Source organism: Oppia nitens, unplaced genomic scaffold, assembly GCF_028296485.1.
Source record: "Oppia nitens isolate AA-2021 unplaced genomic scaffold, nextdenovo-longstitch-racon4-pilon3 scaffold7_pilon_pilon_pilon, whole genome shotgun sequence".
NCBI lineage: Eukaryota > Metazoa > Arthropoda > Arachnida > Sarcoptiformes > Oppiidae > Oppia > Oppia nitens.
The window spans coordinates 1,078,994-1,200,889 of NW_026533251.1; the positions used below are offsets into that span (position 1 = coordinate 1,078,994).

Genomic DNA, 121,896 nt, shown 5'->3' on the forward strand with positions numbered 1-121,896 from the left:
AGACAGTTATCATTTAGAAATAAAATTTACAATTTTTTTGACAATTTTGGTTATAAATTATCCGATAATGATTTTCAAATAACTCACAAATGGTATACCAGTATATCTTATATACCGATATACAGTATATAATAGCATTTCAACAAAAAAGTTAATATTTATTTAATATAGTCGGCAATCAATTTATGTTTCTTAAAAAGTATTATTTTATGTAGCAATGGGTTGAATGGACTGTAATTAAATTGTTGTCTGTCTTGTAATTGTCTGGACTATAACATTGAACCACAAAAATTAAATGCTAATCAATGTACATATACTGTAATACCTGGAAGTGAGAAACTAACTGCTTATTACAAAAAATWCAGTATTTTATATACTGGGTGTCAGTCATTAAAAACATAACAAAAATCTAAATAAAACAAATCCTTGAATCAAATATACAGAAAAATAAATAAATTTTGTATTAATAAAAAAAACTAAGTATAATAGTAACAACAAAAATTGCTTATAATATAAATGAAACTTTCAAATTATTCTCGGATAACTAAAATAAACATCAGATTATAAGTTAAATGTGAAAAAGGATATATGAAACAGTGCTGCAAAAAATAATAAGTGATAAATAGCTATGTTTTACAAAAAAGAATTATAATAYAGTATATATTGTATATTATATAATGTATATATAATTTATACTGAATATGCAATTTACTGTAGTTTAATAAGTACTGTATATGCATATTGCCATTTAATGGTACAGTACAAACACAATGGGCGTATGGCATTAAGTTGACCCTATAAATAAATACAGTATATTGCAAATATAATATATAAAGTGTTCAGGTCATATTAAGCTAGTTTATTTTGGATCCACTTAATATGTTTAATATCATTAATGTGTATCGATATAACATCAATTGATTTTATATTAGCTAATTTTGTACAATAATTATATATAGATATAATGTGATATTTAAGCCATTATTATTTTTGGGGTGTATTTCATTTATATCATAAATGAAATTTTTGTATTTTATTACTTAATAAAAAATACAATTTTGTTTAATTAATAATGGTCAACAATTTATTATTGTAAAAAATTCAATACATGTTACCTACTGTAGCTATTGATTATTATTTGTGTATGTGTGTTATGTTATGTAACTTATGTTTAATAACATAAAACAATAATCACATTAAGATTTTATAAACTATAATAAAATTCAAATATAAAAGCAATAATTCTGGTATACAGTAGAGTAGTGTATATTATACACTGTATAATATAAATATAACTGTTGTTGTGCTGAACATTGTTTTTAAGCCAATGAATAACTAGTCTATGGTTTTGTTTCATTTGACAGCAAATCACTTGTGTTTTACCGCTTAAAAACTCTCTAAACCGTGCGTTAAAAACATACAATTATCAAAATATATTGTTATTACAATTTTATTATTATTTATCACAACTGCATCACTGAATTAACATTATAATAATAAACTAAAAGTTGAGGTCAAAAAACTTGCAATTTTTTAACAATTACTCTCTCTCTCTCTCTCTCTTCTATCTATCTCTGTCTCATATTACTAAAAATTTAAGGTTTTAGATATGAAAACCATAGCTATTTTTTGGCTAAACATAAAAAGCCAATCAAAATCACTATTAAATGAACATTTTATGGGGGAAATGGAGACAAACCACAAACCAGATTCATTCATACATTTATCAAATATACTTAACATTAGACATAACATTTGCTTTGGGTATTGTTTATTTGTTTGAAATATTATAACATTAATAAAACTACAAACAGATAAATATTATTTTTTTTAAAAAACAATTCTCTTGACTAATGGAAACCAATTTTAAAAATAAAATTTTTATCTCATTATATTTTACTATTATTTTATGTAATATATACAGAATTTTCATTATTATTATTAAATAACATCAAAAATATACTAAATATGTATTGTATATTATATATTTAAATATAATATATTTATAAAAGAATCTTTAGTTATTTATTGAATCCTTTAGTGATAAAAATGTCAAAAAACGGATAAATGTTTTTAAGATGATATTATTAAGATATATATATATATATAGTACAGTATATATTACTATCTAATCGATATATACTTTATATATCTACCCATTAAACATATAATCGATTTATACATTAAAAATCTCGGTTGACATCATCAGTGTTACTGAGATATACAGATAAACAAAATTGATTTTTCAGATATAAATTATATTAGCGAGAAATACATTTGCAAATAAATAATAAATAAGTTTATACTATAATATATAAATTATTTTAGTTAATCTGTATACTACTATATTTTCATTTTACTACTTATAGATATTATATTATAATTTAGTCGGTAAATCTAAATGATATGGGAAACTATACATTGAATTAATGTAGAAAATAGCAAAATATATATATACAAACAACAACAACAAAAATCTATATAATAAAMAACAATTTTTTATTATGCAATACCTTATTGTTTGGTCATAAATTAATGTCCGTAAATGACAGATACATCATAATCAACTCAACTTAATTATCATTAAAGATACCAATCATTTTATATTTATTCATTAAACATATCGACATTAATAATATAATAGACAAACAACTACAACAACAATAACATCAAAAGTTAATTTCAAATTCAAGTTTGAAAAACAACATTAAATCATATAATAATTTATTATAATTAACACATTGTGTATTATACTTGCAATTTGTTTCTAAGGTTAGCAAAACACAACTTATTTTTTTAATAGTAAATAATTTGCAAATATTATAATTAAAATTATATTAAATAAAAAATAGTTTCTATTTGCAATGAAAAAATATAATATTCATAAAATATCTTAGAGTTAGGCACWAACTATACCATTGTACTGTATCTTAATATAAATTATTAAAATAAAAGATTTGYAAAAACTTGTCTAATAAAAAAATATTCGCAATAATGTATATAATAAATCTAAATTATTTTTATTATTATTATAATATGACTTAAAATTCTATATATAAACTAAATATTCAAACTTATTCATCAAATGTAATTTATTCAATCATTTTAATTATCAATTTTTCATAGAAATATTAAAATTTGTCTATTTATTATATCGTAAATAATTGCCTATAAATAGTGGTTATTAAATTCAACAATATATTAATTTATGGTTTATTAAAAAAAACTATAGTTCTATAAACTCATAAATAATATTACATAAAACGTTATAATTTCAATTAACATCAAATCACTATAAATAATTTTCGTGTAATACATAATAAAATACTTATATAAGTCGATAAAAATACTTCCGACATATTCAAGTTAACTAACTATTAAAAAAATAAACTAACAATTGTTAGTATTGTATGCATTGAATATGTATAAAGTGTAGGAAAACTATTGATTTAAATTTTTGAATTATAACTATTTTATTGCACAATATACTATATAYACGSTATATGTTGAATAATTGAATAAATTTGGTTAAAAATAAATTTGTTATATAAAGATTATCCACAAAAATTYAGGTAAAACACATAAAATTACAATTAATTTTACATTCATTTAAACAAAACAAAAAATATACCGCATATAAAAATTAAATAATATTTACAGTATATTTAATAACTAATTTATTTTCTATTATTTTTAATCGCATTGATTTTTTATTTTAAATAGAGAGTATTTACAACTTGTATTTTTATAAAAACTTAAAACATTTATGATAATCATCACAACCACCCAAACATTATTAAAAAATATTTGATTGAACAATGGCMTAAATTATAACATTTTTAAATATACAAATAATTAAAGACAATGCCTTGAATGACATATATTTATTATTTTWAACATTCATTAAAATCTCAATTCAATTAAAATGATTGATTTTGTGTCACACAAATTAACTAAAAAATTATTATAATTGATTCAATTGTTTTAAATTGTTAAACAAAAATAAAATAAGTAATAAAATTAAGACAACAAAAYATTTCGCACAAAATACTAATGAAATTAAACTAAAATGAAAAATAATAAAAAATATTTCATATATTAATGCAATTTTAAAAATATAATTATCTTATGATAAATTTTCGTCTCTAATCAGGTCTGAACATTATTTTAAGATATCAGTTAAGTAATGGTAGAAATAACCAACAATTTCTAACCCAACAGTAGTAACAATATAATTAACTATCAAACAAACAATAAGATTACAATCAAACAAACAGTAGTCACATATAATGAATACAAAATTAATTTTTTATAACACAATTATAAAGCAATCGGCAAATGAAAAAAGATTACACTTTAAATATTTACTAAATATTATAATAATAATAATTTTTATGATAAAATGCATTCACAAAATGTATGTCACAAACAAATGGTTAATAATATTATTTAAGTAATGATTGTTTCAAGAGATGATGTTTCAAATTAGTATTAATTATAGACACAAATTAGTCGTTTAAATAATAAAACGCAAAAAAGTCATTAAAATACCTGTACTTTCAAGTCTATCAATCAATTGGCGGACATTAGTGTCATTTGCGGCCATTAACCGTTGGCGGTCATCGGCGGTGYCATGCGATTGGACACCATTACCAGTGTTAATCCAATTGGTCAGTTTGATGGCGTCCCGCAATTGYTGAATATCTTGTTTCAGTCCATTGATGTCCCGTTTGCGGTCAGTGGACAGCATCTGTGTGTGCTTTAGTCGATCGGACAGTTCAATCAACCGATGGGTTAACTGTTGCTCAATCGGTAATCCATTGTTAGCCGCTTTCTGTACCGACATATAATGGTGACCAGTTGTTGTACCACCGATTAGTGATTGGTCGTCGTCGGCGCCGTCAAACAGGTATACCGTTATCAATGGTATGAATACCATCAATAGGATCACATAAAACAATACCTGTATTAACTTCATGGCCACCAATTAGTTGACCACTTGKCAAATGMCCACAAATTAGTTAACATTTTTTGGTTCAATCAATAAAATTTAGAAAAAAACAAACAAATGTCTCGTTTTTAAAAATTAATTAATTCATATTAAGTATAAATAATTTGTTAATAATATAAAAATTTCAGTTTTTAAATAARTAAATAAAATAATAAAATAATTACTTTAATAAATACACTGAAAAAACAATAACAATAACTTTTGACACAAATATTAAATAAATATCATATCTTATTATTATTATTATCACATTTTGATTGCAATTTGTAAACAACAATAAATTAATTAATTAATTTTTATCGGTCATTATATTACCGCATATTAGTGGCCAGCAATAGATAGTGACCAGTGGTGTACCGATTATTTGGACGATAACCTCAATAAAAATGTAATCAATTGATGCTATAAATAGAGAGACACACTATTGACTTATATTAATGTTTACTATAAATACTATTGCATTGCATTTAATGTTGATTTCAATGGYTTTTAATACCATATCATGTAATGCAATGGCATTCAAGTGTTATTCGCTTTTTTCAAAGCAAAATGTTTTTTCAAAAAATACAAAAAGTATTTAGCAATCAATGCATTGAAGCGATTGTGCGCTCCTATGCTTACAAATTATTGGTACTATTTTATCTAAGAATTTTATCTATCGTATACACTCTCTGTTTACTTATATTAAAACAGTCCAAATGTTCGGGTAATAATTTTTAATGTTTAAAACTTTTCATATAAAACGTGTTCAAATATTATGTAAATGTATTTTACTGTACARTATTAAAGGTATAGTAATTTTATAAATTAATATTATTGTAGAATAGAGTAAGTAATGTATAATTAATGGATTTTTATTAAATAATTATTTTATATATTTTAATAAATACAAAATATATCGTACATTGTTTTGCATTATATTTGAAAATATAGAAATATAAAAGCATTATAATCTATGAATATTAATGTCTAGGGCCATATCACGCTGAAAGCACCGGTTCTCGTTCGATCACCGAAGTTAAGCAGCGTCGAGCCCGGTTAGTACTTGGGAGGGAGACCACCTGGGAATACCGGGTGTCCTAGACATTTTTTTTGCATACATTTTACTTTTATTTTTTTCAAGTTTACTAAATACCTATAGTAATAATAATATCTAAATTGTAATTTACTTTATAATAAAATAAAATCATTTAATTTATGTATAATTTAGTAAAATAATGTTTTTCTCAATTGTTTTCATTGGTTATTATTAGAATAGTTTGAATCATAAAAATAAAATAACAATAAAATAACAATAAAATAATAATTTACAAATTTAGAGCTTATCATTGCATATAATATTATAAGAAATTGTTTGTACAAACATTTCATTAAATTTTCTAAACATTAAATATAACTCAAAGTTAATAATTATTATAACGTTTATTACTAATAAATGGCTACCAGTTCTCAATAATCTTGAGATATTAAACATTTTGATTGAAACTTATTTGAAAAAACTTATAATTATTTTTTTTATGATAAAAAGTTTTCTATAATTTTTAAATAATTTTTGCATTAGATTTTAAAAGACTAGTATTTACACTATTTATTTATTTATCGTACAATTTTGAATTTAATGTAAAAATATTATTTTAGAAATTAATATAAACAACAAAAAACTATATAAAATTAATTTTTAAGTTTAAGCCATTCATATTGTAAGACATCTCTAATATTAGGTCTGCTATCATAGTAACGGCTCATCATTTTTTCAATCAATCCCTTAATTGACTGATCCTTAATATCGTCGGCAAATGTTTTGTCGTTAAAATAGGCAAAAACTCCGAGTTGTCTGCTAGTCATTAGGTATTTCTTTGAATCTCCGTTCAACAAAATCACTAAAACAATAGCCAAACTATAGATATCGCTGGACATTACGTTTTTAAACTGTGTGTCCGGACTGGACATTACACTAATAGTATCCCTACCGGTGCACACATTACTCAAATTGGGAAATAACATAGAGATTCCACAGTCGCCAAGTTTGATATCGTATGGTATCTTATTTTCAGACATCTAATTAAAGTAATTATAGAAATTACTACTAATTTTTTTGTTGAGAAATTAGTGTCATATAATACCTGAGTTTTAGTAAATAAAAGTATATTTTCGGGTTTAATATTTTGATGCGAAACTTGGTATGTGTTATGCAAACAATCAACCGCTTCGCAGATATGTCTGAACCAAACACGAGCCCAGTCTTCATCGTCCAAACCGTTGGGCTTCTGATGAAGTATGAAATCATTTAAATTAGTTTCTGCCATCTCTGACACCACAAACAAACGGCTGATTTCATTATTTTTCACAAATGTTTCCAATATTTTCTCTATTTTGACAATTCGTTGATGACTTATCTTCTTTAATATGTTTAACGAATTATTGAAAACTGTGGCCAATTCGTCATTATTGTCGATATTATTGATTTGACTTAAAATTTTGTGATACTTGCGGACATCAATTGCTTTAATGGCCACAGATTGTACTTTCTGTGTGACTGTGGATCTATGATATGCTTTATATACCGACCCGTAATAACCACTACTCACGTCATCTTCGGTAACATTGAAGCCATTGTCTGACAACAGTTTTCTATCTCCAGTACTTAATCTGACATTTGTCGAGATTGTATTATTTCTAGACTTCAAATGGATTAAAGATGTCAACAAAGAGTTGCAAAAAAGTATTGCGTTTGCAATTAGTTCAACACAAGTGATAGTAAAAATAGTAATTAATAATCGTTTAATTATTTTCAATACTGACATAACTATTGTATTTATAGTTATTCAATGATAACACTAATTATGATAATTGAGAAGAGAAGTTGAAATAAAAATATAACTACAAAAAAATCATTTGAATTTTAAGAAAATAGTTTCCAAACTTAAAGTGCGAGACATTTCTTCAATTGTTGGGTTTCGTATAAAAAGTAAAGTTTCGGTTAAATTCAAATCATTTCAAAAAAAAACCATTCAATTAGTTTAGAAATTCAAATTCAAAAATCACAAATCAAACTGAAAATGAAATCCATTGCTGTCGACGTTGAGTCTGAAGAGAAGACACTTTCTTCTAGAGGTTCCGGAGGAGAGGTAGTGGAAGCCAGACGTCGCAGAAAGCATTCGGGAGGCGGAAGAAGCAGAAGGCGTTCCCGATCCAGAAAAGGCCGATCGTGATCTGGTGGCCGAAAGGGTGGTCACCGTCGCAGACGAAGAAGAAGCCGAAAGAGTTGTGACGATGAGTGAAGAGAAAAGAAAGAAAAAGAAGAGTAAAGTGTGTCTCAGATATCAACTGAAGAGTCAATGAATTAATTTTTGTCAAAATTCTTGTTTTTCTATTATTTATATTTCAAATAAAACACTTTAAAATTGAATTATATTTGTATTATAGTATCATAACTAACTAATAAGTAAAAAATTTTTGCTTAATATTTGTCTTAAATTATCATTGAAATGGTAACTGAAGAGATTTTACCGTTAATTTCTTATTAAAAAAAATCATTAATTTTATTGATTTGATTAAAACCGTTATAAATTTAAATTTAAATTAATTGTAAATTTTTATAACTGCGAGAAAAGTAATTGATTGTGTGACACAAATATATCATATATAACTAAATTACATTTATTGAAAAACATTTAAAAATTATATTATATAGATTTCAATTATTTAATTTAGCAAAATAATATTATTTTTTTTATTGATTATTTTCAATTCGAGGCATTACAATAAAAAAATAATTATAATTGTTTGGAAAACAAATTTAATCAAAGTTTTTTATTTTATTATTATGTCTCAAACTATGTTAATATAAACCAATCAAGAAAACAAAATTTTTGCAAAAGTAAATTGAATTAAATTACTGGTAAGTAAATTACAATATAGACAGTAAATGTGTAAACAATAAAAATAGCAATAAAAGTTACAAAAAATGTATAGAACAACCTCTACACAAGTACTTTTCTAAGTAATATGAACCTAGACATTAGCACAGGGAGGTTAAACGCTTATCATATTTATTAGTAATAAATTATTACATTAATTTCAACAACAAAAAACAACATTTTAACACTAAWTATCTTAAAATTAAAAGTATATTATATTCAGTTATTATTTTATATTTTTAGTCTAAAATGTTATATTTTTTTTAAATATATATTTATAGGAATATCATACTGTTTTCTAAAATAAAAATTATATAAACTATAATATTAAACATATTTAATAACAATTGCTAATTGAGATCCAATAAACCAAATTGTATTAACCGTTGCATTGGTGTATGTCTTCCGTCGGCAGTTTGTCTCCTGTCTCTCACCCGATCAGTCCTTAAGTTGGCTTCACTGGTCAGATCCGAGTATTGCAATTTGCGTTCATATTTGAACCGTAGTTTCGGTAACAAAGTCATACCTCTGTATTCATCGCCCGTCTCTTTTGACTTGAACTCGATTCGCGGCTCGCAATCAGTCGGATGTTTGAATTGAATCCATGGATGTTCTTCAATGTCACTAAATGTGAACCGTTTATTATAATCCGTTATAAATATCCCTTTGAATAGATTAAGCAACAGTTTATCCGTTAATATGATATCCGGATAGCGAATAAAGTTATACGAATTCTTATTGAAAATGTCTTCACCATTCGTAAGGAACGGATAGCTATTGGTTACCAATCGGAACAACAGTACACCAGTAGACCAGATGTCAAATTTGGAGCCACTAGTGATGATAATTATATCAACAATTGACTAGTTTTTAGAGAACTATTAAATCACAAACAATATACCTTATCAATGGTAGATCTGTTTGGAGCTCAGGTGGATTATAATAGGGTGATCCCTGTATTTCATTATAAATCAGATCAGTGGCGGAGAAATCTTCGACCACATAACTGACACCAAAGTCTATGATTTTGATGTCATGCGAATTGTTGACCAACAGATTGTCTTCTTTAATGTCCCGATGATATACTCCTTTTGAATGCAGATATTTGAGTCCATCGATCACTTGAACAAAATAATGATGACATTGCCATTTGGGTAATCCTTGAGGAAGGGCTTCTTTAAGGATATCACTGAGTGGTCCGACACAATACTCCATAAATATATAGATATCGATAAACGTTTCGAAGACATCGATAAATTTGATGACATTTTTGTGTTGCAATTTAAATACCAAATCAATCTCACGTCTGATCAGTCCTTTGCTATCCTTTTTGATGACTCCACGACCGATAACTTTGGCCACTCGGCGCACGAGTGTCCGTTTGTCAACAAACTCGTAGACAACGGCAAAACTACCTGAGCCTAACATTTCACCCTTAATGTAGTCATTGATCTCTTCATATTCAATGGCTGGAGTGTCTGACGAAATGTCAATCAGTAGACAATTAGTTGACGTTTGGTTCAGCGATTGTGTGGTCGACGGATCAATTGATTGATGTTTATTTGATTCATTGATTTTATTGCATTTATCATCACTTTCAACATAATTATCATCATATTTGTTGTCCATTATTTAGTTAAAAAAAATTTAGTTCAATTTATAACAGTATTTATTCACAAATAAACTCTCAATTCAATTACAATACAATTGTTTCTTGAAATTTGAAAAACGCGAGAAAAGTTAAATATATTTAGAATTAAAGTAATATTAATGAAGTATTGAAATTTGAAAAACTAAAAAAAATTATATCATTCTCTTCTCTATAAACTCTAAATATTTTAACTGATTTTTGATTATCTATTAAAAAGTGTTAGTTTTAAATAGCTGTTAGGATCAGGACATACAAATGGGTGGTAAAACAGTGGAGACATATTTGAGAATTTTTTTCGTAGTTAACGGAGCTATTGGTGGTATAGCTTTTTACTTGACAATGAAGGCCTGCTTCGGTATTAGAGGTTGGGATGTCATCACATTTGTATCGTCTCTATTGACATTATTTTTGGCTTTATTTACGATTACGGCTTTCTGTATGAATAATCCTACACTGATTAATATATCGTTTGTGTTGACCATCGTTGGTGTCGCCGTTTGGCTAATTAGTCTTCTCTTGTATACATTGCGTAAGCAATAACCGACTGATCTTATCTTTAATTTAACTTTTTTATGTAATCAGTGGACAAGTACTGTGACAGTCGTGCCATTTGCAATATGGGGGGCTGTGTTCAGCTCTCACTGTTATGTTTGTCTTGTGTACTGCACTGGTGTTTGGGTGCCCGCACTCCGGCTGCACTCACACCCAAACCGGCCGTTTCGCCGCCAAAAGAATCATCCAAAGCGTGAAGTGATGTCCCATTGCTGTCAAGTCATCCATTCATTTCTTTATTTTTCAGTTATTTTTCAATTTATATCATTTTATTAAATATTTTAGATATTTTACAAAAATTAATTGCTATTTATCATATCTATTCTCGTATAAAGTTTTAATTATTTCAATTTTATTAATGCAACAACTTTTTTATGTAAGGAGTAATTAAATCTAAATATAAATTCATTTTTATCACAATAATTATCATAAAAACTATTTCATGTCTTATATTAATTTAAATCATTATTATTTAAACAACTTATACTGAAGTGCTATAAATATAAGTATAGACTGTAAGTACCGGTAATTAAAATCTTTATCATATAAAAAGTAATATAATAATCATAAGATTAATGATATCATTTAAATAACAATTTAATCTTAATTATTAAAAAAATATTTAATAAACTAGATTATAGTTAAACAACAAAATAATATAATAAAATTTAAAATAACAACAATTATTTATACAAATATATATACAGTTACACAAAAATAGAGAATCTGTTTACAACAAGTGATCAATCGGTGATGTCTTTGAGTAAGAGATAACACTGCAAAACAACGGGAATTTTTAACTCACTTAAGACTAGTTCAACGCTATGATCACCACATTTCTGGCGAAATGCTAATCTCGACAAACACTTTAGTGACGGCGGCTCTTGTCTGGTATCCAACCAATGGATAAAATCATCGAAAGCTGCGATGTCTTTGTCGCGATTGTAGTGATGCGGCGGAAGACGTATTTGTCCGCCGAGACAAAAGTCACTCCAATCTAATGGTTTGATTCGTGACATGARTTCAATAGTCAATTGTAATCCACTGTAATATAATATCTTAAGTCCAGTAGATGTTAGACGAGTAAAGCGAAAGTCTTTGAAATCAATTTGTGTGACAATATTTGGCTTATAATTCACTAAAAGTCTTAATACATCTGTAAAGCCATTCTGAAGGGCCGACAAACAGACATTTGTGTCGATTTGTGCGCCACGACTGAGAAGCGCTGCTGTGGTCTCCATATTGTTAACTTCGACAGCACTGGTCAACGGTGTGGCGCCCATCGAGTCTTTGGTGTTGACCACCGATCCGTAGTTCATTAAAGAGTCGATCATATGTTTAGTGCCCGTTTGTGCGGCAAAATGTAGCGCTGTTTGTCTTAGTGGACATGTCATCAAAAGTGGTCCGAACTCGAGCAACAAATCTACACACTCTTCGTTGCCATTGATTGCCGCCAAGTGAAGAGCCGTTAGACCGTTGACATCGCGTTTGTTAATGTTGTGTCCGTTATGGATGAGTTGCCGAAGGCGTGGACAGTCGTTGGCGTCGACCGCCGCAAATATCAACGGCTGTTTCGTCGCGACTTCATATTTACGGCCCAACGCTGACAACGGCCGCTGTCGGCCAGTGGTTGGCCAGAAAATACGGTCTTCTGTGGCGACAGTGAACGACTTCTGACCAATTGACTGTTGGCCACCCATTACTACGTGTGATCATCAATGATATGGACGACAAAGTTGTGGACATTTAACTAATATATAGTCAAACAGTCAATTGATTTCATACTTTCACTGCAAACGCATTCAATCACTGATTAAGTGATTGAATAACACTTTAATACACTTTTTGGTTGTCATTATTGTGTCGACACCTGTCGTGATATACAATCACATGACTAACTCATTGACAACAAGTGATGCAATTGATTATCAAACTTGTCATCAATTTATTGCTTATTATCATTAGTCTGTCTATTCATATGATTGTATGTATTAAAAGTATATACTTTTTATAACATTTATAATTTATTCAAATATTTTATTATATACCGATATAATTGCTTTATGTGTTACGCATACAATATTTTTTAACGACATGTCAATAGGTTATACATATATTAATACATAATGAGAGTAAGTGTATGGAAACTACTGTACTTTTAAAATGTAAGCACTGATACAGTGCTATACATTGTGCTAATAATAAAATTATTATTAAATTAAGTTAATATAATGAATATCACATTAGTTTATACTTTATTTATAATTTACTTATGAAGTATATTATAGTAAATTCATTTGTGATGTAATAATAAAATTATTATTTTTGACAATTTTATTAAATTATAATTAATAGAAATTAAGTCTGAATATGCAGAAATTGTTACAATTATTTTAATATTTTTTCTATTATTCTGATATATTTTTATAAAATTTATATATTCCATAATTATTATGTTATAATACATATTTTAAAAATTATATTCAATATAATTACTTTTTATATTTATAACAAAAATTGAACATGAGAAAAATAATATAAATTATCATCAATTTTATAATACATTTAATGATTTATAAATGTTTGCAAAATATATTTATAAAATAAAATCTTTTAGATAACTAAGTTTTTCCAATGAGATAACATATTACTAAAAATTAATTTTTAAAAATCTGTATTAATATAATTGTGATAATGAATACACAACTTTATCAATTAAATAACAAAATATAATCAATGAAAATATAACATTTGTTCAGTGAATCATACTTTACTGTAGTTTGTATATAAATAGTAAAATATTTATTAGTATTATAAAAAATATCAATCAAAATACAATACAGTATTATTAAAATTCTAATCGTTTAAGTTTTTAAAATATATAATTAAAAATACTATGTTATTGAATACAATTTTAATAGTTTTACTAACAAATTTAGTATATAATTATGAAAATGATTTTAATAATAACAATAGTTTGGTTGATGTATACACAACTTCGGGTACAGTAAGAGGACACAGTATATCGGTTTTGGATCAAACTATCAATGAATTTCTTGCCATACCTTACGCTGAGCCACCAGTGGGTGGACTCAGATTTGATAAACCGAAAGCAATGGAAAAGCCATTAAAAGTAAAGTATTTTCCGATTTATATTTGACTAAATTAAACTAATTAATAATAAATAGACATTAATATTTGTTTATTTTTTAAGCATATAATAAATGCAACTGTACCAGGTTATTCATGTATGCAACCAAATTTTAAATTTTGGCCAGACCAAATAGATTTGGTACCCAATGAGGATTGTTTAGTATTGAACATATGGGCACCGGGCAAATTAGACACTCCAGCTATTTTAATCAAACCACATAAGCCAGTAATGGTATGGTTCTATGGGGGAGCATTTACTATTGGATCCATATTTCAATTGCCTCAATATAACGGATCTGTTTTGGCCACTCATGATGTGGTTATAGTTGCTGTCAATTATAGAGTCAATGCTTTTGGTTTTATCTATACGACCGATCCATCGGCGTCGGGAAATGTAGGCTTTTATGACCAATTATTGGCATTAAAATGGGTATTAATTTATTTTATATAATATACTGTATAGTATAAAATACACAATATTTTTATTATATTATTAAAAATAAAAATATAAAATTTATATAAAATAATAGGTTAAAGAAAATATCGCAAAATTTGGCGGAGACTCTAATCAAGTAACTATATTTGGCGAAAGCGCAGGTAGTTGGTCGGTATCACTACACATACTGTCCCCGTTGTCAAAGGGTTTATTTCATAGAGCTATTTTAGAAAGTGCATCAGCACTGGGAGATAAAAAGAGACCAATTGTTACCAAAATGGATGCGCTTAGCGTTACTAGAGATTTAGCCAAAYATTTTAATTGTGGAGATGATAGCAAACAATGGGTATATTGTTTGAGACGAGTGGACGCTAAAGAGATATTAAAATTTCAAAGCTATTCAACTAAAATTGCATATTTTTGGAATGCTATTTATGAAACCGATATATTTCCATATACAGCTCAGGTAGCTTTTGATAAACAACAATTTAATAAAGGTGTTAAGTATTGAAGCTTATCTTCTATTATTGTACTATTTTTTATAATTTAATTTACTGTATTTGTTTTTATTAGACATAGATATCATAGTCGGTGCCACTGAACTGGAAGGTTCAAGTTTGGCTTATTATGTATTTCCTATATTACAAACAGATAACGTCACCAAAGATGTATTCGTGGATTTAGTCAAACAAACAAAATTGACATTTCAGTCAATAAATGTCTCAAATATTATTGAATATTACTTGAGTGGTGTCGACATCAATAACTCGAGTGCCGTCAGACATAAATTCTTTGAATATTACGGCGATGTACTCATCACTTGTCCGGTATATCTATTTGGTGAGACATTTGCTAGTAAAGCACCGATAGATAAAAATGTATATATCTATCAATGGAATTATGGCTCATCTGATGGTGCTATTGATGAGATAATGGGTGTCACCCACGGAGCAGACCTACGCTATGTATTCGGTCGTCCGTTGGTTGAGAAAAACAAAAACTTTACAAAAACAGACATTAAGTTTAGTAGATATGCTATGAAAGTGTGGACTGATTTTGCAAAATATGGGTAAAGATATTAGTTAAATATAATTTTGTTGAAATATACATTTTTTTTAAAATTTATTAATTTAATTTAAAGCAAACCCGAATCACGTGATAAATGGGCGCCAATTGATGTGAATAAAGGCATAATTGGTATCAAAGAAATGAATCCAATAACTGGTAGTCATATGCTTAAGAAAAATCCATTTGCCGTCTCTTGTGATCAATTCTGGAGAAATTACTATTTATAGGATTCAATGTTTTGATCATTTACTCAATCAAAATTTGATCAAAATTACTAATCATTTTAATAATATTTGCAACAAAACTATGATTATGTTTGATGAAAATATCAGTAATTTTATCTAATTTATATTTCTTAAATATTAAAAAGAAACATTTCATCTAAACTACTAAATACATCAATTTTTAAACTAAATTATGAATAAATAACTAAATAAACAAAATAATAAAATAAATAAATATAAATTATACTGGCAATATTAAATATAAACATTATTTTAGCAAAAATGTATACTTTACTAGCTTTAATACAAAATATTTATATACTGTGATTTACAACATTAATGATTTATTTATAAGTTTGTAATAATCATACAGTACTGTATATTAAATATACTATACTATATACTATTCAAATAAATCAATTTTATACATATAATAATTTATACATATATTTTCTTCAATATTTGTGATTTACTTATTTTTGTGTTTTGATAAAAACAATTTTATTATTGACTGTATGTCTAATCCGGTATAACATTGTTATCGACAGAACTGTGCGTACAATTGATAAAATTTTCTGAGTTATCGATGACTAACCCATTACTATATGTCGTTTCATATATTGTATTAACTGTCGATAAAATTTGCAAAAACCATTGATTACGACAATATTGAAGTGAATGTTGGCTCTAATATAACCATTATTAGTGATAATGTGTTTATAGAAAAATTGGATTAAATATGGAAAACACATTTCGTCTTCTATTAGATAATACTAAAAATATTTGTCAGTAATCCCTAATGTTGTCGAAAGCACCGTTGGCTATACTATTGGGTGTTAGTTTGGTGTTTCCCAAATCAGTAATATTATTATTATAATACATTAAAATTATTTTTGAAATAATGTTATCACAATTTATAGTATTTTATTTTATATTTTTAGTGCAAATTAAGATTAAAGTACAAACTGTAAGAATTGATCTTATAGTCAATGAATATTTATTTTGAAATATAATATCCAATTGCTATTAATGGTAATATGTGTACAGTAGTTATCATTAGTGTAGTGCAATCCACACTTAATTTCTTGTAGACATTGATTTTATATGTCATTAATGGCCACAACTGTAACGTCCAACGTGTMATTTGTCATAATTTAATATATTTGAGTTCAATAACAAATGTCTCATACAATTTGCTGATGGCTAAACTAAATTTCCATATATTCATAGAAAGATAGAAAGAAAGAGAGAGAGAGAGAGAGAGAGAGAGAGAGAGAGAGAGAGAGAGAGTACTATAATTTAAAATTTATAAATACAATCAGTAAATATGTTTTTTAGTTTATAGATTTTGGATATTGATCTATATATTGTAAGTTTGTTGTAAACCACAATTTTGAGTTCAACATTAAACAAGTATTACAAATGAAAATCAATGTCAGATAATAATTGAATAATAATTTTATTTTTTTAAGTTTATCTAAAAAATAATTTTTTTTAAAAATATTTATATCGTATTTGTAGTTTTGTATTACAGTTGAAATATTATAACTTTTATTATTGTTTAATAAAAATTGGGTTTGTAATTATTAATATCACATATTATTTATCAAATATACGGTATATTATAATTTTTTAAAATAATAAAAGATGATAATATAAATAATAACATCATCTGCTACTGTATTTAATGTTAATTTTTATTAGAAAAATAATATGAAACTTTTTTCATATTATAATATCTATTAAATTTTATCAATAATTTAATATGTAAATAAAATTATTATTATAAATGTTTGTAAAACTTTTTTATTATTTCTGAAACTATACTTTTTATTAAAAAATATTTAGAAAATATAAAATATATTTTATTTATTACAAATTTATAAATTATAAGTACAGCATACATATGTGACAAATAACATATAAATATCTTATGAAATTTTATAGTTTTTAACTACAAAGTAAAAAATATACAGTATGTTGAAAATACAATTATTAATTTTAATTTAAATATGTAATAATTATATCATAGTATAAATCATAAAGTATAACATTTTATTGTATTTTTGTTGTCTAAATTACTTAAGTATAAGGAAATTGAATCAAATAATTATAACATTGTGTGTATTTGTTACGGATAATTGATTTTCGCTTTTCTTATGCTAACAAATTAATGATAAAAAATTTATAAATTACGAAATATTTATTAATATAGAGAGCAAAACACAGATCATTTATTGTCATTATTAATAAGWTTAATGAGAAATTAATTAACACTACATATAATAACAAAGATTTTTTTGAGACATTTATTCCTCCGAAACAAAGAGGAATGAGAACAGACTTAATATGTATTTAGAGATAGCATTGTCTCCAAGTTTGGCCTTTCCTTTGCCGGTACGGGACTTGACTTTACTACAGACGGAGCCATCAGTGGGGAACAAATCCAATGGACACATCATATTAGTCAAGACACCGAAGTTGTCGTTTAGGAAGGACTTGAACACCTGYTGGCCCTTTGAGCCACACTTATCGCTTACCATTGTTGTCGTACAGTTGTCCCAAATGTTATAACCACAGCATAGAGTGCTATGGATTTCGTCGACATTTACTTTTGATGTCTCAATTTGATTGACTCTTTGCAGAAATTTGTTGTTACAGTCAGACTTGTGTTCATTAGTACTGAAGACCTTCTGGTGAAAACAGGGAGATTGGGTCAGGAATGCTAATGTGTGGTGTCATCAGCACAGGCAGGTTAGGTACCGGTAAATGTAAATTGTAATGAAAAAACAAAAAATAACAATTATTCATAAAAGGTATTATAATTATAATTAATTATTAATATCCTTCTATTATAATGGATATTATGCAATAACTAAATTAAAAAATTTGCAATATTTTAAACTAAATACAAGTTTTTATTTTGTGGTTTTTTAATTTATTTAAATATTATTAATATAAATATATTGATTATATAAACTCAATTAATCATTTTTCTATAGCATTACCTAGACCTTTTTGTAATCTACATTGATTTATTTTTTGTGAAAACTATTTAAGCATTAAGATAACAATATATTGTTAACAAAATGATAATATTTAAATAACCTTAAAAGTTAAGCATAACTAACAACTTTTTTTGCATAACTGTGAAAAAACTTGAAAATTTTCATACATATATGATATAACATAAATTAGTTTTCCTCTTTAAATAACAGTACCAAAAAAATTAGTTGTCTATTATGTAAACTATATGGTGTGTAGTTTGCATATAATTTGCAATTCAGTGACAAATTAATGAAAAAAATTGAATAATTATTTACTAAACACAGCAAAACTTTCCCAAATAAAAAATGAATATAAATTTTTAATGAAATCGTTAAAAAAATTAGAGCAAAACCATTGACTTTCCTGTTGATTGTTTCACTCATTTTTGTATTGATTGTAAATTTTATGTTTTTCTTCAATTATTAGATATTTTAAATATATATATAACTTACTTGACTTCTTGTCTTTATCTCCGCAAAATCGGTTGATCCTGAAGTCCACCTGATCTATGATTAGGTCACTTATCTCCCGATGCAAAGGTGTTCCGCACTTTTTGAAATAGTTTTTCAGACATTTCAATGTATCGTCTCTTATAGTTCTGTAAATCACAAATAATTTATAGATAATCGATGATAACATTTGTTTATAAGGATAGGACACACAATAGGTTAGGTATAGGTATGTAAAGGGCATACTTGCAGACGCGGTTAAGGCCGGCCTCTGAGGCGATGACAGCAGTCGGGTCTTTGCCTTTTCCCATATCAACCATTTTGTTCATACATTTTTCGGCCTCTTTTTGATGACAGAGATCGCTCTTTGATCGGCCCTTTGACTTGTTTTTGGTACGACTTCGGCGTCTTTGGCCATCAATTTGATTAGCAATGAGTAGCAATAAAATTGTTACAAAAATTACTGCAGAATTAAAATTTATAAATATATTTTCATTGAAAAAATACAAAATATTTATTTATAAATCATAATAAAAAAATACTTACTGTTAGTCACCGATAATTTCATTTTTTTCAAAAAATACAGTAAATAGCAAAACTTGTAATGTATTAAATAATTATCGACACAATCTTTATTTTTTTGTGTCACTAATGAACAATAATTTTAAATAATACTAATTTTAATGACAATACTATTAATAAATGATCACTTAAATTAATGATAAAAAATATGAAAATTAATTTTTGTTAAATTATACAAACAAATACATACAAAAAAATCTTAACCACAATATAAAGATTATTAAAAAAAATTTAAACAAATAAAAACTATTGTTTTCTTGTGGTTAGACAGACACTGTTTGGATAACTTTTCACAACTTTCTCTCTAACTTTTTGTTTGAAAGATAGAAAGGCATTCATTCAGTCAATACATATGTTAGGACTGAGCGCTGTTTTGATAGGTTTTCCTTATAGTTTGCTTTACAAGAGAAATACGGTTGAACTTTGTGTTTGATTTTTCCTAAACACACAAAAAATAAAAATTGAGGCCAAATATGAATGAAATATCATATTATTATTTTATGTGTATTTTTGTGTATTGCTAATTGAATTTGAAATATTTTGAAATTAGAGTTTTCATATTTAATATTTTTGTAACCAAACCGAAACCAAAATCTWTGAAGTATTAAATGTTTAATCAAAAATCAGAATATTATTAATAAAATAAATAATTATGATTATACAAGTTTATCAATATTATATAATTAATTTATATTAAACATCTAATATACATTTTTTATATATACATTTAATTTAATTCATATTTAATCTGGGTTAATTTATGTTTATTAATGACTTAATAATTGTATGAATCTAAACAAATTCTATAMTATAATTTTTAAATTTAAAATTTAAAAAAGCATTAATTTATTTAATAATATATAATAGTAATTTAAAATATACACCAAAATTTAATTTTAAAATCATTAATATTGAAACCGTTTTAAATCTCTAATTTACATTATATTATTATTATTACTTTATTATACTGTATTTAAATAGAGTACATTGGTAAAAACTTGATTTTTAATGTCACCAAAACATTAAAAATAAAAATATCAATAGATGATTAATTATAATTTTATGTTTTATTGAAAATATATTGTATAGATTTTAGATAAGATCTTTATAAACAATATTAAAAATATGACAATCAATTGTTGAAACAAACCTTGTAAACAAGTTTTTCTTATTAATAATGTGTATATAAGTTAATAATTAATTAATCTTAAATTTTTAATAATTACTTGTCTAAACTAATCAAATTAAATGTTTAAAAATAATAACAGTAAATTTGTATTTTTAAAATATATTTTTTTATTGAGTTTTCAATTAATTTTGATAGACTTCAGTTGAGAAGATATCTAACAACAATAGTGAATAAATATTTTAATTTATAGTACTGTATATTAATTTAATTTACTATTATTATAATATATTTATAATAAATATAAAATAAATAAAATTATCAAAATCAAAGTCAAAATCAAAATCAAAATTTTAAAAAATGAATTTTTGTAAACATATAATTTGCAAATAATTAAAAATGCCACCAAAAAAATTGACAATATTTGTTATAAAACAATAAATCATATGTTTTTAAATTAAGTTCATTACCAAATAAATATGAATTGAAATTATTTTGTATTAATCAAATTCATCGATAGTATACAAAATACTAAATATAAAAACTATGAATAATAAAAAAATATAAATTTATTTAAAAAATAAATAAATTTAAGTTTTAAAAAAATATTTATAAAAAATACATGATAAAACATAGATTAAAATACTAGATTGTATAAATAATGTTGTTTGCAAGGTTAATAATTGACAATAAATTTAAATTTTAGACAATTTATCAACAAATAAAAATCTCATAATGAATTCTTTCATATATTTGTCATAAGTTTTTTCCCAAATATAAATATTTTCAAAATTATTATTATTTATACAATTTTGACAATTAAATATAAAAAACTACGTATAAATTAGAAATTATAAAAATGATAAATAATAGAAAAAATAATTTAGAAATAAAACTATATTGTGCTGTCTTTTAAGTGTTAATTTGATATTTAATTAAAATTAAAATTAACATTGTTAATTTTATAACACGATAATTATATGTTAGTTATGTTAAAATTACTTAATTTATGTAATCTATTGCTCAATTTTATAAAATATTTTAATTATTAAATAATAAACCTTTCTTTTTTAAACAGTTTAATAGCTATTTAGTATTTTATATGAATTATGATGTAATATATTATATTATTTAATTGTATTGATTTAAATTAACTAAAAAAGATAGTGAAATTTCATTGTGCGAATCATTTAATAAATATAATAATGATTCAAATGACACAAATTATAAAAAAGTAGTTTTATTTTTCTGAAAAAACTTGTTTTTAATCCCATAAATTGTGCAAATCATATCCATATTAATTATTAATAATATAATTAGATTTTAATATTTCTACAATTTATAAATTAAATAATTTTTACGATATATTATATATTGCTTTAATTTAAAATACAATACAAATATTTTTCATGTAAAAAAAATAATAATGTATAATTGATTTTATAATTTCTTAAATAAAATATTTTTAAAATATTTATTTCATATTTTTGTCTAAATAATGATTAATATATAGTGTTTTTTATTGTTATTATTAAATGTATATATATAATTATAATTATAATTATAATTTTCATAATCTTAATATCAATCAAATTCAAAATGATAGACAACTTGATTAATATCGCATTTGCCGTCGGCTTCTCTGTGTCGAGACTAACCCGTCAGCTGCTGGCAAACCAATGGTCACACCATGACATGGTTGGCCCAATTAACCACTAATCACATGTAACCGAAAATTGATTACCCGTATAATTGTCTTTAAAAAATTATATAACTTAATATTACATATTGTTGCCAATAGATAGAGTAATTTGTTTAATAAAACTTTTAGTTTAGTTCAATTCATATACAGTTTAATATTGAAACGTTTTTCAGTTGATAATTAATATAAAATATTAGATTAATGTTAGTATCACTTTCAATAGATTGTATATAATCAATAATTTATAAATTATATTAATAAATATTAAATTTCGCAAATGTTAACTTATCAATCAAATATTAATTTTAAAAACATCAAAATAAATATAAACTTTTAAAAAATCTTTTTATTATCTTTGTCTAACATTTAAATTATCAAAATACAAAATATCACTTAACGTGAATTATTAAATAATGTTTTTAATTTCTAAATATAAAAACTATTTTGTTATTTTATTAATTTTTTAGATAACTAAATAAATATAAATATAAATTTTTTATTGTATAATATTTATAGATATAAAATGTGTTAATCTGGTAAACACTTTGTTAGATTTACCACAAATTGATGGAATTTTTTTATATAATAACCTTTTAATATGATGTCAAAAATTAATATAATAAAAAAATTAAGCAAAAAACATGTCATAACATTATAATAATTTGTCAAAAAACGTTATAATGTTTAGTCATATTTGAGAAATAGATATTTTTATAATATTTTTTGACGACATTTTTCTCTCTCACTTAGTCTTCAGATTCTTCTTCATCTGACGAAAGTTTGTCCGTCTTTTCATAGATTCTTTCAAAGCCTACTTCGTTGACAACACCCGTCACCCGAATGGTTCCGTCCGGACGAAAGTCGCGTACAATTGTCACTGTATTTGAGTCTCCGACCTGTTTTTGGATCCATTTGTTGCCATTCCTGGTGATGGTTGAGTTAACTGTTGCGCCATCCATACGACTTTCTTCAAATGGTTCGCCAAATTTGAATGTAATCTCTGATGTCTTAAACTCGGAGACAGTTTTCAATGTATACGAGTCGTCATCATTTTGGGTGATGTGATAGTCGGGATGCGCTCGRCTGGCGATAGCTCTGAGGACAAACCCGACGCCCAATTCTTCGAGAAAATTGCCAAAGTTTTCCGATTTTGTCATTTTGTATTTTCCCGTAAACTCAACCGTTTGACTATTATTGTCATCTTTGAGCTTATTGTTGGTCTCCAGGTTCACGATATTCACTAACTCTTTGCTGGAAAAATCACATGAATTACCCGATGGGTTCAACCATTGCAAAGTCAGTACTGTTAGGCCCACACCAACCAACACTACATACAAATGTAAAAATAGTAAATAGTTTTCAATAATAAAAATTATTTTAATATTATTAATTTAGAAATAATTTAATTTAGTAATTTAATTGAATTTATAATTATTTGTAATTATTTGTAATTATTTGTAATACATACCAAAGATAAATGCATAAACTATGAGAAACAGTATCCGTAATGGTCTCGATCTCGTCTCCATTGTATTAATTTCTGATATTTTTGGCAACAATTATAATAAATAAATGACTAATTTTAGTGAAAAGTTAGTGAAAATACTTTTATATTTWAGTATCAAATTTTATCACTTATCAAATTTTATTAACAATCTATAGTAAACTTTATACAGTATATGTCATTATTTTTATACAAACATGAGATATAGATTATATTAATTCTTGATATAAAATTACAGTTATTTTTGCTACTGATTTCCAATTAATATATTTAATAAATTAAAATAAATTGTACTTTGATATTACATATAAATATTTTTATCATAACTATATTTTTTTGATGAACTATCATTAAATTATTGGATATTTAATTTCATCATTTCTCATATATGCATAAAAAAATATTATTATCACATATAATTATGAAACATAAAATCATATATAGTAATTAAAAGGAAAAATTATTTATTAGATGACAAATAATATTTGTCAATAATTATTTTTAAAAACCTTTAAAAGTAAAAATATTACAAAATTATAAAACAATATAGAAATGAAATAAAAATTAAATTAATAATAATAATTACTGTATTTCATGTATTAAAACACATATACCACACATACATATGGCAAATGTGTGATAACTAAAAAAATATTTGAACCGCAAATAGACACACACACTCACTAATATATAACTTTATATATATATATATACAGTATATCTAATGATACTTATATTTTATTTTTAACACTCAAACACTTATATATTATATATTATAAACTTTCACTTTTTTCTGAAATATCTATTTCTGGGACATAACATAAAGAATCGCACGTCTGTAATAAAAAACAAAAATTTTTATTTCAAATTCAAAACTTTTTATTTATTTTGTTGGATTTCACAGATTAGATTTTTTTTAAATTTAGTAGATATTAATTTATTTATTAATCATTWTATATAATACATTAAAATTATTAAATTATAATTAAAAACAAACTGTTAAATTACTGAACTATTTATACTTTTTATTTGTTTAGTAAAAAATTAATAAATTCAAAAATTAATATTCATTTRTAAACTCTTTTGTACTCAACCATCACTCAATCAATTGATGATAAAAACATTTGTTATTATTATACTTTAGTGCTTTAGTACTTCAATAATATGGAAAAAATTGTTTTCCAACTATTAAAAAACTTTTTTGATTTTTTCAAGTTTATACTTTTATGAAAAATTTGTTTTAATAAGCGTTTTAACTTTCATAAGTATCGATACTTTAATATTATTATAATATCATTATATCATGCAAAATAATAGAAAAATAAATTATTATATATATATATATATATATATATATTTAAAAATTAAATAACACAAATCGCTGATAAAATAATTATTAGTAAAATCCTATTAAATAACATAACATAAATTATATACAACACAACCAACAAAGTATTAAAAACTATTATATAATATGAATACTACGATATTATGCTTTCAAAATGATGTCCACAATGACCTTCACTTAAATTTTTTAGAGATTAATGAAATGTAAACTTATTATTTAAGAAATTATTTAATTGTGTGTATATTTTTTTAATTTTGAATTTAAACTAAACAAAATTACTTGAAATTTTCACATAAAACATTTTTAAAAGGAAATAATACTATTATATATCTTATGAATATGTATATATATATATATATATATATATATATATTTAAATATTTTATATAAACTTATTTACTTATTATAAGTGTCTTCGAAATATTTATAAGATTATCATAAGATAATTATCGATACAAAATATGTACAAAACTTTAATATATTTTTAATAAGTTGTAATCTTTTGTAATCTTTTAAAAAAATTTCACTTTTATTTTAAATAAAATATTTAAAATATAATATTTGGGCGATTATTAAGATCATAAATTTTACTACTCTGTATACTGTACTTAATGTTTATGCCATACTTTAAGTTATAACAATACTCAACATCCCTGTGCCTGACAATATACGGTATATTATATACCTGTGCTTAATCTTTTTGTTTACTATTTATTTTTAATTGAATTGTATATATTAATCATATAAATTAAATATATCAATTTTATATAATTAAATCAAATAACTGAAAAATGTTTTTTTAAATATACAACTACTGAAAGAAAAATCAAGGTTTGCTATGAAATCCTTATAATTTTCAATAATAATATTGTAATCGTTTTTTTCAATTTTTATGAAGTCTTTTTAAAGTTTATTTATTACATTATTATAGATTCAATTAATTAGTAAAACAATTTTTATGTCCGATAATCAATGAGATAGCAATATATATATACATTATATTTATTTGTTATCATTTGTATTGCTATCTCATTTAGTTAGTCACTGTCGACCTCATCTCTAATATACTGTTAACCAAAAGATATATAGATWTCTAATATATCTAAAACTAATAAATAAAAAATTTGTCTTTTATTGATATATTATATATTTAATTTAATTAATTTAGTATATATTATTATGAAATTTAAACTAATTTACAACAAATGTTATATAATATATTTTTCAATTATGAAATATAAGATTATTAATATTGTAAATTATATATACTGTATATTTATTGATTGTTATTTATTATATTTAGAGTTGGAGCAAATTTCCCAGAGAGAAAAGTTCCCTAATAAAATCCTTCGAATTTTTTTCGGAAAATATGGAAAATATTATGTTTTCCTTCCATCGTTAGAAATGGAAAATATATTTTATATTATTAAAATAAATAGTACCAAAACTTAGATATTTTACAAAAAAATATTGAAATATTTAAAACAAAATTTTAATTCAATAAACTTAGTGATACTATTTATTAATATCACTCAAAAAACAGTTTAATATAATATTAGTTTTTCAAACATCATAATAAAATGTGTTGTTTAGGGTTAATAGATGATAGAACAAGGAAATGAATTCCCAGAAAGAAGGGAATATAAGGAACATTTGGAAAATAAAACGAGGGATGAAATTTGATCGAACACTAACTATATTATACAAACAATGTATAATAAATATATAATTAATTCATTTGTATTATATAAATATAATAAACTAACTTAAATCATTTATCTCTAATTAACAATTTTTAAATAATTATTAATTACACATAAACACAATGTTATAATTATTTTTATTATCATTAAAAAAAACAAATTTTTAAATAAAAAGCATTTTGAAAAATTATATTTTATTGTTAATTGTATTGTCATTAAGTAGTTCATATGTATTAAAAATCATATGATGTAATATATTCAAGTATTATATAAGTATAATAAAAATAATTGTGATTTATATTTAAWATAATCAGATTTATTTTTATTGATTAAAATTAATATGTCATTGAAAAATTTATTTCACTTAATTTAGCAATTCATACATCAATAAACTTTTTTCTACACATTAGGACATTAAGTTTAATAGCCTTAGTTAATRTAAAGTACGGTATATTAAATTTACTAAATTAATTTAGTACTGTATATACTCTACTAATATATATATACATAAATATATGGTATCAGATAAATAAAATACAATTATTGTATAATTCAAATATAAATTTATTATTATTTAATTGGTTTGATTTAATTTAATTATTTTGAAACTATAATTACATAACAATCTGAATTTTGATAAAATTAATAAAATTAGATACTGTAATATTAATTATTTAAAAAAATATCTTCTAAAAATACATATATTTTCAATTTTTTTAACTTGTTTTAATATCAAATTGTTATAGATATCAAAAAAGCATAAATGTTCATGATCAAAAAAGTTATATTACAATATTAAGAACATTATATTATAGTTTAAAATTTTATTTTAATTTTTTAAAATAGTTTTAAATTAGAAATTACATATTTTATTATATTATGATTTTTCTATATTATAATCTATAACTTATATACTATTATATAACACAATTCAATAATACTAGACTATAACACATTTGACTTTATATTTGTTTAAAAGATTAAAACAAATAAATAACACATAAAACATGTTTAATATAAAAGTATGTGAATCTTGTGATACAAATTTGTAATCCAGTATTGCTTTGATAATCAAATTGAAAACATTGTTGTTTTTGAATTATTTAGTGTTTTTAAAAATAATACATTAATTCATTTATATTAAATTTGTATAATTATTACAAAAATCGAATCATATATATATATATATTATATATGCTATTAATTATGTTAGTAATGTAAATATTTTAAATAAATTATATTTAAACTTATATTAATTATTTAACAATTTATTAATTGATAGTTGACTTACAAACAGCACAACTGTCAACAAAATGAATACAGGATTTGGTAAAGCATTTGAAAATTTTAAAGTCGACCAATCGATCCGTCCATCAGATGATAATAAACCGATTTTTAATGAAGATTTGGTCCGAGAATTGTATTTAATTACTCTTAAAGATATCAACTTTTGCATAAAGAAAGGAAAACTTCATTGTATTAAATGTAATAAAGTTTTGACAATTAGAGACCCGAAAAATGTTAAATATAGATATGATTCACACGTTAGCAAAACTAATCATCAAAAATTAATTATTTAAAATAATATATATATTTAGTTAACTAATTAAAAGTTAATCAGAAATAATTTTAAATTTCAAAAATTAATATTAMATGAATTGATTAATAATTTATCAATAGATGGTGTGCTAACAACTACTAGTAATAATAAAATTAATATTAAATTTATACATTTATTATGATTTTTTAATAAATTATTTAATAAAATAAAAGTTGTTTAAAAATACGGTATTTATTCAATAAAATTATTTATTTAGTTATTTTTATAACAAAAAAATAACAGTTTCGAGTCAAATATATTTATGAAATTTTGTTATTTATTATTTGAAAAACAAGAGACATTGTGACGATAATAATTTMAATAAAAATATACTTATTATAAGAGGTTTGATAATAAAAATAAATATTTAAATAACACTAACAAACAATAAATTTACTCAAATTTCATTAACAAATTTTATTTACCACTTCATAGTTGTTGCTAACATAGCAATGAATTTTTAGTAATAAATGTTTTCATTTTTTTTATTATGAATTATATAAACATTTTTTTAATGACAAACTTTTTTTTAAAAAAAAATCTTATTAATGTAAAAATATTATTTTTGTTTGCCATATTGTAATGACATAATTATAGACATATTAAATTAAATACGAATAAAATTGTAATTATAATATAATTTATTTTTTTCAAAATTAAGCTAATGAATTGTAAATAACTTTAAAATTAAAAAAATAAAACATTTATAATTATTATAATAATTATAATTAATATATAAATATAATATTTTTATTTATTATATAGAAAATAATTTATTGAGAAATATTTTACTTTTGTCTTCATTTACTTTACTGTATATTAATTAATATACATTAAGTATATTGTATTTAAAATTCTTTTACTTAAATTCATATTATTATCAATATTTAAAAAACTATTAATAATTTAATTTTTTATATTAAATATATTGGAAAATGTTTGAAATAAAAATTTAATTACAAAATAAAAATTCTTTGAAAAAATTATTTATTGCTTATTTAAAAATTATAAAATGATTAATAAATACAATGCGCGCGCGATTTAATAATACAAATATATATTATATATATTATATATAATACAGCCATCCATACAATAATTAAAATACAAAAATAACAATAATAATAATAATAATAATAATTGATTCATTAAAAATCAATAAAAGCCATGAATTAATTTCTCTCAAAAAGTGTTTTCAATGCTTCAATAAAAAAATGAAAAATAATAGTTATATACAGATTTAGGGGAAAAAACAGTCGTAAAGTTGTTTATCAAAGTTTTTGTCGGATTTTCATTTTCGATACAAAATTTTTTGGGTCTTTATTTAGGATATAACAACTGTCYGGATTTGATCACTCGTTTATCTGGTGGTAACTTCTTTGATCTCTTCGGTCTCATCAGTGATAAACATAAACGAGAAAAGAGATGTCACGTATTTGGTCAGTGCGTTGTCGCCAATCTTTCCCTTGGCTTTGGTTCCGGGCACTGGTTTCAGTTTCTGGCACTGGTCTGATTCAGCCGGGAACAGATCAACGGGACAGGCCATGTTGGTCAGTGTGCCGAACACTCCGCCCATAAACTTGCCGTAGTTTTTGATGGCCAGATCGCCGCACTTATCTTTAATCATTTTGGTAGTACAGTCGTACCAAACGGAATAACCGCAACACATACGAGAGTGACTATCATCCGCCTGGCCTGTGATCTCATCGTCCACCTGATCAACAGTGGCCAAGAAGTTGTTATTACAGCCCTTCTTGTACTCCTCAGTGCTCAACACCTTCTGGTGAATACATGGGCTCTCCTTCAAGAAATCTAACGGAAGTTAATGTGTTATTATAGAGAAATAAAATTAAGGTTTTCATTAAAATCTATATATTTAACAAAAACATACCTTTTCTGTCAGGATTGTCGGCCTTACAGAACACATTGAGACGACCAGTAATCTGATCGACCACCAGATCCATTACTTCCCTGTGCAACGGTGTACCACATTTCTTACCGTATGCCTTAATACACTTTATGGTGTCCTCACGTATTGTACTAAATAGGAAAATAAAATTTTTGTTTTATTATATTTTCAAAACACCAATTGATTGTACGTTAAATTATTAATTACAATACAATTCAATTTCCTGTGAAACAAAATTATCGCATATTATTAGTTAATTAAATAAAATAAAACTCAATGACAATGATTTTGAAACACAAAAAAAATCAATTGTTGACATACTTGCAGATCTTGTCGAGACCTTCTGCTGTTGCGATCAGTGAAGTCGGATCTTTTCCTTTGCCTAATGATTGCATTTTATTAAGACAAGTCTCCATTTCTTTGAGATGGCACTGATCCGTCTTTTTGTTACGATTTCGGTTACGCCGTTGGTTCTTGTTTTGGGCTTCCGATTGGCCAACCAATAGTGCCACCAACACTACCAAACTTAACACAACTGTGCAAATAGTTTATAAAAAATATATATATATTAATTATTATATATTATATATTATCGATAATTTATTTTAGTTAAAAATTATAGTTTAATAAAAAACAATATTAACTCACATTTGATATTCATGTTAACTGATGTTTTAATTTTTGTGGACTCAAGTCGTCTAAAATTGAATTACTGGTTATATTGTTATAATCGACAAACACTATTGCTATTTGACAGATAAGTCTGTCTCCCGGAGCTACTCTTAAACGACTGGCCAAAGTATCAGCGATACGCTTCAAATAAATAACTCTTGTTTGAGGGGGAAAGGTATATGTATTAGGTATGACTAGGGGTTGGTATGATATCACTCGATGAATGAGTGGTTCAGTGAAAATGTCTTTTTTTGTTGTTGTTGTTGATGTCGTAGTTTCATACGATTGACTGATGCTTTTACTTTCACCAGATTTTTCCCCCGAAGTCATTGATAATTATTAATACATTAAATATCATTACATTTGCTTACATATTGAGAGACACAACCTTTTGCTTTACTAAATGAAATCACACTTTGCTTTTGAAGGTCAGTATATCACTTAACTCAATGGTATTACTATTAGAAGAGGATAATTGCCAACCATTTGGTATGATAATGAACCCCTGATTGTTGTAGATTTTTATGACATAGCAAACCAGGCATACCTGGCCTACCTGTGCAGGGGATGTCATATATACTTTTTCTAACTGTTGTAGCCAAGTTGAATAAATAACTAATAGTTTACTATATTATCCTATAGTACTATTTATATTTTTTAATTTTAATATTACCAAGGTTATATGTAAAGTAATATTGCCTATCTTGCTTATTATTCACCATACAATCTACGTAATAGAGATTTAATATACCTGTGCTATTGAGAAATATATACTGTATATAATTATAAGGTATTATTATTTTATTTATTGTTTTATTTTGTGTTTTGAAAGTAACTCTTTTTATTCCTATTTTTATAATTTGTTTCAAACAAAACAAAAAATAAGTGATTCACTATATGTTTTGACAGATCTCCCTCTCAAACCCAGTGAACCACTTCAGATACTCTCTAAAAATAATCTCTCTCTCTCTCTCTCTCTCTCTCTCTCTCTCAAGATTATGATTGATTAATTTAATGGCAATAACAAAATTCAACAGAAAAAATAAGTTAATAACTAAAAAAAAYTATACTTCAAATAACTTTGTATATATATATATATAGCGTATATTATAATATACTATATTTTCAATGATAACTTTACTTTAATGCTATCAATTAAAATTCATAAAATCCTAAAATATAAAAATAAATTATTCACACAATAGTCTGATGTTAATTTTATTTTACATTACAATATAATAATACATTATATTTGGAAATAAGTTTCGCAAAAAAGAGCCTGAACTCCTTCCGATAAAATAAATTCCCTCCCAATCACTGAATTATTTTTTTTGTTACGGGTCGTTTCATAAAATATATTATCAATATGTTAAATAATACAATATAATTAATTATAATAGATCATACAGTACTACCATTCAATATTTGTGATTAAAAAATATACTGTATATATAAATTATAATTGCGTTTATTAAAGCAAAAAAAAAGACAGTCAAATAAAAATATTAAATAATTTATTTTATTTGAAAACTAACAATTAATCTACGAAACAAACAAATTATTTAATCATTAATTTAATGTTTTTTTTAATAAAAAAAGTATAATTTCTATTTATCTAATGGAAAAAATATATTATTCTGAGAAACTTTTTTAAGAAAGTATATATTTGGTAACTTTCCTTTAATTGGAAATTTGCCCATTTCTCTAATTATATATTCAGTACTAAAGCATAGCATAAAAAATTATGAACAACATTATCAACATTGAAAACACATATATAATTACTGGAAATATATATAAACCAATTGAGAGTTCAAAAAAAATATTAATGTATTTTGCAATTATTTCTCTTGTATTTGTCGTTTCATGAGAAGTGATCAATAAAACAAAAAATATTTGTCAATAATAATAATTATAGCGAAAGTAATGTTGAATTTCTAGTTTTGTTTTGTTTGTCCATTTGCTTCAACAACAAACTATATCAATGTTTTGCGTTAATTTTAATTACATTAAAAACCAGTACCCATAACGAAACAAATTCAATATATAGGTATACAATATACTAAGTTATATACAGTATATGTATATCATATCTCTAGCAATCAGTTGATGTCATTTACATTCACATACTGTCACCGCAAACAAGACATCCCTGAGTTTATGTCATTTCCTAAGAAACAAATCTTTTGAGTAAATCTTAACATAAAACCAGTTGTTAACAAAATTTAATTATTTTCATTTTTAAAAATTTAGAAAAAAAAATTTATTCAATAAATGTTTTATTTAACATATTTAAATTACAATATTASTTTCAATGAGTTTTAAAAAATTAAATTTGAAAAATTACAATGAAAGTTTAAATTTATTTAAATCCAAGTTTGTATTATTATTATTAAAATATATAAGAAATTATTAATATTTATGAAGTTAATACTCAAAATAACTTATTGACATTGAAAAATGCTTTCCTCAAACACTAATAAAATAATGTAACAAAATATTGAAAAATTATCATTAAATATAGTAAATGTAAATTAACAAACATGACATTTATGTGTGTATGTGTATATATATAATCAAAATTGCACGAATAAAGTTATCTTTATAATAATTATTTGAGTTAACCATAATCTTAAGCAAACAATAAATCTGATATCACATTGTCTTTTTAAAAATGTATAAAAAATTGTCAAAAATATTTATAAAGGTAATGTCATAGAAAAAATAATTATTATATAATATCAAACATTACGTCAATCATTATGACCATTTCAATGATCAAATTAAAATCTTACTATTATTTTTATAATCTATCTATAATTTTAAGATCGATAAAAACTTAACATTCAATTATAAGAAACTTTATATCATATGATTAGTTTAAAAAATTCAAAAAAAAAGAAATAATAGAAATAATGACTCGTAATAATAGACGCAATTTGTACGATAATCACTGCTTTTGACTAAATATTTGTAATAATTAATATAACGTTTCACTGCTGACCAAACAAATCAAAATTATTTCAATTTAATGCAATCAATTTGTGATCACCGTTGAACAGTATCTCAATACTAAAATTGTGGTTAGTTTTGGACATTACGTGATCGATAATACATTGTTTGGCGGTCTCGACATTTGATCCGAGGCCAGTTATCCTAAACGACGACGAATTGTCCACCATTTTCGGTGTTTCAATATATGTTTCTGTCAGCTTCTGGATATTTCGTATGGTATTACCATTGCGGCCAACAATCAAACCGATAAGCGATGAKGGGATGAGTAGATTCAGTGAAACAGAGCCTATATATTAAACAAAATTATAGTCAATGATTAAATTTTGGTAAACAATTGATTATTATAAGGAAAAATTCATAGGAAATAAAACCCTTTCATATGAATCATCTTATCCTCAATGAGTTATCTGTAGTAAAAACCACTATTCAAACTCATTAATAGTTGTTATAAGACTACTAAACGACTATTAAACTACACTTTCTATAGTCTAACTGATGTGATTCGTGTCACACATACCGGGAATATCAGAGTTTCTTTTGAACTTCAATTTTCTCTCTTCGCTGACAAACGTGAAGTGTTCAGAAGCTGACAGTATCTCAGTCTTGACTTTGAGGACATCTTCGCGACGACCAGTAATGATAAATACCGGTTCTTCACCCGTAACCGGCGTCTGGATATATGTCCGCGATTTAGCTCTCAATAACTTAATTTTTGATCCTAAAAAATCATAAAAAAATAAAATATTAACAATTATCGGTAATACAAAAAACAAATAATTACTAAAAAAAAATAAAATTAAATGCAATCTTAAGATATGATACATACCTTGTTTGCCGACTATCTGAGCCACGTGTGTGGATGACGGAACTGATACCACTTCGCAGTAATTCTTGTCCTGAGGACAGTTGTCCAGTTCAGAGTACATGCGATTCACATCGAAGTTGGTGTCCAATAGTGAAACACATTTGTCGACATAAGCGTTGCCCGTCAACTCCATTTCGGCCAATTGTCGGGCAATTTCGTAGAGACGGTCAACCGATAAGGGATTAGTAGGTGATGGTGTGTCCCGACCTGTGTGTGGCATGTATTCAATACTGTTATACCGGTGTCTTAGATTGTTTGGAGCCATTGACTGAGTCAATCAAGATTTTCAATAATGAGATAATGGGGTAATCAATGTATGAATAAGTAACCAAATTTCGGAAACAGTTATTACTGATAGGTATGGGTTATGAGATTATTAGTGTAATAGTTGTAATCAATTTAACGTTTGAATTACATATATAATGACATATGATTTGATTACTTATGAGTTTCTTATGATTGCATTAAAAAAAGTTTCAGTTTTTAAAAACTTTACGAGTAATTAAAAAACGTGTGAATCACGTGATGTAAAAACTTGATATAAAACTTATAAAACTAAATATCAAATTATTAAATAGTTAATTATTAATTAAAAGTTTTTATTTAAAATGTTTTGCATTTAGTTTTATTATATTATGTTTGGGTTAACAGTTTAGTAGTCGATGGATATTAAGTCATTACTAACCCGATATTGACTAAATAATTAACTATTTATACTTTCATATACCACATACCAGTGCTCTCTTATTAGATTATATTACTGTATATATTAATAGTTTATTTTTGCCACAATATATGTAAATGTCTTGTGAATGGATTCTTTGAAATTAATCTTTATATCAAATAATCAGAAAACGGATTAATAAAACCTATCTAATAGTTCATATTAATATACAGTATATATGCATATGATTTGAATTTTTCAGGTACATATGCCAGCATAGCCTATAACATTAATCCCTGTGCTCTTATCAGACATCAATGTCAACTGTTTATGTGATAGTTATCACAAAACAATTAATATATAATATAACACAAGTTGTCTGATTGGATGTAAATATTGTTGTCTTGCAAATAGTTTACCTTAAAACTAAAAAATAGTATTCATAATAAGTTTTGTTTTGTGTTTCATAATTAGATACAATATATTTAAATACATAATTAATATATTCATAAGTTAATAACTGTTTGGTAAATACTGATTAAGTAATTTTAAATTGATTTAATATTGAAATAATTCACACTTTTACTTTAATGTATTTAAAAAAATATTTATTTTATAAAAACTATATTTTTAATATCATAGTATGGAAAGTTACTTGAAACTTGCTAATTGATAGTTCATATTAAATATATTCCATTTATAATATGAATATCAATTAGTAAAATTGAGTACCTTTTCCATAGAGTTGGAAATTAATTTCGAGAAAAAATATTTTATGTTAACTCAGAAACTTATATTATTAGTAATAATTAAATATTCATAATAATCAAAGACCTATAAAAGATTAATGTATTATTTTTTTAAATATCAACTTTAAGTAAATTTTTCAAAAATGAGTTAATCATTGATAAAAGTTTTATTCAAAATTTATTTTAAAAACTTTCTGTTTTAGTTAACGAAACAAATTAATTACATTATTATTAAATTATTTATAAATATTCATACAGTAATAATAATTATCATTATTTTTTATAATTTATTTGCTTTTCTGTAAATTGTGTAAATTATAGTTTTTATCATTTWATTTTTTTTTTAAAATGTCACTGAATTTTTAGACTTAATACATTAAACAATTTGTTCTCATAATACCCCCTCATAAATGTGATCAACAAAATTACAGACAATTTTTTTATTAATAATTACACTCAGCGTTAGTTTTATGGCAAAAATGACTAGAAGTTTATGTCAAAAATTTACAGAATATTACGCTTCAAAAGTGAGTTATTTTTTGTATCAAGCAATGAAATTTTAATTAATTAATATTTTTAAAAATAATTGTTTTCAAAAGTGATACTATAATTATAATAGTAATTTATAATAATAATAAAGTTTGAGCATTATTTGTTTGATCATATACTGTACCATATGATTATAAATTATAAACATAAAATTATTATTTTGTATTTGAAATTGTTAGCAATTTTGTAAAGTTTTAAAAAAATTTATATGCTTTAAAATGTTATGCTATTCATTTAATTATCTTATTTTGTCAAATAAATAATTTTTTAACTGTAATTGTTAATAAAAGAGAAATTATATACAATTCAAAATAATTCAAAACATATAAAAGTATCAAAATATTTAAAAATTATAAATAAATAAAATCATCAAAAATAATAACTTTAAAAAACATAATATAACAACCAAATTGTTTTTTGAATTTTGTTTTAATGCAAGTTTCAATAATTACCGTAACAATACCCGAAAACAATTTTTTAAATAATTGATTGTCTTTTAGTCTATTGTTATTATACATAATATATAATAGTATTGTAAAAAATTGACAGTTTTTGTTTGTCAAATAAATTTATATTTAAAAAACGTTTTGATTAAATTTAATTCAATTTAAATAAAAATAATTGCCATGTTAAATTAATTTCAACAAGCTAAATCAATAAATGATTAAAATGACAAATATGAATATGAAATTTAAAATAATATACTGTATTGTAATGATGTAAAAACAATATTATAAAAATCAAAAATTGATGATAAATACAGTATWATTTATATATTTATGTAAAAATCATATAATATGACGACTGGCTCAGGTATTAGAAATGGTAATTATCGAAACAATGTCTATAATGTGTCCTATAATTGAATAATTCAATAAATTATTAATTATTATGATTTTATTTTTTTTGTTACTTTTGAAACAATTCTCACTTAACTAGTATTTTAATATACCGTAATTATGTAATAATAAAATTTACTTAAAAGTATTTTATAAATGCTAATGATTTATAGTAAAACAACTATTTTAAAAATCAATGATTTGACTGAAATATATATCTCTTTTCTTAGAGTATGTCAGTCTCAAAGATCTTTTGATTGACCGAATCGTTGACCACACCATTGGTTGTAGTCGTGGTGTGCGACACGATATCCCTAAGCGATCCGTGAACTGTACTCATGTTTAGAGACGTCTTCGACACAATATTGCTCTCTGAACCGGTTTTCTTAAGGTCGTTGAGTAGACCCCGTGGTATCTGTCCTCTGCTCAACTGCTGAAGTCTAGTGTACTGTTCCTGGAGTAGGCGTTGCTTTTTGAGCAGCTCCTGGTGCCTCTGTTCCAACAGTTCTTGTCGAGATTGGGCAAAACGTTTTTCAACAACCGAGCCCTGACTGCTCACTGAAGACAAGGATGTGATCGATGATGAAGGAGGGACTAGAATGTCGTCGCCATCCATAACACCTAAACAAAAGTATTAGAATAACAAAATGTATGTCAATTAATATACGATATATATATTGTAAACAAATTAAGTAATATTATGGTTTCATACCTTCCGGAGGTGTGGAACGGGGTCTGTTTGCTGCCGATGGTTCTGAATTTGATCTGAGCGCTGATGCCGGCGGCCGGGCTGCAAATGACGGCAAAACTACAGGATTAATACGTGATGACGATCGAGGTGGCGGTGCGGGTATTGTCGACCCGATGGGACCTATTGTTTTGCGGGACAATTGACATTTCGGCCGTTAATTCGGTTCAAGAGTTCTAATCTGTTACTACTGCCGTCTCGGGCACTACCGGGTGGTTCGACATTAGTTTATATATTATTTTAGTCATTAATTAATTCATTATAACTTACGGTATTTAAATTTACTAATTGTATATCAATATTTGTTTTATTAATTAAAATTATTTATTGCAGATTTTTCAAATCACTTCTACTTATTTAAATTTTMAGAATAACATTATTTTTTTTAATTTATAAATAACACATTAACTAAAATCAAAATATATTTTGTTTGTTAAATTAAATAATAAATTTATAATAGTTAATAAATCAAATTTAACTAAACACAATTCAAAATAATATTATAACAAAAAAATAATAACATGATATGTCATTTTTAAATTTAAAATTATTTCTTACTCTAAATTATATTAAAATAACGATAAATAAAAGATTACATAATTTTTAAAAATAGATAAATTAAAAAAACAAATATCATGATTATTTTATCAAAGTTAACAAGCAAAAATAGCAATAATTATAAAATATTATAATTCAAGCAAAATAATATTTAAATAATACATAATTTGGTAAAAAAATATTACCGGTAAAGCAATTAACACAATATACACAATACATAATACGTTTTCAGTCAATTAAAATCAATAAATAATAATTAAAAAAATAATATATATTGTGAATTTCAGTTTTGATTATCAATAGTCACAGTAGTAATAAAATTTCAAATATTAATGTTTGTTGCGTTTAATATTTATATAACAATTAGTCAAACAACTTATCATAAAATAGATAATCAATTAATCATATAATCCAATCACCTTTTTTAGTGACGGTTGAGTCCACCGAACCGATTGATTGAAGCAATTTCTTAGCTGTCGATGTCTGACCACTGGTTGTCGATGTGATCGTCGAAGTGTTAGTTGTCGTCGGCTTCGAGAAAGTTTGCAATTCATCCAGAAGTGAGTCCAATACATTGGTTTTCGACGCATCCGATGGTAACGGTGTAGCCGGTGTTACCTGTATTATGGTGTGCGGCTCCATATCGCTGTCATACATCTATGTGATTGGGAACAGATATTCAATAGAAAATTAGACATAAATCATCAATGGGTTAATTACACATATAAACACTTATATGGTTAACCTTAAAAGTACTGTTTATATAAATTACATAAATTTTTATACACAAAAATTATTATCTTATTTCTCTAAGAGATAATTTTAAATACAATAAAAGTTATTTTTAAATATATTAGTAAAATTAAAATTAATAAAGATAATAATAATATTAGTTATCAAATGATTGGTATAATTATCTGGTGGTAATGGTTTTTGTGTGTTAATAAATGAGAATTTTTGGATCAAACACATTATATGATAAAAACTTATGACATGAATTAGTAATTATATGGATGAGAGATCAGGTTGTATATGATATGATAAATGGATGAATTTAAAAAATGGACAGAAAGTTATAAAATTGATAAAAACTTGTTGACTGAGATACAGAAAAACGGACGGACCTGCTGTTGCTGCTCATTGTGCTCTGGCATTGTAGGCATCGATGCGAATCCCCGCCATAGACTGCATTTGATTTTTTATTATTGGTTTTTATTTTTTACGCAAAAAACATAAATGACTTTCAATAAGAAAATCAAATTATCTTAAATATGATATTAGAAAAATGTTTAAATAATTTCTTAAAATACACCTAATTTTTTATGCAAAATGGTTACCAAAATTGCATGCATTGTACATAGTTTAAGATAATTATATGCAGGAATTGTATTATCATCAGCGGACAGGTAGCTTTTGATCATTAAATATCGGTAAATGCTTTTCAAACAATGCAGTCTATATGGGATTGCATACATGCTATCAGTTATTGTGTGAAATGGGATTTGTCATTAAATAACATCATTGAGTCTAAGTTTATCATCAAATGATTATTATTATTATTTTTAAAGGTCTTAAAACATTACGAACACAGGATTATTGGTTTTAAATTTTTTAAAATTAATTATCAATCGGGATATAAAAATACATTATTAGGCATTGAAAAATGCAATAATTTTTAGTATTAAATAGTATTTTAGTTATAATATACAGTTAAATGTTAATATTATAATTATTATTAACAGTTATAATATTAGTATTTGTTATTCACAACATTATTTTATAAACATTTAAATAAATAAAGAAAATAACAAATTTTAAATGTTTAATATTTAACTGTATATTATAATTTTTATTCTTACTTCAATAATAATTAAAAATTAACAACTTTGATAATTATTTAGTTTAAAAACTTTTTAACAAATAACTCAATAAATAAACGACAGGGAAAAGTATTTATAAATGATTGAAAATTTTTTAAATATAGTTATATTAAAAACTTTGAAATCTAAATCATGAAAACAAATTACTCGATTTTGTGATTATTAACATTATCTCGAAAGTTAGGGCTCCGGCGCCACGATTGCATACGTTTGGCCTGAATTTTAATCACAATTATATCAATAAATTAACAATTTAATTAATAAATCAATATATTTGATGTTTAAATTTGTCTCATTGTTAATAATTTTTCTGCTAATAATAATTGTTATGAAATTTGTGAATAATGTAAATTACTTTTTTTTCTAGACATTACGGTAATATAAGTTATGTGACCAACATATTAATCTATTTTAACTTAATTTTTAGATTAAAAAAATAAATAAATAATATTTAATTGTCATACTCTGGAGCCGTCAGCGCTATCAGTTGAGGCCGACTGAAGTAACTGTGATGATGGCGATGAACTGTTGGCATTGGTGGTCGACCTCTGCTCTTGAACTGATGCCAACCTATTATATCAATTCATTTTATTAGTAGTTTGACATTATTATAGATAATTATTAAACAATAAATACCTTTTAAGTGTAACCAGAGTTCCGGTCAACTTTTTACACCTTTTGAGTGCCATTTCTAACCTTTCGGGCTCATCCTTCAGAAATCTTATGATAAATCAATGAAACAATCATTTGATTAAATCGTTTAAAAACAATTGATTGAATGTTATACTTCTCTTCGTGAACACAACACTCCATTTCCTGACTCATGACTGTCTTCATTGTTTGGCTAAGCGGTGGGAATCGACCTTTAAGATCGGCCACAGTCTTGGAAGCGCGTGATAGCACCAGAGCCATGGTCTCCACGTGTGACATATTCACTCGACACCTCCTGTTTATCACATTAGACCGGAGCTCTTCCACTTGAGTCTCGAGCTCGTGTAGGTCTTTATCAAGTCTACCGGAGTCGTGTCCGTATATATCTCTATCTTGTGACAACCGAAGTCTTTCCAATCTGAACTGGCAGTCAGTGGATCCCGAAAGAAAAGACAGCGTTTGTTTGATTTTAGCACATGTGTCGCGAAGCGTCTCTTTAGCAGAATTGGTCTGTTGTAGAGCCAGACGTCTCAACGACCGAACCTCTCCTCTCAAATCTTTAGTCTTCTTTCGGATTTGTTTTAACTGAGACAACACGTCTATTGTGAGATGAAACGGCAGTTCCCCTCTATAGCCTACCAGTGCCGCTGGTTTTGGTGGTGGTGCCGGTTTCCCTGATTTATCTGTTATTAAAATTTACAGTAAAATTAATAAAAAAAAATAATTAATTAAAAATACAATTATGTCTCACATGTGTCCCAATTTAAAGTACGGTAACAATAAAATTAATATCAACTTATATTTAGTAAAATATTTCAATATAATTGCTATAATTAGTTCAATCTTTAAAAATGGTGTTTATCAGCATTTATTATAATAATCAGTGCAAAAATAAGCATTAGTTTACTATACCGTATATTATAATTTTAAGGTATATATATATAATAATTTTTATTAAAAAAATAATAAATTTATAGTCTCAAAACCTGAGTATGTTATGGCTGTCCGCAACTTAATTGCCGACTTTGCGGGTCTTTTGGCTACAAAATAATCATTCAAAGAGATAGTAATCAACAAATAGGCGTAAAAAAATATAACATTTAACGTAATTCAAGCACACAAACAAATCAATAATAATAATAATAACAATAATAAGGATAATAAGTAGAAAATATTAAATAATTTCAAATCATTCAATTTATATAGTAAAATAAAAATACAATTATCATTGGGCAATATCAAGGGTCAACTAATAGATAACCAAACAAAATTTGGGTCACTTTTTTGGGTAAAATTTATTATTAGAGATGAAGACCTGCGCGCTGTGGGGTATGTATCAACTGATCCGAATCTGATGTCTCCTCAGAAAATGATACCGATTTTTCTTCTGTATAATTATCACCAACAAGTAATTCATAAGAAATATCATAAATCAGTCAATCGATCAATTAAATTAAGTAAAAATTATCATTAAAAAAACGAAAATAAAAATTAACAATAATTATTCAAAGCAATAATAATAATAATCAACAAAACAATTATAAGCAAAACTTAAATTTCGTTTTGAAATTAACTTTGAAATTAAGGACTTTAAATATATATATATATATATATATAATAAACAATATTTATATATAGGTTTTGCTACCTTTKAAGTGTTGTCTCTGGATTTGAGCATTTGTTAAATTGGACTCAATTTCATTACTGTCTACATCTGAATCTTCATCTGCAACAATAAAATTACAGAAAAACACCGCAAATGATTACAAGCATTTTAAAACTAATAATCAATACACTAAAAAAAATTTAAGCTAAAAATAAATATTGTATATCATTACAAAGCAATATATAATATATCAGATAAAACGCTAATTGCATGCTTCAAGTGATTGACTGATTTAAAGATAACACAAAATAATGTGATTGTAAAAATGCACAATAAAATAGATGAAAAAAGCGCAAACAAAAATAAATAATATTTATATTTTGTTTATAAAATAACATACATTTATAAATTGCATTGATATATATATAAAACCAAATTGAATCAATTCAGCTAAATTCAATTGTATATCAATCGATATACTTTATGTGTGTTATAAATGTAAAACTTAAAAAGTAGTTTAACATAGAATTTGAATTTAAAATTTTTTCCGATAATGAAATTCAAATGAGATGTAGTTTTTATACGATTTGGAAACAAATGTGAGAAAAATAGTCCAAAATATTCTGTATATTTATCATACTGTATATACAGTTAATACTGTTTATACTGTATTACGTATATTGATTTGAACTGTATATTGTAGTTGTATTCATATATGTTATACAAACTTATAAATTATAACAAACAAAACTAACCTGATTTTGGACCAGTAGTAGGTGTTAGTACTTTTGATACAACATTTGTTAGACTTTGAATTTGTCTTTCCATTTGTTGCATCCGTACTCTGGCCTCTTCATCGATAACAGGTGTGGCGGCACCCGAACGCATGCCATACATGCCGTACGGATCTTCAAATTGCATCGATGATGGATAGCCTGAAAATGATGCCCTCACATGTGTCTGAGTCTCTTGAGGCATACGTCGTTCGGGTGACGAAAGATAACCGGAGAAGTCCTGTCCATAATTACGGCCCATATCGGGTGATGGGTAATGACCGGCCACCGAATAAGGTCTGTCTGGAAGAGGACGATTTTGAGGATGATACTGAGGGCCAACCAATTGCGGTGAGGTTAAAGGTTGAGTGGGAGGTAGACCGGTACGGCCGGCAAATGATCGCTGAGGTTTAGGTGGCGGACCCGATGACATCATTTGAACTGATTTTGAACAATATTCAATAAATTAATAAAAATAAATAATTTCTTTTATATATATAATTAGTAAAATATTGATTAACCCATTGAATTATCTTTAGGTCTGGCCTTTTGTAGCAAATCGGGTGAAACGGCGCGTTGCGTAGGCAACTGCACCCCTACAACACCGGCCATCACTTGACTTTGGTTTTGATTAGTTTGGTTAGTATTAGCATCGTTGGTATTACTGTACAATGGCACCATATGGGCGTTTCGGGGGAGGGTTTGGGAATAACCTTAAAGATAGTGTTAACATAACAAGAAATGTTAGATTAGTGTTATATTAAAAATGTTAATCGGATGAAAAGCAATAAATAAAACGATTCATTAATTACCTGGAAACGGTTTGTTTCGCTCGGGTGGCTGCGGTGGGTGTCCGGCACCGTATGGTTGTCGACCTGTCATTGTCTGCGAACGATATTGAGGTGGAAGTATAATAGTACCGTAATATTGTGATTGACCGCCCGTTAATGGCAATGGTTTATCAGGAACTCCGCGTTTGCTTCGGTGAATGTGTTGCGACTGATACTCGGATTCGAATTCAGGTTCGGAAAAATAGCCGAACTGATCGGCATCGGACCACGTGTTTGGCATATTTGCCGGTCCGCCCACTGGTTGCGGACCATTGGCTCCGTGTTCGTAGATTCTTAGTACACAACGATCACGAATGTCCCTAAAATCCTCCAACTCGTAGAACATGTCTTTGCTCGGGTCATGGATATAGATCCGAATCACTGGACAATCCAAGTATTCCATCGACAGTTGCCGTGGAAATGATCTAAAGGATATTTTTTGCATTTTATTATTTAAATAAATTAAATTCAACTTAATATAAATGCAAATATCTTATATGATGTGCACAACAAATAAAATAAAATCATAAATAATCAGAACATATACTATATTATAGTAACTATAATATAAAGTAGATTATAATATATTCACAAAAAATGCTCTCAATTTAAAACACACTAACTCTAAGCACAAAATTTTATACAGTATTATATCATTTGAGAGATCAATACAAAACTATTTTATTTATTTTGTTGGTTAATAAAAATAGCAGTAAATTTATATTTATATATTTTTTATAACTAACAGTTAAGCTAATTGTTAAAATAAACTCAAAAATAAAACAAACAAAGTGAGTAACATTTTTAAAATATATAAATTGTTTTATTATTATTATATAATGTGATTAAAGATAGATATATTGATAAGTGAAAAACAAAAACAATATTTTGAAATCTAAACATCAATTAGTTTACAACTTTACAAACAAATTAAACAATAAAACGGTTGACAAGTTTTTTACTGTAGAGATGGCTTATCAGTAGAAATGATAAATACATTACATAATGACATAATAGTGATAATCAATGGGAATGAGTCAAACATACCGCACAAACAATGCCTTAACGGTGTCGAGTGATGTAATTTCATTGGGAAGGAGTGCCCGTTTGGTCTCAGATCGGAACTGTAGAAACACGAGTCCAAGTGACCGGTCCTGGGTTTTAGATGGCGTACGTACTATCGGTAAAGAGGAGCGCACTTTATTGCCGCGACGGAAACCGGTGGCCGACGTCTCAATCTCCGACATAATACCCGGATCGTCGTCGAACAGAGCCGATGAAGGATGATATCCCGCCAATCGGTCCAATGGTGTCGTACTGGCCGGTCGTTGCGGTTGTTGATGATGTTGTTGTTGCTGTTGTTGTAGTTGATGATGATGTGACTGGTGGTGCGGTAGACTTGGATGTGTAGGTTGCGGGCCTTGACCTTGTTTGACAYCCGACGACACCTGCGGCTGCTGGCTATTCATACGTCGGGGCGCTTGTGGTGGTGGTGGCTGTCCTCCCGCACCGCCTATTATTTTGTGGACACAAACAACAACAACAAAATGTGTGTTAGTATTGGTTTTGTATAACAATTATAATAACAAATTAATTAATAATAATGTAATTAAAAAACTAAAATATAATAAAACAAATCAAAACATACAACAAAACAATTTCATTTAAATTGCTTCTCACGGATCACGTGACAACATCTCTATTATTATCGGTGTGTTTGAGAGCACTGGTATGTTATGTATAGTCAATGGGAGCACACAGTCGTCAGTCAATAAATAATAGGGATTTACTTCACTGACTCTCTCTTTCTTTCCCACACACAGACCGGCATCACTTCTCTCTCTCTYTCTCTYTCTCTCTCTCTCTCTCCCGGTGTGAGTGAGAGTGTGTCAGTGCGCGCGCACATACATTACATATCCCGGGCCAGGGGTGAGACCAGTCAGTCAGTTAAAAGTAGTACCAAAATATTTATTACTCATACAATTGGCATAATAACACAATTGGTATTATATATACTGTAATATGAAAACAAGTCTATAACCACTTGGAGAGTGAACCCTCCCTGACCTCAACCAGCACTTACTGTTAGTGTACTGACTGTGCGGGTAAACAATACACAAGTGTTGTTACATTTGGCATTATATATACAGGTTTTTACATAATATATGAGTTTTTAATGGACACATATAGTTGTTTGCAACAAAATAATATATATATATAATATTGTATAATACTATATACAACACTGAGATTTCTCATACAATAGGAGAAAGTCCTAAAAAACATAACAACGATATGATTACAGTGTATAACAAACAATATCTATAAATAATATTTATATAATATATGTTACAATAAATTATCTGATGATAACATTTTCGCACCAAATTTTTGAACTATATTTCCCATACTGTCATAAAAGTGCCAAATATTTATTATAAATTTTAATATAATAATAACTTTATTTTATTCATTCAATGTATTATTATATTTCAGTTTCATAACTAACATATTATTAAATATATGAACTAAATTTTATTAAAAAATAATAAAATAAAATATTATTTTTTAATATTCATATATTTGTCATTTCAAATACAATACATTATACAGTATTTAATCTATAAGAGCTAACAACAAAATTTTATTATAATAAAATTTTTTAAATAAATGGTGATGGGTAAAATTCATTAAAATAGCAATCTTATTTTATTAATTGAATGTGTGGGATGATTATCTTTATAATTTGTCATAAAGTATCTATTTTTTAAAAAAAATAATGACTAACAAGAAAAACACAATAAATAATTAAGTAATAAATTTATATAAATATTTATACAAAAAAATATTTATTTATTTTTTGAAAGTATAATCATATTTAATATATATATTTTAATTTAATTAGAATTATAGTCATTTTATCTATTATTTTAATAATTTTTTCACATTCTTTAAGGCTATATAGTATATACATATAATAATATAATTATTATTATTATTATAACAGTTTTATGTAATACAGTGTATAATAACTGTATTTTTATATAAGATTTAGAAATATCAGTGATATTATTAAAAAAAAACTGTACTATTGAAATGTCAAGCATCTAATGTGTTGTATACTACAGTTGTTATAATTATGTATATCATCCAAAAAATTGTAACAACAAAAATGTTGAGTTTGCTTAATCGTTAAATCTCTCTCTCTCTCTCTCTCTCTCTCTCTCTCTCTCTCTCTCTCTCTCTCTCTCTCTCTCTCTCTCTCTCTCTCTCATACTTTSTCTCTATTAATGTTTATTTTATAATATTGTTAGTTTTGCGCTTTAAGTAATTTATATAAAACTTAATGAAAGCGAGTGTATGACATACAGTGTATGTCTATTAGTGAAACACATGGCTCAACATCACACATATGATAGTATCATACATATTATGATACATAATAATAATAATAATAATAATAATAATAATAATAATAATAATAATAATAATAATAATAATAATAATAATAATAATAATAATAATAATAATAATAATAATAATAATAATAATAATAATAATAATAATAATAATAATAATAATAATAATAATAATAATAATAATAATAATAATAATAATAATAATAATAATAATAATAATAATAATAATAATAATAATAATAATAATATTAATAATAATAATAATAATAATAATAATAATAATAATAATAATAATAATAATGGAAAGCAACAGAGCCAAGCTCTACTGGGATAAAGAAATAAGAACAGATAAGACTGTGGCCCACAACCGCCCAGATATAGTACTAGTAGACAAACATCAAGATAAGGCGTACATAATAGACATAGCGGTCCCACTAACACACAAACTACAGGACACGCATAGTGAGAAACGCCGAAAATATACAGACTTGGCCTATGAGATCAATAAGATGTGGCGCATTAAGAAAGTTGAAATCATACCTATAATCCTGTCATCAATGGCCGTAATACCGAAAAATCTGGCCCTAAGTTTGGAATCACTGGAAATCAGAAAAACTAAGATCTATGAAATGCAAAAAGCAGTGATACTTCAGAGTTGTAGAACAGTCAGAAAAGTACTAGACTTGAGTTGAGTCTAACCAGTCGTGTCTCTGCCMCCAAAAAGTGGCCGACACAACTGTGATCACACCGGAACAACCGTGATATACAAAGATAATAATAATAATAATAATAATAATAATAATAATAATAATAATAATAATAATAATAATAATAATAATAATAATAATAATAATAATAATAATAATAATAATAATAATAATAATAATAATAATAATAATAATAATAATAATAATAATAATAATAATAATAATAATAATATCATATACAGTACTAACTCTAATAATATATAGTAGTGTTTTGCTTGCAATTTATTTCATAATTTCGACTAATGTTATGTTTAAATCTAATTTTAGCATTAATTTAAACATAGGATCAAACATATACACCACAAAGTATTTAACTTATGTTCCCCACACTTGTATCACTCATTTATAGTTTTTCAGTACCAGTATATATATTTTTATAGACATAAATATAATGTGTRTATATATATATGAATATATATATATATTATACAATTAATGCAATTTTCAGATTACATGCTGTGTTTATTTATAATTCACTTTATTTACTGTCACTATACCATCATTAAGAAATTTTTTTTTTTTTAAATATTTATCTTAACTAATTAAATCATTATAAAAAATTTCTGATTAAGCTTAATAAGTTTTTTAGTATAAAATATAATTAATAAAATTACATTATTAATATATTTCTAATAGAATAATGATTTATTAATGACTTAACCAACAAAAATAAATAGAGATTTATCTAAACATTGATTTTTTTAGATTTTAATTAAATAAATTCTACAAATGTCATAAATAATTTTGTTAATGAATATTTCAATAATTTGTCTTCATAAACATTATTAGTCAATAAATTAAATATATGACAATTTAATTACTGTAATAAACATAAAATTTGATACTTTTATATAAACTTTTATAATTAGTTTTAATTAGCTTATTTAATATTATATTATAGACTCCTATTATCTGTGTTATGATTTGTGAGCTATATATTTCTAATATTGATACATTAGATAATCAACAATTTTATTTTAAATTAATTGCATTTATTATACTGTATATAATTTTTATTTGTTAGACATTTAATGGTTGAATATGTCATATTGATGTGGTTGTCAATCATCATAATTTAATATAATGCACTCTATAAATATTTAATTAGCAAAACAATAATATTATTTCCATATTTTAATCTATTATATGATAATTATAAGAATTATTAGATAAATTAATATACTATCARGAATTCAAACAATTTATTATTAATAATATGAATAAATATTTATTTTTATTATGATATTAGTGTTAATGAAAAATATTGAATATTATTTTTTAGTTAATTATGAATTAATTTATACTTAACTATACGTCTATTAATATAATATATAAATTATGTAAATTTTTTACAAATAATCTATTTAATAGAGTAAATGATAATTGGATATAATTTATTATTTAAAATTGTATCATATTTAATAAAATAAATATTTTTAGAAATTTTAATTAAATATTTTTATATATTAAGGAACAGTTGTTTTTCATACACATATCTGTTGACGGCTATAGAAAATTGTGACCAAATTTGATTAGACTTTGACTTGAATTAAGTGTGAATTTATCGATGTTTGCAAATATAACAAACATGTCTTATTAAATAATACCAGTCAAGTGGTATAACAGTATATATATAGTGGAGTGAGTATTATGGATTACTCGCTACCAGTGCACAGCAGGAATTATCTGTGTGTGTGTTTGTGCAAAGCACAGGGAGATAAATAAAGTAAAGAGCGAGAGCTCTCTGAGATGATATCAATAAACATTAAAACAAGATTTTTGATTCAAATTAATGATTTTGTTGGGTTGGAGATTAAATCTCTTAATATTGTGGACTTAGTAGTTATTTGTGAACTATATATTTAAATATTTTGCAACAAACTATTAAACTCTCTCTCTCTCTCTCTCTCTCTCTCTCAAAGAATATTCTGTGTTTGAAAAGAGTATAATATATGATAGAATCTTTAGAAATAATTTCACTTATAGTGTATTTATCTTAAAAGAGCAATAATTTAAATGAAATGTTAATAATGATTATACTGATTGTTGAATCTCTAAATCTTTTTAACTAAAAAAATATTTTTGCATTCAATTCATTAATTAACATCTTTGCTAATGAAAATAAATGTTTGAAAGATTGTTAATATCTTGAATTAAACGCAATTATTAAGCAAAAAAATTACTTACCATTGGATCCGCCACTCTTGAGAAGAGCAATGTTTGGCATTTGTTGTGTCATTCGTGATATCGCTTGTTGTTGTTGGTGTTGKTGTTGTTGTTGTTGTTGCTGCTGCTGTTGTTGTTGGTGTTGTTGCTGTTGTTGGTGTTGTTGKTGTTGTTGCTGTTGCTGTTGCTGTTGCTGTTGCTGGTGTTGTAGTGGCAAAAGATGTGGTTGTTGTAGATGAAGTATATGGTGTTGAGGATGACGTGGACCAGTTGATTGTGGCGGATGTTGTAACGATTGCTGTTGATGTCCATTAGTAGGTCTGATAAGTGTTAGTACTCTTCGCTGCGCTATCTGACCAGTGCTTCCTCTTCGAACATCTTCGGCATCACTATAATAGCCGCTCCTATGAATGTCTTGTTGTTGTTGAAATAGTTGCAGTTGTTGTAAACTCCGTGGCGGTGCCGAATGCGGTCCTGTTTTTGACCATCGAATCGGTAAAGTATTGATAACTTTATATTAATTTAAAATAAAGTTTTTGTTTTTTTAGTGATCATAAAATATAACAATAAATTTAATGTTTTGGTAATGCTTTTTTGTTATTTACAAATAAACATAATTCACTCACWCAGACATTAAATGCTTTAAAATTATATATTTGAACTTAATTTGCTTTTAATTTAAGTTTTGGATAAGAGAGAGARAGAAAGAAAGAAAGAGAGAGAGAGAGAGAGAGAGAAAGAAAAAAGAAATTGATAATCAATCAAATATATTGTGTGAATAGTGAAAGAGTTTGGGAAAATGTTTGATAAAAGTAAAACACGAATTGCATTTAACACACTATTAATTAGATTTATAGATAGGCCAACAAATTAAAATTATTTTTGACCCCATTTTTGTATATATAGGTATATGCAAAACAATAATTTTGTTAAAAATTAATTTTTTATTTAATAATAATTTGATATTTCATACAATTTTTTGTTAAATTTTGTATTCTTTGTATTCATATATACCTTTCATTGAATTAAAATGTGTTATTAACGGTGTATTCAATAATTGAATTATACAAGTAATTATAATTACTATTTTGTTGTTAAATTCAACGCAATTCTTTTAAATTCATAAAATAATAATAATACTAAAATTTGATTTAAAATTTTAAAACAACGTTCAAATTAAAACATAACTTATTGTATGTTAAATAAATTGTGAATGATATGATATAAATTGTATAATTATATACTTAAAAATTCTAATTAAACTACATTTGTTTATTATTATTACAATGAATAATATTAAATGTAATATACACTATATTATTTACAAAACAAATGGCATCATAAAGATATACATATATAGTTATATTTTATATAATTTATATAATTTATATGTATACAATAATATAATGTCTGCATTTCCTGTTTATTAAAAGTATATAACTTTTGATATGCAGTATTTATTGTACAAATGGGTTGTCCATCTAATATTTTAGCTCATAAAATAGACCGGGGCAGTCCTCACATTAATATACAATACAGTATTATTACAATAATGTATATAATATACTACATTAAATTTATATAAATAAAATACATAACTTATATAACATAAGTGACTATCAAATAAATGTATTGCTAATTTAGAAAATAATTTTATTGGTATATTAAATATTGTTTTTCATTTGAGTTTATACTATACCGTACGGTTTATTATACTGTATAATATAATACAATACCTGTATATTGTTAATACTATATATATATATATTATAATGGTAATTATGGTTACATATATTACTATTTTGTGCGAGAGAAGTGGATCTTAAAATTTATAGCAAAAGTCATGAATAAAATAAAATAAAATATTATAATTATTAGCGATAAAATTTAATAAATATGATATGTAAAAATTTATGCAAAATATATGCAAAATATTGATTATATGCGAAACAAAAATCAATAATTGTAAAACGTGTCCAAAATATTTATGCATTACAGTATGTTTTCAAATAAAAACTTTAAACAATACATATATTTCAGCCGAAACCCGGGTTTTAATACTTTTATTTAAAAAAATTAAAAACTATTAATCAATAAAACAATTTTTAAAAATAGGAAGTAAAGTGAGAGAGAATAGGTTAAAACAAAACAAAAAATATATAAAAATCAATTTTTCAAGATTTTTATCTATAAAAAGGATTATATACTGTAATACTATAATATATTAAGGTTTTCACAAACATAAAGGAAAACATAGTTATGTCAATTCTAAGAGTTTATAAAAAATAATAATAAAAAAAATAGTATTTGAATATTTTATGATATATACATTTTTATAAATATAAAACATATTAATATAATTTGATAGACAATACTGTATTGGACAGGTATACAAACATTAATAAAATGTATGTATTGTATGTATTGTATACTAAATAGTATAAATTTATATTGTTTGAATTTTTGACATATACGTGACAGGTCTAACCATTTTGATTACATTAGCTGATTCAGTAAAAACGACTATATGTATAATCAATTGAATTATGAAAGATGAGTCGTGACGGGTGCTAATAACAACATCATCAATACAATCAAATAGGAAATATTTATTATCTCTAAGATCATGTATATACTGATCAGATACTGTATATATATATATATATAATGATCAGAGATTCAAAATGCAATAATTAGAGTACATGAAAGGATAGGATTTGTGTAAACATATTGTAATTATCAAAATTTCATTATTTTTCTGTACTGGACCTGAATTGTTGTCATTAACTAATTTACGTTAAGTGATAGAGGAAGAGTACAGTTATGTGGGTGAAAGCTAACTAAGCCTACCATCTCATCACATCCAAACTACATACACATACAGATGTTATAAACAAAGCACACAACTATCTCTTATTATCTAAAAAAATATATGCTTTTAAATGATAAATGTGCTCTTTATCTAAGCGTACTGTCCAGTGGACCATACAGTTCACGGATAATTCAAATTCATGACATGCTATGCCTTTAAAATGAACTGAAACAACTGTTTTGAAGACATCCATTACTAATTGAAAGTGTAGGCACAGGGATGACATATATTTGATGTGCAATTTAATTCGGTATAATCAATATAAATTTATAAATTCACACATATGCCTAAATCAAATAAACATAATCATTTAGGAGTTATCTTTGTATTTTGTTTATTTAAATATATCACTTATACACTTATATACCAAAAACATAACTATTTAATGTTTATATAAATTATATTATTGGGAAAATGGCTTAAATTTATCAATTATGTATCAGTTGGTCGATACTAATTATATTTAATGTTATTTCTGACTATTGTATAGCAATACTATATACAGTATATAAATAACTGAATTCACTAACATATTGCCTATCATTAAGAGTTAGACTATGTGTTAGAAATTGATGAGAGAAACGGACTTATTATGTTTATCGAAGCAATCATTAAATCATATTTTTCTATATTTTCTCCTACATATCATATTTATTGGATGTATATTATAATAAATATAATCATATATTCAAAAACAAAAATGTTTAACACAAAAAACAGATTTAACAATAATTGAAAAAAGAGAGATATAAATATGCAGTATTTTACTTATCAATAGCACTCAAATATTAGATCATAATAATTAATGCATTGGCAAATCAATTATTGGTGTCATACATAATATTTAACATGTATAACATTATTATAATTGATTATTAAAACTTTATATCTAAAACGATTTTATACATTCAAAATAATAATATAAATAATAACAACAATAAAGAAATAAAATTATAATTAATGAGAAAAAGTGAGACAATATTATACAATAATATACAACTTATATAATACAAGATTGTAATCTTTTTATTGGCAAAAGTGATGACTCGTTGGTTGAAAATCTTTATTATACTAATAATATTATTACAGTATTATTATTAATAAACTTATTGATAATAAACGCTTGAAATTGTCTCTTCATAAGACATGGTCATACATAAAAGTGTCAAAAAATAAAGTAATATAATAGTTCATAAATATATCTTATATTTATATACAACTTTTGTATTTATATAATGTGTATACAGTATTACAGTATATCATAGAAGTAAAAGCAAAAGTTGTATTATATTATGTAATATTTATTTTTATTTATTGTGAGTGTTATAGACTTATAGTTATCATTATAAAAATTTTATAMGTCTATCGGTCTTTCTCTCTTTGTCTCTGTTTAKGTAAACGTAAATTAATTAATTAAAATAAATAAATTTAAAATTATTTTGGAAATTAAAGTTCAGGTTTTTATAATAAAATCATTAATAACTTTTGTACTCAACTTTTTTTTTAATTAAATTGGTAAACATTTTTTAAAACTCTTGTTTCAATTTTTTAAAAATGTTTTCTATAAAAGCTTAGGAAATTCAATATTTGTTCACAAAAAAAATGTTTTCGACATAATCAACAAAATGATAGACATTTAATATTAATATATATATATATATATCAGTAAACATAGATGTAAAGTTTTAAAATTTTTAAGGTTTTGATAAATCAAATTTGTTACACTAAAATAAGTTTAAGATTATAATAAAAAATATTTAAATTTATGGATATTTAAATGCATAATAGATATTTCAAAAATTTGAAGCAAAATGTCAAATATATTAACTAAAAAAGTCTAACACAAGTGTCAATTGATAGGTTGCAGTGATTGACAATATATTAAATATATAAAAACTTACAGACTATTTCAATTACAAAAAACAATTAATTATTTGTTATATTACATAATATTGTATATATTTTTTAAACAAAAAAACATAAGTCTATTATTTATCTGATAAAAATGTTATATTATATACACCCATATCTATAAATATAATCAATTTCACGATTGATTTATTATCATGATTTTTTTTTTGTTGAACTAAACATATTTATTTTATAGTAAAACAATTTAGTATTCAATTATTCATGCAATTGAATGCAATCATATAATTTTTATGTTGTTGGTTGCAATACTATATAATTTGATAATTAAACATAAATGTATTGGCAAGACATTAATATTAAGGTTAGAGTTCATAAATACTAAATTTTCTTTTGAAATTTTTCGATACATTAGGCTTACAAACATGTATATATATATWTATATATACCTATTCATTATCGCATGTTATTATGATATATATTAATATACAGTATTGTATAAATATATATGTATGTTAAATAAAAGTGCAAAAACATACAAAAATAAAATTATTAGTGATTTATTGTTGAGAATAGTAACAACAGTCAGTCATTCTTAATATTATCAAACAGTATAATGTCTACTAAAAAGGTTTGTTAAAAGGCATCCAAATAAATGATAAATACAGTACTCTATAGTTAAATATATAGTATAGATATATAGAGGAATGTGATTAATTGAATTAGCGGTCAAACAACCAAACAAACCTAAACCCAAACAATGCGGGTCTAAGAGTGAGAGTGAATGAGTGAACAATAATTTATTTATCAAAAAAATGTAATTACCCTGAGGCTGATCAATGGGAATGGGATTAGAAATAGTTAACTGTCCACCGAGTCGTCTAATTTCTGCAGAATCTATAGATCGCGAACCAGATATCTGTGGTAATCGTTGCTTATTAGGTGGTGATTGAGAGGACGACATGTTTGACGAAGAGGATGGCTGATCTTTGCCCGATTTACTCGATTTCTTGTTGGACTTGTTTTCATCATTGTTGGCACCGACACTACCACTGCCGTGATGTTTGTTTTTGTTGGGCATTGATGTGCTTCGGTGAAGTTGTGTCAACTTTTTTATATTGAATGGCATTGTTGTTGGTGTTAGTGRTGATATCRGCAAATGACTCTCCGGTTAATCAATTTCATCAATTATACAATCAATTGGATAATAAATGCACTTTAATTATGCATCACATATACAGTGTATTATAACTTATATACATGTATACTATGCGGCAAATATACTGTATATATGAGATTTACTTAAATTGAATAATTTTTAGATTATTAGTATAATTATATACAATATCATCACAAAAAAATCAAAGCTTAAAAATATTTTATTTATTATTATTAGTTTTATTATTAGCAGTACTTATTATTATTATTATTTAACTATAATATTAAGTTTAACACACATTCAATGTGCAGTACAAATACAGTATATACAGTAATAATATTTTTTATATAATGAAGATTACACACATTACTTATATAAACTAAAAGATAACTAAATAATTGACAAAATATTTGTCAAAATTAAATATATGAAACAATAAATGATTTTTTTGTCAAGTAAAACAATAATTGAAATTTAAAACCCAATGACAATAATATATATATATATATATATATGAGTGAATTGGTTGAGCATTGAGTGTCACTAATGTCTACCATCTATGTATCGATTCCTAGCAATTCATTTCCATCCATCCATTGCACTCACACTTAAGGAACAGTATGTATGTATATATACAGAGAGAGAGAGAGAGAGAGTGTAGGTATATATCAAAAATGTATAGTAAAGTATATAATGCTCTCTGCACTGTCAATGCACTGATGCTAAATCACCATGGTTACTTGTAGAGGGGATAGAGAGCTTTTAGAGTCAAACTACTAGTGCCCGATATAGTCATTACAGTGTGCGCACACTGTGTATGTATATTAAGTTTGAATGAGACAATCGGGATAAAACATTTCTACTCTAGATTTGATATATTAATATTAAAAGGACAGGGATCAAAAAACAATTGAGTCGTATATTTTAATTATATATTTTTAGCTAAAAAATCAATATATTAAATACAGGTATTGTATATTTAATTTTTAACTGATATACTGTAGATTTTTTTAGTTAAACTGTCAAATATTCAATTAATTTTTTTAAAATTTAAATCAATTGAAAAATATTTGATGCAATTTTGATGGCTTTAATATACTGTACAGTATTTTTTTTAASTTAAAATATAGTTTTTTTCAATGCAATACAATAGTGTAATGCAGTACAACATTACTGGCAAAACATTTCAATCAAGTATTTGATCGTTATTTGTGTTTTGAATTAAATTCAGTCAACATTACAGTAGAGACTCATTGAATACAATAATCACTCAAATTGTTTGTGATTTTTTGAAATACAAACTAAATATTAATACCAAATGAAAATAAAATCAAAACAAACAATGTTTTCATAAAAACAAAAAATAATTTATTAATTGTGAAATCAATTGATGAGACAATTGTATGGACACATACACGACATGGAATGGACGCAGACCACTGACCACTGACCACTGACCACTGACCACTTTACCGATGATTATTTTAGTGGTTAAATAATTTTGATACGAAATGGTCATCGACGGCCAATTTTATTATTATCTAACGTTGAATTGTTTGGCCAACAATTAATCGGACGCCGCAATGGTTCCGTTGGCCAGAAATCGGGTTCGACTGACCCGATGTGTACATCCGATGGCCGCTATTATCATCTTTTTGTTACTATTTTTATGTCTTTTATCCCATTATTATATCAATTCGGTTCAATCGATGCAAGGATTGGATTCGTTAGTCAAACACTTAAACTCAATCAATGGTAACTCAAGAATTGATAGCAACAACAACTTTGATGATCTTCTAAATGGCCATAAAAATAGTGCCGAAGAAGACAACGACATTACATCAGAAGACAAAATCTTATTACATCTTAAAGGTAGCACTTTTAATGTCATTATTATTCACAACTTAAGACATTGTTTTTTATTAATTTTTAGCCACAGATATGGAGCACAGAGTCCGAGATCTGCTTAAAATTCGGGCTTCAGTTCGCAATGAGTTACGCGAACTGGAGTCCCGTCGGCGGACAGTAATGCAAGAGCTATCAGAGGCGCAAAACAAGTTAGAGGTCATGCAATCACAACTCATTAAGAAACAACAAGAGATGGATCGGATTAACCTATCGCTGAAACAGACAAAATATGCTCAGAAAGAGGTCCAGTTGAGGTCAAACTCACTATTAGTACCACCACTGCAACTGTTGCCGTCGGCTCCTCAAACTAATGGTATAACTATTTGAAATGATTTTCAAAACAAATTTTATATGATTTCATTTTCATTACAGATATCCAAATCAACAATGACTTAACCATTGGAAGGAATGGTCAGACAAATGGACGATCATATCATTGGTGTCGAATGCATAACTGTTTCGACTATTCCCGGTGTTCACTGTTTTCGCCATTTTTACTCTATTTCTATCATCCCGAAGATGTCGAAGATATCGATGATGTCAAGAATATAGACGCCAAAGACGAACACAAACTTGACGATGAATTTCATAAAATTCGGACACAAATTTTAGACATTTTTAATGGCAATATTCACGTGACCTTTGACCCAACTATAGCATGTGTTTATGTGGTAATTCTGTTCAAGAATAGTGACCACCAATTGTTAACAAAAGACTATTATAATCAATACTTACATTCACTACCTTATTGGGCCGGTAATGCAGACTTGACTTTATTTTTTACGGTATATACGATGATACTAATGATTTGATGGTTTGTCTCCGGAATAGGTGACGGTCGCAATCATATCATAATCAATACATTTACTGATTTGGATCTTCAATCTACTGATGGCATTGATTTGCAAAAAGCAAGTTTAGTGCAAACAAATTTTAATTTACACACTTTTCGACCTAATTTTGATATAATATTACCGCAAATAAATAAAAAGACGCCATTAAAGTATGAACGAACTGAAGACAACACTGTCTCTATGGTTCCCTCGCGACGCAAATATTTAGTTACATATTTAGGATCAATAGATAGCAATAATTATATACACAAACAAATTATGACAACATTATTAAAAGTGTCATCACATCTATCAACTAATAATGAATTTTTGTTAGACTTTGTTTGCGATGAAAAAACAAAACGTTTGTGTGATAATCAAACACTTGTGTTAAGACAATCAACATTTGCATTAATATTACCACCAATTGATAACCATATGATATTTACTACTAATATGTCAATAAGTTTGGTAAATATTTTGTCTTCAGGTATGTCGATGTGATATATACCGTAATTATGATCTATGATAACAATACAATAATTATAGATTTTAATTGTATTTTATAATTTAGGCTCAATTCCTGTTATTATTGGTGGCGATTATCTTAGATTACCATTTGATGAAGTAATAGATTGGCGTTTAGCTACCATTTCGATACCGATCGCCCGAATTACCGAATTACACTTTTTGTTGCGCACCTATAGTGACGCTGATATCATAGAAATGAGACGTTTTGGACAACTATTTCTCGATAGACATCTGATTTCTGTTAACGGAATCATTAGTACAATCTTATCACTTGTTAGACAATCACGACTTCAGATTCCTTCTCCCGTCGCTCGTGAGGAGCCCTCGCAAACACTTTTCAATGAGACAAATCCAATGAAGTTTTTTGATGCCACATCTGGTTTAGTCCTAATCGATACTAACCCAGAAATTGATGAAAATTTGGGACCTATTGAACCATCATTTCCATCACAAGTATATCAACGCAATTATTCATTGGTCATATCAAATGGATACCGAATTTGGAACGATCATCGTTTTGATCCATTCCTTACTTTCCCGGCCACACCGTTTGATCCGTTGCTTTCATCAGATGCCAAATATATTGGCAGCTCATATGGGTTTCGGCCAATCGGGGGCGGAACGGGAGGATCTGGTAAAGAGTTTAGCGAATCATTGGGTGGTAATGTGCCAAAAGAACAGTTCACTATTGTTATACTAACATACGAAAGAGAGGCCGTACTCATCGATTCCCTCCAAAGATTAAAAGTATAACATTTATATTTATTAATATGAATCTATAAATTGTTTGTCCTGTTTTAGGGTCTGCCATATCTAAATAAAGTTCTAGTCATATGGAACTCTCCTCGTGCGCCATCCATTGACCTCCGGTGGCCAGAGTTGGGCGCACCCATACGTGTTATCCGAGCCAAACGCAATTCACTCAACAATCGTTTCTTGCCTTACGCTGACATCGAGACAGAGGCAGTCCTATCGATGGACGACGACGCACACCTCAGACACGACGAAATTATATTTGGATTTAGGTTTGTTTATTCACTTTTCAGATCAATATATTTAGCTGTTTTGTTTATTAACTAATTTATTAATTTAATGTTAATATATTATTAAGGGTTTGGCGCGAAGCTCGCGATCGAATTGTAGGCTTTCCGGGCCGTTATCACGCTTGGGATGATATGCACACTAATTTTCTTTATAATTCCAACTACTCGTGCGAGTTATCCATGGTTTTAACCGGCGCTGCCTTTTTTCATAAAGTAATTATTTTGGTTTAATTGATATTATAATTTTTACATTTATTTTGATTGCAATCCATATACAGTACATATTGTTTTTTATCCATAGTATTACAGCTATTTATACACTTATTCGATGCCAAAAGCAATTCGTGATAAAGTCGATGAATATATGAATTGCGAGGACATTGCTATGAATTATCTGGTCTCACATATCACAAGACAACCGCCTATTAAAGTGACCTCTCGCTGGACATTCAGGTAAAGTACCGTACTTTGAATAATTACCTATAATTGGATATTTATATAATTTTAATACTAAATTGGTCATCTAATTGGTTATGTTAGGTGTCCCGGTTGTCCAGTAAGTTTATCGGAGGATGACTCGCATTTCAATGAACGTCATAAATGTATCAACTATTTCATACAGATCTACGGTTATATGCCTTTACTTAATACTCAATTTAGAGCCGATTCCGTACTGTTTAAAACACGTATTCCTCACGATAAACAAAAATGTTTTAAATTTATTTAACAAATTATCATAAATATTTATCAAAATATTTAAAAAGTTATATTTTTATTTATAATATATTTTAAGACATTATTTTAATTTAAAAAATACGTTTAATTTAATATTGATTATGTATTATATGATTTATGTTCATAATAATTGCCAAATGAATTTTTATACTTATTTTTTAAAATAATCTAATCAATTAATGTTTGGTTGTACTACTATAACATAGATATTAATATATATTTTGTTTTTTAATTGTAATTTTTAATCAATATATATATATATATATATAAATTTTAAATATGTATTAATAACCATTGATATCCATATATAGTCAATTCATAAACACAATCAATGAGTTTTTGAAAAAGCTCTTTAACTAATAATCATTACAATCAAACATAATATGTATAAAATAGTTAGTATTTAGATTTATTGTTATGAATTGTTATCTTTAAAAAATAGTATTATTGTAATCATATGTAATTTTATTGAAAAAATTGTTAATAAAAATTATGCAATTATTACGTGTGAGATATGAGTTTGAATATTTTTGTTATTTACAAACAACTTACGTAATAATTTTTTTGCGATTAAAATTTTAAATATAAATAACTTTTGTGACGTTCAAAATTACCGGTAACTGTAATGAGATTCAAAATACGGATAATTTTTAATCAAATAATTTTTAAAAATACTTTTAACAATTCTAATACTTCTTTTTGATTCATAAATTTATAATTTTATATACATATAATTTTACTGTAAGGCAATTTAGCAAAACATTGTTTCGTAATATTACACTGATTATTTGTAGTAAAAAACAAGTATTTACTGCATTAAAAAATTATAGACAAAAATACATAATTTTTATTAGTAATTTTCAAAAATTTAAATAGTTTTACCAGATCAGTTAAATAAAATGTATGAACTAATTATATTATTTTATGAGAGATTAATATGTATTAGACTATATATACAGTATATATATATATTTATGTACCGGTACCAATATTTAAATATACAACTTTTATGAATAAACAAAATCATAAAATCAATTGTAATTAAATGTAATGTTGATTAAAATAATTGAATACTTATTTTCTTCCTTTTGTTTGACGTCTCAAACCATATCTGGTTTTTGTATTGGATTTTTCACGTCTGTTATCAACTTTTTTATTGTTGTTTTGGGTTTTATTTTTAGTTTTATTACTGGATTTGTCGCTCTTTTTATTGCTTTCGACTTTAGTTTCATTAATGGTCTCATCATTTGAATCATCTAAATATGAAACAAAAAATGCCTTTAAATGATATTACAGTTTAATGCCAACTAAAAAAATATCTTTACCTAATACGGGTGTTATAGTAGTGGTTGGCATCGGTTGGTGGTCGTTGTCGGTCAAGTGCTCGTCAAACACTTGCTTATCAATTGTGATGTAATTACAGTTACGACACAAATATGTGGTCAACGGTTTGGCTACAAAATCATCAAAAATTCAGTGAAAATCATCAATTAATGGATAATTCAGTTATGAATTATGATATTTGATTTACCATATGATTTAATGGTGATGTCGGGGACATAAAGTAAAGGTTTTACACTTTGTCGGCCACTCTTGCGGTGCCGGCGATAGATTGTTGTTGGCATTGATGCCAACTTGTCATCAATTGTGCCACTCTTTGCACGTTTGGGACGACTTTTAGTGCCCAAAGTGACGGTCATAGGTTTGGCCTCTTTTGGTTTGGGTTTGTATGGCCTAATACGTCCTTTTAGGTGATCGTTGACCTCCAGATGTTTATCGTAAATGCTTTGATCGACAGTCCGATAATCACATGAACCACAATAGTAGCCGTCGACTATTAACCCGATATTACAATTAACCCGAAAAATATTAGATAAACATTTCATTGGCCGTCATATATATATTATATACCTTTGCAACGGCCGTCGTATTCTTCGTCATCTGAATCTAAACTGTCTTCGGCTAACACACTCTCAATGTCTGACATGACTGACACACAAATACACAACTGTTTCGTAAATTACAGACAATTTAATTAACAAATATTTGACATACAATTCATTCAAACAAACAGTACATATGTGTCACTAATTTTTGTTTTTATTTATTTATTATTATTACTTATATACGCAATGTTTACTGTTATTACACACAGAGAGACATCTATTGTATAATTTTTTGGATAACATTATGAAACTAATGGGTAAGTGTTATGTAATATATTTATTATTTGATAAAAATCAATAAATTGCTGTCAAATACTATTATATTATAACATAAAGATATCAAATTTATGTTTTAAAAAATATTATTTTCATATTTATGACATTAAATTATATTTAAAAATCATTTTTCATAATTTTTTAACTTAAAAGATAAAGTATCTATACTGTACTCTAAGTTTTTTTATATTTGTTTTAATTTTAAATTAATAACTAGAGTTTATTAAACTTTTATTGAACTACTTTACTATAATTATTGATAAATAGATAATTTGTTAATTAAAAATTATTGAATAAAATTTGATTATTTTTTCTAAGATATTTAAACATGTAAATTAATTTTATTATGTATATAATATAAAAATTAATCAATAAATTTGACATAATAACTAATGATAGTAAATAATAATAATTTATCTCAAATCTAATAATTTAGTTGTTATATTATAGTAGTAGTTATTTGATAACATATTATCTTATAAATAAATAATTATCAAAATAAACTGAAAACTATATTTTAAACATTGTTTTCAAATATGCTCTCCGTTTGTCCTAATTTTCTGTTTATATATAATAATCATTCAAAATGTCTCTTAATTTATTTATTTAATTAATTTAATTTTTTTAAACTTTTTCCCAATTATTGTGTTAAACGTATAACTTATCGTCACATTTAGCATAACGTGTTGTTGTCTGTGTATGTGTTGTGTGTTATTAATAATATGTATTATAATGTATTGCATTAGTGATTGCATTGCAAAAGGGATTCTCTTAAAAATTTATTAGAAATTTCATAGAAAGACATAATCATTGAATAATACATTACATTAAATGGCATTTCGTTTGCAATGTTTTTATGTTTTTCTATTCAATTCAATCACTCAATCAAAGTGTTATAATAACTGATTGACTATCGATTACCACAACAAGTCTTCAATGATTTGACAATTAAATCCATAGCTTAGACACAAACACACACTAAATGACATACCATTGTATGATCATTTGGATCAGTTAACAATTGTTATTCATATTAAAGGCAATATCACATCACGAGTCTTATAGACCATCGATTAGTATTTTTTTAATCGTAATCTTAACCACAACAACAACAACAACAACAAAATCATTGTCAACAACAGAGAATCTGATTGTAATCACATTTTTTGGTGATATTGTCGACCGACGATGTCGTTGAAGCCAAAGCACGTGGAGTTTGAGTCGACTTGGAGTCAGATCAGGTCAACCGTCGAAAAGGTGATTGTCTTAAAGCACGTCCAGAGAAGTGAATGGAACGACAGGTTTCCCGACTTGTATCAGCTTTGCGTCGCTTTTCCCGGTATTTGTGACCATTTGGCGATAAGACGAGAGAATCACTGATTAACCTGACTGTCTGTCTGTCTGTATTACAGAACCGTTGGGCGATCGGGTCTACAACGAGACCAAAGCGTTTCTCGACCAACACGTTAAACAACTTTACGATACTGTTGTGAAATCATCTCACGAAGAATTGCTGTCCGCATACCATCAACAATGGCTTATATATAGAGAGGGTGTGACTAATGATAATTTGATTGATTAACACAATTATTTAATTTCTTTAATTTATATCATATATCATATGAAAAGGTGTCACATACTTGAATATATTATACATGTATCTAAACACTCAGCACATTAAGAAACATAAGTACACTGARGCCGACCTAAGCTACGGATGTGTCGACGCCAGCGAACAGATGCTCGAAATCGGCGAACTCGGTCTACATCTGTGGAGAGTTAATATGATTGAACCGCTCAAAGAAAGTCTTGTTCAACTGCTTCTGGAGGCCATTGAAAAGTAAATATTATTTTGTTTTGTTTAAAATAATTGTTGGAACAGTTGGAAAATGACAATTTGCTTATATTGATTACAGTGACCGCATGGGTATCCCTCAAAACAAAAGTGTAGTTCAAGGTGTCATACTATCACTGGTTCACGTGGAAGAGTACAAAAAGAAAGGATCACTTGATTTATACCAGAATTTATTTGAGAGTCGGTTCCTGAGGTCGACCGGCGAGTATTATCGGCGCGAAGCCGAAGAGTTGCTCCAATCGTGTTATTGTTCAACTTATATGGAGAAAGTGTTGGCCAAATTAGATGCCGAGAATCTCCGATCGCGTAGTTTTTTGCATTCATCATCTTATCCTCGCGTGACCGCTGAATGCGAGTCACGTATGGTTGGCGATCATTTAAGTTTCTTGCAGTCCGAGTGTCGGTCAATGGTTCAGAATGAGGCCCGAAGAGACTTACAGAATATGTATAGATTACTTAAACCCATCGATTCTGGACTCCAGGCACTCATCAGTGAAATTCAGGTAAATTATTATTTAATATTTTGTATGCATTTAAAAAATACATGTATTTAATTTCATATGACTTTAGGAACACATCACTAATAAAGGATTGGAATCTATTTCAAGTATCAACTCTCTGAGCTCTGATAAGACGCCACGAGATGATAATATTCCGCAATTATTTGTCGAGAATTTACTACAGGTTCATAAACAACATTTAAATTTAATTAAAGAAGTGTTTAATGGGGATCAATCGTTTATTGGTGCACTGGACAAGGCTTGTGCTGCCGTTATTAATCATCGGTTAAACCTAAAGCTTCCGTGTCGTTCACCCGAACTGTTAGCTCGTTATTGTGACGGTCTATTGAAAAAGTCTGTTAAAGGTAAGACTTACCTATTGTTACTGTGTTTCTAATAATTTTTAATTTTTCATAATTTTTAATTTGCATATTTCAGGCAACACTGAATCGGAAATTGATGACAAACTAAGCGCCTGTATAACAATATTCAAATATATCGATGACAAGGATGTATTTCAAAAGTTTTACTCAAAAATGTTGGCCAAACGGCTAATACACTCGCAATCGGTTTCGATGGACGCCGAAGAGTCGATGATTAATAAACTGAAACAGGCGTGTGGTTATGAATTTACTTCAAAATTGCACCGTATGTTTACAGATATTAAAGGTATGTCTAATTTAACTTACGATATAATAATTTTGTTGTATTAATGGTTTAATGGTTATAATTGTTTATACAAACCCACAGTTAGCGATGATTTAAATAACAATTTTAATGATTACGTTCGCAATAACCGAATCGAGTTGGGTATCAATTTTAACATATATGTTCTTCAGGCGGGCGCCTGGCCTCTCAATCAGTCAGCACTGTCCCCATTCGCTATACCGCAAGCACTGGAAAAAAGTGTGTCCTCTTTTGAGAAGTTCTATGCGTCCAAATTTAATGGTCGTAAGTTGACATGGTTGCACCATCTGTGCCAATGCGAGATCAAGTTCGGGTTCACTAAACGCGCCTATTCGGTAGTGATGGGCACCTATCATATGGCCGTATTATTGCTTTTTGAGTCAACCGATCAATTGACTTATCACGAGTTGCAGGTATTGTATTCAATAAATATGTTATTTTTCGATGAAATTACATTATATCTAAAACTTTTATATTCAAACTGTGATTTTATTTTAGGAAAACACGAAACTCACAGACGAACAATTGCAACGGCATTTGCAGTCATTGATTGACCATAAGATACTGTTAGTCGACGGCAATACCAGTAGTAAATCAAATGAATCTACAGATGAGGAGCTGAGTAATACAGCGACGTCGAGCACATTCCCCACTCAATCACAACAGTCACCCGAAACTGTCTACACATTGAACTTAAATTATAGCAATAAACGGATGAAGTTTAAGATAACAGCCGTTCAACAAAAAGAAGTGCAACAAGTAATGGTTAGATTGTTATATTGTGTTTTGTAATTGAATTTATTGATTTGTTTTCATTTTTTGATAGCAACAAGAGGTGGAACAGACTCACGCATCAGTAGATGAAGACAGAAAGCTCTATCTTCAGGCAGCGATCGTACGGATAATGAAAGATCGGAAAGTGTTGAAACACAATCAACTCATTGAACAAGTGATCAATCAGTCGAAGAATAGGTTTACGCCAAGTGTTCAGATGATCAAGAAGTGCATCGAAGCGCTGATGGAGAAGCAGTATTTGGAAAGGAATACCAGCAATACTGACGAGTATTCATATATAGCTTGAAAAATATGCCGACCATTGCTGACCTTTTTAATTATCGTTTTAGTCTTGCAATTGTCAACAAATAGTCTCTTTTTATTTTCAATTAAATTATTTAATATATTTGATTTATAATATATCCATTTTGAAATATTATTATTTTGTGATTTAAAAAAAATTAATGATAAATATAGCTAATATTTTAGGAATTTATTATACTTCATTTTAATGCATGAATTGATTTTATTGATAAATATTATTTATATATACAGATTAAAAATTTTATCTAGATTATTATCATATAATATCATATATAGTAATAGTTTTTTTTTTATAAAATATATTGTATTATTACTCTGACAAATACGGTAATAGTTTTCAATGATTAAACAAAAAACAATTTTGTGTTTTTGATGCTTTCATCCAAAAATGTGTTACTTAAAAAAAAGTTTATACTATATATTGTACTGTATATCAAAGCAAGTAATTGTATATATTATTTATATATAAAAAACAGTTTTTGTATGAAACAAGACATTTGTTATTAAAATTTAATTAAAACTAACAAAAATTATTGAACTAAAATTTTAAGCAATTTTAAAATAATGAAAATCAAAGTTATTATTACTTTTCAATTGACCAGTCGATGATAATTTCATAAAAATGACTTAAAACAAAATGTTAACATAAATATTGTAATGATATTTGCAAATAAATAACAATTAGTTTAAAAATTAATGGTTAAAATTCATAATAACCTATTGTTACACTCCATCAACAGTTCCGCCTTTCCTATAGTCAGAATTGGCATATAGTTTGCCATTATTTTTGGCGATGGCCATAATAATGGCACCCCTATCATTATCACCTAACCGTTCCACTGTATGACCCTTTTTCTTTAACCCACACAATATTTCCTTTGGGAAACACTTTTCATAAATTACTTTATCGGGAAACAACTGATGATGAACTCTCTGGCCATCGATGGCCAACTGTATGTCTTCACCGAAGAATAAGTTTCTTATAGCAACCGATGCCACTGTTGTCGTTATCTTTGGTCCTCCACTTCCTCCAATCACAAGACGTAAACCTATTGATAAATATTTTGATGATTAAAAATTTTTTGATTTAATAAATGAATTAGTATTACCAGTTTGATCAGTAAAAACCGACGGACACATTGAGGACAGGGGTCGTCGACCAGGTTTTACTTTATTAGATTTTGACGGAGGAATACCAAAATCATTGGTATCGCCGGTATTAAAGTCGTCCATTTCATTGTTTAACAGAATACCCGTTCGCGGAGACATCACTTTTGAACCAAAACTTTAGATTTTTTAGACAAAATATAATAATTATATAATTATTATATTATAGTTTTAAATATAAATTATAATAGTTTTTTGTCGTAATTTTAAAATAATAAAATTTCAAATGTCTTACTATGAGTTAATAGTAGCAGTAACTGCTACGGCGTTTCCCTGGGAATCGACTACCGAGACGTGAGCTGTTCCGTGATCGTCATCAATGTTAGCCTATAAATAATTAAGACAGGTAATATTAAATAGTAATAATAGTAATATTTTTTTCAAACACTAGAAAAACATACCAAATCTTTATCGTAATGACCAGATTTGCTCGCATAAGTTATTTCATCATTAATTAATTTATTGATATTTTTGGCGAATGCATCGCTTCTCAACATTTTTATCACTTTTGTCACATTTGGATCCAAAGGATTGTCTTCCAGATGTGTTCTCTGAGCGAACGCATACTTATAGGTCTCAACTAATCGGTGGTAGAAAAGCGTTGAATTGTCCGTAGAGTTGGCAGCCGTGGGATAAAAGCCATTATATCTTTGCATTACATTTATCATGAATGACAGTAAATCCCCACTTCCTGGATATTTAGTAAAAATAGCAAAATTTTTAATCAATAAAATTGTTTTTTTAATTAGTCTTAAGAAACAACAGACCAGGCAATGGAAATGAATGAAGAGTTATGTTATTTAAATCAAATTTAGTGATCACTGAATTATTGTTAACAGATTTATAGTTTTTAAAGTCATCGACAGTTATAATTGGTTCGTTGTTATCCCAATCTTTCGCAGCATTTTTAATATCTTCGATAATAATTTTGGACAAAATGTGGTAATAATAATGTATTGGATCTTCTTGTTTAGAGATATTCTTCAATGTTTGTCCCAAAATCGGTTGTTTCATCACTTGTCCTTCTTTATACAAGTCGTTGGTTACGGGGTTAATATAGATGTCCCGCAAGGACTTGTGTTTCTCTATAAAACTCCTTTTTTGTTGGAGAGCTGTCTCCAAGTGTTCGCTTACATTGAATCCATTTTCGCACAAATCGATAGCTTTTTCAAACAACTGTTCCCATTTGACATTTTTGCTGCCATATTTCTCAAACATAGTCCAATATCCATACAATTCTCCGGGAACTGCTATGGCTTTTGGACCGTCTACCGAATGTTTGTGATTGTCATCAAACATGTTTTCAGTGGCGGCCGCCGGCGCCACTTCTCGGGCATCGATAGTATACGTTTTGTCTTCAGTGGCTAAAGTAAATGAAATTAATCAATACATATATATATACAAATTTGAAAGTATTATATATCTGATATTTAATGTTAAATACCATTATAGATAAGAATCAGAGCTCCTCCGCCTAATCCCAACGACTCGGGTATCGTTACTCCCATACATAACAGCACTGATATTATTGAATCCACAGCATTGCCATTGTATTCATCAATGATTTTTCTAAACAATTCATAACTTGTGTATGTATTGGTCACCAGCTATTAGTTGTTATAACACATACCTACCAATGCTGGCACAGGGCTCCGAGTCTGTACTAATTGCAAACTTGTTATATATACCTAACTTTGTTTTGGAACAGTAGTTTCCAAGTGAACTCTGGTGTTGACAGTAGGGACAGTCGGTCTCAACGCTTATATTATCGCAAATATCTTTACGAACTCCATAGTAGACGCCGACGCCAATGGCCACAGCAATGACCACAATAACGACAACAGTAATCAAAATGACTTTTAATAACTTTTTGCTAACGGAATCATTAGAGGAATAATTTGATAAATCTTTAAAAATATTATCATCTAATAGATGGGCACTGCTATCGGTATCATCGCGTATATTACCCGACATTTTTTTCGTAAAATTTCAACAAATTAACAATTATTTACAAACTATTTGCACTAATTATAAATATAATATATAATTTCCAAAATATTAAAAATAATTACTGTATTTATGTCTTATCATGCTTATTTGTCAATAGTTTCAATATATATATATATATATAATGCTTAATAAGTATACAATGTCAATAGCATATTATTAGCTAGCATAATTAGTAAAATAAAATATATTTTATCTTACATAATAATTAATAGGACTATGTTTGGGTTTAAAAACACACACAATATTGATTAAAAATTGTCCATGATAATTATACCATATAAGATATTACAGTATATAATATTTGTTGCATTTTGTTTATTTCAATTTCATTTATATTACAGGAATATAAATAAGTAAAATATTTGACAAATAAAGCGCTTCATTCAAATACACTAATAATTTCATAGTATTATACTGTAAATACAGTATTTATATGGATTTTACCTGAATATAGTGTACAGGTATGCAATTTATTTATATCGGTATATTTACAATATAATTATGTATAGCTTACTATATACTATAAATTATAACCATCATATAATTAACAATAATATACAATATTAATATTTTAAGTGAAAATTTAAAAAATAATTTGATACCATAATTAATTATACATAACTTACCGTATTTTCATTTTATTAACTAATTATAAAGTTATCCTTTTTAAATACAAAATTTATATTTTTAAGTGAACTTTTAAAAATAAATTATAACATTTTAAACTTGAAAATCTAATTTCTTAAAATTATTGATAACTTAATAAAAATTTATTTCAATTTTATAAACATTGTTATCAGAAAAGTGTTTTTAGTCAAAAATTAAAATATGGCATAACATCAATCAAATAATATTATTGATAGTCATGAAATAAGTAAAAATAAATATTGTAAAATATTTTAATACTTAAATACTAAGCACAAACAAAATAATAATAATAATTTACAAATGGGTCACATTTTCTAAACAGATAAATCATTTTTTTAAAGTAATTTAATATTTTAGACGACTTCTGGAAATTTAAAACATCTAAACACTAGTGATGTCTAAAAATAGTCTTCAATATTGAGGAGTGGTTATTGAATTAGTGATAAATTCTTGGAAAATTTACTGAAATATTGTTTTAATTAACAAAAATAAATTAACACTTTAGCAAAACTTAATATCCATACTTGACTATTAGGGTTTCAATTATGTTTTTTATTTAAATTTCAAAGTCATTTGAGTTGTTTCAATTTATTAACAATTCATACAAATAGTATTAACATTATATAAATAATTGTTAATTATTGTTTTAAAAAATAAAATTGTAGAATGATTTATTTGTGATAGATATTTTAGCTACAATATACTAAAATTTAAATAACAATATAAATTAAATACAATTAAGTTGGTATATACTAAATAACAAAAAATATTCAAATAAAATTCAAAATGATATTTAACTTTCAAGAAAATGAGAGCTAAGTCATTATACTATATTATAGTTATTTATAAGTAAATATGAAAAACTTACTTTTTATTTTTATAATCCAGTTTCTCGTTTTTACCCATTTATGATATTTTAGATTTTATCTTAACATTTAATCCAATTTCGTATAAATAATTTAATTAATTTGAAAACATTAAATATAATAAAAATTTAACGTTAATAATTTTACAAACTTTACCAATAATATGACAATTATATTAAAATTAAGTTAGTTGATGCTACTGTTTATTATGTTAATTGTATTAATAATATAATGTGCAAATAAAGTGATGCTATATTACACTTAATATTAAATATGAAGAACAATAAAAAATTATTTGTAATAAAATATCATAACATTTTAACATTCAATTAATTTTTATAACATAAAAGAAGTTTTAAATAGAATGTATAAAAAAATTTGATGCATTTTATCGATAACAATAAAAATATAATAATAACATAAATGTAGATTTTTTTTCACAAACAATTTTTACTTTATATTTATAATAAATAAATAATAATTTTTTAACTGATTAAATAAATGAAAGAAAATATAACATATAGAAATTTATTAAATTAAATATTATTGATTCATAAGATATTATTACAAAATTTGTAATACAAATACATTTTAAAAACAAATATTACAATTGTTAACTAAAAATGATAAGTAATAAAATGTTATATTATTTAATACAATCATTTGAAAGTATAGTAAATTAATGATATTTGTTATTACAATAAATAACAATATGAACACTACTTGTAGTGTAATAATTATTTTTTAATTATTTTATGCCAGAATATAAAATAATAAAAAATGTTTATTTGATAATTATTTGTACTAATTTTGTACTTTTATGGATTACATTACAAAATATTTTATATCTAATTAATAATTTAGTAAAATAATACTTAATTGACCTAAACAAATTTAATTTTTAAATTGCCGATAAATTGGGATACTTATTGAATATACATAAATAAAATTAAACGACATCATTACATTACATTTTGGTTTAATTATGTAGAAATAATTTTTGTTATACAGTAATAATTCATTGCATTCATAGCACAAAAATATATTATAATAAAAACAATAGTATTATATTTAATTATGTATTACTACAGTATATTTAGAATATACTAAACATTGTTAATATGTTTTATACGTAGAGTACAATTCAAGTACAGAAATTAATTTTAAAAATATTGAGACAAATTTACTATAACTTAATATTAAACCGTATATTACATAAGCTAACAGTACAACATTTATGCATATCATAATTACATATCATAATAATATTATGAATAATTAAATATTTATAACAATTTGTCATTGAATACAACTTAGATAATCTAATCATTGCTAACTTTTACTTAACTAAATGGCAAACTGTATATATAATAATACATTGTTTGTGATTCATATGAAACAAATTATCGTCCAGTGATCTCATGATTACCAATTCATACAAACCATTCAACAAGAAGTTTACAATATTATCATCAATTTTCTGACTTTAAATCTTTAAAAAGTTTTAATTAACTGAAATACATGAGATTTTTTTCACAACACTGTATTTACGAGATTTGAATAAACAAATTAAATAAATTATTTTTAATTTTTAAAAGCATTATTACAGTACTATAAAGCACACTTGTGTCTGTCTATCTATTTATAAATAATATGTGAAAGATATTAAATCTGTAAAAATAATTTGTTTTTTTTTTGGAGATAAATAACTAATACAAAAGTTCTAAAATGTAAATTCCTGTTAATAATATTTTTTGGCAAAATTTATTATCATATATTGTAAATATTATAATATCTATAAAGTTCAAACATATGTTAGTAAAAAAATTATTAGATAATAATAATAAAAATAAAGCTACTTTTAGCATTTATTGATTAAAACTGATTTATATTTTATTTTAAATTATTATTTATTAAAATGATTTTAGTAATTGATATTTAAACGTTCAAAACACTATAGAATTTAAATTAGAAAAATAAATATATCTTTAACTTAATATTAATAATGTTTTTAAGTATTGATTAAACTTTTAAAAATTACTAAAATATTACATTAAAAGTTATCGTAGAAAATAATAATTACCAATTATTGGTAAAAAAAAGTCTATTAGCTCTATAATATCATTTTATTCATCATCATATAAACATTTTGTTATTTAGCTTAAATTGTTTTTTTAAATTATAAATTAACTAATATGTATTAAATTAATAGTCGTCATTGTAGTAAGAAATTTATTATTAAAGTACTTATAAAAATAATGATAAAATGATATTAATATCATTTTGTAAATTAATAAATTTTAAATAACATTAATATAATTCAATCATTGTTTTGATAAGTATTTTAAAGACAAATTTTTGATGGCATTAATTAGTAATTACAAAATATGTACCAGTATAAAAATTTTAGAATTAACCATGATCAATAATTAATAAATAACCTATTAATATGTACAGTACTAATATGCAAATATAATATTAGTACAAATATTGGTATAGAAATTACAAACCATTTTACATCGCATGTCATGAAGTCTGACACTTTAGAAGTGATTTATTTCAAAATTTGGATCAAAAAAGTATATAAACAATAAAAACCAATTTAAATGTTATATTATAAAAGTTTAATAAGATTTTTAATAATTAATATCATTTAATATTAATTTATAAAATTATTTGATATCAATAGATATGATTTCGCCGATAGTGCATAATATCACTACTGTATGTGCGCTCACAGCGTTTTTATCATCAGATATAGTTCCCGATGCGCTTAACACTTGTCCAAAATCAGCGGCTAAGGTATGTTTTGGTGATTATGACTATTAAATTTTCATAACAAATAAAATCAATATCTATAAATATTGATAAATTTACAATCAATTTTTTAGGTCATATTCCCAACTGGTGTTTCAGCACAGTTGGGTAATATAGTGATTCCACACCGAGTTCGCGAACAGCCTACCATTACCTGGAATGCCTCGGATGACAGTCTCTACACATTGGGAATGATGGATATGGATGTCTACAGTCGAAAGTTTCATATATTCCGTCAGGAATTGCATTGGATTGTTATGAATATTCCCGGAACTAATGTGTCGGCCGGCGATCTCGTCCGCGAATTTCTACCGTCACTACCGATCTTTGGTGGCGGTTATCATCGATATCTGTTTGTAATCTACAAACAGGCCGGTCGTGTTAAAGCACCTGAACTGGACTCTTGTATAATCAGTAGTTTTGCTTTTGATTGGTCAGAGTTTGTGTCAAAGTACCAATTGGGTGATCCCATTGCCGCTAACTTTTACTACGCTAAGTGGGAACAGGTATACAATGACAGTTGGATATTGGCTCACTTGAAGCATTTGATCGACCAGTGCGCTGATCAACGCAAACCTATACAAACCGCTCAACAAGAGATACGCAATATTATCAAGAATTTAATGACTTCTTATTAATGATTTGTTTTTGACAATTATTGTTAATAATACTTGATTTGAATTTTATTAAATTATTAAATAAAATACAGTATTTAAAATTTATTTAAACAGTTATACAATATATCAACTTTCAATTCATAGTCAATAAAGCTCAGACATACCAATTAATCAATAAATTCAATATATTATCAACAATTTGTTGATTTTAACTGTAAGATTAAAATTTGTTAAAGTAATTAACATAAATCTAAAATTAAACAATCAATTAACGCGCTGACAACAAACGTGTGCCATCGGCACAAATCGATGTTTTCCTTTGGTGACAAAACAGTGCCATTGGCACAGAGCCAATTGACCAATCAAAATGAATCGAACAAAAAATTAAATATTATTGAATTTTAATTTTATCTTTAAGTTATTAAGAATTAAATTTATGTATGTCTTATAATAAGTGATGCTCACATATAGTGGTTTTTATCATCTAATGGTAAAAATAGTTGAAGATAGTGATAATTAGATCCAATTATCATCTAATGGTAAAAATGGCTGAAGATTGTGATAATTAGATCCAATTATCATCTAATGGTAAAAATGGCTGAAGATTGTGATAATTAGATCCAATTATCATCTAATGGTAAAAATGGCTGAAGATTGTGATAATTAGATCCAATTATCATCTAATGGTAAAAATGGCTGAAGATTGTGATAATTAGATCCAATTATCATCTAATGGTAAAAATGGCTGAAGATTGTGATAATTAGATCCAATTATCATCTAATGGTAAAAATGGCTGAAGATTGTGATAATTAGATCCAATTATCATCTAATGGTAAAAATGGCTGAAGATTGTGATAATTAGATCCAATTATCATCTAATGGTAAAAATGGCTGAAGATTGTGATAATTAGATCCAATTATCATCTAATGGTAAAAATGGCTGAAGATTGTGATAATTAGATCCAATTATCATCTAATGGTAAAAATGGCTGAAGATTGTGATAATTAGATCCAATTATCATCTAATGGTAAAAATGGCTGAAGATAGTGATAATTAGATCCAATTATCATCTAATGGTAAAAATGGCTGAAGATTGTGATAATTAGATCCAATTATCATCTAATGGTAAAAATGGCTGAAGATTGTGATAATTAGATCCAATTATCATCTAATGGTAAAAATGGCTGAAGACTGTGATAATTAGATCCAATTATCATCTAATGGTAAAAATGACTGAAGATTGTGATAATTAGATCCAATTATCATCTAATGGTAAAAATGGCTGAAGATTGTGATAATTAGATCCAATTATCATCTAATGGTAAAAATAACTGAAGATTGTGATAATTAGATCCAATTATCATCTAATGGTAAAAATGACTGAAAAATAAATGAAATATTTGACATATTCCTCAACTTCTTCAGTAAATATTACCATTATATGATAATATGACCTATTCCTCAACTTCTTCAGTAAATAAAGCTGATTACCATTATATGATAATATGACCTATTCCTCAACTTCTTCAGTAAATATTACCATTATATGATAATATGACCTATTCCTCAACTTCTTCAGTAAATATTACCATTATATGATAATATGACCTATTTCTCAACTTCTTCAGTAAATATTACCATTATACGATATAATCATACATTTATAGGTTTAGCTAGTATATGTTAATATATTTGTAATTATTCTAAAACCGTTGAAAACTTAATAATAGATTAAATTCTGATTGGTCTAAAATTAATTTAATAACACGCGCCATAACAATCTGGTCACTTAAGGTAAAAATAGCTAAATTTGAATGACTTCAGAGCGTTAAACATACAAATAAAACTATTGAATTATTAAATTTTAATATTAAATATTGATTCAAAAAAAACAATTGTCAATAATAAAATAAATTCAATATACCGTAACTAAATTGTAATTGAAACAAATTTATTGTTTATGTTATCATAAAAGATATACAATTTAAGATTAATGTTTTAATTTAAAATCTAAATTATAAATTAATCATTATAAACTATTATATAAGAGTACATTACTGTAATACTGTACTGTATTAATTAAACCACAGTATGAATTACATGATTTAAATTAAGAAAATTTATTTTATTTAAATTAATAATATATAAAATGCAAAAACAATAAAATATAAAATAAATCATTGAGAATAAGTAAATGAAATCAAAATAAGTAATAGTTATCTTCAAAGTTAGTCATCATTGGTCTCGTCGATCACATCAAAGCCATCCAACTCGTCGTCGACGTCATTATCAGCGAYACAGTCGACCGATTCATCAATTGAGTTATGTTTAGCCAACCGTTGTTCAAATCCCGCGATGTCGTCGTCAATCTCAAGCAATAATGTCTGTGAACCACATTTTGTTTTCAAACTACTGCTACCTATTTCTGTCTTATTTGACTCATTGTTTTTAACATCTTCAGCTGAGATGACTTTATCCACAATTATATCGTCGTCATCATCGATATAAGGCATAGCCATATCTTCACAATTTATTGTATCAATTGTTGATTTTACGGCTTTACAATCAGATTCCACATTATAAACAGTTTTAATATCTTCTTTTGATTCAACAATAGTCTGATCACCAGAATTAGTGGTAACAGTAATTTCATCATTAGTTTTATATTCATTGATAGCATTTAATTGTAATAATTCTTGATTAACAAAACCACTCGAAAGTTCATCGTTTGTCTTACTTTGAGGACTAACTTTATCACTGTCTTGATTGTCATGTATTTTATAAACAATATCTTTGATTTGTGTCTTATCAACAATTTGTTCATTAATTTTATTATTATTATCCTTTTTGATATCGTTTTCATTCAATATAATTGAATTATCATTAAATCCATCTATAGTTGATTTTTTTGTATCTTTTAGTAGTTCATCGCCAGAATTTTTACCATCACTTTTAATATCAAGCAATTTATTTTCATCAATATCTTTGTTATTATCATTTTCATCATTCGAGTCCATATTAAGAAGTTTATTTTCATCGATATCTTCATCTATTCCCTCTCTTGAATCACAATTAACTTCATCGACAACAAACATATCTTCAAGTTCTTCGGGTGTCTTATCCTTTGTTATCGTATGACTTTCTGTCATAACTTTTGTTTCATCCTTTGATTCCTTAGACATCTCAGTGCTTGGTTTGACCACATTATCAACATTTGAATTTGATTTATCTTCTTTAGTAACCTTTTTAACACTATTATCACCTTTTTCTGGTGTCTTAGACTTACTTGAAGTCGGACTCTTAGCTTTAGCTTTATTATTGGATTCACTTTTATTTGAATTTAGATTAAGACGTATTTTAGGAGAAGCTGTACTTTTATCATTGGTTTTATCAACTAATTTATYACTATCTTTATGATCGTCTAACTCATTGACGACCTTCTTGGCCACATTCATGGCCTTAATCCTATCTTTCACTTCCTTATCCTTACGTTTGACCTCTTCCTCCAATCGTTTACGTTCTTTAGCCTTTTCATCCTTTTCTTTAGTCAACTTTTCCCTTTCAGTCTCCCGTTCCTTACGTTTAAGGTCAGTAAAAGCCCGGTCCCTTTCGGACCTCCATTTATGTTCAAAGTCATTGTGCTCTAATGTATATCGCTATGTTTGTAGTTATATAACAATTTATTAATTAAAATTAATCAATTAATTGATTTAAAATATTTTTTAATCTAATTGTCTAATTGCAGACACCAACTGATTAAATGTCTAAAATTGTAAATTTGCTAAAATAAACTTTATATGGAATTTAAAAGTTAAATTTATAACCGAAATRAGTCTTTTAATTATTATTTCATTAATTTGTATACAAACTTTTTTGGAAAGATAAAGTAATTTAAACAAATAATATATCGACATTACTGTATAATTCCTATTGTGTTTAGCCGTTAGGAAATGGTTGTTTGCCTCATACGTGTCCTTAAGGAAAGTCGTACATAAATCACAGTAAAATCCTTGTGTCGGATAAATGAATTGAATGCCTGTAAACACAATCAAATTAAATTGTTTTTTTTGTTGAGAATTTGACATTAAATAGTAAAATTTCTAGAAAGTTTGTACAAAATTTGTTGTTTATCTAAAATTAGATAATATGACAAACCTTTAGATGCAATAACCAATTTGTCTTTTCTTGTTTGAAAACATTTGTTATGACTATTCATTTCCTGTTCTTTGATATACTCTTTTGTTATCCATGGCGTGCGTTCCGATACTTTCTGTTTGTTTAAATGTTCTTTGGTGTGGATGTGTTGAAAGTAGTGTTTAATGTTACTCATAAACTGATCGCAACATTTACACCAATGAGGACCCGAATCAAAGTACTGAAAGCGACAATTTTTCTCTTCGTCTTCTGTGTCGTCAATAGTAATCACGACCTCTTTGTCCATATCTTTAGGCAACTCTTTATCCACTTTTTTCGATTTTTCATTAATCGGTGCCTTAGGTTTAAGTTCTGTTTTTGATATATCACCGGTTACTTTAAGATTTTCAGTAAACTCTTTAGCCTAAAAAACAATATAAACTTAAATCATTACACAAATGGTTGTCCCAAATGATATCCAAACCTTAGTCTTTGATTTCTGGATATCATTGACGAGATTGAAGTTTTTGGTTAGTTTTGAATGAGTCGAATCCATGACAATTCTTAACTCTTTTAATGCTTTGTCTATTTGTTTGTAAGCGTAACTATCTTTAGAACCGTTATCTTTAGAAATCACCAAATTTTGTTCCTCAAGTTTCCTATCGTATTGTCGCTTTAAAGAAGTCAATTCTTCACGAAGTTTACTTCTCTCCTAATTTGAAAAATAAAAACAAATAAACCAAAAAAGACTTTGAAATTACGGATCAAAACATACAGCCATTAACAGATCGGTTGGATTAATCAATTTATCATCTTTTAGAAGATTATTATTATCCTTCTTGTTTGATGACTGACTACTTGATGATCTATCAATTGGAACACTTTTGATATTAGCTGATGGTTTATGTGGTTGAACAATGCCATCATATAACATGGCATTCAATGGTAGCATCATTCGCGGCATAATTCCTCCCATAATAGTGGGTCTTATCATATGATATGGCATATCATATCCAAATGGTACCATTGGTTGCATTGGATTCAAACTGGCGTTAAGAGTATTTTTTGATCGGTTTGGTGTCAAACTACGCCTTCTTTCAAGCGACCGATTAACGCAAAGTCGACGTTCTCTATCAGATGTACTACGACTTCTCGAACGACGAGATCGATCACGACTTCTACTTGAACTACGCCGTCGTCTCTTATATTGTGGTGATATTGATCTTCGTCGCGGACTTTTTGATCGCTTTCTGTCACGACTCGGATGTCTCCGTCTAGGACTTAATGATGGACTTCTTTTCCTTAAACGTTTAGGACTTATTTCAGGAGACCATTCATTGTTTTTCCCATATGAAGAACGTCTGATTTACAAAAGATATATCAATATAATTCTTTTAAAAATATTTYAAATTTATATTTAAAATAAATATTACATATTTGATGGACTCTTTTCTCGTCTTCTTCCTGTATCCTTAAGAATTCCCATCTCAATGGCCGCCATTTGTTGAATACGAAGTCTTTCCAATTCGAGTGGATCTTCTTGAGGACTAGGATTCATATGTTGTCTGTATTGTCTTCTATACAGCTCATGCTCTTCATCCCATTCTCTGGTTCGCTCCTCTTCTTCAACTATGAAAATAATTATTATTAATATTTAATAATAATATAATTTATGTATTATTTTATTGTTTTGTTACATCTCTGACTTTGCTGCCATTCGTTGTCATCATCGGTGAGATCAATAAATTGGCGATTTTTGTCTCTATTTTCTAACTCTTTCTTCAGACGCATAGAAATTGGTGATAAACAACGTTCGGGTGATAACCGGTCTCTTCTATCCTCTCGGAGTACAATACCTGGAGGTAGACTTGTATTCGACGGTTTCATTGAAACAATACCCGGCGGTAGAGTCGCTCCTTTTGATCGGGAAGTAGATGTTGAGCCATAAATGTAAATATCTTCGTCACTATATTGAGATTTGGTGCCACTATATGGTGATCGACTGTTTGACGATAATTTAAGTGTCATATCATCCAAAAGTTGCGATTTATTTTGCGCCGCCGATGAATTGTTGGTCATTTGATTTATAAAACTCCGATCGGGTCGAGAATAAAGTGATTTATTGCCGTAATCGATGACTCGGCGTTCCGGTATCTGTCCACTCGGTAAAGATTGTGTCGACACTCCCGTTATTACTGCAGTGTCTGTGCGATGGTCACTGAAAGACACATTTTGCTCAAATGAATTGACTGAAATGAAAATTATAATTAAGAAAACAATAAAAATAATATTAAATAAATTGATTGTATGACTGACTCGATTGTATCGCATTTTGATTGGCATTATTGCCATAAATTGTCCGCAAAGAGTTGGCTGCCATTAACAGCTGATTTGTGTCCACCGATGAAATGATTGATGCATTTAATGGCTGCGGATGTCTGCCTCCGACGTTGAGGTTATAGTTGTTGTTTGGATACATGACTGGGATGTCTATGTCTTAGAGTTTGGTTACCAATTCTTGAGACTCTTTGGTCCCGATTTGTCGTTACATTTGTGTCTTTCTCTATACAACTCATGAGTTGTTTATTCAAAATATATAAACAATTATTTACAACAAATTTATTGTCAAAATCATTGACTCAATACTGTTGTTGTTTATAAACAGTGAACGCATGCGCTGTTATAGTGTCATGTATTTTGAATGTATTGATTGGCGCCAAAAATGGTTACCAATTATTATAGGGCCTATAATATAGGCTATTATATAATTTATAGCCATAACTATTAATAGAGTTATATTACATATAATAATCTCAAATAACATTTATTTTTAACACATAATCATAATTTTGCCAAATATTTCTCTATACAGTAGTATAGGTATATAATTACAATAACTGTAAAATATAGTCAAATTATCTAAATATAAATATTTAATAAAAAATAGCATCTAAAATAAGCATGAAAATTAAACAATTAGATGATCAATTATATATTAAATTTTTCTATAATACAAAATATATAAATAGTAAAAATACTATTAAGTATAAAATAGTTGATAATAATTTATTATTAATAATTTTTATATAATTATTATTACTAAATAGTAATTACATACTGTAGATTATTTATTAAATTGTCTATAATATATAAAAATATTATATAAAAATAATATATAAAATTGCTAAACAAAAATAATATAACCCATAATAATAATTAAAAAAAGTTTATCATGTTTTACTACATTGTACAGTAAAATACTGTATTGTAATTAATCAGTACTTGTAATATAGTTTATGTACTAAGTATTAAGTAATAATTGATTATAAGTTTATTATCTATAAATATATTATTTTTAAAATAAAATTATAATTTATTTTCTAATCATTTATAATAGATAATAACTAATTATTTATATATTTTATCACTCATAGAAATAATTACAGTATATAAAAGTTATAAAGATTTATAAAAACCAGTACCATAAACATTACAGAAATATAATTTATATTATTATATTACAAATACAATCACATAATTAGAAACCAGTTTAATACAAAGTTTACAATATTTTATAGTATTAAAAATAGATCTATAACTGATATTAATATCTAGTATTAAAAGTTAATTTTATTAATGTTTTTAAAAAACTTTTTACAAAAATCATAAAAGTACTCAAGTATTTCTTTGTAAATTTTTATTTGATACTGATTTAAGTGATATTAAATATTTGCTTTTAATCAACAAAATAGTGTCAAATGTTATAAACATGTTAATATTAATATACACAAATTAATATTACAATATTTATTATAATTTATAAAGTAATTGCCTRAACAATACAGTATTYTAAATAAAATAATATCTAATATTTTAGAAACAAAAAATTTATTTTGAATCAAATTTGTCCAGTATYTATTATTCTATTAAAAATAAGTTAATAATTTTAATAGCCAGTTTAACATTTTAATTTTTGTATTATAATATAAATATGATATATTTATATTAATATAATTATTCTAGTACTATTATGATTAAAATAAAATAGGTCTGTCTAAAAATATAGATTATTTAGTGAAATTCAATAATTTTCAATTTTACATAAATATAAATTGTTTATTATATTTAGGCTATTTCATAATAATTCATCAAAAACATTGTTCACATTTGACATAATGTTATAAAATAATAAAATAAGTTCTCACAAACAAACAAAAAATTATTAATTATAAAATTTTTGTGATTTAAATAATAAATTAAACTCTTTTTTAGATTAGAAATCTATTATAAATGACAGCTTTATGAGTTTAATAGTGTATTATAAATTATTTTTTTTATATGTGCGTTAGAGTAAATTTTCTGTAATTTTAATACTAATGTAGTGTATATAAAAGCCAAACTAATCCAGGTATATTATTGTCACAATTATAATAATCAAAATGTACAAAATACTAGTCGTTTGTAGTATTATWGGGTTAACTGTTGCCGAAAATCATCCACTCTGTGGTCAACAGTGTAAGGATAATAATAAAATTATTTTAAACTTTTAACAGTAAATTATATTCAAAAATAAATTATTTAGTGAACTTAGCTATAAGTAAAGATCAATCTCCTTATGTTGTGGGAGGTGTCGACGCCAAACCAAATGAGTTTCCCTGGCAGGTATAACAGTGGACTTTTGTAATTATTAAATTAATAATTATTTTAAAAAATTAGGTATCACTTGAATATAACAGTGATCAGGTCGGATGGTACCATACATGTGGTTAGTATTTGATAGTTAATGTAAACTTTAATATATAAGTAAATAAATTATTATATCTAAATCTATTAAATATGTAATTTTCTTCTTTAGGTGGATCTGTTATATCCGATAACTGGGTCTTAACTGCAGCCCATTGTGTTGACCGTAGTCTCGACGGAAGTATGTATCGAGTAGTGGTCGGTGAACACGATCGCACCAAACCTGAGGGTAAAGAAGCTATTATCGAAGTCACAAAGGTTTGTCATTTAAGTTTGCAATTAAATTCAATATAATTTATTTTTTAAATTAAATATAAAAATCTACATTTATTCAACTAATAAACAAATTTAATTTTATGATCATCTATAGGTTATACAACATCCTCAATGGGACACTAATAAAATTGTGAATGATGTGGCACTACTGAAATTGGCCCGAAATATCAATTTTAATGGCAATGAAAGTCATGTCAGACCCGTTTGTTTGCCCGACAATGAAGCCGTCGACGCTATAGTTGATACTCAGTGTTGGGCAACTGGTTGGGGACATACCCAATGGCGTATGGCTAGTAAAAATTATATCATATTTTCCATAACAATATATGTATCTATATTATAGAGGGTCAAGTGGCACCAGTATTACAAAAAGTATTGATAAATATAGTCAAACAATCCACGTGTCGCAGCAAATACCTGTTTGTGACCACTATTACAGACGCACACATTTGTTTCGGTGAAAACGGTAAGGGCACCTGTCAGGGGGACAGTGGTGGACCACTCAACTGTCCCGTTAACGGTAAATATTATTCGTATGGCGCAACATCTTTTGGTGTTCAATGTGCCGGCAGTTACCCGTCGGTCAGTGCCCGTGTGGCCACTTTCTCATCTTGGATTTGGCAAACTGCCGCTAATAACTAATCAATTTTGTGTATTACGTAATAATACAGTTTTTAGATTTAAAATAAACATTAATAATACTATAAGACAGAAATAAAATGATAGCATCCATAAATGTATTTATTGTTTTATGTAATACAACAACAATTATAATTAATTATGAGTTATAAGTATTTTTTAATTTTAAACTAATACTATTACCAATTAAATCAATTTTTTTTATTAAAGATTCAATATATATTATTGTTATATAATGATATAATTTGCAATATAAAAACATAATTAGATATAAAAATAAAGTTTAGTTATAATTACGCTAATACTACAACATTATTACTACTGTATTCAATATGAAAAACCTATTCAAAATAATTAAATGTTATAATTAAAGTTAAAGCAGTTTAATACTATAATATTATATATTTCCTGAATTTATCTATCTATCTATTACTACATTCTAATCAAATCATATAAAAAATTAACTCATATTTCATGAATATACAGTACTGTCAAATAAATATAAATTTATTTAATTATAACATTTAATAATAAATATTAAAATTTATTGAAAAGTCGTGTCATTTATRTTAGCCGTTGGTAATGACCTACTTATTATGCATACAGTAAGTTAGGTATAAAGTAATTATTACATGAATTTAATTTATATAAAAACAAATTTAGTTTCACTTCATAATTTCTATTTTTGTTTTTGTTGTTGAATATATCATTATTGCTAAAATAGTTTAATGACCCGTAGTATAATTAAAGCTATAAATTAAATTTTTACTTTTATAAGGCATAAGCTAGTTTTTGTTTTTTTAAATAAATACATATTTTTAAATAAAATTAAGTACCTATCAAAAATAAAAATAAATTCATATTCAATTTATTGAATTCATGAATGAATTATCACATAATACTTATTATTGATATGTCATAAATATTTACTTTTGTTTAAATTTGACAGCTATTTGACCCCAAAATATAGCTATTTTGTTGAATTGTAAACCAATTATCAATTGATAAAAGCAAATAAAAACAAAAATTTCAAATTAARTACAATTATTATATATTATCTTTTTGTTTGTTTGCTTATTATTATGTCATAAATTTTCTTGTCTTAAGCGGAAATCTCGTGTCTAAACTCCAGAAGTATATCTCTAAAGATCTTTTTATGGGAAGTGTTTCGTCATTTYATATCCAGTTTTATATTAAAAGTTGTTTTTGTATTGAAGACCGGTATGAGAAAGTGTTTTACATATCGTACTTATCATTATATGATATATAAAAAATAATTTATAAGACATCTATAATTTAAATATTCAATTCAAGTTTTTTGATTATAAGTCTGTATTTATAACTGTATTAATTATTAAATTAAGGAAGCAGTTATATTATGATATATAAGATATAACTTTTAAATAATATTTTATTTTCACAAAATGTTGATGTATTATAAAATGTATATGAAAATTTAAATTATTATTATTTGCTTTTAATTATAAGCCGCAAAATTTACTATTTATAATGAATAAAATAATTACTATTTGTATTGTCTTTACATTATTTAATTGTTTATATTGTAATCCCAAATCTGGTAATTATTGTCTTTATAAAAATTTAATTGTCTTTAATTTATTATTATTTAAAAAATACATAAATTATATTAATATTTTTTCTTTATATTAATAATTTTTTAGAGTACGATGACAATTCAGAATCAAGTAATAGTAAAATCTACTGTAATTTTTAAAATAATTATTAAATATTAATATATTAATTGTAATTAAACATTAGCTCATTTTGGGATGACTTTGGATGTGGATAAAAAAGATGTTTATTTAAAAAAAGGTATGTTTTTYAATAATTTTTTAATATATTATTTACATGAAATCATAATGATATATAATCAACACAAATTACAATGATGTAAAATATTAACAATATAATTATCAAAATAAATTAATCAATATTATATACTTAAATATTTTAAAACTTACAGATCCGGCTCAATTGGTTTTCCAATTTGGAGAATCTCCCGAACCAAACCAAGGTTATAAAAAGGACAGTTATCACAGCAATAGTGGATATAAAAAAGATAATGACAATAATTATTACCAAAAACAAGACAAAGACAGTGGATATAAAACGTATGAAACAGCAGATTATGGAGAATACAAAGATAWCGGTGCCGGTTATAGGGGTGATCTGGGATATGGAGCACAAACAGTCTATGCGACCGATCATTATCCGGGACGTGTGGGCGATAGTTATGACAGTCAGAAATATGATGAACCGGAATATAAAATTATAGATTATGGAGCCGTTTATCCGAGTAATGTATATGAAAATAAAGTTTACAGCGAACAACCCGGRCATGGGTTAGCCAATAATGGTTACGGTTATGATGTCAAAGGTTATGACAGRAAAAGCTATGAAGGACCCATTGGGCATCAAAATAATGGATATGGCGAGAAAAAATATAAAGACCAAAGCTATATTAGCCAGTCGTATAATGGCAAACAGTCACCTCAATTGGGTTACCATAAAATTATGAGTTATGGTAAGGGCTATCAAATGTATGATCAGCCCAAATATGTACCCAATAGAAAATCATATCCAATAAATAGTAATGGATATCAAGAAAAGTTATACGAAGTTAAATCACATGGATATGGAAATAAAGATACAAATAGTGGTTATAGTAGTAGACCTCTTGTACATGGAGTTCATGAAAGACCAGTATATAAAGATATGTCAAAAAGCTATGACTCCAGTGAGGGTTATACGAAAAATCAAGAAGTCGTGCCATCAAATAGTGGAAAATATGACGACAGCAACATTTCTGTGTCTACCGGCAAATACATGGGTCCGGGAGAGTATCAGTCAGCACATGTAGGTCATCAGTATGATCACCAAAGAGCTGGCGATACGCACAGTGATAGACATTATGTGAGACACGATTCCGATATGCATTACACTCATCCTTCACACAATTATCATCCCATTAATCAACAACACTATCATTAGTATTAAAAGTTATAACTTATAAACTTGTTTTCAAACTTTGTGTTATTTATATAGTTTTATAGTTGTTTTATTAAATTTATTGTTAGATATAGCCAAATATTTAAAATTGTTTAGTAATGTTTATTTATATATAATATATTAAAAATAATTAAAATGTTTAACTTTAAATAAAATTTTATAACTTTAAATAAAATTTTATATTTTTAAATTATTTATCACAATTGGTTTTTCAAATTTCTCTTTACATTATATAATAGATTTATGGAACTAAAGTTRYATATAATTTATTTAATATTTAAATAATTATTTTGTCTACTATTCTATTAGATTAAAAAAAATATTTAAAAATTATATTTATAAGTTGTATTAATCGGTATGAAATGTTAAAACATTTGTTTGATTGCCGCGAATGAACAAAAATTCTGGCATTTCTGTGGACAACATATCCAACCAATACATGAATACATAAGCACTTAGACTATCTTTTTTAGGGATCTCTAAAGTCCTAAAGTTTTAAATAAAAATATTCAAAATAATTTAATTGTCCATGTTCAAATAATTAGTTAAATAAACTAACATAACAATTAATGTTGAATTCTGTGAATTTTCAATTAATAAGTCTCTTAATTGGAAATATTTGTTTGTCTACAATAAAAATATCATAAGTTAGCAAATAATTTTTAGTTTACATTAAATACTTTTGTTTTATGAATGGCCAAACTATCCAAAATTTTTTGTCTGGTAATTAAATCACTAATTGTCAAAACATGTTTATCAGTTTGCAACCAATCAGTTGAACTATTAATATAATTATAAAAATTTATTGTTACATAAAATTACAAAAATTAAAAACAATAACTTTTTACCCGTTTGTTTGATAATTATCATCTAACTTGAGGACAGTTATCTCATGACAATCTATTCTAAACAATTCAACTAACTTTGTCACACTATATAATAGATAAATATTTTAATAAACTAATTTATTATAATTAAAATCAAATTTATATAAACAATTTATATACCTTTCATTATTTAACTTATTGTCATCCGACTGATTGTCGATTACAACAAATACTCTTATTTTACAACATTTCCACTTCTTTTTCTGTGACAGTATGTACGGCACAAGTAGTGTGAGTCCTCCGTCATCATAGAGCCAATAGACATCAATAAGAGGTAAGGTTTGACTAGTTTTGACAGTTGTCTTAAGTTCAATGCTATCAAATGATCTAACTGTGCATTTGCTTAATGTATCAGAATTTAATGTTTTCTCAAATTTCATGCCTTTTACTTTATTTTTATTTTTTACATATTTATCACTTTTTATTATATTATTATTGATTTGATTTGTATTATTATTATTATTATTAGTTATTGAATTATCACAATCATACTTGCGGTAAATAATTAATGACTTGTGCAATTCAAATGTGTTACTAAAATTAAAATATAAAAATTAGATAAATATTATTTAACTATAATTAAATATAACTTATTTACTGAATAATATTAAAATAATCTTCAATTAAATCATAAGATAACTGTTTCCACGAATCCCTAAATCCAATCATCACTATATTAGGACTCAAATTAGATCCAAAGCCACTGCACTATAATTATAAATTAGATTAAAACTTATAATAAAACTATTTTTTTGTTATTAAAATCATATTTAWATGATAATTATATTTGAATACCTGTATTAGCATATTTGAACCAATGTTAAAATTATCAGCCGTAACCAACTTATAAAAACATTTAATATTGTGATCCATAAACCATTTGGTCCACAATTGTTTTAAATTTAGGCGATCTTCATATAGGCTATCGGTGCACATTATGTCACCAACAATAAGCATACCCTTATGTCGAGTAATATTGTTGGCCATCTTTAGTAGATTCATATATTTTTTAGATACACCTGATAATAGTAATATGGATGGTCTATAATTTTTTACATGTTCACTGCTATTATTTAATTTATGTGCAAATTGGACAGTTGTTTTAAATAATTGTCCATCTGGTGTCTGTCCCCAATTGACCTCTTAATTTAAAAGTTAATTATAGTATTATAATTAGTAATTTTAAAATAAGTTTTTTTTTATGAGACATACTTTTTCTATAATAGATTACAATACCGAAACTAATACAACAGAAGCCTAGAAATGCAAGTGTGATGTACCAGGAAATGGCAAACATAAAGACAAAACAGAAGAAACAGTTAAACAAACTGAACCATTTGTTATAGTATTTGAAGGACGGCCGCCAACTGACTGTCCGCACGTAATCACAATGAAAACAACAGAAATTAATGAGAGCCCACGACAGTAGGTAACAGATAGTGGCGATTGTACTTAAAATATCATAATCGGAAATAGCTATAAATATAATTGTTATCAAAAATGTTAGACCATATCCTCGACGGGGATCGGCGTGTGGGCCGTAAGGCTTGGAGAACCAACTAATACCGGGTAATAGATTATCAAAACCTAATGACTAAATAAATCATAAATTAATTTATAAATCAGTTTTTTGTTAATATAATTTATGTAATGTACTGTACCTGTAATATTCTGGGTGCTGTTATAAAAGAGCTTAGGGATGATGACAGTGCCTGAGCCAACAGTCCGGATGCATATATGGGTTCAATGTAATGCATTCTATCGCCAATCAAAGTTAGTGCAGACATTATAGACATCATAAACTCGTTATTACTGATACCACTTTCACAGTTCTCTTGTATATCGCACGTGTAGTTACCGTATTGATAGTCAGTTAAGTTTCCAGTAGCGTACCGATTGCCAGCGCATGCAAACAATATAATTTGTATAGTATATATAATCTGTGAGGTAAACACTGCTAATAATGAACCCTTAGGTATGGCTACCTTGGCTATGGATTTAATTAAGTATTTAAATAATATATTAGCAAAAATAAAGTAAATATATTTACTTTTAAATATAATAATTACGATTTTTAAGACTCGACGACATTGTGACTCCTGTGAAATCACCGCAAAGTGCAGACATATATATACCAAATATACTTAAAAAGTGGTAACCATTCCATTGCGGCAATAGATTAGTAAAACTTATTTTGGCATTAAATCCAATAAAACCGTTAACTTTTTGATAAGGAGTGGTCGGTAGGAATGTGCCCACAAAGAAGTCCAGTAATGATAGCATTGTTATAAAAAATAAAATCCATTGTGTCTAACAATAGATAATACAAATATAATTTTAATTGATTAGCACAGAGATTATTATATATATTATTATTATTGTCATAAATTTATTAAATGTGTTTATTATGTGTATAAAGTAAAATAGTTTACTTTTGCTTCGAGGTCCAGACTAATAAACGGTATGACAGCAATAATTACTAAACATATTAATCCTACAATTCTCTGATCATTTATACCCGAAGGATATTCAACTATTCCAGTATTAAATACCTTTGAATTAAATTTTAAAAACATTTAATTTACTGTCTAATTATGTGAATGTATTAAATATTAATGTACAGTACCTGTAGTATATATTGTATTTCACTGCAAATACCGCTTATATTTTGTGAAACCAATACTGCATTTGTTATGAAATAGATGAGTCCAAATACGGCCCCGATTTCTGGTCCCAAATTTCGGGAAATCAGATAATAGAAACCACCGCAACCTATATCTCCATTAGTACATAGGGCTGAAAGTGATAGCACTGTACCAACCAATATAATGGTACCAATGATTATTTGTAATAAACTTAAAACTTTTTTTTAAAGAAGAAAATAATAGAAAAATAATTATTATAAATAATTTTTATGTCAAATCAAACTAACTTATGCCCGCCTGTCCGGCCATTATGCCCATCCGTAAGTAAAGAGTACCGCCCAATAAGTTCATAAATGTTGGTATCTTTTATTTAAATTATTATAACTTTTAGAAATTGTTTTATTTTTACTATTATTATTATTAACATTAATTAAATTAATTAATTAACAAAATATCTTACATAGACCATGGTAAAGTAGCCAAATTTATCATTGTTATTTATGTGAATATAATTTTCACTTTTAAGTTCAGTATTTTTCAAACTTTCGGAATCATCACTCTTTAAATTTTTAATTTATTTTCAGTAAAAAAACATTTTTAAATTATATAATATTTTTAGATAATTACTTACAATATTGGAATTTACAGAATTTTGATGCAATTGTTGAAGTGTTGGTCGCTTTTTGTGATTAAAATCAAATGTTTTGAGATAATGTTCCACTTTAGGTGTCACTTCAGGAGGAGTGTATGTATCAATAGCACTGTCCAATGAGTCAAAACGGTTTAGCTCATGTACCTCAAGTTTTAGCACATTTTTGGTCATTTTTATTGATTTTTATGTGATAAATAAATAGTAATACAAAATTTATAAAACATTAAATATATAAAAATATAAAATAAATATAATTTTATATCTTTATTGAAATCAATAACAACTATTAAATACTAAAACAATATGCAATATATTTATATATAATTATTTTTTCAAAACAATTATGTGGTAATTATAGAATCCTTAATTTATATCATTTATGATACAATCAAACTTCAAAAAATAATTGCATTATCATTATTATACTTATAATCTCTTTAAATCCTAGAAAATTAAGTACCTCGATATTTAGGAAACTTATATCATAAATTAATCATAAAATTTTAAGGGTATACTTTTATAATTTTAATATTCATTGTTTATAATTTATGTGAGAATTTGTTCTTATGTTTTACTAAATTAATTGATTTAGTTATCCAAAAATATTTAGAGATTTATTAGAAAATTTTTAATATTACTACTAAATGTTGTTTAAATTGCAATTTATTTCGCAATTATTATAGATAATTAATAAATATAATTTTAATATTAGTAATAATAATAAAATGTCTTATCATTTTAACATAATATACAGTATTATTATAATATTTATTAATTATTAAATAATTAACTTATTTATTAATCAATTTATAAAATGCAACAAACATTAGAATTTATTATTGGCTATAAAAATTTAATTAATATACAGATCTTATATATTCTAAAATAAGTGTCAGGTAAAATTTGTTAATAATAAATTAATATTAATATATAATTTCAATCTTTTATAATTCAAAAAAATTATAATCTATTTAATACAGATTATCAAAAAAATCAATAAAAAGGAGTTTATTGTTAAAGTCAGCACTAAAATAATATTTAAATTTATTGGATTTTAATTAAAAATTTACTTTGGATAAGGAGTTCGTATGGAAATGCTTTCTAGAATTGTCAGTTGGTTTAAACTATATTTGTTTAAATATTTAGTTTATTTTCAAATTCATTGACATAATGTTATTACAAACAATTGTTAACCGAGTAATAAAACTTCGAATAATGTCTACAAATGTATAACAATATCAATCATTTACATATTTATTGATATAATGACATTAGAAATAATTATTGTTCAATATATTTATATGAATGAACTATTGAATCATTTTAAAAAAATATATAATAAGTTATATTATATTATTTCATTTGAAGGGTATTTTCTACATTTTGAGGTAAAAATTCAAAAAATTTTATATTTATAATAATTAAAAAATTGCATTTGTCATCGAATCGATTATTTCCAGATATTATATATTTTAGACATTTTTAATAAAATAGTTTTCTATATATTAATATATCCTAAATATAAATTTATGTTTTATTTCATAAATATTTGTTGATATTTTTACATTGAAAATATGTATTACTATAATATATATTCAAATCATGAGTCGGGAGTCTAATGCGGGTCTCATATTAAGATAGAGTCTTGTTATCAAATAATAATAGTATCATTAAATTTACTGAATTTAAACTATTTTCAATATTTCAATGAATTATTTTCAATAAATATTTGAATATTGGTTAGGGTTGGAAAAATACAAGGTTTTGAATTGCATAATAAACTAATGATATAATGAATACTAAAAAAACTGATATATATTTATAAATAATATTTAATGACAATAAAAATTATTTTTATATTAATTGTTGTTTTCTAAGAATAAAAATAAAACAAATTAAGAAAAAAGATATAAAATAAAAAATATATTTATTATAAAATATGTTTATTTTTACTTAAATCAATGGTTTTGATAATATGTGACTAACTTTTGTTTTGTAGGACAATATTAGTCATGTATTATAAAGTATTACAATATCTTGTCTCGTCTTGTTTTAAATAAGAACATAAACATTAAAAATAGTAATAAATTAAAAATTATTATTATTTATTATAAATAAATATTTTAATAAATAATAAATAAAATTTAAACAATTTATTAAAATCGTATATAAGTAGGATTTTGCAAGACGTGACAAAACGTGATGTGATTGACTTTAAAACATACAATACGTGACGGGACAAGACGTGACGGGACARGACGTGACGGGACARGACGTGACGGGACAAGACGTGACGGGACAAGACGTGACGGGACAAGACGTGACGGGACAAGACGTGACGGGACAGGACGTGACGGGACAGGACGTGACGGGACAGGACGTGACGGGACAAGACGATAACACGTCTTGCCAAAACGGGATTTTGGGCAAATGTTACACTACTAATGTACGTGTGTATGATTATAATTAAAGTTATATTTAAATAAATTATTTATAATTTTTTAAACTTATAAAAATATTGTACTGTATTTTTGTAACTATAATTGTRGGGATCGGTATATATATACAGTATATATAATTTATGGATTATAAGATATGACAAACATTTTTTTAATCGATATATATTGTTAAACAGTTTGTTTGATTTCCGCGAATAAAGAGAAATTCAGGCATTTCTATGGACAACATATCCAACCAATACATAAATATATGAGCACTCAGGTTGTCCTTACGTGGGATTTCTATTGTCCTGTTATAATAAAATTAAATAATTAAAAAATTTAAATATTATTTAAAAATTGTTTTAAATAAATTACATGACAATTAATTGTGAATATTTTGAATGTTCTTCCAATAGCTCTCTTAAAGCCACATATTTGTTGGTCTAAGAAAAACAATGATTCAAAATTAAATATACAATAATATAACTAATAGATAGTATAACTTACAGAATCTTGATATTGTTGAAAACTTATGGCCAATTCATTAGTATCACTACTTGATGAACACAAGTCATGGGATAGCGATTCAATAATATCTTCAATTCTATCGGTATTTTAATAAAGAATAAATAAAGTTATATAATTAATAATAAATTATTAAATATTTTATAATACCTTCTATAATAAGATTTTTCTGGCAATTCTAATACAATAATATCGTAATACTCGACACGAAATTTCTCTAATAACTCTGAAACACTAAATTAATAATAATAAAAATGATAAACATTTGTATCACTTTATTTATTTAATAAAATCTTAATTCAACAAACTTTTGTTCTGTAATAACAGTTTCATTTGACATTTTATCGATTATGACAAACACCCGAAGCTGAAAGTTTTTCCACCTTTTTCTCTGTGACAGTATGTATGGCACAAGTAGTGTAAGTCCGCCGTCATCATAGAGCCAATAGATATCAATAAAATGCAATTTAGACACTTGTCTTACTGTAATCATATGATTAACATTTTCAATATTTTTAATTTTTAGCTGATATGACATTCTGGGTGCTAACGGATCCTTTAATTTGCTATCAATTTCCTGTTTTTCTTTTTCAATACTATATTTAGTTGATTTATAATCTCTATATATAATTAATGATTTGTTCAGCTCAAACACATTGCTAAAAAAATATTTTTATATTAATATTAATTTTTTTGAATAATACTTTTCAATGATAATTGCTTACTGAATAGTATTGAAATAATCATTAATATCATCACTGGAACACTGTTTCCAAGAATTACGGAATCCAATCATCACTATATTGGGGCTCAGGTATGAACTAAAACCACAACACTATCAAAGTTAAAGTTAGAATTTATTTTTATTAACAAAAAATAAAATAAATATATTTTTAAGATAAACAGCAAACTAAATCATACAGATAAGCACCTGAATTAACATATCTGAGCCATTGCTTAGAGATTGAGATGATATTAATTTATAAAAACATTTAATTTTGTGACTTTTAAACCATTTATTCCACTCTTCACTTGTTTTTATTCGACTTTCAAACGGTATTCGTTGACTAATAATATCGCCAATGAATAGCATTCCTCTGTGTCTCGTTATCTGGTCAGCCATTGACACTAAATTCATGTGATTATTAGCTTCTGTACACAACAACAATATGGATGGTCTGTAATTTTTTTCGTGTTGATTAACTGTATTCAACTTATGTGCCAATGAAACGGCTGTTTTATATATTTGTGCATTACTTGATTGTCCCCAATTGAGATCTATAATAATTTGCTATTATTATTATTACTATTTTAAAACAATTTTTAACTAATCTGTTTAAATAAATCAAATAAATAAATATTTTATACCAGACTTCCAAATACTTATTTTGAAAACATAGACAAATATCATAATAGCTACCAAAATGACACCGATATACCATTTGGTTATAAATATAACWACTATACAAAGCAAACCAATTATAAGACTAAGCCATTTATTATAATATTTAAATGTTGGCCTCCAGTTAGCTGAGGCCACATAATCGGTATGAAAACAGCTCATATTGATGAGAAACCAGGCGCACAGATAGCATAGAGTGGTGGTAACGGCCAATGGTGTAAAGTCACTTATTGACACAAATATTGCAGATACAAAAAATGTCAATATATAAGCTCGTCTGGGATCACCATGTCGTCCATATGGTTTAGAAAACCATTTACTGTATGGCAATAGTCCGTCGAAACCCAACGATTGAATAACTCGGGGCGCAGTTATATATGCTATCAGTGCCGATGATATTGATTGCGATAATACTCCAGCTGTGAATATTGGTTCAATATAATTAGTATTTTCACCCACATGTGTCAAAGCCGACATCACTGACATAATATATTCATTATTGCTGAGACCACTTGAACAGTCGGGTTGTTGGTTAGTGCAGCTATAGTTACCAAATTTATAGTCATCTAACTTACCCGTTGCGTATCGTATGACTGAACAGCTATAAAATATTATTTGTATTATATAAATGATTTGTGATGTGATTATAGCTAATAGTGTTCCCAAAGGTATTGCTTTTTTAGCTGTAATAGTATTAATTAAAAAAAAGATTATATTATTAAAACAATATTATAACACATGTATATCATAATGACAATACAGGTACTGCACTTCTACATAAATGTAATAATACATACAGTAAAATACTGTAAATCAATATTAATATACATTACAACATAACTGTTGTTTACTTACGATTTTTGAGATGTTCAGCCATTGTAACGCCAGTAAAATCACCGCACAGTCCCGACATATAGATTGAAAACATTGCAAAAAAGTCAATACCACTTTCCCAAACAGGAATTAAGTTGTCTTTACTCGCCCGAGCACTCCATCCCACAAAACCGTTTACTTTCTGGTACGGTGTCGGCGGTATAAAAGCTCCGATAATAAAATCAATTATTGCCAACAATACAAATGCAAATAAAAACCATTGAGTCTACCAGTAATTAAGCAATAAAAAAAAACAATGAAAACTTTGCTAATAGTTATAAAGGTTTTGTTGAATCAAACATTTTTAACACACAGTTTGCATATTTTTTGCATACCTTTGCTTGAAAGTCTAGTCCAAAAAATGGTATTAAGGCTATTATAAATAGACAAATAAAGCCAACAATTCGTTGATCATTCAAACCGGATGGTTCTTCAGATATACCTGTGTTAAAGTCCTTATAAAATCAAATAAATTTAGTTATTTAATTAAATAGGATATAAAGTTAAATCAATTTGTAGCACCTGTAGTATTTGTTGTATTTGATTGGTAATGCCGGCAATACTGTACGATACCATAACAGCGTTAGTTAGAAAATAGATGACACCGAACACTGCGCCCACTTCAGGACCCAAGTTTCGTGATACTAAATAATAGAGACCACCACAACCTACCCGTCCATTTGAACATAAAGCCGATATTGATAAAACAGTGCCGCATAAAATTATGGTTCCCAACAGTATTTCAACTAATGCTAAAACTAGTAATAAAAATTTAATTATATAACATTATAACTTATCTGAAAAATATTTAACAATTAATTTAAAATTACTAACAAAGACCCGAATTAGCCGTAACCAAACCCATCCTTATAAACAGTGACGGACCCAATAAATTCATAAAAGTTGGAATCTATTATTTATTAATTATATATTTTTTTTGTAATAAAATTAATATAATATTAACTCTTTACTCCATATTAATCTACATATACTATAACTGTTTTTATTAAAATTGTATTAATAAAAAATTGTTATTAAAAATCTGCTAAACAYTATCTAGATAATCTAGGATTATATAATTATTAAATATAAGTCAAAGAAAATGTGATTAAATCAGCGCAAATTAAAAAATAATTATTAAAAATCTATACAGTATATTAATTATTATAAATATATTGAATTATCTAATTGAAGAAAATACTGATTTACGATTTAAAATAATTAAAATAATTACTCAGTTGTGACTATGACTTAAACAATGATAGCATTTCGCAAATCATAGCAAAAATTAGTCGCCAATAAAGTTTGATAACTAAAAAYTTAAATAACTAAAAAATAATTTTTGTAATAAATAAGATCTATTTGCAGTTTATTTTATAATAATACTATAGAATTCTAAATAAATCAATAATACTATTAAATATTATTCATACATTATATACAGTACATATTGGATCCCAAGTGGAAGTGCTATAAGTTATGTTATTATAAATTTCAGGTTTTGTAAAATTTTATTTATAGTTCAAATATTTATAATAGATTAATAATTACATTTTTTTTAAAAACCTATTAAAATTTTTTAATCAATTTTCTAAATTGTGATTTATAATAATGTTAAATATACTTAGTTAATAATTTCAGTTTATTACTATAATAGAAAACAAATTAAAATAAGATCCCAATAAACGATTTTTTAGAAACTTTCTAAGAATTTTTTTTGTAAGATCTGATGATTAATTCCTATTTATTATGCAAAATATCAATTCATGTGTTGATAAAACTTTTTAATAGATTATTGCGCCAAAAGAGTAACTAAGATTTGATTCTCACCGGACGTCAAACAGTCAGCAAATTCTTTATAGATTTTTATAAATCAATAATATCTTTATTGTTATAACGTTTTTCTTATGACTTTAACTTAAATCTATTGTCAGAATGACGAGAACAAAAAATAGATATTTTGATAATTTATAAAAACTTTCTTTTATATGACACATAATTATAGTATTTTATAAAAATAAAAAACAGTAAACAACATCATATGGATATTTTTTAATAGATATTTTTGTTTAAACTAATTTTATAAGTAGATTAATGTATAGAGTAAATGAGTTATTTAAAAAAAATATAACTAAATACCCACGTAGACCATTGAAATAAAACCAAATTTATTGCTTTCATCAATGTTTAAGTACTTATTTGGACAACTTTTGTCATTAAAAAGATCCTTAATGTTATGTGAAATCTATATATAAAATTAGTAATAAGTTTTTTAACTGAGCAATTACAATTTGTTAAAATTAAAAGATGAAATAAAATATATTAATGTAATAAGTTAGCAATAATAGTAAATGGAAATTATTGGTATACAGTATTAACATTAATATTAATAAAACAAATTAAGCATGGAAATGTTTTTTCTTTTATTATAAAAAGTGCATTTACACTTTTTTAATGTTATTATGATTCATAATAATTATAAAATAGTATTATTTATATTAAAATAAGTTATGTACATGTAGTACATAAATATATAAATTTGTATAAATAATTTGGGTTTAATTATTTATTTTAACGTTTTATATACATTAATTATACATAAAATAAAATTATTAATAACATTACATGATTTTCGTGCAGTTGTCTGATACTCGGTCGGGGCATATATTTGGTGTCATTTTTCTTTAAATAATGTGTGATATGCGGTATGACATCAGCACTGGACGTTTGATTACTTTCTGATGACAGGACTTCACTGTCTGACAAGTTTTTGTGCAATTGWGCGGCACTTATGTCCAGTTTTAGAGAATCTTCAGTCATTGTAATTTGAAAACCAGAAATATTGTAATTTTCTATATACAGTATACCATATATATATACAAAATTACATGTACTATATATTAACACACACACACACACACACACATATATATATATATATATATAAATTTTTTATATATTTATATACCAAATATTTATAACCTTTTAAAAAAAAAAAATTATATTATTCACAAAAATATCAACACTTTTGTGTTATTATTTTTTACGTTTCATATTCATAGACTCTTAGAAAATAAATATTATGTTTCGATACAATTTTGCTGAATCTTCTAATCTCCTGTCTATAGTAATAATGTATTTTATTAAATGATTTAATTAATAACTTAACTGCTGTATCATTGGCAATGTGTCATTAAATTCAATTGTATTATGTATTTATACATTTTATTAAAAAACTAACATATTATTGATATTGACTGTCAATGCTAACTAAAATAATTTTTATACTAAATATTATTAAAATTATGTTTCTGTTATACTAAACTTGTAATTTATAGAATAAAGTTTTAATTAAATTATGAGATATGAATTATAATAAATGTTTAAATTAAAATTTTTACCTAATATACAGATAATAATATTTTAATGATATTATTATATTAAAATTTATGATTTACTAAATTGTAACAGAATAATAGTAATAGTAATAGTAATAGTAATAGTAATAGTAATAGTAATAGTAATAGTAATAGTAATAGTAATAGTAATAGTAATAGTAATAGTAATAGTAATAGTAATAGTAATAGTAATAGTAATAGTAATAGTAATAGTAATAGTAATAGTAATAGTAATAGTAATAGTAATAGTAATAGTAATAGTAATAGTAATAGTAATAGTAATAGTAATAGTAATAGTAATAGTAATAGTAATAGTAATAGTAATAGTAATAGTAATAGTAATAGTAATAGTAATAGTAATAGTAATAGTAATAGTAATAGTAATAGTAATAGTAATAGTAATAGTAATAGTAATAGTAATAGTAATAGTAATAGTAATAGTAATAGTAATAGTAATAGTAATAGTAATAGTAATAGTAATAGTAATAGTAATATTAAATAAAATATTAATACATAATTATTAGCATTTTGTATCTAAATTTGTAAAAACTATTTTATTGACAATTAAATTTTTACTGTAACAATTATTTTTATTATTTTTACAAAAGCAGTTATAATATACTGTACCGTATATGCAATATATAGTAATTAAACAGAAATCAATTCATAAAAATTGCTAATTAATTAATGTTATATTTTCTTAAGAAATTATAGTCCATTTACAATGACTTGTAATTATATAATACAGAAAATGTTTTTTAATTTCTTAATAGTTTAGTTTGTTTTCAAACTAGAATCAATAGAAAAATTATTTTACAAAAAAAATTAATACAATATCTTTATAGTTAATAGATTAATACATAAACCTTTAATACAATACTGTAGACTTTTAATACAATACTGATATTTTTAAATAAATAATTTTATATGTTCATCTTAGAGGATTTATTAATTAAATATATTTTTAAATTATAAAACAAGTTATGAATTATTAATGTTTTGTTGTACTAAATTTTATGATTAATCAAATTGAATGATAATATATAGTTAGCTATTATTCATATATCACATCCTTATTCCCACAATCAATGCAATATTAGATTTATAATAAGTTTACAATTATCTGATAATTTTTCAGAAAACTTGTTTTTTAAATTTATCAAATATTTATTGTTCTATCTATTCTGTTTGATATATAACTTTATAAAAAACTTATTTTATCTGTAATTTCATATCAAGTATTGAAAATGTTTTATTTGTTATTATTTTATAAAAGTAATGTAAATTAATACATATTTATTAATTATCCATATGGTGCATGTTTTCAAAAAATATATAATTATTGTGTAAACATTTAGTTCAGAATAAGTTGTGTATTATTCGTATAATAAACTTTAAAACACAAACAAATATAATGTATATAAAAAATTATTTACAAATTGTTATCAAATTAATTTGTTTGACAAACATTTTATGTGATAATGTTGTTACAGTAAATACAACACACGGTTTGATTAATGGTTTTACTGAATCATATAACGACAAGCGGTTACACGTGTTCCTCGGTATACCCTATGCTAAGCCACCGGTTAAAAGATTGAGGTTTTTAAAACCTCGACCAATGATACCGTGGACAAAGGCCAGGGATGCAATCAAATGGCCAAACAATTGCTATCAAACTGAATTGCTATCAAATAATAGTAATAAAAATAATAATTTTAGCGAAGATTGTCTTTATCTAAACATATGGACACCAAATACCAGTGCTGTAAATGCAGATGATTTAAAGTCTGTTATCATTTATATTCACGGGGGAGCTCTATATGTTGGTTCTTCTAGTATTGATATACACGATGGCAAAGTATTAGCAGCACTGGGAGATATTGTTGTTATTACACTAAACTATAGGTTTACTATATTTTTTTACTAATAAAATAAATTTATTAAAATTATTTTTTGTTTACTAATTTATATAAAAAAAGATTAGATGCCTTTGGCTTTTTATATGCCGATTCATGGGAAGCACCGGGCAATATGGGACTCTGGGATCAAGCTATGGCCATGGAATGGATTTACAATAATATTAAATATTTTGGTGGCGATTCTGATCGTATAACGCTTATGGGTCACAATGCTGGTGGTTGGTCGGTCAGCTTACACATGTTATCACCAGTTAGTCACCATCTCTTTCGAAATGCTATACTTATGTCGGGTGCAGTATATAACCATCCTATTGAAAGAGATGCGGAAAGCATTAAACAGTTTTGGTTGAATGCCGCCATTGAAGAAGGCTGTGTCGATGATCAGGATTATGTATATTTGGATTTTACACCAAAAATTTTAAAATGCTTGCGTCAACTCACTCCCCAAAAAGTACTTGAGCTGACCCAACACCACGGACTATTGACACCGAAATTGGGTTGGCATAGACTTGTGGTCATTGACGGCAAGTTTTTGCCGAACAAACCGATCAATTTGTTGAAAAACAATCGCTATAATAGTACACATAATGTGTTGATTGGGACTGTCGAGGACGAGGGCAGCCTTTTGCTGAACTCTATGATCGATCCCAATCTGTATGACTTAAAAAAGCCTCGAAATCTGACAGTAGAGGAAGCAATAGACGAGTTGGCGCACAAATCGTCGTTTTTCTACTCCAACTATCAGGTCAATGGTCTGGATGTCGCACAGGTATACTTTCATGGATTATCCGATCAAACGTCGTCACATGAGATCATATCGAGAATCGGTATGGCTTTCGGCGATTTTTATATTGTCTGTCCAACCATAAGATTTGCCGAAATGTTTTTATTGGCAAATGATAATTACGTAAATGTTTATCAATATTACTTCACGGCTTACAATGATAGCGGCTTTTGTCCCAATTGGATGAAAGCGTGTCATTCGTTAGATTTGATTAACATTTTTGGTGTACCACTGGTAACACCATCGACACAAAGATTTAAGCAAATATCTCAATCTATGATTCATATGGTATCGCATTTTGCTAAATTAGGGTTAGTTTTTAACAATATATATATAATTTTATTTTATATAAACTATTTCATATATAATAATAATTTTATGAATTATTGCTRAAGTCTTTTTCATATTTATTAAGATATCCAAACACTAATGCTGGTGATCTGACAGCGTTTTATAAGTTGAACAATAAAATAGTCAAACCATACTACCAGTTCAGAGATCAACCGCATCCTATCAGTGACTTTGGTCTGGGAGTCAAAACGTTTGAATGTGAATATCTTTGGAATGACTACTTAGATGCTGAATGACTATCCTATTGAATGACTATTCAAATGATATTCAAAAGTTAATGAATGACTATTTTTATTGGAAATTTATAAATGTTACAAATATTACATCTATTAGTTTTCTATTGTATAATATTATATAATGTACAATATGTAGTGCATTTGAAAAACACTAATTTTATAGCTTAAAAATAAATATTCACAAATAATTAATTAAAATTGTCTAATTATTTTTGATATAATTTATTAATATATTATCAAAATTATTATATATTTTATCATTATAGCTTTTTAGTTAAAATTTAATTTTTGTATTTATATAAATTAATTTTAAATTATAAAATACTTAATATTTAATTAATATTATCAAAAACTTAAAATATAATATTTACAATTAATTTATTTAAATAACTCATGTGAATGTGTTTTGCTGTTAATTCTAAACTATACTATACTTTAAATAATGCTAATCTATATATTATGAACTTCTATAAAAACAATAAATTATTTTATTTATAACTAAAGATAAATATTTGAAGTGGAAAGTTATACGAGGGTCACTGTTATTGGGGATAGGGAGGCATTAAAGACAAACATAAAGTTTTTAGATAAAACATCTATAATAGAAATATTTAATTAACATTATATGTATTTTAATAGTATAATACAATTTTATTATAAGAGAAATAATTTGATTAATTTGTCTATTTTTAACAGGATTTTAAAAGGATTAGACATACAGTGTATGAATAGGCAGAGAATAGATATGCAAATTACAATAAGTCTGTTTGAATTAGACAATTGGCATATTTTTATACAGTATATATTGTAAGCTTAATTTTTTATAATTATTTAAACATAATTGCAAATTATTTTCTAATGTGTGATATAAAATTATTACATTGTTTTTAAAAATAGCAATGGCGCTGAAAAATAAAAACAACTGTCCCCATTGTGCTCAGGCTAATTGATATGTAAATATATTCTAAAATATATAAAACTATATATTATATTAGTATTGATAATACTGTAAACTTAAAAATTTATAATAATGCTAACAATATTGATAAATAAAATCTTATGTGCGGATCTTTACTAAATAATCTTAATAATTAATGATATTTAAACTTTAAATAATTGAATAATATTTATATTACAGCATATGACACAACCAATTAGTATTAAACATCTTATTTTATAAAATAATTGAGTCAATCGATGACCAATGGATAACCTATTTGTTTGGACATATCTTGAATCCAATCCAAAAACATGGGAACATTTGTATATATTCCTGTTTACATACAAATTATAAATGAATTTATCAAACATGATATTAATATTATAGTATTAATAACAAATGCTAACTATAAATACCGGGTAGTTCTGGTTGAGCGCAGTTAATACCCCAACTGACAACACCGGCCACAAACCAATTGTGGTGTTCATTGCGACAAAGGAGTGGACCCCCACTGTCCCCCTGACACGCGTCCTTTCGGCCCGACTCATAGCCGGCGCACAGCATTGTCTGTGGTATATAGACATCCTGTCGGGCGTACCATTCAGCGCAACGATTGTGGTCAACAATCGGTACTTCAACCTCATGGATGGCAGACAAATAGTCGGCGTCGTCATCGTGAATGGTTTTACCCCAACCAATGACTGTGCAACGGGTGCCTAATATAGATATATAACAAAAAAAATCAATGATTTTCTTAAAACAAACAATAGTTTAGTTTAATACCAGTAGGTATGCGTGTTGTAGGACTGGGAGGCAAACAGATAGGCCTTAAAAACTCATCAAAATCAACAGAACTATCCAACAAAATGAGTGCGATATCACTGGAGTACATATTAGCACTGGGATTAAACCCCGGATGCTTTATTAGACTCAATACTTTGCGCTTTCGCACAGAAAATGGCGACGCCGTACGTCGGGTGATACCTAAATTGACAGTCCATCCGCTGACATCAGTTTGACTAAATGTAATAATTGTTTAATATTTAAAAACAATTTAAACAATTTTTATTATTATTGAAACTATTATTTAAATAATATTACTTTCCAATACAGTGAGCGGCAGTTAATACCCATCTTTCCGATATGAGAACACCACCACAAAAGAAAACTTCTTCGGGTCCGCCGTGAAGGGCCACAAGCCATGGCCACTGACCCGGATGTGATTCAGTTCCACCAACTATACGACGATGACGTTTACGACGTTTTAGGTTTGTATACGACTTTCCACACTCTAATTGGTTTTCATTGATGATATAAAAAACAATTTATATTATATTTTTTAATGTTTGACTTAAGAAAACATTGTGTTTATACCGAAATGATTGCACTTTAAGTGAACCGTCATATTCTTGCCATTCCTACAGCCTTTGTTACGCGATTTATCAAACAATACCTTCATCTGTGTCTGTCTATTAATAGCCGTTCCGATCCTATTATACAACTCCATCGACTGAGTAGTCGTCTCATCTCTAATTCGGGTCTCATTTAAGCTCTGATAGCCTAACAGTCTACAAGCCGTTTCACTTTGATAACTGGTATTCCAGTGCTCTCCGCACACAGCCATCCATATGTTGGTCTCGACATTCCAGGCCTCGAGTCTACCCTCACCCGTCTCTTTCATTGATTTATTTAATCTTACTAAAAGAAAATTGAAATATATGTTAACTGTTTAAAAAAAATTCAAACAAAATATTCTATAATTATTATTAACAAATGTGTTATTTTACAGCACTGTCTCTCATCCCTGCCATCCGGACAGTCCTTAATTCCGTCACATATTTCTCCCTTTGATATGCAAACCTTATTTCCGCAATGAAACTGTTTGTCTGTACAGTTATTGCAGTCATTTTCATCGGAAAAGTCTCGACAATCGGCAAATCCATCGCATCTCCATTGAGATGGTATACAACGCGATGAATCGCATCGGAAACCATTGCCATCGCAATCTATACCAATGTTTTATTGATTTTAATAACATAATTATGGGTTATAAACCATATCGGTATATATATATATATATATCATATGAGGTATTGGTATATAAAATTAAGGTATTATAAGATATAACTAACTCGTCATATATTGCATACAAAGCAATACATCAAATATCTATGAGTACCATATAATTCAATTCAATTCAAAGCATCGGTAATTAAATAAATACATTGCTATCACTAATATGATACTATACTTAAGTGAAGCACTAAAACAGTTTCGCTAATTCAATGTTAAGCTGAGCTTAATATCACTCACTGAACTCGCCTTTGCCATCAAATATTATATATTAATATTATGCTTATTTCAAATTCATGTATTGAATTATGATATACTGATATCAAATACTATTTACGGTATAGTAAATAATATCATACTATACATAGCTATACATATACAGTATATTATAAAGTATAGCATAGTGTTATGTAAGAATTATAAAGAATAAAATCATTTTTAGTTACATATCTCAATAACACAATTTTTAATATATCGTTAGATAAACTTGTCATGTTTGATATATTTAAATATTTATTTTTTAACTATATAAATGTGCTAACATACAATATATTTTATAAATTAAATAAATTGTTTTAATTAAAATATGTAAATTTATTGATTTTCTACATTTTAATAGCAATACAATTTATCAGATAAATTATGTATACTAATTACTACTATATAGAGGTATTTAAAAATTAAAAGTATGCAACACAATTATTATTATTATCATTTATTTTTATATTTTTATATACAGACTTTTGTTATAATTACTATTATTGTAATAATTATATTAAAATACTGCAACTCCATATAATAGTACTCAAAATAATAAATTGTTAGATTTTGTTATTTCATAATTTGCATATAAATTTTTATATTTAATTATATATTTCATAATATTGAAAGCATGAGAGAACATACCAGTTTAATATATTTTTTTAATATTTTGTCATTTTTTTAAAATAAAAAAATATATTTATTATAATCAGTAAAGTAAATGCAAATCAATAAAATTGTATGTATACTATACTACATAAACATTATATTATTAGTAAAAAATATTAATGAGAAATACAAAAATCGAAACATAAATATTTTATAAACAATATAATGATACAAATAACATATTTAATTAATTAATAATATTATAACTAAAATACTTAAAATTATTTTCCTAATATTATAAGTCGTTGTCTAAAAAATAGAAAATTAAGTGCATATAAAATGCTTGAAATATTATTTTTCTTTTAAAATATCTACTAATATTTATTTAATTTATTTAAATAAATCATATATTTAAATATTATATAATAAAATCACATTATAATAAAACGTAAGTGTTCACTTAAATTAATGTCTTTATACTATTTAATATAGTTTTTTAAAATTAAAAACAAATAAAAACATAAACTTAACTAAAAAATAAAAACAATTTTTATCTAATACAGTAAACTAATCGTATTATAGAAAATCCCAAAATATAGTTAAGTAAATATGTCTACATTTTAATGCAATTATCATAAAAATATAATATTTTTTTAGTTTTTAATAAAAAATTATTCAAACATGATATAATTGAATTAAAACGTTAAATTTTTGCTATTTCTTTATATGTTATTATTCAATTATTATTATTATTATATATATATATAATTTATATATTTAATACACTTTTATCATTAACACGTTTAAATAGTGAATGACATTGTATAAAACATCATTATAAAAAAATAGAAAAACTATTATATTAATTGTTAATGGATAAATGATAAAATTAATTTATTTATCGGTTAAGTTTAAATAGTATATAAATTAAATATTGATATATATTTTTATATCGTGCTTAATATAATAATACAATGTTATGATATTTCATATGTAGTGTACATTAGTTATTGTGAACAAAATGTATAACACACACAAATAATATTAATAATATTAATAATAATCTACTATTGAATCATTAAGTAAGTAATCAATAATAGTTTAATACTATTTCTCAAATTAAAGACAATATTGATAAACTCACTAAAACAGAGTACATATTTAATAAATTTCTGTTTTTCTTTAAAATTTTAAAATTTTGATTTTAGATTTGAATATTTAATATAAATAATAAAATTGTAATAATGTAAACATGTATAATGTTTAAAAATGTTATAAATGATTACTAATTTTACTTTTTTTTATTTCTTGATTACATAGTATTTTTAAAAAAAATAGTTTATTATTATTATTGTCTTTTAATACTAAATTTTATTTAATAAAATGTTTCTGGAATTGTATTTTCAAACTTCTAAGTTTTACTTTTTTTAATTTTACTATTTTTTCTCATTTTAACTAAAATTTACTATTTTAACTAATTATGTATATAACAAATGCTATAACAATTAAAAATTTGATTAGTATTTTAATGCCTTATAAATACAACATATACTGCAGTAACTATTTATACTAATTTACATACTGTACAGTAAATTTGAATACTAGTTTATAATAAAAAGTTAGTTATAAAATTAAGTTTATAAACTAAAAGGAATTAATTGTTTTTTAATTTTTATATTTTTAAGCATTAGATATCAAATATTTATATTTTAAGATGTAATTTAATTATTTTGCTAAACATTTAAATAAAATATTGTAATTGTTTATAACAATAACTACAGTATAAACTATAATGTAATAAATTATATACTGTATTTTAGTTTCAAATTATTATTTTTTGTCTGCATTATCACTAAATTTTTATTATTCAATATTTAAGAAACTGTAAAATCTCAGTTATAATAATTTAATTAAAATTAATAAGGATATAATTTAGCAAAAATAAATCTAATAGAAAATATCAAACAATTAGTTAAACTTTTATAGTAAATATCCTTAATAAATGTCTATTCAATTATATTAGCATTTATTTATTTAAAGTTTCTATGAATGTTTATTATTATTAGTAGTAGTAGTATTAAACTACTTAACACGTGTTATTATAACCACAATTAATTTTATTTTTAAAATTTATGGTTGTATAAGTTAAATGTTTATTATAAAATTAATAATAAAATTTTTACATACTCATGTACAGTACAATTAGAGTTGGCAATAAAAAGAGAAATATCTAAAATAATAGAGAAAGTTTCTAAAAGAAATTTCTGTCTATGGGATCCCTATATTACTTTCATTTTTTATATTAATATTTGTTATACTGAAATAATACATTATAATTATAAATAATAACTAAAGATAAGTATTATTTTAATTAATATTCAAAGTAATAAATTAATCCATTTATGATAATTACAATTAACTAAAAATAACATTGTAATTGTAAATAAAATTTTACAAAAATTATAAGTATAATTAGATTATTATATTAATTATATATATATAGAGATCTCATTTGTATASTAATGTAGAGTATAATTAATACAGTATTACAATAGTTATAGATATGGGAATCCCATAGTATAATAATAAAGAAAGTTTTCTATAGAAATTTATTTCTGAGAAATATTCTCAGACAAATCTATTAGAAATTTCTATTTATATATCTCTAAGTACAATACAATATTTTTTGTATAAAACATTAAGAAAATTTTAACAAGAACAATTTTTAAAATAATTTGCTAATATAACATAGTTTAAAACACCAGAACTCAAATTATATTAATAAATAATTCATTGAGTATTAAATAACTTTATTTTTACACTAAATATTATGTATAATAAATTTTTATATTAATAAAAATAAATTTATTTTTTAAATTTGTATTTACAACACTAGCAAAATTAAAAAATAAATTTCTATATCATACTAATGTTAAATTTATTGTACAGTATATAGTATATACTGTACWAATATACTSTATTATTCCCACACATTATTAATGTTATTAAATTATATTATAAATATATTTATAAATGTAATTATAGTTCTCATACTGTCATTTTATTGTTATAATTATTTTTATTAAAATAAATCAAACAATATTAACCTTGAATCGCATACTACAGAAAAATTTGAATAATTTTTTTATATTACATAATCTTTAAAAAATAAATTACATAAAAATAACAATGTTTATTTTTAAAATAAACAGTTAAATAATATATATAGATAAATAAAAAATGTTTAATTTATGCAGATTATAATTTATAATATAAATAAATAATATTTGATAAATTTTAACTATTTTAACTATTTTAAAAATTGTATTGTTAAATTTGTATTATTATTCAATACTGTACTATGCAGTGACTAATGTGTGCAATATCTATATTATACAAACAATTAAGTGTTTTGGATTTATTTGCAAAATTACCTAATTTTTTCAATAATAAATATAATAAAAAAAATAATTTATATATACTGTAGATATAACATAAATTTTATGTAAATAATTCTTAATCCATTTCATACAATAATTGTTATATTWTTATTATTTATTCTCTGATTAATTACTATAATTATAATATAATAACAATACAATAAAAATATTTATTATTTTTTAAATAATTAAATCAATTAAAAATTTTATTAAACTAATATCATTTAAATAATATTGATCTATCTAATAAATTTAAATTATCAAATCATTAAAAATTATAGTTTCAGAGATATAGCACATCCTTGTCTCAAATATATTTACAAAACAAGTTTATCATTAGAATTGACCAAAAAAATCATTAGTTAAAAATGTTTAATTTTAGATTATCTACTTATTTCTACTTATTTATAGAAAAAACCACTTACAGGTATTTTGTTAATAATTTTATTTTGCCTTTAATTTCATTTATCTATTTATTAATTATTTTTGTAATTTTTAAATACACAAAGAAAAATTTAATAATAATATCTTATATATAATAATTATAATAATAATAATAATATAAATAATATATAATTTATATACTATGTGTTTAATTATATCAGATAAATCTATAAGATATAAAATTGCATTTCTCATTTTATTTGTCAGTTTTAATCGATGAACAGATAATTTATTGGAGTAGTTATAGTAATTAAAGTGTATTATTATTATTATGGATCAAAAAAGCGCTGTTTCAACACATTAGTAGTTAAAACAAATAATTGTGTTGAACATTGAATTTTATTATATTACACAAACACATACACTACATACCATTTTGAGCGTTATATTGATTTAAATAAAAATACAAGTAATAATCAATTCAAAGACTTAATTATGCAAATCATGTCTCAATTAATAAAACAGAAAAATATAACAATTTTCTCAAACTGATAATAAGTATAAAAAATATATAATTATCTTTAACTGAACGCTAACTTGAATTATTATTTTGATTTTATATTTAGTTATTTTTATAACATTCAATCATATAACTTAGCACACAAACTTATTACAATTATAATACAATTGAATTCAAATAAAATAAATTTATATACATTTAGCTATTAAATAAAACATCAAACTCTATATATCATAGACTATGTTGTATTGATGCAAATACAACAACAACAACAACAACATCGATATCGCTATCAATTTCAACAACAATAATATATACTACATAAGATAACATATATCTTGTTTTATAAAAAGTAAAGTTAATTACCTATCTTTTACTTATMAAACAACAACATTGAGGCACACACACACACACACATAGTATGAAAAAATATTTTTTTTATTGTATACAGAATATTCTGTTAATACATAATGTCAAATATAAACAATAATAAAAACTTGTTTCTAATATTAGTTGACAAATATAATATTGTGTATAACACAACAATACACATACAAATAATAATATAAAATGTAAAAAACACAAACACACACACAATATATACTGTACACACAATTCTATAAATTATGTATTGAATGCTATACCATAAATAAATAAATAATTTWAAAAAATTTTATAATAAATAATTTTTTCTTTCTTTTATTCTTTCGCTTTCATGACTACAGTATTACTACCGAAACAACAAAAAATGTTTATAGAATTAAATTGAATTGAAGTTAGATTCAAAAAATAAATAAATAATATATATATATATATATACCAATATATAAAAATTCAAAAACATTGAACATTACTATAGGAAAACTGGGGAAAAATTGTTTTGTTTTCTCTAGACTTACAATGAGCTCCAGTAGTAAGCAATCGATTTTCTTGATAACCAACACATATGTCAGGATCAGGACTATCAGGCAATAGTTCACAGTTAAGCTCCTGAGGCCATTGCAGGGTAAACACAGCCAGAAAAAAGTTGCACCGAAGCTGAGTCTCTGTTTTATATAATATTTGAATGTTTTAAATGAGGCATTCATTGAGTCACAAATTATAATAACAAAAATATTTAGTTATAGTAATAAACCAACAAAAATATATAAAGTGATTTTCAACATTCAAGATAAATAAATTTATAAACATATTAATCGATTCATATTCTACATGTTTGTCTGTTATGTGTAATTATTATTTAATTATTAATATCTTTATGTTATTAAATAATTTAGACATTTCTATTATTAATTACTTTTTTGAAAAATTCTTAATTAAAATATATACTACATTTACAAATAAATTTCATAATTTTCTTAAAAATCTTAAATCAATTACTTTAATTTTTGTAATAACAATTAAAATTTTTGGAAATATTTTGTTTAATAAAATACATATATAAATATTGCCATTAAAAAGCTAATTTTAATTTTTACAGTAAAAGACAGGGCTATTGTTAGCTCATCCTAATTGGCATTTATTAGTGAGTTAGACATATGGCTCACGAAAACTASTAGTGCATTGTAAGCGCAGTCCAACTGTTATACTGTTAAAGTGAATGTCATATTATTGTCAAAAGCAAAATCTTTTTGTGCTAACAATTTGGAAAATATATAATTCCCTCATCTGTTATATTGTACTATAAATTATATATTAGTATCTGTCATACCATTATTGACCAAATAAAATACCATAGTTTGGTATACAATAGCAAAATATCCGCACAAATACTAATAATAGCAATAATAATAATAATAATGAGTGGATAACAAACCTCTACATAATGTTTTACAGGGAGGAACTGGATATCCACTTGAGTTGCATTTGGGAGCAAATTGTGAGCACAAGAATAATGGTAACAATGCATAACATTTGACACTTATGATAGGCTCGTAGTCAATCAATTGTTGACTTATCTCCGATTGATCGGTTTGGCCTAATTTGTTGGGTAGTGTCATATAGGCGTAAGGTATCCGATATTTTTGACAGACCGTCACTTTCAGTGGAATACATTTTCCTAAATAAAATAAATATAATTTCGATAAATTGTAATGTTTTATAATTAATAATAATAAACATAAGATAATGTGAAATAGTAACACGTTTTCATTTTTTATTCTCAATTTACTTAATAYAATAATAACTATAAATAAAATCTATTTATAAATACATAAAGATTTTTAGTAAAAATATCTAAATAATTAAGTGATAAAAGTTTATTTTTATTGTTATGATATAACGCACATAATACTCATTTATTGAAAAAAATTTCAATACTGTACTTGTTTTGGATATAATTAAATTAGTTTTTATATGTCTATCTTAACATTTGAAAATATTATAATAATTGGCCAGAATATTCTTTAGCACACATACTATTCATTTATTTATCTCTCTCGCTCTCTCTCTCTCTCTCTCTCTCTCTCTCTCTCTCTCTCTCTCTCTCTCTCTCTTCTCTCTGAATATAGCTATATATGTATTTACATATACTTTTTATTAAAATAATTCATGTGAATAAAATGTAAATTTTTATGTTAATTTACTGATTACAAAATATATACACTAATTTATTTATACATCGCTTTTCATATTTTTAAATAAAACACAAAGTGTCTCATTAATTTTATCATAAATATAATTCAATTTAATAATTTTCATTGGATTAATAGGGAAACAACAACTGAAACAACTGATCGTAAATGTGTACTAATCATCATAAGCTAGAATTGCCATTCATTTGTATGTATGTCTGAGTTGTAACCATTAACTATAACCCGTTCCCCACATGACATTCAATTTCTTTCTCCTATTTGTTTTCACTATAATATCCTAAATATATAACATTATCTGTACTTTGATTAGTTCAGCCCTTATTGTGTTAAATAATATCTACTTATATACTATATATAGATATAAATAATTTTTCTCGCTTTCAGTATTTTTCTCATTTTTTATACAATATATATTTCTATGAACACAAAAATCTTTGGCTATAATTGTTGGCATTTTTATGCCAATAATTCATTTGACACACAAATAAATCCCAAATGAATTTTCAAAATACACAAACATTTTTCATTGGTTTTGCATTTGTGTTATTTGTGAAACAATGCTATTATTTTTCTCATTTTACATTACACTATACTACTACTACTACTACTACTACTACTACTACTACTACTACTACTACTACTACTACTACTACTACTACTACTACACCTCTATCTTATGACATAATAAAACATATTGATAAATACTGTTAGTATGAAATAAATTTATATAATATTATAAATGATTAAATGTGATATCTAAAATAATAACAAATAAATTATACTATTAATAAACTATTTATATTATATAAAGTCAACATAAAGTACTGTATCATCTAATATAAATAATTAATTATTATATTAAATAATTCAAAATAATATTTCAAACTATCAAAATAATATATCAAGTTTACTGCATTAAAATAATAAATTAAATATGAATTTTCACTTTAACATTTGTCAATTTTAACTATATTTTACTCAAACAAAGAAATAAATTTAATGTCAAATTTTAATGTCTATTCAAATATATATGATATATAAATATTTGTTAATAAATTATAAATACTGTAAATTATTATGGTATCCATTAAAGTTAATAGGTTTTCACAGACTAAATATAATTAGATTAAGTAATTTACTTTTATTTCATTTAAGAATCTTTTTATTGGTTTTTATTATATAATACAATATATAAATATAAATATAAATAGTGTTAATTTTTGGCAATTTAATTTTCGATTGCGGAAATTGTGTTTAATTGTAATATTATTATTAAATATACTATAAAAACATTTAATTAAAAAAGTTCTCAAAATATTATAATAATAATTTTATCTAATTTAAACTTTTATAATTTATTCAACAATAAAAATAAATAAAAACAAGTTATTTGATTCAATTGAATCAACAATTTTGTTGTTAGTAAACTTAAATTTTCTAAATAATTTTTTTAATGTAAATCAAATTACGATTTTTTGCAATTATATTAAGAGAGTCTTAAACAGCGGCGGCGATGCTATTAATTACAATTATCCGATAACAATATATTGGATTTAAAAGTGAGCAATGGTAAAGTTATAGATAATTTTGAACTAAATAAAATTGTTATTGGTCATTTTTTAATTTGCAGTATGATTGGCCAGATAATTACAGTCGACTATAAATTATCTGACCAATCATACAATTAATTAAAAAATGATCAATTACAATTTTAGTAAGTTTAAAATAATTTAAAAATTTGCTATTGGTCACTTTAAAATCCAATATATTGCTAAACATATAATTGTAAAATTAGCAATCATATCATTAGTAACAACACTAAATATATCATGTAAAACATCCTATACAGTATATATATATATATATATAATCTGCAAATTTTAAAATATACATTATTTCAAAACAAAATAGCAAAAGCAAAAAAATATATATAAATAAAGTTATGAGTAAAAGGTATTAAAATTGTCATTATTTTGACAAATGAATTGAACAAAACCTGACACAACATATACTTTCCTAAGAACAACGCCTTTACTGGGAATTGAAACCACAATTATTAGGAAATTGGTTTTTGGTTTAATTAAGACAAGGGTTTATGTGCTGTGTATTAGTGATGATAACATATGTGTATTGGGCATAATCATCAAAATTTGCACATATGTTTTGCCAACACTACAATATAAACTTTTATATATATATATATATATCAGAAAGATTTCAAAACAATTATACTTAATCTTTAAGATCAGTAATTATTAGAGCATATGGACATAGGTATTACAAAATATTGTGCAGTATATATACACAGTATAGATCAGTACATAATAACTACAAAAAATAACTACTAAAATACAAACAATTGTGTTTAAATAAATATTTGATTTTCCTAGAAATGGCCTCAAGGGTATCGGTATTAGTCTAATGTTTTGGGTATTATTTAACCAACAATACAATACACACACAAATTGATGGCAAACATCGTATACATTATAATCCCATACAACACACAAACAGGAGTTAATCAAATGTATATTCTATTAGATATTATTTTGTTAGAAAAAGTTAAATTAAATTTTACATATTATTACCTAAATTATGTTTAGTCATAACTTTTTGACATTTCTATTTTTAGACTAATAATTATTCAATTTATTGAACAAAAGTTATTTGAAAAATACAGTTATTATACTAAATTATAAAGTATATTACATATAGCAAAATTAATAGTATCGCAATTAATGATTTATTTATATACTTTCAAATAAATAATAGTAATTAAAAATCAAATAATTAAAATAACTAAAATAATTTGCAATTTACATTGTAGTGCATAATATTATACACTTTGTATAATTTTGATATTTTCAAAACTAAAAATAATTATTATTATTGTTAGATATAAAGTCTAACGTTTTTAATATATAATCTTAATTTTTATTAATTAATTAATTTAATTGGTATAGAAAGTTGTTTAGATTTATATTATCAATAAAAATAATAATAATAAAATTAAATTAGTTATTGAAAAAATGATTCAATTTATATTCTTTAGTAATTTTCAGTAAAAGTTATTTACACAGAGTTTTGGCCAATAATTTTAAGTAAATACTTAATTTAATGTTTGTGTTTTAAATGTCTCGTTTAAAACGTGAATCCAAACAAATAGCTAATCGATAAATGTTTTTATATGTTTTGAAGGTTGTTATCATTAATGTTGAGATTGTGTTAGTGAATTAGGGGAGAGAAAGAGAGGGATCAATCAAATTAGAAATAATCATAAATTTTGTACATAAATATAATGTTAAACTTAATCTATAAATATTTGTCAAACGATAATTGTTGTTTTTCACCCTATAGTTTACTGTACCTTATAATAGTAAATTTATATAATTGATATATAAATTACCGCAAGCAATAAATACTTATTTTTACCAAATATATAGTCAACCAATAGTTTCAAACAATATATAATTCAATTTGAGTGACACTAACACAAGTTCATGTATACTACTATTACTACTGTACAGTATATACAGTACATTATACTATAGATATATATAAATTATATAATACAGTATATTTTGTGAGACATTTCATATATGAAAATCTATACCAAATTGTCAAGTATTATATATCATGAATTGTCAATAATAGTCTATATGTACAAATAAAACGCAGTATTTTATAATTAAATAAAATGCTAAACCAAAAAAATTGTTGACCAATAATGCTGTAAAAATAAACTTAAAACAAATAATATTTTCGTTTTTTTTGTAAAAATTGATAAATACAAAYATTTTAAGAATTTATTATATCATCGATATGTTTATTGATAATTCATATAATAAACTACAACTACAACTAYRTATATATACGGTATATATACTTAAAACAGATTTGCCATTTAGAGACTACTGTTAAGAACACTCATTACAATTCCGTGAATCTGTCTATCGTTGTGTTTGTAAGCATTTAGTCAATATATTCATTCAATTTTCAGTATTACAAACAATGATCAGTACCTCAATTCGTTGCCATCGACAGTGCGCTAACACATAGAGAATAGGTTTATAACTACTTTGATGTAAACTCTCGACTCGTTTGTGTGATATTTGCCATATTATAAGGTCTTTCTTAGAGATCACGTYTGCAATAATTCACAAAATGCTTGACTCAACTCATCTCAAAAACACCGTCTGAATTGAGTTTAGATGAGCTCAAGATATAGAAATAGTARTAATATTTGTAGTGATAGTTGTATGGAGTAGTTATAGATAAACTATATTTTCAAATCTTCTTTTAGTTAATATTTCTTATCTGCCCTAAAGTCAAATGATATAACCCTTATATACAATATATATAACATTTATATATGATATACACAGAAAAAATATTTTATTTTCTCTCAAAATGTTTTCTACTAAAAAATCGATTAAATTCATAGCATTCATAAAAATACATGTGTTTTTAGTATGTAATAACAGTTTATTTTATATATAAGATATTTCTAATGTTACCTTTTTGATACATAAGCAATTGAGTCTGTGTATGTGTGTGTATGTGTGTGTATGTGTGTGTATGTGTGTGTATGTGTGTGTATGTGTGTGTATGTGTGTGTATGTGTGTGTATGTGTGTGTATGTGTGTGTATGTGTGTGTATGTGTGTGTGTGTGTGTGTGTGTGTGTGTGTGTGTGTGTGTGTGTGTGTGTGTGTGTGTGTGTGTGTGTGTTTTATTCAATAGTTCATTCAATATATCAATATAATACATGCCTAAAAAATAAATACAATTTTGATTTATATCTAATTTTTGTTTCTCACAAATAACTTCTAATAATAAATATCAATATATTTCTATATTTAATGTTAAGCTATATAAATGTTAGTTATAAAAGTGTTTAATGCATAAATATAAAAACAATTATTGTATTGTGCAAAACATAATATGAATATATAATAATAA

The 121,896-nt window shown here is 25.3% G+C and overlaps 24 protein-coding genes and 1 non-coding gene across 33 annotated transcripts in view; 9 read left to right on the forward strand and 16 right to left on the reverse strand.

Moving 5' to 3' along the window:
- The window catches only part of LOC128963084 (alpha-1,3-mannosyl-glycoprotein 4-beta-N-acetylglucosaminyltransferase A-like), an 8,492-nt gene extending 3,462 nt beyond the window's left edge, over nucleotides 1–5,030 (reverse strand). Inside the window, exon 1 of the mRNA XM_054309551.1 lies at nucleotides 4,552–5,030. Within this exon, the coding sequence (XP_054165526.1) occupies nucleotides 4,552–4,978 (427 nt within the window). The 5' untranslated portion in view covers nucleotides 4,979–5,030. The remainder of the gene's footprint in view (nucleotides 1–4,551) is intronic.
- A 948-nt stretch (nucleotides 5,031–5,978) lies between these two features.
- On the forward strand, nucleotides 5,979–6,097 carry LOC128963824 (5S ribosomal RNA). The gene has a single exon (XR_008484664.1). It is a non-coding gene; the product is annotated as a 5S ribosomal RNA (ribosomal RNA).
- A 585-nt stretch (nucleotides 6,098–6,682) lies between these two features.
- Nucleotides 6,683–7,625, reverse strand: LOC128963333 (serine/threonine-protein kinase par-4-like). The gene is made up of 3 exons (XM_054309837.1): nucleotides 7,600–7,625; nucleotides 7,135–7,555; nucleotides 6,683–7,069 (listed from the first exon to the last, which is right to left on the reverse strand). Exons 1-3 carry the CDS (start codon nucleotides 7,623–7,625, stop codon nucleotides 6,683–6,685), a joined length of 834 nt encoding a protein of 277 aa, XP_054165812.1.
- Nucleotides 7,626–9,281: 1,656 nt separating this feature from the next.
- LOC128963334 (serine/threonine-protein kinase STK11-like) lies at nucleotides 9,282–10,596 on the reverse strand. The gene is made up of 2 exons (XM_054309838.1): nucleotides 9,833–10,596; nucleotides 9,282–9,765 (listed from the first exon to the last, which is right to left on the reverse strand). The coding sequence occupies exons 1-2, from the start codon at nucleotides 10,558–10,560 to the stop codon at nucleotides 9,282–9,284; spliced, it is 1,212 nt and encodes a 403-aa protein (XP_054165813.1). The 5' UTR covers nucleotides 10,561–10,596.
- A 176-nt stretch (nucleotides 10,597–10,772) lies between these two features.
- Nucleotides 10,773–11,536, forward strand: LOC128963271 (uncharacterized). Its single transcript, XM_054309775.1, has 2 exons — nucleotides 10,773–11,111; nucleotides 11,165–11,536. The coding sequence occupies exons 1-2, from the start codon at nucleotides 10,838–10,840 to the stop codon at nucleotides 11,329–11,331; spliced, it is 441 nt and encodes a 146-aa protein (XP_054165750.1). The 5' UTR covers nucleotides 10,773–10,837; the 3' UTR covers nucleotides 11,332–11,536.
- A 259-nt stretch (nucleotides 11,537–11,795) lies between these two features.
- On the reverse strand, nucleotides 11,796–13,029 carry LOC128963267 (putative ankyrin repeat protein RF_0381). Its single transcript, XM_054309771.1, has one exon. It carries the CDS (start codon nucleotides 12,832–12,834, stop codon nucleotides 11,878–11,880), a length of 957 nt encoding a protein of 318 aa, XP_054165746.1. The 5' UTR covers nucleotides 12,835–13,029; the 3' UTR covers nucleotides 11,796–11,877.
- Nucleotides 13,030–13,406: 377 nt separating this feature from the next.
- On the forward strand, nucleotides 13,407–16,018 carry LOC128963335 (cholinesterase-like). Its single transcript, XM_054309839.1, has 6 exons — nucleotides 13,407–13,411; nucleotides 14,111–14,267; nucleotides 14,349–14,717; nucleotides 14,818–15,220; nucleotides 15,297–15,792; nucleotides 15,865–16,018. The coding sequence occupies exons 1-6, from the start codon at nucleotides 13,407–13,409 to the stop codon at nucleotides 16,016–16,018; spliced, it is 1,584 nt and encodes a 527-aa protein (XP_054165814.1).
- A 2,306-nt stretch (nucleotides 16,019–18,324) lies between these two features.
- Nucleotides 18,325–20,080, reverse strand: LOC128963336 (uncharacterized). Its single transcript, XM_054309840.1, has 4 exons — nucleotides 20,059–20,080; nucleotides 19,759–19,975; nucleotides 19,516–19,661; nucleotides 18,325–18,740 (listed from the first exon to the last, which is right to left on the reverse strand). The coding sequence occupies exons 1-4, from the start codon at nucleotides 20,078–20,080 to the stop codon at nucleotides 18,325–18,327; spliced, it is 801 nt and encodes a 266-aa protein (XP_054165815.1).
- A 3,392-nt stretch (nucleotides 20,081–23,472) lies between these two features.
- LOC128963270 (fatty acid-binding protein-like) lies at nucleotides 23,473–25,110 on the reverse strand. The gene is made up of 3 exons (XM_054309774.1): nucleotides 25,013–25,110; nucleotides 24,391–24,462; nucleotides 23,473–24,249 (listed from the first exon to the last, which is right to left on the reverse strand). Exons 1-3 carry the CDS (start codon nucleotides 25,020–25,022, stop codon nucleotides 23,669–23,671), a joined length of 663 nt encoding a protein of 220 aa, XP_054165749.1. The 5' UTR covers nucleotides 25,023–25,110; the 3' UTR covers nucleotides 23,473–23,668.
- Nucleotides 25,111–30,103: 4,993 nt separating this feature from the next.
- Nucleotides 30,104–31,915, reverse strand: LOC128963268 (uncharacterized). Its single transcript, XM_054309772.1, has 4 exons — nucleotides 31,635–31,915; nucleotides 31,308–31,521; nucleotides 30,969–31,117; nucleotides 30,104–30,889 (listed from the first exon to the last, which is right to left on the reverse strand). Exons 1-4 carry the CDS (start codon nucleotides 31,645–31,647, stop codon nucleotides 30,438–30,440), a joined length of 828 nt encoding a protein of 275 aa, XP_054165747.1. The 5' UTR covers nucleotides 31,648–31,915; the 3' UTR covers nucleotides 30,104–30,437.
- Nucleotides 31,916–34,369: 2,454 nt separating this feature from the next.
- LOC128963269 (RNA-binding protein MEX3B-like) lies at nucleotides 34,370–36,188 on the reverse strand. The gene is made up of 3 exons (XM_054309773.1): nucleotides 35,500–36,188; nucleotides 35,191–35,391; nucleotides 34,370–34,959 (listed from the first exon to the last, which is right to left on the reverse strand). Exons 1-3 carry the CDS (start codon nucleotides 35,801–35,803, stop codon nucleotides 34,682–34,684), a joined length of 783 nt encoding a protein of 260 aa, XP_054165748.1. The 5' UTR covers nucleotides 35,804–36,188; the 3' UTR covers nucleotides 34,370–34,681.
- Nucleotides 36,189–38,548: 2,360 nt separating this feature from the next.
- LOC128963266 (coiled-coil domain-containing protein AGAP005037-like) lies at nucleotides 38,549–57,711 on the reverse strand. 6 transcript variants are annotated; one of them, XM_054309765.1, is made up of 13 exons: nucleotides 57,304–57,711; nucleotides 51,759–52,247; nucleotides 46,433–46,898; nucleotides 45,368–45,810; nucleotides 45,077–45,268; nucleotides 44,538–44,996; nucleotides 43,163–43,216; nucleotides 42,313–42,859; nucleotides 42,162–42,245; nucleotides 41,990–42,095; nucleotides 40,065–40,302; nucleotides 39,052–39,210; nucleotides 38,549–38,960 (listed from the first exon to the last, which is right to left on the reverse strand). In XM_054309765.1, the coding sequence occupies exons 1-13, from the start codon at nucleotides 57,605–57,607 to the stop codon at nucleotides 38,566–38,568; spliced, it is 3,936 nt and encodes a 1,311-aa protein (XP_054165740.1). In that variant the 5' UTR covers nucleotides 57,608–57,711; the 3' UTR covers nucleotides 38,549–38,565. The 6 variants fall into 6 exon arrangements, with proteins under 6 accessions (XP_054165740.1, XP_054165742.1, XP_054165739.1 ...); XM_054309767.1 differs by lacking the exon at nucleotides 43,163–43,216 and adding an exon at nucleotides 43,825–43,902 and having other exon boundaries at nucleotides 39,052–39,129; XM_054309764.1 differs by lacking the exon at nucleotides 43,163–43,216 and adding an exon at nucleotides 43,825–43,902.
- A 1,176-nt stretch (nucleotides 57,712–58,887) lies between these two features.
- On the forward strand, nucleotides 58,888–62,679 carry LOC128963800 (exostosin-3-like). The gene is made up of 9 exons (XM_054310331.1): nucleotides 58,888–59,509; nucleotides 59,571–59,858; nucleotides 59,918–60,301; nucleotides 60,377–60,868; nucleotides 60,953–61,656; nucleotides 61,711–61,934; nucleotides 62,021–62,165; nucleotides 62,254–62,405; nucleotides 62,493–62,679. The coding sequence occupies exons 1-9, from the start codon at nucleotides 59,221–59,223 to the stop codon at nucleotides 62,677–62,679; spliced, it is 2,865 nt and encodes a 954-aa protein (XP_054166306.1). The 5' UTR covers nucleotides 58,888–59,220.
- A 1,059-nt stretch (nucleotides 62,680–63,738) lies between these two features.
- On the reverse strand, nucleotides 63,739–64,789 carry LOC128963254 (uncharacterized). Its single transcript, XM_054309754.1, has 4 exons — nucleotides 64,599–64,789; nucleotides 64,219–64,521; nucleotides 64,013–64,141; nucleotides 63,739–63,943 (listed from the first exon to the last, which is right to left on the reverse strand). Exons 1-4 carry the CDS (start codon nucleotides 64,672–64,674, stop codon nucleotides 63,762–63,764), a joined length of 690 nt encoding a protein of 229 aa, XP_054165729.1. The 5' UTR covers nucleotides 64,675–64,789; the 3' UTR covers nucleotides 63,739–63,761.
- An 886-nt stretch (nucleotides 64,790–65,675) lies between these two features.
- LOC128963809 (cullin-2-like) lies at nucleotides 65,676–69,096 on the forward strand. Of its 2 annotated transcripts, none has more exons than XM_054310340.1 (9): nucleotides 65,676–66,248; nucleotides 66,322–66,462; nucleotides 66,539–66,749; nucleotides 66,826–67,267; nucleotides 67,335–67,629; nucleotides 67,703–67,933; nucleotides 68,015–68,364; nucleotides 68,450–68,710; nucleotides 68,778–69,096. In XM_054310340.1, exons 1-9 carry the CDS (start codon nucleotides 66,098–66,100, stop codon nucleotides 69,030–69,032), a joined length of 2,337 nt encoding a protein of 778 aa, XP_054166315.1. In that variant the 5' UTR covers nucleotides 65,676–66,097; the 3' UTR covers nucleotides 69,033–69,096. The 2 variants fall into 2 exon arrangements, with proteins under 2 accessions (XP_054166315.1, XP_054166314.1); XM_054310339.1 differs by having other exon boundaries at nucleotides 65,677–66,248; nucleotides 68,450–68,716.
- A 550-nt stretch (nucleotides 69,097–69,646) lies between these two features.
- On the reverse strand, nucleotides 69,647–73,796 carry LOC128963062 (scoloptoxin SSD14-like). 3 transcript variants are annotated; one of them, XM_054309522.1, is made up of 9 exons: nucleotides 73,743–73,796; nucleotides 71,847–72,089; nucleotides 71,661–71,785; nucleotides 70,984–71,580; nucleotides 70,618–70,907; nucleotides 70,452–70,543; nucleotides 70,159–70,334; nucleotides 69,767–70,098; nucleotides 69,647–69,675 (listed from the first exon to the last, which is right to left on the reverse strand). In XM_054309522.1, the coding sequence occupies exons 1-8, from the start codon at nucleotides 73,778–73,780 to the stop codon at nucleotides 69,773–69,775; spliced, it is 1,887 nt and encodes a 628-aa protein (XP_054165497.1). In that variant the 5' UTR covers nucleotides 73,781–73,796; the 3' UTR covers nucleotides 69,647–69,675; nucleotides 69,767–69,772. The 3 variants fall into 3 exon arrangements, with proteins under 3 accessions (XP_054165497.1, XP_054165496.1, XP_054165498.1); XM_054309521.1 differs by having other exon boundaries at nucleotides 69,651–70,098; XM_054309523.1 differs by lacking the exon at nucleotides 73,743–73,796 and adding an exon at nucleotides 72,853–72,883 and having other exon boundaries at nucleotides 69,651–70,098.
- Nucleotides 73,797–76,250: 2,454 nt separating this feature from the next.
- LOC128963338 (protein D2-like) lies at nucleotides 76,251–77,195 on the forward strand. The gene is made up of 3 exons (XM_054309841.1): nucleotides 76,251–76,319; nucleotides 76,430–76,542; nucleotides 76,632–77,195. The coding sequence occupies exons 2-3, from the start codon at nucleotides 76,432–76,434 to the stop codon at nucleotides 77,193–77,195; spliced, it is 675 nt and encodes a 224-aa protein (XP_054165816.1). The 5' UTR covers nucleotides 76,251–76,319; nucleotides 76,430–76,431.
- A 2,209-nt stretch (nucleotides 77,196–79,404) lies between these two features.
- LOC128963339 (zinc finger matrin-type protein CG9776-like) lies at nucleotides 79,405–83,937 on the reverse strand. The gene is made up of 8 exons (XM_054309842.1): nucleotides 83,627–83,937; nucleotides 83,008–83,559; nucleotides 82,744–82,939; nucleotides 82,086–82,671; nucleotides 81,795–82,022; nucleotides 81,332–81,734; nucleotides 81,094–81,212; nucleotides 79,405–80,832 (listed from the first exon to the last, which is right to left on the reverse strand). Exons 1-8 carry the CDS (start codon nucleotides 83,787–83,789, stop codon nucleotides 79,405–79,407), a joined length of 3,675 nt encoding a protein of 1,224 aa, XP_054165817.1. The 5' UTR covers nucleotides 83,790–83,937.
- A 1,777-nt stretch (nucleotides 83,938–85,714) lies between these two features.
- On the forward strand, nucleotides 85,715–87,055 carry LOC128963103 (chymotrypsin-like elastase family member 1). The gene is made up of 6 exons (XM_054309576.1): nucleotides 85,715–85,825; nucleotides 85,893–85,972; nucleotides 86,027–86,075; nucleotides 86,166–86,311; nucleotides 86,424–86,613; nucleotides 86,673–87,055. The coding sequence occupies exons 1-6, from the start codon at nucleotides 85,750–85,752 to the stop codon at nucleotides 86,969–86,971; spliced, it is 840 nt and encodes a 279-aa protein (XP_054165551.1). The 5' UTR covers nucleotides 85,715–85,749; the 3' UTR covers nucleotides 86,972–87,055.
- Nucleotides 87,056–88,758: 1,703 nt separating this feature from the next.
- Nucleotides 88,759–89,980, forward strand: LOC128963340 (prisilkin-39-like). The gene is made up of 2 exons (XM_054309843.1): nucleotides 88,759–88,801; nucleotides 88,953–89,980. Exons 1-2 carry the CDS (start codon nucleotides 88,759–88,761, stop codon nucleotides 89,978–89,980), a joined length of 1,071 nt encoding a protein of 356 aa, XP_054165818.1.
- Nucleotides 89,981–92,142: 2,162 nt separating this feature from the next.
- On the reverse strand, nucleotides 92,143–94,353 carry LOC128963341 (bumetanide-sensitive sodium-(potassium)-chloride cotransporter-like). The gene is made up of 8 exons (XM_054309845.1): nucleotides 94,162–94,353; nucleotides 93,818–93,893; nucleotides 93,512–93,696; nucleotides 93,318–93,437; nucleotides 92,955–93,195; nucleotides 92,547–92,875; nucleotides 92,395–92,479; nucleotides 92,143–92,336 (listed from the first exon to the last, which is right to left on the reverse strand). Exons 1-8 carry the CDS (start codon nucleotides 94,351–94,353, stop codon nucleotides 92,143–92,145), a joined length of 1,422 nt encoding a protein of 473 aa, XP_054165820.1.
- A 2,381-nt stretch (nucleotides 94,354–96,734) lies between these two features.
- On the reverse strand, nucleotides 96,735–97,643 carry LOC128963105 (bumetanide-sensitive sodium-(potassium)-chloride cotransporter-like). The gene is made up of 5 exons (XM_054309578.1): nucleotides 97,457–97,643; nucleotides 97,299–97,382; nucleotides 97,131–97,227; nucleotides 96,999–97,066; nucleotides 96,735–96,931 (listed from the first exon to the last, which is right to left on the reverse strand). The coding sequence occupies exons 1-5, from the start codon at nucleotides 97,639–97,641 to the stop codon at nucleotides 96,793–96,795; spliced, it is 573 nt and encodes a 190-aa protein (XP_054165553.1). The 5' UTR covers nucleotides 97,642–97,643; the 3' UTR covers nucleotides 96,735–96,792.
- Nucleotides 97,644–97,869: 226 nt separating this feature from the next.
- Nucleotides 97,870–102,243, reverse strand: LOC128963342 (bumetanide-sensitive sodium-(potassium)-chloride cotransporter-like). Its single transcript, XM_054309846.1, has 11 exons — nucleotides 102,049–102,243; nucleotides 101,567–101,668; nucleotides 100,258–100,333; nucleotides 99,946–100,181; nucleotides 99,866–99,878; nucleotides 99,759–99,796; nucleotides 99,406–99,649; nucleotides 98,517–99,233; nucleotides 98,162–98,300; nucleotides 98,080–98,104; nucleotides 97,870–97,983 (listed from the first exon to the last, which is right to left on the reverse strand). Exons 1-11 carry the CDS (start codon nucleotides 102,241–102,243, stop codon nucleotides 97,870–97,872), a joined length of 1,899 nt encoding a protein of 632 aa, XP_054165821.1.
- A 1,940-nt stretch (nucleotides 102,244–104,183) lies between these two features.
- LOC128963098 (cholinesterase 1-like) lies at nucleotides 104,184–106,125 on the forward strand. Its single transcript, XM_054309570.1, has 3 exons — nucleotides 104,184–104,729; nucleotides 104,804–105,838; nucleotides 105,943–106,125. Exons 1-3 carry the CDS (start codon nucleotides 104,236–104,238, stop codon nucleotides 106,112–106,114), a joined length of 1,701 nt encoding a protein of 566 aa, XP_054165545.1. The 5' UTR covers nucleotides 104,184–104,235; the 3' UTR covers nucleotides 106,115–106,125.
- A 1,179-nt stretch (nucleotides 106,126–107,304) lies between these two features.
- Nucleotides 107,305–116,227, reverse strand: LOC128963343 (serine protease 27-like). Its single transcript, XM_054309847.1, has 8 exons — nucleotides 116,158–116,227; nucleotides 115,241–115,387; nucleotides 108,842–109,060; nucleotides 108,429–108,752; nucleotides 108,156–108,345; nucleotides 107,838–108,073; nucleotides 107,471–107,770; nucleotides 107,305–107,387 (listed from the first exon to the last, which is right to left on the reverse strand). The coding sequence occupies exons 4-8, from the start codon at nucleotides 108,733–108,735 to the stop codon at nucleotides 107,305–107,307; spliced, it is 1,116 nt and encodes a 371-aa protein (XP_054165822.1). The 5' UTR covers nucleotides 108,736–108,752; nucleotides 108,842–109,060; nucleotides 115,241–115,387; nucleotides 116,158–116,227.
- Between the last annotated feature and the right edge of the window lie 5,669 nt (nucleotides 116,228–121,896).

What these genes read in the sequence shown, in the direction of transcription:
- LOC128963333 (XM_054309837.1), bottom strand. Translation starts at nt 7,625, where the DNA reads ATGGCTTCAATGTTACCGAAGATGAC. An exon ending in TCAATGTTACCGAAGATGAC is followed by an intron (nt 7,556 to 7,599) that starts GTGAGTAGTGGT and finishes AGCATATCATAG; the next exon opens with ATCCACAGTCACACAGAAAG. An exon ending in TTTTATTTACTAAAACTCAG is followed by an intron (nt 7,070 to 7,134) that starts GTATTATATGAC and finishes TACTTTAATTAG; the next exon opens with ATGTCTGAAAATAAGATACC.
- LOC128963334 (XM_054309838.1), bottom strand. Translation starts at nt 10,560, where the DNA reads ATGGACAACAAATATGATGATAATTATGTTGAAAGTGATGATAAATGC. An exon ending in ACAGATCTACCATTGATAAG is followed by an intron (nt 9,766 to 9,832) that starts GTATATTGTTTG and finishes TATCATCACTAG; the next exon opens with TGGCTCCAAATTTGACATCT.
- LOC128963271 (XM_054309775.1), top strand. Translation starts at nt 10,838, where the DNA reads ATGGGTGGTAAAACAGTGGAGACATATTTGAGAATTTTTTTCGTAGTT. An exon ending in TCTTCTCTTGTATACATTGC is followed by an intron (nt 11,112 to 11,164) that starts GTAAGCAATAAC and finishes TTATGTAATCAG; the next exon opens with TGGACAAGTACTGTGACAGT.
- LOC128963268 (XM_054309772.1), bottom strand. An exon ending in GGTCTCGACAAGATCTGCAA is followed by an intron (nt 31,118 to 31,307) that starts GTATGTCAACAA and finishes TTTCCTATTTAG; the next exon opens with TACAATACGTGAGGACACCA. An exon ending in CGACAATCCTGACAGAAAAG is followed by an intron (nt 30,890 to 30,968) that starts GTATGTTTTTGT and finishes AACTTCCGTTAG; the next exon opens with ATTTCTTGAAGGAGAGCCCA.
- LOC128963800 (XM_054310331.1), top strand. Translation starts at nt 59,221, where the DNA reads ATGGTTCCGTTGGCCAGAAATCGGGTTCGACTGACCCGATGTGTACAT. An exon ending in GAAATTATATTTGGATTTAG is followed by an intron (nt 61,935 to 62,020) that starts GTTTGTTTATTC and finishes TATATTATTAAG; the next exon opens with GGTTTGGCGCGAAGCTCGCG. An exon ending in GCGCTGCCTTTTTTCATAAA is followed by an intron (nt 62,166 to 62,253) that starts GTAATTATTTTG and finishes TTTTATCCATAG; the next exon opens with TATTACAGCTATTTATACAC.
- LOC128963254 (XM_054309754.1), bottom strand. Translation starts at nt 64,674, where the DNA reads ATGTCAGACATTGAGAGTGTGTTAGCCGAAGACAGTTTAGATTCAGAT. An exon ending in ATACGACGGCCGTTGCAAAG is followed by an intron (nt 64,522 to 64,598) that starts GTATATAATATA and finishes TCGGGTTAATAG; the next exon opens with TCGACGGCTACTATTGTGGT. An exon ending in TACTATAACACCCGTATTAG is followed by an intron (nt 63,944 to 64,012) that starts GTAAAGATATTT and finishes TTTCATATTTAG; the next exon opens with ATGATTCAAATGATGAGACC.
- LOC128963062 (XM_054309522.1), bottom strand. Translation starts at nt 73,780, where the DNA reads ATGGGTAAAAACGAGAAACTGGATTATAAAAATAAAAA. An exon ending in TCATTCATTTCCATTGCCTG is followed by an intron (nt 70,908 to 70,983) that starts GTCTGTTGTTTC and finishes CTAAATATCCAG; the next exon opens with GAAGTGGGGATTTACTGTCA. An exon ending in GTCATTACGATAAAGATTTG is followed by an intron (nt 70,544 to 70,617) that starts GTATGTTTTTCT and finishes AATTATTTATAG; the next exon opens with GCTAACATTGATGACGATCA.
- LOC128963338 (XM_054309841.1), top strand. Translation starts at nt 76,432, where the DNA reads ATGATTTCGCCGATAGTGCATAATATCACTACTGTATGTGCGCTCACA. An exon ending in GTCCAAAATCAGCGGCTAAG is followed by an intron (nt 76,543 to 76,631) that starts GTATGTTTTGGT and finishes TCAATTTTTTAG; the next exon opens with GTCATATTCCCAACTGGTGT.
- LOC128963341 (XM_054309845.1), bottom strand. Translation starts at nt 94,353, where the DNA reads ATGACCAAAAATGTGCTAAAACTTGAGGTACATGAGCTAAACCGTTTT. An exon ending in GGCCGGACAGGCGGGCATAA is followed by an intron (nt 93,697 to 93,817) that starts GTTAGTTTGATT and finishes TGGTTGGTACAG; the next exon opens with TGCTATCACTTTCAGCCCTA. An exon ending in GTCTGGACCTCGAAGCAAAA is followed by an intron (nt 93,196 to 93,317) that starts GTAAACTATTTT and finishes ATCTATTGTTAG; the next exon opens with ACACAATGGATTTTATTTTT.
- LOC128963105 (XM_054309578.1), bottom strand. Translation starts at nt 97,641, where the DNA reads ATGATTACAGTAAGACAAGTGTCTAAATTGCATTTTATTGATATCTAT. An exon ending in GAAAAATCTTATTATAGAAG is followed by an intron (nt 97,228 to 97,298) that starts GTATTATAAAAT and finishes AAATACCGATAG; the next exon opens with AATTGAAGATATTATTGAAT. An exon ending in TATTCACAATTAATTGTCAT is followed by an intron (nt 96,932 to 96,998) that starts GTAATTTATTTA and finishes TTATTATAACAG; the next exon opens with GACAATAGAAATCCCACGTA.
- LOC128963098 (XM_054309570.1), top strand. Translation starts at nt 104,236, where the DNA reads ATGTATATAAAAAATTATTTACAAATTGTTATCAAATTAATTTGTTTG. An exon ending in GTTATTACACTAAACTATAG is followed by an intron (nt 104,730 to 104,803) that starts GTTTACTATATT and finishes ATATAAAAAAAG; the next exon opens with ATTAGATGCCTTTGGCTTTT. An exon ending in TCGCATTTTGCTAAATTAGG is followed by an intron (nt 105,839 to 105,942) that starts GTTAGTTTTTAA and finishes ATATTTATTAAG; the next exon opens with ATATCCAAACACTAATGCTG.
- LOC128963343 (XM_054309847.1), bottom strand. Translation starts at nt 108,735, where the DNA reads ATGAAAGAGACGGGTGAGGGTAGACTCGAGGCCTGGAATGTCGAGACC. An exon ending in TACAACACGCATACCTACTG is followed by an intron (nt 107,771 to 107,837) that starts GTATTAAACTAA and finishes TATCTATATTAG; the next exon opens with GCACCCGTTGCACAGTCATT. An exon ending in CGCTCAACCAGAACTACCCG is followed by an intron (nt 107,388 to 107,470) that starts GTATTTATAGTT and finishes GTATGTAAACAG; the next exon opens with GAATATATACAAATGTTCCC.